This window comes from Mangifera indica, chromosome 12, assembly GCF_011075055.1.
Source record: "Mangifera indica cultivar Alphonso chromosome 12, CATAS_Mindica_2.1, whole genome shotgun sequence".
Taxonomy (NCBI): Eukaryota; Viridiplantae; Streptophyta; class Magnoliopsida; order Sapindales; family Anacardiaceae; genus Mangifera; species Mangifera indica.
Window position 1 is genome coordinate 7558474 of NC_058148.1, and position 143331 is coordinate 7701804.

Below are 143331 nucleotides of genomic sequence, written 5' to 3' on the forward strand. Positions count from 1 at the left end.
GAGTATATAAATATATACACATTTATATGTGTTATTACGTGATGAAATGATTTTAAGTTTTAAATGAAGTAACATTCAATCAAATAATGATACACATGAATATGTATACATTTGTTTACTAAAAATAAATACGTATAACATTACTCAAAAAGTTTTGTCTTTCTAGTTTGTATATAGAGTTTGTAAATGTAGTATCACTTCACATCTTAAATATACAAACTATTTTATATAAACTGATGTGTCATAAATCAGTATATATCTATATCAAATCCATAAATTTCGAATAAATATAGATTAAAGTTGACCCAATAAAATAATTATGGTATATCATTTTGTATATAAAAGTTTAGGTATTTTCTTTTAAAGTTCTAACACATTACTAGTTTTATTAACCTGACGATAGTTTGACTTTTCTAAAGTATTGCATCTTAGTTATAAGTTAAATCTTGCATTAGGATCGTTTCAATGTCTCTGTTTAGTTTATGTATAAGATTGAGTTTGTTACCACATTTTTATGTAGGGGTTTGTTCTTTTTTTTTTTTTTAAAGAATTATTTGTTATTATTTTAATTGTATTTAATGTCAAAATGAGATGTTGACTCGTATAATTGATAGAACCCTAACAAAGACATACAAGAAGCAAAAGAGATCTCAATTAACAAGTGCGGAGGAGGAAAATTCTTGTTTTATCAAAGGGACTCATTTCATTGAACAACTTCATTCATTGAATGGTTAAACTAGATTTCCTAGGTATGATATAAAGAATATCTTATTACTTGGATTTGTAAGACTAGGAAGTAATTTTGGTTGCATGAGATTGCAAAATTAAACAAAGTTACCCTTGCTTCTTTCTATTTAGAATGTGATGCTTAACCTTTGTTTCAAGTACTAGAGCAAGAGATTATACATGTTACTTATAGGGTTGGACCAAAACTAAGTTAGTTCGGGCTTGAAAGTCAACTCGGTTTAGTTTAGCTTGATTCAAATTTATTTCGTTCGAATTCGAACTGAGTTTAAATCAGAAAGTTTGGTTTGTTTTAAAATCAAACCAAATTCGAGCTAGAAAGAGTTCGATTCGGTCTAACGCACGAGTTAGGTTGATGGTTTGAACTTAACTCGTGGCTCGATTCAAATTATGTTAAACAATTTTTAAAACAACATCGTTTTGTCAATGATTTTGAATTCAAACCATGAATCCAGACCAAACTTAAACTGAATCATTTTTATTTAAGCCAAACTCGAACCACTCTTCTTTTTGGTTAGTGAACTCAAGTCAAACTTGAACTAAACTATTTTTTATTCAAGTAAACTCGAGTAAAAAAATGTTCGGATTCAACTCAGTTCATGTCCAACCTTACTTGGGATGATTTCAAAAGAATGGCCTTCTCAAGATTTAGACAAAATCACATAGTGATCCTTTTTTTGTTTTTTTGGTTTAAATCAAATCAAATTAGAATAAATATGGATGAAATCCAAATCCAATAAATAATAATATTGACATAACAAAATGATGTTATATCAAAATATAAAGATCAAGATAATGTTATATCAAAAATAAAGACAAAAATAATGTCATATAAAAAGATAAGATCAAAATAACTTATATCAAAATATAAGGATAAAAAAATATCGCATGACCCGTAAGAGGTGACTTAAGTGGTAAAGAAGTGTGACTCCAAGTCTCCAAAGTGGAAAACTTAGGTTTAAGTCTTCTCATAACATACTAAAACTATGCTATTGATTGATTTGATCTAATAGTTATAGAGTTAATTACTAATTTGAAATCTGATTATGATAGATCACTCTTCTTCTCTAAGACCCTTGACTACTTTTCTCCTTCAAAACCTAAAGTGGGTTTTAATTTTCTCATTGAGTTAACCTTCCACCTTAGCTAGATTGGAGATTAGCCAAGTCAACACACCAATGTAAGTGGATCAATCACTGATGACCAATGTTCAACAAATTTTGATACATGTTCTTCAAAATACACATAATTTTTAATCTACAAACTGAATCAAAACAATTCTTGGACTTTGTAGAAAAAAAAAAAGTTTGATCCTCTACCAACTTGAAAAACATTTGGAAGATCAAATGCAATATTTGATAGACCAAGAATTGGCTGCAGTGAAATTGGATAGCCACTAAAGCCCAGTCCAACACACCTTAATTGTTCCACAAATTGGACAACTCAGCAAGTTAATTTCTCCCTTTTTGCTTGCTTTAATTTTCTTTCTTGTAATAATATTTCCATAACTCAAAGTTCTTTCCATTTTATGTTCATATGTTTTCTATATTTTTCTTTCCTATCTGCACTATGCTTAATAGATGTGATTTTGTAAAATAAGATTGTTCTAAAGCTCATAAGGTTACTTTTAATGTTCATATTCTCCATTTGTTTTCACGAAAATATCGTATTTATTTTAATGTTAATGGGTTACTTCACTGATTCATAATTTAATTAATTTAACTGGTGAATTTCAATCTAAGTCATTATAATTGAATAAATAATTATGAAGGGATGAATTAATACTTTATGACATTATACAATTATTCAATTAATTAATATGAATATTATTTATTAAACATTTCTAAATTTACCATCATAAATAAGCGATATGACTTTAAATTTATTTATTTATGCTAATAATATAATGCACAATATTATAATAAAAATAATTCATATAAACTGTATTTGATTCATTATGAATTTTTGACTTTTTAGATGTTTCATATTTGTAGTATACAGTTTCCAATTGAGATCTGACTCTTGAAAGGTTGCAAATTTACCACTACAAATGATTCATATAACTTTGAATTTATTTATTTATACTAATAATATAATACATAATATTAAAAATACAAATAATTCACATAAACTGTATTTAATTCATCATTACCTCTTGAGAGTTTTCAGATTTATAGTGCAGTTTTCGATTGAGATTTGACTCTTGAAAGGGGAAAAACATGTGTTAACTTTTGGAGAGAAATTTGATTCTACTTCTAGGGTTTAAAACTTGTAAGAATTAAGTTATAATTTTACATTTTTAAATTTTATTTCAGGCCAACAATTTCAAATGGGCTCAGGTATTTAAAGTGTCCTTCTCATTCTCTGGTAAAGAAATACTCCCACTTTAGAATAGCTTATTCTTTGAGCAAAAATCTAAACGGGGTCAAGTATGTGTTGTTTCGATGATTGATCAAATGAATCAAGACTCCCACTTCACAAAGGAAGGCTTTCAAATTGATTAAGACATAAATCAGTGTTATCAAAAGGCCAAAGGACTATTTCCCACCCAAGGTATGTTGCATTCCCAAGTTGCCCCTTTTAACTTTAATAATCTCAAATACCCATCTATGAACAGTTAAAATTAACGGAACTCTAACCTTTTAAAATTTTATCTTTTTTTACCTCTCTAAACTTTAAAAACTAAAAGTTTTTCCCAGCCTAAGTTTTAAAAAATGACAATTTCCCTCTCAGGTTTCGTTTCGAGATCTCTGACTCCATTATCAGCAACCTCTTCCTCCCGAAGCTTTCTCTCTTTTCAATGGTCTCTCTCTACCTATTTAGACGCCCGATGAAGCTTTTCGTCTTTCATGAATCCTCCAACGTTTATCAGACATCCAAATGAAAGGAGAGCGACCATTGGAGGGAGAATAAACTTTGGGAGGAAAAGGTCGTCGGCAATGACATCGAAGATCTTGAAACAAAATCCTAAGGGAAACTATCATTTTTTAAAACTTAGACTAGAAGAAACTTTTAATTTTTAAAGTTTATGAGATAAAAAAATATTATATTTTTGTTTATTTTTAATATTATAGATAAAATAACTATTTTACTCTTACTATCATTAATTTTAACTGTTCATAGATGAATATTTAAGATTATCAAAATTAAAAAAAAAAAATTTGAGAATGCAACATACCTTGAAAATAGTCCTGTGGCCTTATCAAAATCAAATTAGACTGATCGGTAATCGGATTCAACAAAAAATCAGTCTTTAATCTAATCTACTTTTTATTTAATTGTTGGCCGACTAAAAGGCCAGTCAAACCCAATGATTTGACTTTAACCATCATTGTAATTTAAAAACTTTTGAAACTCTCAACATTTATTGGTCTTTTTTACTTTGCTTTTATCATTGGGTGTGTGATTTAATTAACTTTCTTGTGGTTCAACGATAGGATCCTAAGATTTTGCAACCAAAATTTTGTAGCATCCATAGAAACAATTATTAACACACAAAATGAAATATAATGTAGTCTTTAAACTAGGGGTGGATATGAACTAAATCGAATTTGAATATCTTTTGTCTCAAATTTAATTCGAATAAAAAATAGTTCAGTTTGAATTCAATTTAAATTCATTAAACCAATATTAATGATAGTTTGAGTTTGACTAAAATTTTTGATTCAAATCTATAACTCAAATATAAAGCTCAGATTCATGGTTTAAATTTGTATCTCATTAATAAAACAAGGTCGTTTAACAATTATTTAACATATTTTGAATTGAGTTACAAGCCAAATTTAAACAAAATTGATTCATCTATCTAGCTTACAAGTCAAACCGAACCAAACTCTCTTTAGCTTGAGTTCGACTCTATTTTAAAATAACTTGAAAACGAATTTGAATTGAGCAGAATTAAGCTAAACAGGCCTTCGAGCCCCAGCCAGCTCGATTCAGGTCCAACACTAGTCAAAACACAAAAACAAACTTCATTTCTTTTTCAATAAAACTATACATACATAATTTTAAATACATAAATAAATACACAGATGATTTATTATCATGTGATTGAATAATTTTGTGCTCTTTGCTAAAATTAAAATTTACTATTACAAGGGTATAAGGGTTATTTTTGGTAATTCATATAAAATCCTGGTATTTTAATTGATTTCTCATAAAATTATTTTAAAGCCAATGGTTTTACATTATTTTTGAAGGTATTTTGGGAAATAACATATATATATGACTACAATAAGATCAAAATTAGCTTTTGCTTTAATTTTTTTAATTTTTATTGTTAAAATATATAAAAACCAATGAAAAGTTTTATTATATTTAAAAAATTCAAGAGAAAATTTCTAGAAGCCTATTTTCACATTTAATTTGTTAAAATATTAATCATCATACGAGTAGACATTAATGATATTAAATAATATTTTTAAAATTAAATTGATCGATTAAATTATGAATAAATTTATAATCTAATTTAGTTTTATAATTTAATTTAGTTTATATATAAATATTTACTTGTTTAAAATTTATTTAAATTCAATAAATCTATTAAATTAAAAAACTATTTAAAACAAACAAAACTAAATTTATATAATATATATTTAAAATTATAATTTATATATTTCTTAAAAATACAACAAATATTTGATTATATTCATAAAATATATTATAATTTGATAATTATATTTGATTATTGAAAGAGGTTTCTTTTTTTTTTTTTGAATATTTGAAACGGTTTTCAATGGTTTGAGAAAAAATTGTAATAAAAATTATATGAATTTAATTATAAAATAAAAATATATAAGTTAAATAAAAAATTTGAATGTAAATTTAAAATATATATTATTACTAAATTTTTAATAATTGAGTATTTAATATTGTAATATAGCTTAATTTAAAATTATTGAAAAGGGTTATTATTTTTTAAAGATATTATTTTTTAATTTAATTTATTATAATTAATAAACATCTTTAAAAAAAAAAAAAGTATACCAAATTTTCAATAATTTAATAATAAGAAAATGTTTTGTTTTGTTTGTGTTAAATGGGTGAAATGTGACACGTGTCTTTTCACAGACCGTCAATGTAAAAATCCAATTTAAAGAAGTAGGTAAACCGCGTCTTTCAAACAAGGCGGTGGACTCCCCCAATCCGCACCACCCACTATCTTTTCTTGACTTTCCCGAATCTTTAATTAATTTTAAACACCCCCAATAATTTACGAATTTGCTAAGTGACCTAAATCCAGCTGACTTGAGTTTAAAATTTAGATTGATTCAAATTCAAATTGGATTTAAGTTAGAAAATTTAATTTGTTTTTAAAATCAAATCGAACTCTAACTAAAAAAACCCAACTTACAAATCAAGTGGATAATTTAATTCAGTTTGAACTTGATATATAATTCAATTCAAATAAACAATAATAAAAATAATATCGTTTTACTTATTATTAGATAAATCTACATTATTTTATCAATGAATTATAAATTTGAATCATGAATCTGAATTATAAATATGAGTTATAGATTTGAATCATAAACTCAAACTGTACTTGAGTCAAATTATTTTTATTCAAATTAAATTTAAAACACTTTTATTTTAGCTTAATAAATTCAAATTGAATTATATTTTATTTAAATTAAACTTCCATTAAGAGATGTTTAGACTTGATTAACCTCCATTAATTAGTAGAAATATTACCAAGATGGAAAAAAATTATGGGACAGTAATTGAAAATAAATAAAACTGTTGAGGCTATTTTAAAAATAGAATAAACCTTGGGGAAGTTTGTAAATAGAAAATAAAAAAGGCAACAAAATTCTAAACTTTGCAACTAAGCATCGCCTTCCAAAGTAGGCCGTCCACATTTATCACCTCTCGCAACAAAAACAGCTTTACTTCCAACAATCCTAATCCCCAAATAAAGCAACCTAAAACAACCAAAACAGACCTTCCAATTCCAAACATTCATTCATTATCACAACCCATTTTCTTCTCCAATCAGTTTTTCTCCTTAAAAAATCTTTATTCTTTGTCCAATTCCATTATTTCTTCATCTGGGTACATGGTGGAATCCGATAACAGGCTCGATATGTCAAGCAAAAGCTTTAATCGATCCGTTACCATGCAACCCACCGCTGATTCTAAACCTAAACTCAATTATGCCTCTCTTAATCGGGCTGTTTCCAGCAACAGGTTTTACAATTCCGTGGGATCAGCTAGCAATTCTTTCAAAGGTAAGGTCAAACAACTCTGCAGTTTATTTGAGACAAAAAAACCCCCAAAAGCTACAAATTTGATCGAAGCTGAGACTCAAAATGTGAAATCTTTAAAACCCATGAAATCTTTATGTTATAATGATGAATCTTCGATTAGATTACCGGGTACCCAGGATCGGATTGTTGTGTATTTGACGAGTTTGAGAGGAATTAGAAGAACTTATGAGGATTGTTATGCGGTTAGGATGATATTTAGAGGGTTTAGAGTTTGGGTGGATGAGAGAGATATTTCGATGGATGCGGCCTATAAGAAGGAGTTGCAGAGCATATTTGGGGGGAGGAAAGTGGATTTGCCACAGGTTTTTATAAGGGGAAAGTATGTTGGTGGAGCTGATGTTTTGAAAAGTATGTTTGAAACTGGTGAATTGGCTAGGGTTCTTGAAGGATTTCCGAGACAACAACTGGGGCAGGTTTGTGGGACTTGTGGAGATGTGCGGTTTGTGCCTTGTGATATTTGTAGTGGGAGTAGAAAGGTGTTTGATGAAGACGAAGACATGCGTAAACGGTGTCTAGAATGTAATGAAAATGGCTTGATCAAGTGCCCTGATTGCTGCTCGTGAGTTTCCCTTTCCATCGACATGGCCATCGTGTTTTTACTGCTTGTGTGCTTGCATTTAGTTCTCTTTTATATAAATATGGATTCAAATGGCCCTTTGGATTCATTGAAGGTGTTTTCTTTTGTGTTCACCGACTTAGTAACATTCAGATATTGTTTGCTGTCACATAGATCAGCGCCATGAAATAATGTTTCTGCTTTCTTCAAATTATTAGGGAGAGTATTTCTCCTGAGTGGGATGTAAATACTTTAGTGTTTTGTTACTGTAATGGGGTTGAAAAATGTTGCTAAAGATGTATTTTAATCAAATGGGTTTGTTTTTGTGCCCAAATTCCTTTCGAAAAGGGTGGTATTTTAATTCATATGTAAAGATTCTGGTTTGTTTATGTCAAATTACTCAACCATATTATGATGTGCATATAACCGTAGGGGTTTTATTTTAAAACTTTCATTTCATTCATTGATTCTCTTTTGTGTATAAAGCCGATTATTGAAACAATATTACTTCATGAACTATGCTTTGTTGTCCTGTAATTTGGTGATTTTGAATTAATGTTTATAATTGTTGTGATTAGTTTATATAACACTGCAAAGAGTGGTACTAAATAATTGATGGGATTGTGGTTTGCACTCATTCTAGTCTTCTTACGAGCATCTGCATGAGGGCCATTGTTTCCTTCTTCCCAAAGATTGTAGGGATGGACAAAAGCTCTAATTTTGGATCAAGAAAAATACACACACACACACACAATACACACTCATTTCAAGGTAAGTGTCATGAGTTTGAGGGACATTTATTGAATTATAATTCATTTTTGTTTAGGTTTGCTTGTCATATTAAGATTTGATTCAGATGATTCTTAGTTCTGAAAGGCTGTCCATGGATCATTTTTTAGGATGACTGAAAATTTTCATGATCATTTAGAATTTCTTTTCCAATTGCTCACAATAGTTTTTGTTGCCCACTATCTTCTTCCTGCTCTCTGCTTTATTTATCTTTGAAAATCAGTTTGTGATTATTATTATTAGAGTAATACTATGTGTACAAGTTATAACATGTCACTATATGATTGATATTGTTCTATCTTTAATTCAAAATCATATAATCATATGAGATATGTTGTTGTTTTTGCATAAGTTTGTTCTCATTATTTGTGTACATAGTTATATTGATCTTATTATTATGCATTATGGATGGAAGATTGGCTTGCCGGAATTTGATAGAAAACAAACTTTTCATCAATCCAACCACCTACTTCACGGAGAAAGATGAAAAGCATAATTGCATTCATATAACTTTTACGCGAATGTATTTAAAGAGTAATATTATATGTATTTATTTTTTTATCAAATTATCTATATAAATTGACTATTGGTTGAAAGTATATAAAAATTATTATGTTAATCTATATTTTATTGTTTAAATGATTTTTTCAATTTATAAATAATTAAAGATTTTGTTAATATTCTATTATCAATGGGGATATGACATGTAATATGGAAGTTGATTATCTCATTAGATATTAAAAAATCATTAAGATAATTTTAATTTTGTTATAATTTAATTTTTACTTATTAATAAAAAAAAATCTAATTTTTAATTAATATAACGAATAATATAAAAATTATTTTAAAATAATTATATGTAAGGTTATTTTTAATAAAATAATATATTAATGTTTTTTGTTATTTTTAATCAAACGTAATAATTATTTATATTTATCAATATTTATTATTTTTTTCTAATATTTAGTATCTATCTTTACAATAAATTTTTATTTTTGATAATAAAATATTATTTAAAAAATAAAATTTTTTTCTTCAATATAATTATTAAATTAATTATAAAAAAATTATAATCGGGTTAGACAAGAGATATGAGTGAGTTATCTGAGAGAATTAGATAATAATATTTATAATATTGAAACCCAATATTTGCACATTCAATAATCAACATAATTAGTAAAAGTATTTCCTAGTAAAAACCCGATAGCCAAAAAAAATTATCCTTAAAATCTTATTATAGAATGGCCAAAGGACTATTTTGCACTCAAAGTATCAATCTTTCTCAAGTTTTTATCTTTAATTTTAAAAATCGTATTTACCCACTCATGGATGGATAAAGTTAACAGAACTTAAACTCCCTTAAAATTTTACTTTTTTTCACTCCTAAATCTTAAAAACTAACTATTTTCCCTATAAATCAAGTTTTAAAAAATAACATTTTTCTCATAGAGTCGGTTTTCAAACTCTGGCTTCCTCTAGCATTATTGTCGTCGATCTCTTCCTTTGACAATCTCTCTCCTTTCATTTGGACACTTGATCAACGTCAACTGAAGTTAGAGAGACGAAGACAAAGATCTTGTCCTCGTTTGGGAAGACAATCGTCTTCCTCATCTTCTTCTAGAAAGATAATTGTATTTCCAGATAAAAACGACATCTTCATCTTTGTTTCCTTGACTTTATTTGATATCAATCAGACATTAAGATGAGAAGAGAGAGATCGTCAAAGAGAGAGACCGCTGACAATGACATTAGAGATGATACTGAAGTTTGAAAATTAAACCCTATGGGAAGATTATCATTTTTAAAACTTGCTCTATAAGATAAATGGTTAGTTTTTAAGGTTTAAGAAAGAAAAGGAAATAAAAGTTAAGTTTATTTTTAATATTATATATGAAATAATGATTTTGCCCTTAAAACTAATAAATTAACTATTCATGGATAGACAAATAAAATTTTCAAAGTTAAAGATTAGAAATTTGCGAAAAAATGATACTTTGGGTGGAAATAAGTCCTTTGACCTTATAGAATACCCTTGTCAATCGAGTCTGTTAAATCGGATATGACTTATTTAAATTTAAGTTAAAACGAATATTCAAGCTAGAGTTTCGAATCTATTCCAAATCCATTCGTATAACTTTAAAAAATCTACAAAAAGACTTATGTAATTATAAAAGCTTGTCATAAACATTTCATTAAATGAAAAATAATAATTAATTCAACTAATCATAAATTATTATTGTAATTTATATCTAATTTTTGTAAGCCCACAATTTTCAAATATCAAATAAATTAATGCATAAAATAATTAAAAATTGGAATTTAAATTATTAGAAAAATATATAATTATAGAAATCTCATAATCTTATCAAATATATGAAAAAAAAGGTGTGAACAACAAAGTTTTACTTACAATTTACACTTACATGCGTAATATTTAAATTTATTTCATTTTAAATGTGAAATAAATGAACTAATACTATCTAAATATGATAATATATATGAATTAACAACACTTTTCGAATACTACTGGGTCTTTGGTTTGAACAATCTTCATTTAAATACAAATCTGATATCTTAATGAATAATTTTTTTGTCCAACCCTATCTGAGACTCGAATTTCATTCGGTTTAATTGATTTTTTTTATATCAAACCATTAAGCCTTGGACTTATTCAACCCATTTGATAAGCCTCCTAAGGAATTTCAATTAAAGTATAACCAAGTCAACGACTCTCCTTAGATAAACACATTGTCACTCATTTTACTTGATATACTTAGAGACTTGAAGTCCAACATAAATTGTCATTCTCGAATGTTGAAGGTAGTAGTGGCATCTTAATAGTCATCTTAATGACTTTAAAATAACATTATTTAATTTAGGCATAAAGACTTATATTGTATTTTATGACCACTTTTGTCAAGGAGAGTATGCAAGACTGATTTTCGAGAAAATAATATCGAGGATATTACACAAATAGGTTGAAAATTTTACTCGTGACACTTATTACCATAAACGCAACCTACGTAGGGTACAAAGCCACAAATCATGCTCAAAGCTTCATGATAAACCCATATGATTGCTTATTGGGACCTCAATAAAGGCAACTCTAATAAAAGACTGTAGACATGTATTTCGGCAAGGGTAAAATGGCCACTTTAAACTCATAAAATAACCGAAGTCTCCACATAACCTCTTAAGACGTGTTAGTTATTAAAATTAGAGTCTAAAACCATATAAATCACACACTAAAAGTCTATACTTTTCAATATATGATATAAGTTTTATATCTTTCATTTGAAATCTTAACATCTTATGAAAGGTCGGTATATTAACTGTCAGTGTTTTTATTTTATCTACCGACCTTATAGAATATCTCTATAGTTCGATTGTTTGCTCATTGGACATCTATTACAATTAAAACACTATTCAATGACCCTTATAAAAAAAGAATAAATGCTTTAAATTGGACGAACATATATAGGTTATGACAATAATAGTCTGAGTAAACTTACACATTTTCTATGAATTACTTGGCTGAAAGCTTTGTGATTTGTTTGCCCTTTTTTATTCAACCATTTCAAGATGTAGGGATTTGTTGTGTCCATAAAATCCTCAACATTTTGTGTAACGGTTGGCAAACACTAGTTCAAATGAAAACAATGTGACCGTTTGAGATCTCCAACGATTGTCTTCGTCTTAGATGAAGATAAAATCATCTTCGTTTTAAATGAAGATACTCTGACAAAGACAATTTCATCTTCATCAGAGAAAATTAATTTTGTCAGTGATTAAGATTTAATTGATAGAGAGAGATACGTTGGAAGAGAGATCCAACGCGGTTGGAAACGATGAATTTTGCCTTCTCCAACGACGATTTGCAAACCTTATGAGGAAAATATTGATTTTTCAAACTTTAAGTAAGAAAAATTGTAAGATTTTCAAACTGAAAGGGACAAACGTAATAAAATTTTAGTTTTTAAAATTTTTTTGTTAAATGATAGTTTTACCTCTAACCCTATCTAAGATTTTAAATGAAAATTAACTCGTGAATGAGATTTTAGGTTTTTAAACCCTACGAATGTGAATTTTAGAACAATTCAAAATTTGCGTGGGAAATAGTCTTTTGGCCTTAAATTTATAACCAAACAGTTGGTGCGTGAGAGATATGTTTATTTGGTAAATAATTGTTTCAAAATACCAAAAATATTTACTTCTAACAAATCACAAAAAAATATTATTATTTATTTTTTAATAAAATTATGTATACAATTTTATGCATAAACAATAACATATCACCAAGTAAATGTTACTTTATCTTTAAATTAAAACTATCCAATCACGTAATGATATATTATTATTTGTACATAAAATTATACATATTATTTATACACATAACACTACTGTTTATTTTTTGTATGTAATATAGAGTAATACTACTCAAAATCAGATATTCAACTGCTTTTTATATTTTAAAGATTTAACAATCTATCAGGGGGGTGAACAGAAGAACTCAGAATTCACACATGAACATATTCATGATTGATCAAGGGAAGCAAACATCTCAAGTTCTTAACAGAGAGGCTATCAAAGTTAAAAAGACCGCTTACTGCAATACAATTTGTGTACGAGTTTAATAATTGCAATAATAAATATAAATAATTAAAAAAAAAAAAGTATCTCAGGCTATATTTCTATGCTATTGAGTAAGAGGAACACACTCAAGCTCAATTTCCAATGTACCTTTCTCAACTTTCTGCAGCTTCAGAACAATATCCTGTTTCAACTTCCCATCTACAACAGTAATGGCACCTTCTTCTACTAAGCTGGTTTCCTTGGTCGATACCCACTTCTTGAAATCTATGGTTTCATCCATTGTCGAATTCTCATACGCTTTTGTAGCAGCCACCAAGGGTTGAATGTCAATCTCGGCTTCCCCCATAAAGTCATCGTATGAAAATTTATCCTTGTCGTAAACATACTGAATTGAACCATAAAAAATTAAGCTTATAAACGTTATTGTTGGGTTAGAAACAAGTTCAGCAGTATCAAATAATTGGATGGATCCAGGTCATCGGGGAAAAGAGAGAGGAAAAAATAAAAAAAGGTGCAGAGACTGGTACTTCTATTTCAATTTTAAGAACATGTAGTCTTGACATGCTCAAACCTGATGTTGATTTCCATTTATTCAACCTAACTGACCAATGAGAGAAATTAAAATAATGAATTTCTATAGATGCATCACTTTCTTAGCTGTTCAAGCAACTCAAAAATTGCAATGTGCGCTACAAGAATTTCACTGCATTAGACAAAGGGAACAGATAGATCTATGAATGTTTCCATTTCTGTTGACTTACCACTTTTAGAGGAGGAACGTCTTCTGGAATCGACAACATTAGACTTTCATTCCAAATAGGATTCAGATTGTTCTTTATAACACGTGTCCTCAACGTCTGCAACAAGAGATAAAGATAAAATGAGTTTACTTGCTTCAGTTGAACATAACAATATCATTAAGGATTTTATAAAGATAAACAAGACTCACTTGGTGACCCAGAACTAGGATGACATACGGGTCACTTGATACGACATCCCGAATAACCAGGTTGATGCCTTTGACCACATTGACCTTTATCAAGCCAACAAACTCGACCATACTTGCCTGTAAACAGCAATTGAAATCACTGTGATTGAAAAGCCAGATAACTGCGGTTAAGAGATCGTGAGTTATTTAAAATGTAGATAAACAGTCATGCCTACCTCACTTGTATGGCACATCCTCTATTCCAACCAAACTGATAACACAGATGGTTAACATATGATGTTAAGATTTTTTTTACAATGTTATACATGGATTGACTGAAAGCAAGACCAAGTTTAAATAATCTAAAATAATATCCTGCTATTTAGTGATAATCTAAAATTCTGTATATGATTCCACTCCTCTTATCTGCTAAAACAATATTTTCCTCCTCCAATTTCATTAAATTTTAGTTATGTAATTTTAACCAAAGCCAACCCACATAAGAATTAGAGACACACTTGTTAGAAGAATTGGTAGTGTATACAACTACTTTTTCATGATAAAAGTTGTCATAAGAAAATTGTTGCAGAATTTTCTTTTGAATAGTTCACTCCTAAGGGAAACTTGAAATCCAAAAATTGAAGACGACTTTATAAACATAGCATTACATGAACAGAAAATTATTACCAATGAGTTGTTCTTCTTTGCTGGCTTACTATCAATCTCTTTTCTTCCCCAGCTATTTCGTAATGCATTGCCAATACGATTTTTTGTTGGCTGTTTTTCATACACTTTCTTGTCATTCGGAGTGAAAAAGGTTGAAGAACTTGCGGAGGGGGAGGATGATGAACGCCGATGAGGAGCTGGTAATAGGCAGAGTAGTTTGTAATCATCAGGATTTGAAAATTGTAGCTTCTCATACTTTCTCCTGAGTGTTCAAGATATACAATAGTGATTTAGAATGGTTTGGTATCTCACACAAAAGGAAAGAAAAAATTTGTTGTTACATACCTGATGAAATCAGACCGGTCTTCTATTGATGAATCTGGCTTTGGTTTACTGATATTATCAGGAATATAAGCCTCATATTTCTTGTTCACTACAGCATTGCCACCTAGTTCTGCCAAAGCGTCAACTTGTTCATCTGTCCATCCATCTAGTTTCACTGATATAACCTGAGATAATCTCAAATCAATTAGATATCTAAGTGCAAAATAACTATGATAGATAGAAAGAGGCAACAACAGCCTTCCGTGATCGATCAGACAAAAGGAAAGAACTTTTAATGAAACCTCAATACAGGATCCTATGAAGTAACAAAATAAACGACTCAAGTGATTTGACATGCACTGTGTCAAGCTTCAATAAAATGGTGTGTATCAAAACTATTTATTCTGCAATATAAAACACAGATAAAACTGTCCAGACTTTTCATGTCTCCACAGACCTTAATGCCCATAAATTAGTTCAAGAATGAGCTACTATATCTGAAGTTCTATATATAATGAGCTCCAGAAACACTAATCCACCTTGGCACACAACTGGTTTGCGGTGGAGATTAGACAGAGTCCTTGTTAGGAAAGAATAAATCAGCTAAGTCAATCTTGGGAAATAAACTGATGGGACAAAAACTACTTTCACAACTACTATTATTGATTAAAGAAATAATTACTTTGACCAGTGAGCTGCTGGCCAAGTTTCGTAAGATTACATGTGCTAGTGTACAATATAATATAATTTTACTTATAAAGAGTTGAGCTTCTCAACCACGTGTCATTTTAAACTTCAGACCACAATGATTTGACCATAATTTGGTAGTTCATATTAGATGGGAGATTCGTGTAATTCTTTGTACATCAGAAGTGTCTTCCTTTCAAGTTCACTCAAAATATTAAGTTGATAACTTATAAGACATACGCAAATACTGGCTAATGAAAAGTCATTCTGACTAGTGGCAACACTATTCTACTAGAACAGATCAGGGGGCCACAAAATTGGAATCCATACCTTTGATATGTGCACTCCAAGGCTTCTATGAATGCCAGAACACTTGATACAAATAAATACACCAAGATTCAAAGATCTGATTTGAATGAAATGATGCGACAGAAGCAAAAGCAACAAAAGAAGTGAGGGACTTTCCAAGGAAAAAAACACAATTATAAGAGATACTGTTATAGAAATAGTGAAAGATATTAAGAGCCAGACACAGGGACAACAAGTGCTGTGAAAGAATAGTACATTATGTTATATGTTAAAAAATGTGTCTAAAACTATTCTCCTTCAATTGAATTTTTTAAAAATATCTAATATACCAGAAGTTATCATTGTTTTTGCTTGTTGTGGTATACCAATATGTAGAATTGATTGGTGATAGTGTAATTTGATTTATTTTACACATTTACTTCCTATAATCTGTGGGAATGCTTCATAGACATCAAATCCAAACACCAACGACCAGCACCACAGGAAAAGTTAAATATAAAAAAAACCTTATGTAAGGATATGGTAACACCTAACTGTACATTCAAACATTAATGAAATACAGAAGATGACGATAAAATATTTTCCTTAATTCTGACATGATACTTACACCCATTTCGGATCTGGAGATCCACAATCTGCACAAACCTTATTACCAGATTGACTTAAAAGAAAGTTCAGCTTTCCCTGTGCACCTGGTTAATAAGAAATAAATATTAATGTAGAACAACATTGTTATTTGAAATTCTACCTAAGGAAAATTTAGTGAAGGGCAAAAGAAGAATGATTTTCTCCGGAGGCACAAAATAAGCACACCTTCGTTCAAGGTGGCATACACTCGATTGTGTATGCCAAGAAATTTCCAGTACCCCAAAAAAGTATGTGAAATAAAGAAAACATTTATGGTTGGTCATGGGAATCCAAAAGCTTATTGAACATGGTCTTGCAGCTATGTTCAATCAAACAGAAAATATAAACAACAATGGCATGCATTATTATGCAAGTTTCTCATAATAAAATCTTACTGCAGGGCCTGCATTATTAATTTTAGAATATTACCTACTTCTGAGCTTCTTTAAAGGTATATTAGTCTGCAAAATAACAGCATTTAGAGTCTTTGGTAAATTATTTGAGTCTACATAATTTAGGCCAAGATCGAGTAAGAATGTTGAATGAAAAGAAAAAATTTCTGGACATCCAGAGGATTAAGCATCTAGACCTCTGATTAGTATATAATTAACAGTATAATTCACCAAGAACTTAAGTGAAGGCAAAAACTACAGTACAATCACATCAACAAGTAGTGGAGAGACCTCAAGAGGAAAGCTCTAATGACAAGAACGACCAACAGCAGAGGCAAGAGCCTTTTAATTAAAATCTCTTGGCTCAACAAGAGACACAAACTAACAAAACATAACTCAATACAATAACAACTAAGTAACAAGCTATCATACTTCCATAGTATCAAAAAGGACCTGCATGTTGGGCTGTTTTTAATCTTGTTCTGTGATTTTGTGTAAGTTATATGATTTCACGCTATAGTTTTGGATGGTAGAACCATCTTCTATCAACACAGTTACAATCTAAGATAGAGAAGCTTCAGTAGAAGGTTAATAGATATATAAATTTACTCCTAGATTTTCTAGAGGAATTATTTGTCATACAACCTTGGTTATCGCACAACTAAGCATATATGTCGTTATGTGTTCCAGAATTTAGGCACCAGATTAAACATAGAGGTGTATAAAAACTGAACTGGCCAAAACACCTCTTTGGTCTAATACTTGGGTCAGTGCATATTGAATGGCCTAAACTAAAGTTCAAGGCAACTCTTTGCCCAAAATTTACTTTGAGCAGATGGCCTGTCCATCCATAGCCTGGCCAAATTCCATAAAGGTATCATGAAGCACATATTTTCATACAGGTTTAACACTTAAAAACTTTAGCTTAGTAGATCCTTCGGTCCTTTATATGTAAACAAGTTCCAGGTTATTGATCATACAGGTTTAAAAAAAAAAAAGAGGATATAAATCCAGTCAATAAATGGATTTATGTTATCATCGTAATGAACTTTCTCTTTAATTGTCTAAGCAATGTTAGCAACATCAATAAAATTATATTCACTATAAATAGATCATAGAGAACATTCATATCTGATTGTATAATGTTTCATGTATATAATTAAACGGTTTGCAATAACTATTTCACTTATTTATGATTTGATGCCAACTACTTACATTTATCCAGACAAGAGAAAAAAAAACCTAAGATTAAAGCTCAAGATACCAGAATCTGTTGGTTGATCGTTTTCCCCACTCCATCTTGGTGATTCTGAATTTAAGAGATCACACAGGCGAGAACCTGGCCATACAAATTCCACATGTGTAATTTATATAATCAAAAAACAGTTATAACTTTTAAGTGCCATAACAAACAGAGTACAATCAAATCATTAAGTACCTACCTGTGACTGACTCTTATTGAACAAAGAAAGGTAACAACTCTTTAAGTGCAGATATTCTGAATCAATTACTGAGATCATAAGATATCTCAATCACTTTCTGAAATTATGCGTCAGATCACTTTTGTATATCAATCACATATTTTCCTTATTTATTCAAATAACAACAATTTTGATTGTCTCAATATTCAAAGACACAAAGAGAGATGGTGAGAGCAACCACAAACAAGGCCAAAAAGGCATTGCATTATCAGTCAAGTAGTTCTGACAGACCTAGAGATTAGTTGGGCACACACATGTTGAAAAAAACAAATTACTCAGCTTGGAAAAGAGTCGTGATTAATGCTTTGATATCAAAGCACAAGACGGTTTTCATTGATGGTAGACTTCCCAAACCTCCTTTAAGTGATCCTAATGAAGAAAATTGGATTACATGCAACTCAATGGTGATGTCTTGGATTTTAAATTCCTTGAGTAAAGAATTGCATGACAATGTGGTGAGTCATAATACCACGCATGCAATGTGGAAACAACTAGAAGTGCGTTTTTCACAAGGGAGCAATCCAAGAAACCAAGAAGTTAAGTGAGAAATAGCCAACACGTGCCAAGGAGATATCAACATCTCGACATATTAAGCTAAAATGAAAGGCTTGTCGGAACAACTCAATGCATTCTCAAAGCCACACAAGGCAAAGTACACTGGATGCACATGTGGCATTGCAACAAAAGAAAAGGAAAAAGAAAGACTCCAAGAATTTGATATGGAACTAAATGATGTCAATGGAGTAGTAAGATCGAATTTGATATGCAAAGATCCATTGGCTAGTCTTCTAAATGCTTATGCATTATTGATTTCAAAAGAAAGTACAATTAGGAGGACTCAATCAATTGAGTCAGTGGCCTTCAAAATCAACACTACTGGGTTTAGAGAAAAGGATCACAACAAGAAGCCAAGATGTGACCTTTGTAAGAAAACTAAGCACACAAAGAACAACTGTTAGCAAATTGGCAAGGTAAGAAGAAAGGAAAGCACACTGCATATGCAACAACTTCTAAGGAAAAAGGAAAGGAAGATGTTCAGGGGCTAACTAATCAACTGATTCTCTCACGAGAACAATTTAATCAACTTGTAGCATTACTTGCAACGGAGAAAGAGACAGCATAAAAAATCAACTTTTTTGGTAATGTGACTAAAACTACAAATAGGATCTTAGACAGTGGAGCTTCTAACCACATTGTGCTAGATAAGGAACAAATAAAAGAGAAAATGAAACCTGGAAGATTAATCAAAGTGTCCTTAACTACCAGAGAAACAACAACAATAAAGTTGATTGGAAATGCTGAAATAAATGAACATATTTCATTGAAAAATGTTTTATGTTTAACTAATTTCAATTGCAATTTAATTTTTGTTAGCAAACTAACTAAAGAACATAATTGTTTTGTTGGATTTTCTCCTGACAAGTGTTTCATATAGGACCTTACCACCAAGAGATTGATCAGAATGGGTAAGCAAAAGGGGGGCTTTAATATTTGGATCAAGACTCACTGGCATGAGCATTTGTTGCAAGTTCAAATGTGAGAGTACAAACATTACACTAAAGATGGGTTAAAAGATGTTTTTGGTGTTTTTGTCTTGAATAAAAGTCTTAGGCGATGTGAATGTCATTGGGTTGAGCAATGTCAAAGTCTTTTTCCTCTCAACATAATAAATCAACAAATGCTTTCGATTTAGTACAACTTAATACTTGGGGACTTATAACATTAAAACACATGTTGGCTATTCATATTTTCTTACTATTATTGATGATTGTTCATGAAATACATGAGTGTATATGATGAAAGACAAAGCAGAAGCACCAAAGTTACTTAAGCATTTCGTGAAAACGATCAAAACACAATTTGGGTTAACTCAAAAGATTACGTCTGAAAATGCATCTGAATATGTGTATGGAAGCCTCAAAAGAATAGTGTTTGAAAAAGGAATGCTTCTTCATACTTCATGCACACATACACCGCAATAAAATGAAGTTGGGGAGAAGAAGCCTAGGCCTTTACTTGAAGTAGCACGAGCATTAGGATTCCATTCAAATTTACAATACAATATTGAGGAGAGTGTGTAATAACAACAAAATGATAAATCTCTTGTCAATCTTAAGACTAGGAGGTAAATTCCCTTATGAGATATTGTTCAAAGAAAAACCATCATAAGTGCATCCTCAGGTTGCCTTTGTTATGTTTAAAACAAACCAAAACCACTTGATAAATTTGAATCAAGATCCATGCGTTGAGTGTTTTTGGGATACACTCAAAGAAAGGCTAAAAGGGTCTTGAGTAAGAGACGAGGAGAATTTTTGAATCAAAGAATGTGATTTTTTATGAAGCTCATTTCCATTTCAAGATAGAATGCATGGTTGAAGGCTTATAAAGGGAGTTCATTTGAAAGTAGTCCTTGAATTGGTGAAGATTCTTCTGACAAAGAAGAGGATCAAAACCAAGAAACAAAATTCCTATCAAACGAACATAATGACATTGAGATGGACCATGCAAATGAAAAAACTGAAGAGCTACAAAAAGCCAGGCAAAATGTGTAGTCTACAAGACCAACAACTCTAGAAAAGAAAATCCCCCTACAACAAGTTGCCTTTCCGATCACTCCTTAAGATACACATGATATAATCATTCTTTTCCGATCCATAAAGAAAATTTTCAACTACAATGGATTGTCTTCTTCAACTTAATATTGTAATTATATGTCAACTAACAAATGTGAACCATAAAAATGTAAGAACATATCCAGTGGCAGCAATCATAAGAATTTGACACTGAAGAGACTGTGAAATCATATGGTGCATGGCTTCAAGAAATATCCAATGCAGCTTTCCATGAACATCCAAAAAGCATATCTAGAAAATGAGAACTGAGAATGGATGCTGATTTTGTGACTCATATCTTAATAATTACAAGCTACAACCATTATGGAATGGACAACACAGGTTTGGTTCTATATAATGACAAAAAGTAAGGAAAGGTAAACAAAGATATAACCCATCGAAAAGTCAAAATCCTGTCAATTGAAACAAGATTACTGCAGAGAACCATGCACTTTTGAACAAATCAAACTCAGAAAGCAGTTTAAGCTCTACCACTTCATTAACTTTTCATCTATATACCATAAGCTGCTACAAAACCTGTATTCATATGGCTTGTCAACTCTGTTTCTCACACCATTCGGATAACTAGTGGCCATATCCGTAACAATGCCACCATTATTCCCAGAACCAAAAATTCACAACAAATTCTTTATCATAAAGCGAGCATATTCCTTATTTTCAGTATAGCAATCATAATTTCATACAGTTAGTTTTCTTCCAATCATCTACAAAAAATTACAGGAACAACCGAACCTTTTGATCATTCCCAGTTGGGCGGGCAACACAAATCATGTTTATAGGGCAGAGAAACAAAGAGTAAATAAACATATATATCCTCACAAGAAACATTGCTCAAAGACAATTTCTTATAACCCAAAATGATATATGTACCTGTAACAATCTCAGCATTAGACTTTTTGTGCTGAATTGACATCTCCGGCCTCCGAATATAAGATCAAAATCATCAATCAATCACTGCTACAATCTCAGAACAGCCATTTTTTTAACCTCCTTTATATCCGCCAATTAAAATATCTAACAAGAGAACAAATGAAACAAAAATTAAATAAATGCAACAAATTAAACAACATCGAATTGAAAGAACATGAAAAGGAAAATACACAGATAACTGCATCAATTAACATACATTACACCAAAAGAAAATCTCAAATCATGGACATTACCCCATAAATTGTTCTAAAAAACAAGATTTCACAAGGGTACTTACATTTACAGGAATCGAAACCACATTTCAATACGTTCCAAGTGGCTGCAATCAATTATTAAAAAATATCAAAGGGATAGATGAGTCAACAAAAGAGAATGTTTCAAATGTTCTGAAAATAATTTTTGAGGAAGGAAACAAAATAGAAATTAAAGGAGTGAAGAAATGTAGATTTAGTTGAATTTTCTTTTTCTGGTTGTTAACAGAATAGAAAAATTATTAATGGCTCCAAGTCAACGTGGGAAAACTCGGATGTTAAGGAGTAATGTTTACCCCTTTCCTTTTCCACGCGCTATCTGGAAACTGTCGGTCACGTACCACTTCTTCATAAAATATGGATTTGATTACCATGGCGTTATTTAATTTGCTACATACCAAGGTTTTCAAAATCGGACTGGGATAAAAACTGTTTTAAATACTGGTTTCAATTAAACCAGTTGAACCGTTTGAACTGATTGGTTGGATCGAAATTATAATTTAGTCATAAAATTTGCATGTGTACGTTGTTTTTACTTACTGCTTCCCATATAAATACTTTTTAATTCTTATACGTTACACTTTAGTCAAAACCGTTTTAAGTACGTTGTTGTTTCAATTCAATTTTTATCACTTTATATTGCTTCAGTTCCCTCACCATACAAACACAAACTCATAACATGTAGTATTATTTAAAACTTTTAATTTGAAACTTTCAAAAGTTTTTACAGCCTTGAGCAATTGATCCACCAAAAGTTTACAAGGCCTTACAAAACACCAGCTTCCCGTAGTTGTCTGAGAAGTCGCCAGTCACAACAGCAACGAAAACTCGCCGTCGTCAGCCACCGTCTGAGCCTAGGAAGTCGTCGTGAAACTTACAAATATAGTCGTGAAACTGTTGCCTTGTGAACCTGCAAACCAACACCCCTCAGTGGCAGCGTCGTCTGCAACCATATTTAAACCGTCGTCGGCAAGGAATAGGAAATTCATCAGAGAAATTCGTCGACTGTAGCAATTGAGGACTACGTCTGCGTGCACTGCAAGGAAGAGGAAAAAAGAAAAACAGTGTTTTATATGTAGCCTTGAATCGGGATCTGTATGGACCGGGTTAGACCGCGGTTCAGGCGAGAACTAGCGGTTTAACCACGGTCCAATCCTATTTCTATTCCAAAACGGTTTTGCCTTCAACAGAAACCAGCTACAGCGTCATTCATGGACCAATCGATTCAATTGGCCGATCTGGTCCTGTCTGGTTTGGTTTTTAAATCCTTGCTACATACAATTTATGAATTAAAATAAATTATAATAAGAAAATAAATAGACTTGCGATTCAATACAAAAAATAAGTGATTAATTTCAAGAGTTGAAAGTGTATTTTAGGTGATCGGGTTAAGTCATCCAAGGTCGAAACCAAAGATATTCCAAATATAATTGAATGGGATCGAAAGTATTTTTAAAATAATTAAGTTAAAACATGAGATTCATGTAATTTAAGTTCGAAGTCTAAAAGTTTACTCTTAATGTCTAAGTTTAGGTGTAATAATACTTTAAGTATTAAAAGAGATTAAATATTAAAATGTGATATTAAGTTCTCCTAATTATTGAATGAATTATCATATACTGTTAGGGTTGACTCAAACCGAGTCCGTTCAAGTTCAAGCTCAGCTCTAACGAGCCCAAAACGAGTCAGCTCTAATCGAGCTTGAGCTTGAGCTCGAGCTACTCACCAAATTTTTTAATTAAAAATTTTGATACAAAACAACGTCGTTTTGACTAATATGTATTAAAATGACGTCGTTTTAATAACGAAAAAGAAGTTAAACTGAATTCAAACTGAGTTTGAACTTAGCTTTCACGAGCTTGAGCTCAGCTATATGTAAATCAAGCCGACATTGAGCTCAAACTCGACTCGACTTCGAATCTGGGCCTATATACTATCCATTTTCTTTGTATTTTGCAAGTAACATGTGAAAATGACAACTATAGTGCAAGGTCAATCAACAATTTGTCAACATAAGATAAAATAGTCATTTAAAGTTATTATTTGTATAAAATGTATTTTCTGACATATTATCTATATTTTATGTTTGAATAATCTACACACTAAATATTTGATTATTTATATTTATGATTTAACATATTTTGTTCGCTTGCGATGAATAAGATGTAAAAGTACTAGTAATTTTTTAATTTGAGTTATAATTTTCGCAAAGTTTGAGTAATATCACGCAAAAAAATGTCAAGTGTAGTGACGCTCCCTTCTTATGGTCAATGCTTATAGAGGGGGTTTTACAAGGTTCAACTCTCGTTTTTATAATAAGATATCTAAATATATTCATTCATATGTAAATATAATAATTTTTCATTAAAGGGGTTCAATAGAACTTTCTATAAGTATTCAGTGGTAAATAAAGGTGTATTTGAATTAAACTGACTCAAACTTGATTGCCATCTCAGTTTGATCAAACTTAAAATGAGCTTGAGCCATGGGTGTAAGGTATTATTAAGCTCAATCTTGAGTCATGCAAGCTGGAGTGTTAATTCAACTTAATGTACTTTCAAATAAACTCAAACTATAGACATAAGATATTATCAAGCTTGAGTTCGAGCCATGGGGGCTCGTCTTGAGCTCGACCCGAACTTAACGAAAATTTATGTTTTTTAGTGAAAGAAAACATTGGAGAGAACTGAAATTAACAAATTATTTTATCTACTATAAATAATAAAATAATATATACGAACAAATCTTATTACAATATTTATACAAAATGAGATGACACATGTGATTGGATGTGTGATTGTTTATTTTTATCTCACTTCAGAATCACCCAATTACATGTTGCTATATTATATTGTATAAATTAGTTAGTAAGATTTGTTTATGTATACAATATTACTCTCATTATAAATATGGTTAACTCAATTCCAAAACAATAAAACTATATGTATTTAAAATACGTAACGAATTGGATATTAATGATAATGTGTCATAATGTGACTGAATGATTTTGAATTAAAGTTAAAATAACATTAAATTATATAATGAGATATCATTATTGATACTCGATTTGACAATCATTTTTTATGCACATAACATTACTCATCTCAAAAATCTAAAGAAACTATAACAACTCATCTCACCCGTTATAAATATTCATTTCTTAATACAATTCAACTTCTTTTTAATGTTGTTTTTTATTAGAGAATATAATTTTTTTTAAATTAATAATTAAATTTAAAAAATATTACAATATCAAATCGGCTTTGAATTTAGCTATTTCAAAATTTATTGAGTTTAAGTTTAAGTTTAAACTTGACTCTCCTAAATCAATCCAAACTCTAATGGTTTAAACTTGAGTTAATTCAGTTTAAAATTATTAGTAAGGGACCAAAGCGTAAATACAAAGTAAAGGAAAGATAAAAGGGCCCTGTGGGCCGGCCCCAGTCTGGGCCCTAAGAGCAACGGGCCGGGGAACCGTTGGTGGCTGCTGTGTCGCGTCGGCTTCGCCTTCATAATGGTTTTAGTTTGTGTTGCTTACCGTCAATCCCACAATACTTAAATAGAACGAAAAAAAATCTAACGAGTAATCAAGTTGTTTTAAGAAATGGAAAATGAAGAGAAAATTTGCAGTAAGAGGCGAAGCTTGACAGGGTGCAACAATAAACTTTGAAGACATCTTGTTTTACCCTAATAAACAACCTTGATGATGGCTGCCTTATGCATATTTTTAGTTTCTTATCGCCTATTCCAGGTGAATTCTCGTGACTTGTTTTAAATTCTAGCTTACTTGTCTTTAATTAAGCTATTTATGCACTGGGAATTTGTAGCTAATTGTTTGTTTTCTAGCATGTGGTAGGGTTTTGTGTTTGGGATGTGATTTCGGCAAATGGGTTTTGAAATTCATCTGAACTTTTGAAGATTTTGTAGTTTAGAATGATATATATAGGATAATTATATATTCCTTCTGCATTTTAAGGGTTGGAAGAGATCCAAATATATATGTTTGAATGGGTCTGTAGTAAAAGTTGTTTGCTCTGGGGCACTTAGTTTTCAGGTGAAAACAAAAAATCAGTCTTCTATACTGCATTTTTGAAGTTCTAGGAGCAGTGAAAGTATTGAGGCTGTTTCGTTGATTAGTTTGTTTTTGTTATTAATTATATTTTTTTCCCCTTGACCTTGAGTATTTTCATGGGTGGTACATGAGTATCAGCTTCTGTCTTGTGCATTTACTGCTATGAAAGATAATTATGTTTTCCACTGCTGGGATGTAAGATCTGTCATTTTAATTGGAGGAATCTAATCCAGAATATAACTTCATACTGTGAAAATCAGTACCTTATATTTATGATTGGTTATGCTTGTGATGATTGTTTGGCATTAAGATGTGTGTTTTGGATGTTAATGTGGTAAAATACCTATCTCATCAAAATGTCTTAATGGACTTCATCACTCTGAAATTATTATGTATAGCATTATTTTGTGCAATTCCTTTCACAAATTGCTATGGAGCGTTGCAGATCGATATAACACCGCCCTCGTTTGCCACAGATGGCGTTACCTGGCGTGTCATCCTCGTATGTGGCTGCGAGTAGATCAGTCTATTAAAGATTTATCAGAACCCGGAGTTTTCCCAGATCTACAAAAAGCTGTTTCTGCAGCAAGGTTTGTAATGTTACAAACTGCCTCCACAGAATTCTTGAGATATAATAGTCTGTAATAACCTAATTATCACATTGTTCCTCTAGACCCGGCGACACCATTTTAATTTCTTCAGGTGGCAGTCATCTTGCCTGTAACATTCAAATAAAAAAACCACTGTGCCTGGTATGTTTCAAGTTTATTTCTTAAAAATAGTTTTATGCATTTTTTTAACCTTTAAATCAAATACAGTGTGCTTATTTTCCTATAAATTTTCAAGAGCAAGTTTAACTACCGGCTATATGCCCTCTTAACAAACAAGTCTATATTACCTTATATTATACACTGAAAAATCAGAGAGGTATCTCAACTGAACTATTGAATGGCATGGAAATTAAGTTTGAGAGGAGAGCATCTTGCTATAATTGTTTCCGTCCAATTGTTATAACTCTTTTCTGCAAAGCTCTAATACATGTTTAAGCATGAAATATAGTTACAAGAAAAATATGAAATTTGAATCTTATATTTGGTCAATCATTGTGCTTTCCATGATTCAAACTTGAATAATTGACTTAATTAGCATTGACATGAGCTAGAACCATCTGATGTTCTAGGTGATTTTTGCTAACATTTAACCCAATCCTATTTGCTGGAATTTGTCCATAGATGTAAGTTGACTATGTCATTTTTGCCCTGAATCTCTTCTTTCCATTGTTGATAGCAGACTTTACTAATTACTTACTTTTCCATGTAGCACTTGAAATTGTAGTTGCATGTCAATTCTGCATCTATGCTGGAACCATTGGGTTTGATTTTCCATAATTTAGTTGACTTAGTTACAGGGAACTGCATAGCATGAATACTCTCATGGTCTATTAACATTTTTATGTGAGCCTTAATTCTGCCTTGGTGATGGAATCAATTCATGCAATCCATAATATTGAAATTGACTAAAATAACATTGTGGAACAACAAATTAGCTTTCAGCTGGAATTGGGCTAATATTACTTCTTTGTTTTATTGCAAGAGAAAGAAAAAGAAAAAGATTTCTATTCTGAAATTTCTTGATTCCTTTTTCACTGTGTCAAATCATCCTTTTTAGATTGGAGGAGGTGAGCTTCCAGATGAAACAACCCTCATATGCTCTCGAGGTTCAGACAGGTTGGTAATTTTTTTTTTTTGGGTAATTTCAGAGTGATTTTCTACTTTTAGGAGTATCTAATATTGAAGGGATACGACTATAATAAAGTTGATGCCTTTTGGCAATAAGACTTTTAGCATGGCTCATAAATAGGCAGATCTAGGGATGTGTCATATTGTAAGACTTGCTTTATGTCCACATGGTATATTTTCATTGATGATATAACAAATCAAGACATATTTTGACATTCACCGCTACTCATTGCATGGCATTCTTGTGTTTTTGAAAGTTAAGTGATCTCATTCCAAACGTTATCTCTAGAATTTAATTCAAAAGGCTTAGAGTGGGATCTGACCAAAAGTTTTCATCATAAGCAATAAATTTTAGTATGCACTACTTGTTTTGTTTGACCAGTGCTTTGGAGCTTCTATCAACCTGCAAGCTAGCAAACCTAACTGTGAAGGCAGAGCTTGGTTGTTGCTTGCTCCATAGGAGTGGAAAGGTTACCATTGAGGGTTGTATACTTCAATGTGAGTCGAACCCTTTGGATTATCTTTCATGCCCGATTGTCAGTACCGCTAGAAGCTTAGTAACACCTTCTCTAATCAAAAGTAAAGGCAATAGTGTTTCTGTTGTGCAAACTCGGATTGAAGGAGGTGCAAAGGCAGTGTTGACAAGCGGGGATCTGGTTCTGCAGCGAGTTCGAGTTATTTATGCCAGAACTTGTCTGTATTTCTGGTTTGATGTTGACCATAAGTGATTGTTGTGTTGTTTTTCCTTGCATTGCGTGTAGATTATCCACTGTTGAGAAGTTACTTTGTATTCTTTATCATACTTCTAGAATTATTTTGTAACTTAATACATTGAAATTGAAGAGATTGGTCTTCCTCACCTACGTATATACTTATTTCATCACTTATAATTTTCAATATCTGCTCATAAACTTAGTAATTGGTTGGGGTGGTGATTTAATGATGTGTTTTAAAGCCCATGTAAATATTTTGTTCTTGTGCATTTACAAAATGACTTGATAACGCATGGAATGAGAATTTAAGGCACTCTTTACATTCACCAAAGTTCTCTTCATCAAACCATTCTACTTACTTGGGTTAATTTCTCTGGGATAAATATATAAAATCAGACTCAAACTTATAATCAAACACCAGAGCATTGATAAAATTAAAATAAATATATCAAAGTCAACCTTCTATCAATCCCAAGAATATCAGCAGAAGATTACCTAAACAATATAGGTTTAAAAAAAAAAAAAAAGGTAATCCAAAGCTCAATTCCCGGTAGCAGGTCTTCGTTGCACAACCAAATCATCAGCTGAATAATAATCAGCGATAAGCCGATACATGTATGAAGGATTATGCCCTCCCCTGATAAGTAGAGACACATTAGAGACAGTTTATTGCAAATTAAGGATAGAAGAAAATATAATTCAAATATATCAATAACTGCAAGTAGATTATAAACATGAAAAATCCACAATAGAAGATGGTATTCTTTCTGAGGAAACAAGTTCACATGAGCTATCAAAATTAGTATTTACATATGGGAGAGTAAATTAAAGATTGCAGATAACATAAACAAACATCATATACACATCATACAGAAAATTCACAAAATATTTTTATTGAATTTCCCAAGTCCCCTGCAGTTATAGAAAACAGTTGGAACTTACGTGTCAGTAATAAAAAGATTAACAAGCTTTGGTGGCACATAATCAAATGTTGGATTGACAACATGAAGAAGAGGGGTCCCCGTGCCACTTCCAAAATCCATGCAATCTGAGAATTCTCCAAAATCCAGCAGTTCAGATGGAGATCTCAACTCATTAAGCAATACTTCAGGGTTGTGAGGATACAGGGGGCACAACTGTCACATTGTCCAAAAAGCATTCATCAAAAGGCCAGAACAGAAAACATTTTAATTTTATAGTACAATGTTTTGAAACTGAGTATCCAAGAAGAGAGTTGTTACATAGTCAAATGAAAATTAAGCAATAAAACATTATCTTCTGTACAAGTATGTTCATATGCTTGTACATTATCCACAGATACATAAAACCCGAAATGCTTGCAAGACAGACCATCGTCTCTAAATATGCGTATGAATCATGAACATATTTGAACACATTCATTCAAAAACAGTGCATTAGATTCATATCAGGGATGATTAATTTCCATTACCTGTAAAACAAACATGCCCTAAATAAAGATAACTACAGTTACCTAATTCTAAGATTAACCTAATCATAAAGAACAAAAATCCGTAGATAAAGTTAGTCAAGATAAACTTTATTCAGAACACATTTTCCAAAACAAGTTTCATTATTTCAAATCAGTCATGTCCAAATACCAATCTCAAAAGCACATGCCCATTACTTGGTACAGATTGCCGACATATGAAGAACTAAGCACTACACAAAAAGCAGGAACTTTCAAAAAATCAAATCTATATGTATATCCATGTTTTTCTTCATGAATTGCACTACATGAACAATTATAGTATCTTTATTACTGTCTAGTACACAAACAAACAAGAATATTCGGCAATGGTAACTAAACAAAATTGCTTTGCATTATTTTACTATATTTTCCAGTGCAATTGTGTTGCCATGTCAAATTACCTTGTGACTGCCAGCAAGTACAACAAAAGGTACAGCATGCTTCTGTGCGGCCAGTGCTACCATATTCACCCCAACAGGTGCTATAACCCCACCATTAGCCATAACAGCATGTGCTCCAACTATAACCTTTACATTGATATTTCAAGATGAAGATGAACATAGACTGACTATTGCCACTATTGCCAAATAAGAAAATAGGTTCAAACATACCATGTTCACTCGAGAAATCATGGCAAAAACTGCAGAATCAGTAATCAGCGTGGTCTGTAAACCTCTTGAAACCAAATCTTTTGCAAGAAGATGCCCTTGATACCTAATTGATCACCAAGCAGTAAAACCCACAAAAAAAAATAAGTCTCGGAAAATAGAGTTTCCTTGCCTTTCAAGACACAGAGCTCTCTACAGACCTTGGAGCACCCTCTGCAACAAATACTCGAAATGATCTTTTCTTCTCCTTTGCAGCACAAAGAAACTCCAGCACTGTCCTTGAACTGCCTAAAGTTAATATCACCTCACTGAAAATACATTTGATAGTAAAAATTAATACAGAAGGTAAATTGTAGGAAGAGGTCTAGATGGAAATAAATAGAAATTAAATTCATATGGGTGAATAAGTGCCTTTTCTGCAAAAGCATAATGAGCATAAATTGGCTGAAACAAGACAAAACATAAACCAGCCCACAAAAAAACATTCATTATAGATATCTGAAAACTTTAGTATGATAGTCATTTATATCCTAACTACAAGCAATTTGACCCAGTATCTGCAGATTATGCAACACTCCCAGTAGTAAAAGTTGGCTGTACAGGTTACTGCCTCTACCCACTTAAGGATAAGCAATATTGTCCTTGTAATGACAAGATTTGAATCTTTACATGTGATAAGATTATCATTTATTAGAAAGAGCCCTGGGTCTGTTGATTAGTAGGAAGCATTTCCTGATTATTTTTATGTGTAGCAAAGCAATTATAACTCCAATTCTGTCAACACATCTTTTCAACAACAGAATTCATCTAAAGAGTTACAAAAAATTAACCCTTAGTACTCCAAGAAGGAAACTTCAAATGAAAAAAGATTGGAGGGTAGGAAGAGTTTGCTCATATAGAGGTGGAAAACTTTGGTGCAATAAGTTTTACCATATTTTCCAATTTACAACTAAGCTCTTTTAAAATTCAGAAGGATTAAGAAATCTCAGGGATTTCTTTTGGGACTTTTAAGATGAAAAAGTTAACATTTTGTGAAGTGGGAAGTTCTAGATCTCGAGGAATGCAGATTAGTAATTTTTGAGAAAAGGAATTCTGCTCTTTTAGGGAAATGGCTTCGGAGTTTTCCTCTGGAAGATGAATTTCTTTGGCCAATTGTTTCTCTCACATCTTTTTTGTGTTATTTGAATGGGGATGAACAAAGGATTTTTAATGAAGCTGATGAGGAAGATGATAATTTGTAATGGACTAAGATACACAAGTGCAAGCAGAAAAAAGTAGGCTTAAACATTAGACATTGTTCTTAGCAGTGGACTTGAAAAATATGTCTTATTAATTCCAAAGCTTCTAAACTTTTGTTTCACAAGATCCTGTAAACATGCCAAAAGAAATATAATTTTTTTTTTTTTTGTTGAATGAGTATTCCAGTATAAATAGTTTTTGGATAAAAGAAACAATACTGGACCATTATCTCAAGCCTAAGTTTTGAAGTCAACTATAAATCATTCAGATAGTGGTGTCTTTCCAGAAAATGATAGAAAGAAGAATAAGAAGTATGATTATTTCTGAGTTTCAAGGAAAATTGATAATGAGATTATGTGTATGTTCCATTGGAATAACACAATGATTTGCTACTAGTTTTACCAATCAAATAGCTCCATCCAAGCATGATATTTTTGGAGGGTAGAGAACAGAAGTAGGACATTTTTTTTTAGAATAAGGTTAATTTCTTGATTAATCTATCTTTCTTCATAAAGATTTAATTAGTTTTCTCACTAGGCTCTTATGTTGGTATGAATATAATTTAAGTAGCCATCATTTTACTATTATATTTTGTTTTCCTTATGTTTTGGACCTTGGAGTTTAATGTAACTAAGGGTCTCTGTTTGTCTTTCTTTTCTATCTTTGTGTTAGTACATCCTCAGTTCTCTTGCAATTCTCATACAGCAGTTGGAAATTATGTCTGAACTACAATCTTTCCTAAGATACAATCCACACAAGGAAAAGAAAAATGTTAAAAAAACAAAAAAAGGACAGAGACAAATCACATTCAATCAATCAAAGTTCGAGGGGAGAAAATTACTTCTGATGGATATGCTCCACTGCCTGTTCAGCAATCAGCTCATGGCAAGTGGAAATATCTTGAATTAGTTCATTAACTGCATCAATAACATCATGCTTCAGCTTCCTAGTTTTTGAGCTTTTATCAGCAGCTGTCAAGGAAAATAAAACCTCAACTATCAACTATCATGAAAATCTTAGATTTAATAAATAAACAATGCCATAACAATCAACAAGCTGCAATGCAAAGGATAGACCATATGTATGAAAACCATTGTCAACCAAATTTATACCTATTAGAGAACATATAATTGAAAGAGTAAAAAGAAAAGAAGCCCTAGTATAAACAAGAATCTACCAGCAATAACTAGAGAATTACTAAAAGATCTACAAAACTATGAGATGCTTACATTTGCTTTTCCCTTCAGAATCACCCCCAGATGAAGAAGTACAAGGAATAGCAGCTGAGTCAGGTGTATCCTCAAGCAGGGACTGCAAGGAAGGTGGACGTAAAGTACTTCTAGCAGCAGCAGCAACAGCAGCAGCAGATAAAACTGTATGATCGTCTCGATTATCATCGGTTTCATCATCACTTATAGCTGATAAATTTAACCCAGCAATAGCAGCTGTAGTCAGAGACAGATCCTCCTCCCTAATAATGTGCAAAACACGTCTCACAATATTACCCACAGCAAGCTCTGCAATATTATTCAAATAATATTGACACAGAAGAAAAGAAAACATAAGGACAATAGAAACGAAGATAAATATCATTTTTATAAAAAGCAAGTGGGCAAAATGCAAGAAGTAACAAACAGATTTAAAATTTGTAACTAGGAAAAAAGGATGAGAAAGAATCCACCATAAATAGTTCACCAAAATAATGCTACCGTAATATGCCCAATTACCTTTTTTCTTTTTCCTCTTGGATTGTAAATATTTTCCTTTTACACAGGTCATGTGGATACACTTCTTAAATTACAGTTTTCATTGTCTACACACACGCTACTGCTTAATTTGCACTTCAATGCCCTATATTTTTAAGGCAATTACATAATAAGTTTCATAATCAAATGCAATTCCAAGCAACTCACACCAATAAAATTACATTGCATTGTATCAAGTATGCATGTTCAAAGGCTAAAGCATTTTGTTTAGACCCAGAAATCCCTCAACCTTTTCCACATGTTCACCAAGATTTGAACCATGGGCTACTTCCACTCTATAACCTTGTTAACAAGGAAACTTGTGATTCCTAAGTAGGTTGTCTGCAGGGAATTTAACCCTTGACATCTTAGTTGAAATCAAGGGCTTTTCACCACTAATCCCATCCCTTTGGCCATGCTGAAGCACATTCACAGCTAGAATAATACATAATGGCAGATGAGCCATATTCCTAAAATTACTAATTTGTGCTTGCATTAAGAACCTCAAAATAGATCACACAAACAGCATAATCTAGATGCTGCACAACTCTCTGTTTCTGGACATAGAATAGTCCTCTGACTCTTTTGAAGAATGGTAACCTAAAGCTTTGACTGAATCTTTCTCAAATCAAAATGATTTTTTTCTATTTTCACAAAAGGATGATTAATCAAACTAATCGCGTAAAGAAATGTCTGAGCAAGTAAATTACCACAAAAGCATAATGACAAACACTTGCTAAAAAGTAAGATCTTAAGCTCTAACACATTTTTTTTGGTTATACTTAATTTTATTTCTCGCCATAAAGACTAGAGATGAGCTTGAGAGGTTTATCAACAATACTAGGCTTTTTAATTCATTCTTAAAATGTTTTTTATTTATAATGTGATGATTTTCAAATACAGAGGACGGCATAAAGGAAATTGTAGACTATTGATTGAGGATATCTTGTTCTTATACAAAAATCCTCTTCCAAATTTTGGCCCTATTTGATGTGTGGGAGATTGGATTATTTTCAGTACTAGTTCAAGTTTGGTTTAATTGGAATCGAATTACAAATAATAATATTAAGAAGTTATGCTTTATTAACAAGAAAAACATAATATATGAACTCTCAACTATCATAGAGAGATTCAAGCTACCATCCAATTTCAAACCATGAGTACTCCGTTTCACTCTCATTCCGCCTTTGACTGAGCTTTCGGGTTCAGGAAGAAAGCTAGGTCCGTAGCTCAAAGAAAGTCTCGGAAGCAATTCCTCTCTCAGAAGAGAAGGGGCTTTTTACGTTACACTTCAATAGAATGAATTCAGTAAGGGTAGAATACGCCCCATGGTTGATCGAAGGTCCTATGCCACTGAAACTCAAATCTGTCTTACCTTCCATTTCAATCCATCTTTGTTTGGGAGAAGAATGGCTGACATGTTGATTGCCTTCGAGACTCTAAAATCTAACCTAAGCAGTCTAACCGCCGAGACGGACCCCAACCGAAAGGTGCCAGACGGACTAACGACAAGCAAGATAAAGAAAGTAGCAAGCCCTATGAGTGAAACCTTGCCGCACAAGAGTCTTTTATATGAAAAATGAAATTGGGTAAGGCGAGAAGAGATACCCAGGAAGGCTATAGTAAAGACTATGCTTTACTCGAATGTTAGGTATGAGTACTATGGATTCAATGTGAGGATGACAGGCTGTAGGGCCTAAAAGCTCTCAGTGGAGACCTCTCTCTAGTATTGAATAGGGTTCCCTCTCATGTCCAGTGAGGAAGTAATTGCGTTTGAGAATGACTTGAGGGAAGTAGAGAAGGAAAGATGAGAGCGAATCAATCAATATCTAGTTTTTGGTAAGGAATGGCTAAGTCAAAAGAAGACTTCAATCCCGACAAAGGAGTCAAAAGTGATAATCCGTCAAGTAACAATCTGACTTTTTCTGGGATGCATCAAAGAAACCCAAAGGAGAAAAGGAAAGTGTTCTTATCAACATTAGCGAAAACAACCTTTCCTTAGATACGGCCTTGTCTGATAGGGGTGGCTCACTCAAGAATGGGATTAATGGGGTAGGGCCGCAAGCTCGGTAGGAAGTGTACCAACGTTCGTACTAGAGTGGATCATTTCTTGAATGCAGCAGGCGCTAGTGCCTTGGCTAAATGCCTACCTTCGGGAGAATTAAGATTCCATCGTAGTGGTTCTCCCTTGTTGACCAAAGGAGTGCTTTAAAAGGTTAGAGTCAGAGAAGGAGTGGTTTACTTGGAAGGTTACACACTTCTAGGAATAGATCTAAACTAAATGCCAAGAATCAGAGGCAGCTTGGATTGAACTTGATCCACAGTTTGACCATACCCTAAGTTAAATGCTGCTGTTTTTGATGTTCGATGTCTTTCTTTGATATCATCAATAACCTACCTCCATAGTAAAGAAAAAAGCCCTTCCAATCCTAATCTTCTTGCCTTTACTCTATTCCGATTTAGGAATTTGAATAGTCCATTCCTTATAATCAGCCTTAATATCCTTACTGTTTACTGTTCTTGGTAAATTATAAGTGCAAGTAAAAGAACCATAACTGATCTCTGAGAAATGATATATTCTATCATTCTTTTCCTTCTCCTCTTCTTTTTCAGAATGGACTCGTAATTGATTATTAACTAATTCACTATCAATATTAGCATTACATTAAAAAAAATGACAGAAAAAAGCTTATTTAAAAAAATTTTCAAAGTCTTCTCAACCAAAAAAAAAGATTGAGAAAATAGCTCAATAAAAATTGATAAAAAAAGTTAGCTTGATTCAGACTTTGGATTAAACAATCCCATGGTTGAACATGGGTATTGTAATACCATCAGGTCTTTGGGGTCTCACAAGTCAAGTGTCGTTATAGTTTAACATCGTCAAACACTTAGATTGGGATACGATACAAGACTATCATCCTACTCTATGGCTTCCCCCGCATGACAAAACAAGCCATAAAAGCCTAAAAGGTCTTAGTATAAGACTAGAGATGGCAACAGACAGGGGCAGGGTCAAATACCTTATTCCTTATCTTTGTCCCCATCTCTATCCCCACAAGGGACTTTAGTTCCCGTCCCTGGCCCGTTCTTGTTATGGGAACAACAACGATTCCCCATCCCCTCTCTATGGGGGAAAATCCTTTTCCGTCCCCGTACTCGTGAGGTAAAATCTTCTTCCATCCTCTTAATCACAAGGTAAAATCTTCTTCCATCCCCGTAATCATAGGGTAAAATCCCCTCTTCATATCCTCTAAACACAACATAAATATATTAAATAACAAAATTAACTAAAATTAAAACCAACTTATTTCAAATATCACAAATAACATACGTTAATCACCTTAATATGCACAACAAAAACATAAATAAATTTGAAAAATATAAATAATCTAAAACTATAAGGATATGTTAGTATTTTAAGTAATAATATTAACATAAAGAGGCGGAGACAAAAATAAGGACGAGAATAGAGGCAGGATGAGGATGGGACAGGGCGAGAAAGAAACGCGTGTATCCTTATCCCCGATTGCGCAAATATTTTTCGTCCTCATCCTCTTCTCTATTTCTATCTAGGAATTTCCTCCCTATTAGGGTCAAAGACCCCAAATTTGGATTGAAATTATCATCTTTATATAAGACCCCTCAAGCCTTTAAGAAGCTTTCGATTTGGTAGGAATTATAGACAATATTCTATGAGGAGCTCTTACACTCTAGTAATTGAAGTAAGAAATACCTGTAGCGGGGTGCAAATCAGTAGCAGTTTACTTAATATAGATTATAGAGCTTAAGACTTTTGGGAGAAATATTAGTTTAACTTTATTTCATTATTAAACCAAAACCTTTTACTGACACTGTCCATCACTCAAGAGACTCTTGTCATCAAAATCAGTTAAACCTTTTTTCAAATTATCCAAACACATAGCACTAGCTGATTACTGTTTGGGATCAAGAACAACAATTTTACAAATCACATGTGGTAACCTAATAATATTACAATTGATATTCATCGACTTTTGTATCCAGACAATTTTTTTAATGCAACAAATTTTCACTAAATCCTCATCACAAAATTTATACCCTTGTAGTCAAATCCTAATCACTACATTTACATGAAAAAAGTTTTAAGGAAGCAACAGAAACAACAGTTATGATATTAAATTACCGGTTAATTAACAATTCAACAAATAAAATATCAAAAAGAATGAAATTACCAATAGTATTAGCAGCAATGAGTTGCTCGCCCACAGCCTTGACGGCATCAATCAACGCACCAGCCTGGTTGGTGTACGGAACGCGCTGCTGCGAAATCACCGACCGAAGTAGTTCCGCCGTCTGCCTTGCAGTCGCCTGCGACCCCTCAATCTTACTGCCACCACCACCACAAACAGAAATAGCTCATAAAACATAATAATACAAACACACAAAAACTGTAAAAAAACAAAAAACCCCACCGTTTCTTAAGCTTGTTAATAAAGTCATTCACGAGGGCCTGCGAGTCTGGCATGATGCTTTATTGTTGTTTATTTTATAACCTAAATCGGTAGCCAAACAGAGAAGGAAGAAAAAACTTTACAACACAACTACAGAGAAAATAAAGATACTAAATTAAAATGGAAAAAGTTGACCTCAACTATAAGCTTGATACAGTTTGAGAGAGACAGACAGCAGAGGAGGGTTTACTCTATGTTCTTCCACCGTTTAGCTTTTGTTACAGAAAATAAGGTTTTTTACCAATATACAGAAGGCAGAGCAATGTTTGCTACCTGGACTTTTCCTTAATGACCTTCCCACCCTCGTATTTTAAAAAAATATTTTTTACCTACTAATTTTTTTAGTTAACTTAATCGGTCAAAGAGCAAGAAAAGTAATTTTAATTATTTTTCTTTTTTTATTTATTGTTTATATTATTTCTCCTTTTTTTTTCACAAAAGTAATTTTAATTATTTGGGTTGAATAATTTTGGGCCAAACGACTATTTCCCACCCAAACTATGCTAAAATCTTAAAGTTCCCCTCATTAATTATGTAAATATTGTTTACCCACCCATAGCTGGTTAAATTTAACGGAACCTTAACCCCTGAAAATTTAATCTCATTTTTTCCCCTAAAAGTTTAAAAACTAACATTTTTTTCCTAAGTTAAGTTTGAAAAGATTGTATTTCCCCCCACCGATGGAATCGGAGAAAGTAAAGGAGTTTCAAAACTAAACCCTAGGGGGGAAATGTGATCTTTTCAAACTTAGCTTAGAAGAGAAAAGTTAGTTTTTTTAAATTTAGGAGGGGAAATAAAATCATATTTAAGTTTATTTTTAATATTAAATATAAAATAATGATTTTACCCTTATTACTGTTAATTTTAACTGTTCATGAGTGGATAAACGGTATTTTCATAGTTAATAGGGGGAACTTTGAGAATTCAGTATAATTTGTATGGGAAATAGTCATTTGGCCATAATTTTGATACGAATATAAGTAGGTAATGTTCGCGTCAACCTCTTTATTATATTATTATATTTACATTAATCCTTCATAACTTAAGCACAACTCATTTATAATATAAAAAAATGATAGGCAAATTCCAATATCACACAACCCTAATTCACACCCTGCCCTAGCTTTAATTCCAAATTCAAAGCAAGAGCATATGGCACTCGCTAGCCCCCAACTAGCCAAAGCAACCCATCTTCAACCAACCACCGAGCGAATCATCCGATGTGAGTAACATCACCTTCTTGGTCGATAGGTATGAACCTACCTCTTCTCTTCTTTTCTTTTCAAGTTAGAATCTTTGTTTCTTCTTTGAATGAATCAAATGACAAATCGGAGAAAATAATTTTCTACTTCAATTCTAAAATTAGAAACATGCCTGTATCTTTAAGATTCGAAAATTATTATTACGAGATATGATTAGATAATAATATTTGAAGCCTTAATGTTATAGTGCAAAATTACGCAAAAAACGAAAAAAATCAAAACTCTCTTCTCTTTTGTCCTTTGTACTTCAATTTTACAAAAGAAAATAAATGCAGAATATTGCAATATATCAAAAAGCAAATTGTGTCATGGAATTCTAATCAAGAGGCATCACATCATCATCAAATCTGCTTAGATCAGATTTCGGGTATACCAATTCGATCATGTTTTAATTTCCATAAGAGTATTAATTTGGCCAAAGGACAAGTTTCTCCCCTTTTAACTTTGATAATCTTAAATATTTACCTATCTATAAATAGTTAAAATTAATGGCATCTCAACTCTTTAAAATTTTATCTCTTTTTGCCCCTTTAAACTTTAAAAATTAAAAGTTTCTCTCAGCCTAAGTTTTAAAAAATGACAGTTTTACTCTAAGGTTTCGTTTTGAAATCTCCGATGTCATTTCCGGCTCCATTGCCGATAACCTCTCTCTCTGAAGATCTCTCTTCTCCCATTTGGATGTCCGATCAGCATCGAAGGAGCAGTGAAAAACAAAGAACTTTGTCGGGAAGACGAAGTTCTTCGCCTCTGTCGTCTTCATCTTCCACGGCTCCTCCAAAGTCAATCGGATGTCCAAATGGGAGGAGAGAAATTGTCGAAGGGAGAGGATGCTTCGGGAGGGAGAGGTTGCTAGCAATGAAGTCGAAGATTTCAAAACAAAACCCTAAGGTAAAACTGTCATTTTTTAAAACTTAAGTTAGAGAAACTTTTAGTTTTTAAAGTTTAGGGGGGTAACAAGAGACTATATTTTAGTTTATTTTTAATATTATAGAAAAAATGATAATTTTACTCTTATTACTGTTAATTTTAACTGTTCATGGGTGGATATTTAAGATTATCAAAGTTAAAAGAGAAAAACTTGAGAATACAACATACCTTGATGGGAAATAGTCCTTTGGCCTATTAATTTTGGCAAACATGGTTATCTTGAGTTGAGTGGAATGACACTAATATAAGAATTTTAATTTTAATGGTTCTTTTTTCCAGTGTACATCTTCATTTTTAACCATTTTCTATATTTGCCGATGCATAAGATAATGACCTAAAGTTGAAATGTTAAAAATATGGATAAAAACAAAAAAATATTCCATCCGCACTATGCTCCAACTCTACTTCCTAGTGAGACTTGTCTAATAAGAATTAGTTTTAGTGATATGTTATTTTAACTGATCATATGAAAAGATGGAATCATTTCTTAGTCCAATATTGTTGCTAATGCGTATCGATAGTCCACTAAGGTACAATTTCGAAGAGATATTATATAATAATAATATTGTTGATAAATTAATAGTCTATCAATAATACTTCGTTAATTAGATAACTATGATCTTTTTGTTAAAGGTCAATTTTAGATTGTGTATAAATGAATGTCAAAATATAGATTCGACATAAATTCAGTCGCTATTAACTTAATAAAAAATATATGAATCATATATAATAAAAGTTGATCAAACTTTTAAGATATTAGATTATTTGAGGTAAATTGAGTCTAATATTTAGAAGTCAATTACGAGTCTCGGAAGATGTTTTGGACTAAAAACATATGTTTATATTTTAAGAACCAAAATGAAATAATTCTAAAGTAAATGGGTGTGGAAAAAATTATGGATAATTGATTTTATGATTTTACCATGGCACATGCATGACTGTGCATGGTCAATGCACGATCGTGCCTTATTTTGGGTTGGGACTTGAGAGTTATCCATAGTTTTTATCTAATTTCAATATTTGGATAATCATATATTTTAGGAAATAGGATATCGTTGTACAGCACGCTTCGTGCATAATCCTATATATAAGTAAATGAGATTTTGCAATTTCGAAACTTTTTGACCTCTTGGGTACAAATATTTTAGTGGGTATAATATTAAAATTAGATTTAAATCGAATTAAATTTTAATTTAACTCAATTAGTAAAATATTGAACTTAAACTTGAGTTTGGGTTTTATGAGCTTGAAAAATGCATGATTGAGTCTGAGTTTAACATTGGGCAAATTGTTCGAGTTCAATTCAGTTGAGCTCACTAACCCAAGTCTAGCTGAATTACTTAAGAAACTCAAACTATTTAACATACGGTAATAAATTAAAAAGGCCAAAAGACTTATTCCCACCCAAGGTATAGTGAAATCCCAAATTTTTACCCTCCAACTTTTAAAAACCTAAACACCCACTCATAATCAAATTTATGTTAAAATTTTCAGTTAGAGTTAGAGATAAAACCTTTATTTATAAAAAAAAAAAATTAAAGTTTTATCATATTTTTTCTTCTTCATATTTAAAAACTTACATTTTTTTAACCCAAAGTTTAAAAAGTGCCAAAAAGCCCCCCAGGGTTTATTCATCTTCCTTCGGTGTCAATTTCTCCTTCTTTGGCCATCAATTGTCCTTCCTCCTCCCTTATCTCTTACTCCAGTCTATCTCCCTTGTCTCTCTGACTACCTTTGATGGGAGATGAAGACGATATATCTTTGTTTGAGACAAAGACTATCTCAGATGAAGACCATTCATCTTTGTCTGAGTGTCATCGTCTCCAATCGAAGACGGTTGAAGAGGTAAGGGAGAGAGCCTAGAGGAGGGATAAGGAAGAGAGAGAATGACAAATGATTGAAGAAGAAGAAATCAATATTGGAGAAAGAGAGACAAACCTTAAGAGGGTTTTTGTCACTTTTTAAATTTTAGATCAAAGAAAAATGTAATCTTTTAAATATAGGAAAAAAATATGGTAAAATTTTAATTTTTTAATAAATAATGATTTTACTTATAACTTTAATTAAAATTTTTAATAAAAATTTAATTATAAATAGGTATTTAAATTTTAAAAAATTGGTAGGTAGAAATTTATGATTAGACTATCCCTTCAGTGGGAAATCGTCCTTTGGCCAATTAAAAATATGTAAATTGTTTCATCAGACATTAATAATCGTGTGATTTACTTGTTGGAACTTGGAGCTATTAAACATAAAACTTTACATTCTTGGAATATTAAACAAGTCTGCTCCGCCATATTGTTTTTTTTCAAATTTTAAGTTATTAATTAAAAAAATACATAGCTAGTATTAGGGTGGCTGAATCCATTTTCTCCTTTCGTCTTGATTGAAACAAAAACGTGGTACAACATTAAAAATGAGCTCCCAAGCCAAGCGAGCCGTTTGACTCTATAGCTCAGGCTCCCACTCTGGCTCAGATTTGTATTTAATGAACCCTTTTCGAGTTTTTTCTATTTGAGTTTATGATTAAATCCAAACAAGTTTAGTTTAAATTTAATTTTATTTATTATATACGTTTAAACCTATAATTGTTTGTGTTTTGTATAGATATCGAGACACAATTTTACAATTAAATTGAGAATAAAGATAGGTGATTTTTAACAAATTTGAAATAATAAAAATTATATATTCCTATTTTGGATATATATTTATTGTGTATTATCATATAATTAAATAATTTTAAATTAAAGATAAAATAACATCTAATTACGTAGATATACACATGAATATATATTGATTTACGTATTCAAAGTGAATACATATAATATTATTTGTATAAAAATTATCATGTTGTATATATATATAACGAATCCCGCTTGGATTTATGGTTTATGTTGCATTGTTTTTGAAAAAATTAAATATCTATTCAATAAGGGCACAAGAGATGGACATATAAGGAAGCAAGAAATGGTGGCTTAATCATAAGAATGAAGTAAAACATTGTACAAGCCATGAGATTAGATTAGTGGTGGCTTGAGTATAGACATGAATTCCATGAAAACATATCCAAAGATTTAGCATGAGATGAGCTAGTTATGTTTGAATGCTTGTTTTCTAATAGAGGGTGAAAGCGTTATGTTACACGAGGGACTAGATCTTGAAGCTGTGCGCATGTGGGACATGATCTCATGAGCTACACATGTTTGGCAACACTCCATTGAAAACATGTTTATCTGATCTCATGAGTTGGGGTTTTTTTTATTTTGTTTTAGGTTAAAGGACTTATTCCCACCTAAGATTTAGTGTATTTTAAATTAAAATTTTTTATTAGTTATAAGGGTAACAAGGTTATTTAACTAATAATATTTAAAAATAAATAAATTTTTATACTCTTTTTTAATTTTAATTTTGAAAATTAATAATTTTTATTATTTTCTATCTCAAACCATCATGTTTCATCATTACAGACATCAGTCCTACTTTCTATTCGACGATTGGGCTCAACCTTTAGTGCAAATCACAATGTAATAGATCTGTTTTGTCATCATTGGGCCTCTCTTCCTCGTCTGTTTTGCATTGCGACAAAGACATTGTCTTCACCAAGAATCACATTTCTCTCTATTTTTAGTGTTTTTAACCTCTCTTTTGCCTACACCAACCCTATAAAATAGCATATTGAAAAGTTGCAATAAAACAACAAGTATGTTGCATCGTGATTTGCACCAAAGACTGAGCCCAATCACTGAAGAGAAAGTGGGAATGATGTCTACGATAGTCTCAGATAGAGAAAGTGGCTAAAGAGAGAAGAAGATGTGCTAACATTGGGGGTGAAACAAAATTTTCAATAAATTTGAAGGGACAGTTGTAAAAACATAAAACTTAAACAGATGAAACCCTAGATTTTGAAGGGAAAAAATCACATTTCAAAATTAGAAAATATGAAGTTAAAATGAAATTGTTAGATTTTAAAACTAAAATAAGAAGAAAGAATAAAATTTTATTTTTTTAAATATAATTAGTTAAATTTAGTTTTTACCTTTATAACTAATAAAAGATTTTAATAGAAATTAGGTAATTGATAGATATTCGAGTTTTTTAAAATTAATAAATATCATTTTAAAAATACACTAAACTTTCCCAAGGACCAAACCCTATATCATTGGTCTTAAGGCTCAACCCTATGGTCCATTTTCCTAGAGCTTGAGTCTAATCCCGGCTCCCACCTACTTGGACTCTTGTGTGCTTTTTGCCCAATTCTACATCTTTACAAACATGTCAAAATGAGTCGAAGTTCATGTTATATAAAAGTAATTTGGTCAAACTTTAATACATGGGCCAAAGGTTATAATCTTAGTAGTTGGCTATTTTGTTTTTAAAAAAAATTTATGTATAATTTTATACATAAATAATGATATATAATTATATAATTAAATATTATTTTATTTTTAATTATCTAATTATATAATAACATATCGTTATTTATATATAAAATTATACTTATAATATTATTTATTTTGTTTTCACCTTTTACAAATATTTATTTTATTAATTATCCTAATTTTGTATACAAATAAATATCATGAAATTTAAAACGACAGTTAAAGCTACGTTTCAAAAATGACATTCAAAATTCAAAATTCCAACAACTTGGACAATTTCCCCATTTAAAAAAAAAAAAAAGGGAAAACAGAGCAGAGGGTCCGCGTATTTACTTGAAATGAACTCTTTCCTTTTGTATTTTCTCGAGGAAATTTGTCTCTCAACGGCTTTAATTTGAAATTCTTCCGTCGTTGTCCTTTTACGCGGACTTGGTATTAATAGTTGTCGCCCACTCACCAAACCCAATCTCTCCGAGTTAGGGTTCTCCAACAATGCTGTTTTGATTCAAAATCATTTCTTTTTCAGAAGGTAAATCTCTCATTTCTCATCGTTTTCTATATGGCTTTCTTTTCATTGTTCCTGGATGATGTAATGGGAAAATTCCCTTTCGATTTCAAGTTTGTTTTCAGAATGTTCCAGATCTGCTTCAGATTTTTAGGTTTTTTGAATATGAATTCTTAAATGTCCTTTCTAGTACCATTTATTGTACGCTTTCTGTAATATTTATGTTGTACTTTGGTGAATTATCAACAATCTTAAGTGAATGGACTGGTTTTTGGATGATCCGGTTAAGTTTGTCGAAAAGTTATCATACTCATATGCTGAAGTTTGATGTCCAATTAGAAATTGTAAAAAAAAAAAAAAGAGAAGAAAACGAAACGAGTTTTTTGCAGTGTGGAAAAACTAAGCAGTATTTTAGTTTCTTGAGTGATAAAAATATGTGAAATGGGTAATTTTTTCATTTGGACGATACTGAAGTTTTTCTTTAATATTTATTATCTGAAACAAAAGATTTTGTCTCAGACAGAAATGTGTGATTCTACCTATAGGTCTTTTGTTCATTACAGCCATATTGATGTTAAAGATTAAGAGATGTGGTAACTTAAATTTTCCACAATAGAGTACATTGGCTGCTGTTACTTTTCCCTTAATTGATTTCTTCAATTTGGTTCTCTTGTTGAGAATTTTGCTAATATGAAAGAACTTATGTTTATGCCTTTGGTGCATTTAACTTGTCATGAAGTTTGTGGTTTCTAACATGCCTATTGAATTTGTATTTTTTGTTTTTCTCTTCTATATTGTTTATGAGAAAGAAAGATAATAATTTTTTTTTTTTTTTAAATAAGATGTCTGTGGAGGTTTTAAGTTCTCTTTGTTCTATTTATATTTAATGATGTGGGTCAAGGAGTTGATCCACCTGTTCACATTGAGAAATGCCTGATTGCGTTTGAATTTCTTTTTAGGCTGGGGAGTCCAAACTTGACCTTTGTACATACAAAGAAAACGACTAGAAGAGCTGCTGGAAAAAGAAATTTTTAGGTGAGAATTCCCTGCAGATAAAAATAAGTGGATTATCAGTGTGAGCTAGTTGGTTTCTCTGATTCAAAAATTACTTAGTAGGGCTTGTCTGGTATATATTGTTCAAATAGAAAAAAAGTTAAGAATCCAGATGAGCAAATTTAAGTTTGAGAAATAGTTTTTGTAAGTGGTACTAGATTTTTTGTACCAGTTTAAGGAAAGAAATAGACCAAGCTAACAAATGCTGAAGGATATTGTTTAAGTACTTTTCTTTGTTTCATCTGTCACTGGTCAAATATATATTTATTACATTTAAACTGAACTATACATTTTTTGCGGAAAAATATATGTGGTCCTTCAATTCCAAAGTTAGTTGAGAAACACTGCATACATATTTTCTTTCAATTTGCTTTAGTTCATTCAAATTAACTAGTTAGAAAGAAAAATGTTTTCTCATCCATATATTTGAGTATTTAAAATTAAAACTTATACGATTTCAGATTCTAGTTAATATTGCAACAATTTTTGAATATATTGTCAGAAGAAAAAGAAACTTTTATATTTGTTATTGATACAAGTAGATGGTTGGGTTTTGCTTATGTAAATTAATAGCATCAAAGGGTTGGGAGATTAGCATTCATTATGTTTTGGAACTTTGAAAACTAATTCTCCAAAACTATTGATATGTCATACAAGGCTGAAGAAATTAAAAAAAAAAAAGAGTTATATTTAGCTGATGGAGATTTTCAATAGTTAGTTTGGCTATGGGTTGATTTGACTTGCTGATGTAATTGGAGTTTTTATATCATAGGATTATTTATTTATTTTTGAGTTTTCTGAAAGGGATAAATACTTTCATAATTTGATTATATCATCTCTCTAGTAGTTTAATTTTATACAACTGGAAATTGCAATTTTCACAGACTGGCTGTACAAGCATGGCATCTGGGAATCCGTTTTATGATGATCTACGTAACAAACCTGAGGTTATTGATCCTCCTCAAAGTGAGGATATGATGGATATCAGTGAGCCTTCTGTGAATGATCCAACTCAAACTGCTCTTAAACCTAATTTGACCGTGTCTAGTAGTGTTCGTGAACTCTTAGAATGTCCTGTATGCTTAAATGCCATGTACCCACCAATTCATCAGGTTTGTTAATTTCAAATTTTATTTTTGATGATTAATTTCTTATATATTGTGAATACTATACTTAACTTTTGGTGCTAGAGCAAGTTTATGCAGATCCCATCACAATATTTTATTATATTGGTGGATCAATCTAAATGAACTTTTATTGAATTACTTAACATCACTCGTATTCAGCAATCTAATAACACAAGCTTGGTGTTTGATAAATGCTAACATTGGTTTGAGTGAATATGTTTTTTATGTAGTTCTCCTCGTCATCACATCACTTTTTTCCATGTGATCTTTCTTTTGATAAGATTCTAGTACTTACCTTGTTAAGATTATCCCATCAAAATATTTATCAAGTTGGTGCATCAATCTAGATGAATCAAACTCTCTAACACTTCTTTCTTATTTTTGAAGTACTTTATGAATTTCATTTGATTGAAAGCCATCCTATTTTATGAAGCTCCTAAACATGGTTGGTGTTTGGTAAATGGTAATGTTGGTTTGGGTCAACATTGTTTCAAGTAAAACATTTTCATCATATTTTGTAGGCAGTATTGCATTATTACTACTTACAGTACGTTTCTTTTGATGCGACACTTACTTCCCTTTTTCATCATTTTATATTCTCCTGTTTTGTTTGATGTGTCTTTGTAATTTACCTATTGTAGCTTAGCAGTCTGTCAAGCATGCCATTTTTGCATTTGGTTGCCATGACAATGATGACTACAACTGACGCATCCTGTGAATAGTACTTTCAGTTTCTATGACTTCAAGAATGAATACTTACCCTAGAAGTCCCTTAAAGGTTTTTTGTTTTTAATTAATTTTGTCTGGGCAAATATAAGAAGTTATATTACAAGTCGAGCATCATGGTAAAATAGAGATATGAACTGGAAGGAAATGGATATAGTATGAAGTTGGATGATTTCAAGTAAACTTGAATGTAAGAAATACATTAGTTTGCTGAGTGAAGCTTTATTTTCGGTAATTTTGATCATTTTACTTGTGTTAAGATATTGATTTCAGGTGAAAGTTTAGTTACAACTAAATGTTTGTTTTCTCTGTGTTTGTGTTACTTTTATTTGCAGTGTTCAAATGGGCACACCTTGTGTTCTGGTTGTAAGCCCAGGGTGCACAATCGATGCCCCACTTGCAGGCATGAACTTGGCAACATTAGATGTCTTGCACTAGAGAAGGTGGCTGCATCTCTTGAGCTTCCATGTAAATATCAGAGCTATGGGTGCATAGGCATATATCCATATTACAGCAAGCTGAAACATGAATCCCAGTGTGTCTTTAGGCCATATAACTGTCCTTATGCGGGATCAGAATGTACAGTCGTGGGTGATATTCCTTATTTGGTTGCCCATTTGAAAGATGATCACAAAGTTGACATGCACAGTGGCAGTACTTTTAACCATCGTTATGTCAAAGCAAATCCTCATGAGGTTGAGAATGCCACATGGATGCTAACGGTATGTTGCACTTTTTGCCGTATGTAAATCCAACTGTTATTAATACTGGCTATGACAGGTACTTAGTTTGATGTATGTAAATCCAATCTGTGTTAATACTGGCTCCTGTTAAGAACGGAGTTGTTATGTTGATTATCAGCAAAAATATGACACTTCTGTTTGCTATTCTAACCTCCTGTACCTTTCACCAATGAGCTTGATGAGTTGAAATAGCTATAAATGAAAGAGGTATCTAAGGGGCAATGTTGGCTTTGCACTAGATTCTTACTAGCTTTTATCCTCTGTTATGGAGTGGCAATTGTACTCCTTGCATGATTAAATGACAGCTAATTTCTAGGATTGAGTTTCACAGATTAAATTTCTCTCAAAATTTTCAAGTATGTGACTGAACTTGTTATCTTTTCTTCTTTCTCTTTTAAGGTTTTCAGTTGCTTTGGTCAGTACTTCTGTCTGCATTTTGAAGCCTTCCAGCTTGGTGTGGCTCCTGTTTACATAGCATTCCTGCGGTTTATGGGTGATGATAATGAGGCCAAAAACTACAGCTACAGTCTTGAAGTTGGTGGTAATGGGAGGAAGATGATATGGCAAGGAGTGCCTAGAAGCATAAGGGACAGCCACAAAAAGGTGCGTGACAGTTTCGATGGTCTCATTATCCAAAGAAACATGGCTCTATTCTTCTCAGGTGGTGACCGAAAAGAATTGAAACTTAGAGTGACTGGAAGAATTTGGAAAGAGCAGTGAGCAATGAAAATTGCTCCTCGCAGCTTCTAATCACATTATATGCCTATCGTAGATGGTAGATTTTGTCATTTGTCTGAAGAGTAGGTGAGTCTTGTGGTCATGTATATTTTGAATTGTAAAAAGCAAACTCTCTTTGCTTGTCACTTCGCTGAATACATGACTTCTATGACTGCAATTGTATTATTTATACACAATTGAGGCCCTTTTAAGACCACTGAGATCAATCAGTCTATTGGTTTCAAATCCAATAATGAGATGTATATATACAATACATCTATTTAGCATATATAATTACACCAAAGAGACGTTTGCCCCTTAAGCAAAAGCAGGCAGAAATGGGAATCTGAGAGATTTGTCTTTCTTTCAATTTCCAACTTTGTTCTCATTCAGGATCTTGGTGTTCCAAATTTTCTTAACATAAAAATGAAATATGCTTTCTTAGCATCTCTGGTCAGGGAAAGAAGCAGCATTATTTCTTTTATATGTTATTTGCCATGCAATGGTGATTGCCCACAAGTTCATTGAAAATTTTGTCTGATTGGCTCTTGATCATAAGGAAAAACTTTTGAGCATTTTAATTTAAAAGCATTTCCTTGTATTTAAATATCTATCTTGGGCTACTTCAAATTACCATATTCTATTTTGTTTTCATTATTCTTTCTATTCCCGTTCCACATAATTAGAACCCATTTTTTTGTTTTTATAGGAAGTTCAAACCCTAATTCAAACTAGATTAAATCATCATTTTTAGATCTATTTGATTCGGATTAGATTATAAAATGGTTGTTTTTTAATTTTAGATTTTATCAAATTAAAATTTTCCATTTAGTTTGAAAATTTTAACCAAACTTGGCTTAGTATTAGATCCGAACCGAGCTAGTTCAAATTCAAAAGCTTGCTCGGTTAGATTTGATTTGATTTAATTGGAATTCGATTATTTCAAATATGAATCAAGTTTGAGTTAAAATATTTGACTTGTTTTAAAATTGAGTTAAGAGGTTTGACTTGTTAGTTAAAAAAAGTTCAAATTAGTTTGACTCGTGAGATAAATGGATGGTTTGATTTGATTTAAATTTGACTCGTGGTTTAATTTAAATTATGTTAAATAATTATTAAATGATATTATTTTGTCAATAAATCACAAATTTAAATCACGAACTGAGCCATAAATTTAAACAATAAATTTGAGTCAAATTCAAATCGAATTTGAGCTATCTTTAATATTAGATCGACGAATTCAAATCAAACTATTTTTTATTAAAACTAAAATCAAACAAAAAATTATTTAAACCCGATCCGATTTATATATATCTCGGTATGTACCCTTTGCTGCCAGATCTTCACTCGTCATAAATCAATATGTAAAATTTAAGATCAATTGGCTCATGAATCAATCTCGATGGACGTAACTCGTCCAGCCTCGTTGAGTCATAGAACCCAGAAAATTTCTATCATCTTTCTGTTTGTTTTTTAAACTCTTCACCTCATCTCAAAACCTTCGAATGGAAGCAAAGAGATAAATCCAAGCGCTATTTTTTCTCACCTCTCACACTCACACAATGTTATAAAGAGGAGCAAACCAGTGACAATAATTTAAGTTTGTTTGATTGTTCCTCGGTTATCACATCCACCACCAAAATGAAAAACCTTCCGGAAGAAGTTTTTTAGTAAGGATTTTTATGTGCAAATAGTTTGATTGTTCAGGGAAAGTGTCCTTGGAAAACAACAATAGGACGATGGTGGAGAGGTTCTTCTTGCGTAGGAGTAGCGCAACCATGTCTGAGTCTGACCCAATCATGCTTCTCTCAGGCCCCCATTCTTGGTAAATCAAATTCAAATTGTTTCTTTAATACCCAATTTTCGCTTATTAATTCAATGCATTTTATGCCTGTTCTTATAGTGGGAAGACGTCGCTGCTGTTCCAGTTTGCATTCAACTGCGCATCGGAGAGCACTGGGAATGGCAAAGTCATGTTTTTATGTAACCGCCGCAGGCTTGAAACTAAACCCCCCTTTCTCTCTCAAGGCATTGATCCATCTTCCCATGTCTTTAAGCGTATCCATATGAAGTAAGCATCACCTTTCTCTAAATATTGTTACTTTTGTTTATTTATTGAGAATCCAGAAATCCCTACAATCTTTAAAAAGCAGGAAATAATGGCCTTTGGCCATGCGAGCCACCTCTCGGGGGCTGAGAGCAACCACAAGCTTGACCATCCGTCTAAGCTCTCATGGGCTTGTAGCATTTGTTATTGTGTTGAAAATTTTGATTGTTTTATAACATTTTGATTTTCTTGAAGATATTTGGATGATGACGAAGGTATTAAGAAGTACTTTGCCGCATTTCACCTGCATGAAATATTTCCTGCTGCGGTGATTGTTGATGATTTTGGGGATTTCTTTCACGAAAGGTTTCTCTTTTTAAGTTATCTCAGTGTGAATCGAGCTCAACTAATGGCAACTTCACATTACATTTTACTGTTTCGTTAAACTAATAGGACTTGCCAAGAAAGATATGCTAATCCTCGGGGTAGAGACTTGGCTATGGTGAGGACGCTAGCTTTGTGCCACAATGCCATAACAAAGGCAAAGTAAGTAATCTTTCTCTGGGTAATTGATATAACCCCGTAAATTTTCTTCAATTATTAGTACTTCATGTGTTTTAGAATTCAATTTGTAGTGAAAAAGGACCTTGTAAGCTTCTGTTGTCTGATGCCCACCATGGGAACACTCCAAGATTACTATTTATTTATAAGAGATGGATCTCAAGCATCTTTACAATCAAAGGTCAGTTATAGAATAAATGGATATTATGTCTAAGTTAGATTCTATCTTGATGGTTTATTGTGTTTGTGAAAGATAGTTCATAGTTATTATTGATTCCCTCTGCATTTGTGTTTTCCTATGTATCAATCGTCTTTGATTGTTACAATGTGATTAATTGGGTGTTTGTGATTAAGGTGATGGCTTTGGATCATTTCTTTTGAAAAATATTGACCATTCAGGGAGCGGTAGTGTGGGGTGGATGAGAACTGCAAAGCACTCTATAGCTCTTCAGTATCTGATGTTGGAAGAGGTGACAGAGGATGGTGAATAGTGATGTTGCTAAGCCAGTTTTGAGCTTTAGTTTATTTGATTGAAATCCAAAATAGTAAATAGCACATTATTCAGTATCTAGCTTTGAAGGAATGACTGAGAAGTGGATCGTGATAGCAAGATTGTTGTTTGATTCAGTTGTGCACTTAATTCTGGTTTATCATGGAATATTATCCTCTTAATTCAGTTGTGCAAAAACTTGTTGCATCGCTTATTTGATCTTAAATTTCTCTACTGGATCCATTTCCTTTGAGGTATGTGCTTTTTCAATTTGATCGAGAAGCTATTTTGCAAATACTTCATAGTTGAATTTAAAGCTTAGTTCATCATATAAGCACACATTACCAATCCATGGCTATTTACATAAGAAACAGAAGAAATTATTAAGTCATCCATAAGTTGTTCTAGTAAACTCCTTCCTGATACTTGGGTTCGCAGAATTCTCCACCAAGGTCATCACAAGCCTCTCCTGGAAACACACTGTAACCATTTTCAAACAAAAGATACTTGTTCAAATTGTTTAGTTGCAGACTAAAGATGTTAACTCATTTAGGGGATCAAGGCATCTTACGTCTTTGGACTGCTGTAGTCTAGATAGTCTCTGTCTATCGACTCTGAACTAGTCTCCGCCTTGCTGCTCGGGATCTCAGGTTTGAGCTTGACCTCAGGATACATTTCAGCATCACATGCATCCCCTCCAATTGTCTCGCAAGCCTCAGCGGGAAATACACTAAAATATATAAACTTGATCTTAGCTTTAAGTAGTACTCACCTTTTAAGCTATCTACATAAGTTTAAGGCCAAGTTACCAAGCATCGGGAGGTCAAAACCATGCCACCCCTGGTAGTTGGGGATTCCTCGGCCCAAACAAGGGCCAAGGCTGGGGCCAGAGCCAGTCCCCAAGAATCGCTCGACCAGATTTTGCCATCCCTAACTATGCTAATGATAATTATGTTTACTTACGAGGTCATGGAACTATAGTCAACTGTTGAAGAATCGGACACAGGAGTTGCTTTGATGGAGGGACACAGGGAAGTCTGCTGTCTTGGCATGACTCTGCCTGGCAAAGCCAAGGTTTTGGACGGTGTAACAATGGAGAGAAATGATGGGGAAAAGCTCAAAGATGCCTGCATGTTGATGCCTTGAGTTCTATGAAGATTTTTTGTTGAGATTTTTGAGAGATGTAATCCTATAGCATTAATATCTCAAACTTGATTCATGTGTTGAATAGATAAGGTAGCAAAGATTTTTTGGTGAATGGATAAGAAATGCGTATCCCTTAATAGAGACCCATGGGGTTGGACTTACAAAAAATCATTGAAAACTTCCAAATTTGATTTTATGTAAGCAAAAAGTATGTTATCTACATAGAGAGTAGGATTATGTGCATAAATAATAAGTATAAATTTATATAAAAATAATAATATGTTATTATATAATTAGATATTATTTTATCTGTAATTCAAAATCATTCAATCACATAATGACATGTCATTATTTGTGTATATAGTTTTATTGTTATATAAAATACATAAAATTTGTATTTATGATTTGAAATAAGTTTTAATATAATCTAACAATAGTCATTGCAATTTCAGTATGACTAGTTTATAAAAACATTTTTGACTATTTTATATTTAAGGGTTTGGATTATGTTTGAGGCTTAATCTGAAATTTTATTTGTGTAGATGCCCCATTTCAATCCACATTCAATAACTGTTATTACTGTAGGAGCTGGAATGTCGGTAAGACTGAGCCTGTACTAGCTAAATTTTCTAACAATTTTGGTTTGAGTAATGTTATATGTATAATTTTATGTGTAAATAATAATGTATTATCATATGATTAAATAGTTAAAAATTAAAGATAAAAATAATATTTATTCACATGATAACACATCATTGTTCGTGTATAAAAGTTATATACAAATTTTATTGTTTCTGTTTTTATAATTCAAGCCCAATTTATAAAGTCTGTTATTGTAGAGAGAAAACAGTTCCATTTTTGTGGGTGGAATGACTAAATGTATCAAAGTTAATGCCTTATGGGAATATTTATGTATAACAATACTAGGGCTGGATTCGAACGAGTTAGCTCGAGCTCGGCTCGGTCAAGCCCGAAATGAGCCGGCGTTAGCCGAGCTTGAACTCGAGCTCGAGCTACTCGTTAGATTTTTTAATAAAATTTTTTGATACAAAACGATATCGTTTTGATCAATATGTATTAAAACGACGTGGTTTTGATAACGAAAAACGAGCTAAACCAAATTCAAGCTGACCTTAGTTGAGCTCAGTCGAACTCGAGCCAACTATATATAAACCGAACCGAGCTCGAGCTTGGCTTGACTCGAATTCAATCTTAAACAATATAATTAAAATAATTCAATCGAATAGCAACATATCATCATTGTTATCTAATTTGATATTCATTTTAATTGTTTGATAGTTCTATTGTTATATTAAATAACACTATTTGAAGACAAAAATCGAGAACTATATATTCAACTTGTTTTCTCACCAAATGACACTTCTCCATTGTTAATTGTTCTTACTATTAGAGATGCTCTTGAATCTTTATTCATCTCCATATTCTCTTCAATTTCATGTCTCTCTAGCTTCAATTCTCTTTATCTTCATCGAGTCGTAAGTTATCGAATCCATACTTATTGTGTTATTCAATTGAAGATAACATTTTTCAACTCTTAATTTGAAAATGGAATGTTGTTGTAGTGTTTATTGTTTGGGTAGGTCATGTAAGTTTGCCAAAACCCTTGGTTTGATAGTGTTTAGGGTTCATTTGTTGTGTAATCTAATCAAATCCATGGTTTCAATAAGGCAAAAAGGTTTATATGCCTGCTTTTTTTTTTTCTTTAAATTTTTTATTTGCAAAACTTATGGTTTCAATTAGAAAAATAAAGCTAATATATAAAGAAAAAAGTTGTCTGTTAAAACTGGTAAAATATTAAAATTTTCAAAGAAAATTTCTAAGTTTAATTCTCTATCATACTTATAAAATCTTGTTTTGAATTATTTACCGAACAAAAAAGGCTGACAAAAAATAGACATATCACCTAGATTCGATCAGTAAAAATTTGTCAATTTAGTTTAATGGAAGTCTTAGGATAAATTAGTCGAAATTCAATAAACTTTTATTTAATACATGTGCATGCGTTTTGATGAAAAAGGGTGTTTCATCCAAATTCAACCAAATTTTAAAACTCATTATTTAAGTTTAAGGGTTTTTTCCCCTCAATTTATTTCTCTTTTTATGTTACGTAAGAATGTTTAAAATGAACTTTAAAATCTCAAAAACAAAAAAGTATGAAATTAAAATAAAATGTCGTAAATGAACTTCAAAATCCCAAAACAAAGTTAAACCAATGTTGAAATGATGTTCATTTGATTACAAAGGAACCATTACAATCCACCCACTTAATTTAGCGTTATCTAGATGAATCATTATAACTCAACTTTAACATTAACAATTAGTTTTAATCGACAATGTTAATGTCAAATGAATCGTTACAATTCAATTAACAAATTCTAAATGTATCATTACAATTCATCCATTCAATTTTAGAGGAATTATTACAACCTAATCACCCAATTTGACTTTATTGAGATGAATCATTAGAACATTTTTCTTTTTTGTAATTAAATATACATGTAAACACAAAAGAAGCACATGAGCCCTCTCACGAAAGGTCTGAAAACAACCTACGCTCTTCCGTCCAATGGAAAAGATAACACAAAAAACTAACATCTATCTAGACCTACTTAGCCAATACAAAAGAACCTAACATCCTCTACTCTTAAAGGTTTGTCAAAGTTCTTACCATGATAAAGTTCAAAAATTCAAAAGTGAAGATAAACACAGCCAAAATATTGCCCACCTTTACAAATAAATGTGAAGGCCTAGACATGAAGATTATACAATAAGGGTGCGTTTGGTTGGGGGATTTTATGATTACCTTGATAATCTATCTTTTATTCCTTTGTTTGGTTTATCAATAATAAAAGATTACAGTAATTTTTTATTACCATTGCTGACGTGACAGGTAATATAGGTGATAATCTGATTACCACTTTCACCTTAGGTATTTAAAAATTACTGAGGTAATCTTGAGTTTATTATAATTATATTATTATTTATTATTTTTTTGAGATAAAAATAAATTTATTTTTAATTAATATGACAAATAATATAAAAAAATATTTAAAAATAATTATATTCAAAGACATTTAAATAAAATAATTTACTAGTAATCTTTTATTACTTTTAACCAAACACAATAATTATTTATACCTATCAAATTTTATCAAACATAGTAATCATTTATACCCAGTAATCTTTTAAGTAATCTATCTTCAAGGTAATCTTTCTATTTTAGTAATCAAATATTATCCAAACTAAACGCCCCCTAAAAGAAACCAATAATCCAGTCAATATACACCTTGGAAATTTTATCCCTAGTACTGTTGCTTATCAACAACTTAGCTTCAATACTAACGGTTGATCTCGAGAAAAAATGCCTCAAAATTAGTCTTTTGAAGATTCTTTGCGAGAGGGTTATACTATTCGTAAACACTTTTATATATATAAATAAGTAGGTCAAAAAATTTATTCTCATTCAAAGTTTATTATTTTTTTAAATTCTTATTTATTAATTTTAAGAATTTTAAACCTTCATTTATTTATTAATTTTTACTGTTGTTATTTTAAAATTTTTATTTAAAAAAGAATAATTTATCTCTATTTCTCATCTTAATTTTAAAAATTCAAAATTTTCTACTAGTTTAATTTTAAACCATTATTTTTCACCCCTACTATTTACGGTTCTTAAGGTTTTTATATTTTAGAGATAATAATTTCCTCCTTCAAAATTTAAAATATTACACTTATACTCTCAAAATTTTATTTTATTTTATTTATAACCGTTCTTTATGGTGATTTTTTTTAGTGCGTCGTTAACTCTAACATTAGTAAACCCTCTCCTTCTTCTGTGGTTTTTTAATGTGAAAACGATCGAAATCCAATAAAAATCATTGGATATCACACAAATCTATGTAAATCATACAAATCCATGAGATAAATTTATGCATCAACCAATATTGTATGAATCTAGTTCACACAATACACAAATATCATACATAAATCTATTTTTATATATACAAATAAATATACAATAATAGATTATTATATAATAAAATATTATTTTATTATAGATTTAAATTTATTTAATTATATAAAAATATATAAATATATATGCTAAATAATGTAATTTTATTATTATTTGTTCCATGTATCGATTCACTGTCAAATAAGTCAGTCAAAAGTATAAAGACTAATCCCACTCCCGTGTGCTGTCATCGGCAATTTAAAAAATAAAAGAGAGAATGCTGTGTTTTTTTAATACCAAGTGAGAAGAAATGACAGCTGTGAGAAGTGACAGCAGTAGTACTTTTGAAGCATGCATGGATTAGTTTTTGTCTGTTCGGTCCCAGAGGCATTGGCTGGGGCAGAGGGGCACGACTTCTCAGTCACTGTGTCAGTCACATGCTTTTACCACGGACTAACCATTTTAATGCCCTACTACTTTTCAACTTTCTTTCTCCCTCGCTATTTCTTTCGCCACAAAGACTTATTCCCACACAAGGTTGTGGTTGACGGAATCTTAAATTCTCGCACACTAATTTTTAAAAATTTAATATTTTATTTAAAAATATATATAATTAAAAATAAAAATATTATTTAATTATAAAATACTAGAAAAAGAAAAAATAAAAACTAGAAATGATGAAATTTGTTATCTCTAATGGCAAAAAAAAAAAAATCTTAAGAAAAAATTATTATTTTTTAAACTTTAAATTAAAAAAATTAAAATTTTAAACTAAAACAAAAAAATATAATAAATTTTTAATTTTTTAATATTTTTAATTAAATAACATTTTTATTCTTTTAAAAATTAATAGATGTAAGTTTGAAATTTCTTGGTTTTTTTTTTTCAATTTATAACCATTTTGTATTTTAATTACATGAATCAAATATTCAGTAATATTTGAGATATTAAAATTGTTTCCCTTGATAAAACAAATAAATTTAAGTATTTCATATAAGACAATTTTAAAATACAAAGGTAACTCTAACCAAATTTCACTACTCTTTTAACTGCAATGACAAGTACTTGATTAATCAAAGATACAGCAAAAGATGACATGAAAGGTGATGCACTCAAGTAAGATGACATGGGTTTGAAACTCGTTAGAAACATACCGACATTAAATTTTTAATTTACTTAACACAATTATCCTCCCTACTTGATATGATCGGTTCAATATCAAATGGGTCGAAAATAATAGGCAAATATTCAATATTACCTTGAAAGTGAGCCCAATTGTTACATACAATCCTTAAAGAGTACCAAAAAGATAAAAGAAACAGATTCATATAACACTCATGCATTTTTTTTTTCAAAATAACAAAAAGTTGTCACATGAATGCTATGTTATAGTAATATATAATTCAAGCAACTTCCTTAAGTGTTATACCATCCAAGCAAAAGGATGTCCAAATACAATAATATCATGCACAAGGGCTGTCTATAACAGATTTGTATGCAAATAAAAGATGGCCAGATTGTAAGAAGAAGCAATCCTGATTTCAATAAAGTTTTGTCTACATAAAGATAGCCAACAAAACCCCACCACTATTAGATGTTTGAGAAAACACAATAATGTGGCTCACCCACAATCACATTTATATGACCAAAATGATCAAGTTCATCCTGTTAGAACTCTACATTACATTAGTCGTGTACAGAAATCGAACATGAAATCTTTAAAATATAATCTAAACTAAACTTGACAGGGATTGCAGACCAGAATACCCGATTTCGAAAATCTGAGGACTTGGTTTTGAATGAATTACTTACATATTGATCAAAAACTATGCAGTTGAGTCAGCATTGGGACGAGCTCATCGCTGGAAGGCCTATCTGCAGGTGAATCTGATAGGCAGACAACAGAGATTCTCACTGCCATCAACATCTCATCTTCCTCAACTTCCTCTCCAAGAATACTTTTATCGAGTGCCTCTCGTGGCTCCCCTGCTTGCTGCAAATGCCGAAGCCACCGCCCTAAACTTCCCCCACTGGCTGCTTCGCCAAAGAATGGATCAGTGGGGTCTCTACCAGTTAATAGAACAGCCAATATCATCCCAAAGCTGAAGACATCACTCTTGTCCGTGTAACTGCCAAAATACATCATACTTCACACTTCACATGGTTACAAAGTGCTTTGCTTATATAAGTGTTTTGAAGAAAATATGGCATTCATGAAAATTTCAGTTGAAGCTCACTGACTAGCACATATGAATTACTTGGACCAGCAAATGACAAGAAAACCAAATCAACACGAATCCAGTGGAAAGTACTAGAGCTCTATAACACTCTTCAGTTTGCTAAATTTGAAATTTCTTTCACTGTCGAATGCAGTGACGAAACAGGAAAGAACAAAACTAAAATGATGTTCTAGATCAGTCCTAAGTGCTAAATATGTATGTAAGCATACACATTTCCTTCCATTTTTAGGCAACTAGAAATAATAGAAACAGAACTTCATAGCATCAAATTGAACATGCAAGTCAATAATGTTGTTTCCATCAACCACCACGTACTTTAAAGTTCTAGTTAATAGCAGAAACACCAAGAGAATGAAAATAATTTACAAGTTCAGAAATCTAAATTGCTCATTTAGACGGCGATTAACCCTGAGGCAAACTTCAATTTCTATCACGACCTTGGATGCAAAATATTACTGAGTTCATATCAGTTGCAATTATCATAAGCAGTACTGAATTTAATACAATACAAATTTTGAAAGAAGCATATTTTATACCTGTGATTTTGGAAACATTCTGGAGCACTATAAGCAGAAGTTGCTCCATCAAAATCTGGCATTAAATTCAACAACCCGCAATCTGCCAGCCGAGGCTCAAATTCAGCGTCCAACACCACATTTTCAGGCTTCAAATTATAATGCAAAACCTGAGGATTGCAAGTAAAATGAAGATACTGTAAACCCTTAATAACTCCAACCGCAATTCTAAGCCTAACTTCCCATCCAAGCTGCAACTGATTCTCTCTAACTCTATTCACAACGTCCTCAAGACTCCCAGTTGGCACATAATCATAAACTAAATAAAACCTATTAGATTCGCGAACATAAGCTCGTAAACTCATCAGATTTCTATGTCTCAAGCTAGCAAGAACTTCCAGCTGTTGTTGAATCCGTCTCTTTGCCGCCTTGTTCGGTTTCTCAGGTGAACCACCACTCTCAAAGGGTTCCAGCCTTCTCACAGCAATTGTGAGCCCATTATCAAGAACAGTTCTGTAGTACTTTCCATTAGGACTTGAGCCTAGCAATTGGTTCTCATTTGCTAGAGCTGCTTGGAGTGTCTTGGGAGCAATTTTTGGTGAAAATAAAACAGGCCCCTTGAGAATTGGTGTCTGGTTCATGTAACCATAAAAGCATCTAACTATATAAGCAAAAAGAATGGATGCAATCAAACCAGTCAATATTCCTAAAACAATGCTAAGGATGATTCTTTTAATCCCATTATCACCTTCTTCTGATTTAGAAGGAGATGGAGCTTCACCACTTTTTTCTTGGCATTGCACACTTGTGTAGTGAAACCAAAGAATCATAAACAGCAAAAACACAGCTGGGGTTTTCTCCATGAGACTAAAAAGAAACTAAGAGAAACACAAAAGTTCTTAATAACACCAAACCCACATAAAAAAACTTCATCTTGTGCTTGACTTACTTGGAGACAAAGATGTCGTTTTTAGAGCTCAAACCTGGAAGAAAAACAAAGAAAGCTCCCAACTTTTTCCACTTTCAACTCGAAAAGAAGAACACCAGATGAAAGAACCTTTTAGTTGCTTCATAGACTCTCAAATGACAAGTGTTTACAAGATAAGAAAACAAAAAAGGAATTTCTGCTCAAAATCTTCAAAAGAAAGACACAAAGAATCATTTACCACTAGCTCCTATTATCTACTTCTCAAAGGAATCTGACTCTGTAGCTGATTCTACAAAGTTTTCTAGCTTTTAACACTAGTTTAAAACCAAAATACCACATTTTCTTTCAGCAATTGCTATACTTCAAAACCTGCTGCAGATTCAAAGTCAGAGACTGAAAGATATCCAATACAAGACCAAAGTCCTTTTTCTTGACCAATAATTACTGTGGTTTCTGAGCTATTATTGTTAGAGTGGAAACAGAAATACTCTAGTCCCTACAAGAACAAAATTAGTATACAAATATGAGTGTGGCCAAACGACTATTTCCCACCCAAGGTATGCTGTAATGACAAGTTTCCCCCCTTTAACTATGGAAATACCAAACACCCACCCATGGCCAGTTAAATTTAACAGAACCCTAACGCCTGAAAATTTTATCTCCTTTTGCCCCCCTAAAGTTTGAAAAAAAAAATTTCCCCCCAGCCTAAGTTTAAGAAAATGGCAGTTTCACCCTAGGGTTTGGTTTTGAAATCTCCGGCGACCTCTCCGGCTCCGTTGCCGACGGTTTCTCCCTCCCGAAGAATCCTCTCCTTCCGGTGATCGGTTTCCTCCCATTTGGAGGTCCGATCGTCGCCGGAAAAGCGGTGGGAGACGAAGAACTTCGTCGGGGAAGACGAAGTTCTTCGTCTTCCCAGACGAAGACGAAGTCGTCGTCTTCGTCTGGGAAGACGATCGTCTTCCCAGAAGAAGACGGTTGTCTTCCCTGGGAAGCCGATCGTCTTCCCAGACGAAGACGACGACTTCGTCTTCGTCTGGGAAGACGAAGAACTTCGTCTTCCCCGACGAAGTTCTTCGTCTCCCACCGCTTTTCCGGCGACGATCGGACCTCCAAATGGGAGGAAACCGATCACCGGAAGGAGAGGATTCTTCGGGAGGGAGAAGCCGTCGGCAACGGAGCCGGAGAGGTCGCCGGAGATTTCAAAACCAAACCCTAGGGTGAAACTGCCATTTTCTTAAACTTAGGCTGGGGGAAAATTTTTGTTTTCAAACTTTAGGGGGGCAAAAGGAAATTATATTTTAGTTTATTTTTTAATATTATAGAGAAAATGACAATTTTACCCTTAACCCCGTTAAATTTAACTGGCCATGGGTGGGTGTTTGGTATTTCCATAGTTAAAGGGGGGAAACTTGTCATTACAGCATACCTTGGGTGGGAAATAGTCGTTTGGCCATATGAAGTGTTGTGAATTGGGTTGTGTGAACTGTGATGTGAATGTTTCACCATGTGTTTCTGTACCCTTTCTTTTGTTTTTTTTTCCTTTAAATTGGTGTTTGCTCAACCACTTCTATTTTCAATAAAATTATTTGTGTGAGTTTTTTATATAAATAATAATATATTATAATATAATTAAATATTATTTTATTTTTAATTATATATCATTATTTAGGCCAAATATCTATTTTTCAATCAAATTATGTTGATTTCTCAAAGTTTCTCCATTAATTATAGAAATACCATTTACCTACCCATGAACAGTTAAAATTAACGGTAATAAAAGTAAAATCATCATTTTATATTTAATATTAAAAATAAATTTAAATATGATTTTATTTTCCCCCCTAAATTTAAAAAACTAATTTTTCTCCTCTAAGTTAAGTTTAAAAAGATCACATTTTTCCCCCTAGGGTTTAGTTTCGAAACTCCTTCATTTTCTCTGATGTTATCGCCAGCCGTCTCTTCCTCCCGACGGTTTCTCTTCCACCGTCGACCCCCCTCAACTTCATCCTAACCCATCCGACGTCAAGAGACGATGTCTGAGAAGAGAAATTATCTTTTCAGATGAAGACAAGATAACTCATCGTTCTCTGGGAAGACGATCGCAGAGTGAAAACAAATGTTATGTTCAAATAGTGTCAAAATATAATAAATCGTTTGGGATAAAATTGTAATTACACGAAAAATAAAAATGAAATAAAAAAGAGTGAAAACAAGTGTCCCGCCCTTTGGAAACAGGATAGGGCCCACTGCCACGTAGGCAATAAGGATTTGTTTGTTGCGCTTGCGTCGCTATCGCGAGGCCGAAAGGCAGAACATCGTTGTGTGTGAGAGAGCGAAGAGGCAGAAGAACTTTACCGTTGCTACGATTAGAGATGAAATCTGGAGCGTTGATAGGGAAGCACGGGAATTTGTGCTAAGTGGGTATTTGGAGAGTGATTAAAGTTGTTTTTTACTTTTTTGATTTGATTTGAAGAAGAATCATTTGCTTTAACATCTTAATTAATTTTTTTTTCTAAATTAAAATAATTACCCTTTTAACCTGGAAATTTTGAGATACACTTAATATTATATAAAATCAGATAAATTAAAGATTTACAACAAATATAATTCAACACAATGGTATAAAATTAAAATTATCTTTTAGGGTTTTTTAATACAAAATATAATTTTTTTTTTATTTTTGAAAATTACAAAAAAATAGAACTAATAAAAGGCCACTCGATTGTAACAAATTTGTTTAAACCAAACATGGATGGTTAGCTTATTAGGTTCAAGTATTATTGTGATAGATGTGACTTACTAGATAATAAGTATAGGAACCTCGGAAAAAGAAAAAGATATAGAAATTATTTGAGTATAATACGATAAATGATAAAAAATATATTTATAAAAAAATAATTATAAAATTCAGATTTGGAAAAGATACGGAACGTGTATATACAAATTTAATACGACACTTCGTCAATAATATATTTATAAAAATATGATAATATCAATAATAATTTTAACATTTTTTAAAGATCTTTTTATTAACAATTTAAATACAAAGTATTTAATTGACTATTAAATATAATATAACATAATATATAATCAAAATTTAATTATCAGAAAAAATTATAGAGAGGTTAGAGATTTAAATGACAAAAATTGGGTTTTTTTTAATTAAACATGTAAATGACATTTTCGTATTTTAAAAATTTCATAACAAAAAACATAAAAAATTATAAAAATATATGTTTAATACGAGAAACATATAAAATACGCATATAATATGGTTTGGTTCAAAAATTTGGAACGATCTATTTAAAATACAAATTAAATATGAATAATTCACGTTTTTACTAAGTAAGAACATGTGATAAACATATAAGTAAGATTTTCCTTTCTAAGAGTTTTCTCCAACTGGATAATTTTTCCTCAACCATGCTTCAAATAAACCATGGCTTCACATCAGTATGTTTTGACCTTTCATGAAATGCTTGATTTTTACACACATAAAAAAAAACTTTTGACTGTCATTCTTCAACATAGTCTACTTCTGTTGATAACCAAAGTCTACAAAGCAACCCTTTCAATCAAGTTGCTTCATTAGTATCATCTTGTATAATGGCTACATTTTCAACATATGCTATTGATAGAGTTACCATTGCTTGCAGATTGGCTTTCCAGCAAACTAGATTTTCTCACACAATAACCACAAAGCCAATCATGGATTTTCTAGTGTTTAAATTACCAACATAATCAACATCAACACAACCCAATATGCATATTTTGGGACTTAGCATTCTGATATAAACAACACTAATTAGAACTTAATTTCAGGGATTGGCTTAAGTAGTGAAGAGAAATACGTTTTTTTGTGAAAGGTCTGAGAAATACTATTGCCTTGGTGACTACCTTAAGACTATATAAAGACTTTTCAAGTAAGCACACTTTATTCTCAATAGAGTTATCTTCAAACAATTATGGTTGCTCCATCAGAAATCTTCCTTTCTACTCTTTGAACCTATGTGAACCCTTAACTATCAATTTAGCTTCGTAATTAGATGGTTAACTCTCGGAATTCCTTCTTTCTTCTTAAACATGCATTTGCACTTGGCTTTACTACCTTCAAGTTGATCACTATTTTTTAGGTTTTATTCTTGATTAAATAATCAAACTCCTCTTGTGTTACTTTCTTTCATTGTAAAGAATTCTTGATCTTCACACCTTCTTTGAACTATTTTAGGTTATTCTTCAATTGAGTGCATATTAGGAAGATGAGATTGGATAATCACACTCACACTACTCAAATTTCACGACTAGAGCCCAATTAACGTTGATGTTACGAAATTTTTTGGTTGCATTCTTGTTATATTCTTTGATTAAAATTGTGAGCTATCTTTGAGGCATAGTGCGAAATCAAGTTGAGATTGGACGATCATAAATTTGAGTTTATGCATATTTATAACTTTTTTGTTTTTTTTTTTGCCTAATGATGATCAAAACTTAGTTTGAGGGTAGTTGATAAGCTTATATTTCTATTATATTTTATATTCTTAATTATTTAGTTTTGATTGAATTTTGGTCCGTTTCTACCTCAATATTACTATAATTTCATTACATGCACTTTTGTTGGAGAACGTGTAAGAATGAGACAAAATTTGTGACAAGTTGCGTTTATTTTCTTTTCAAATTGAAAGACTCTAACAATAAAATATTTATTTTTTCAACTACTAATTTTTGTCATCAACTCATTATTTTATCGTTTAATTTGATGACGTCAAAGAAACGACAATTCATATTAGTGGCTCGTTCATGGTAAAAAAATTATTACTTTATCAATATTATACTAGAATACTCTTGTCATAATAGATTTTGATCTTAATTGTTTCAATTGGTAAGATAACTTTCTTTTTTCTTCTTCTTTTGACATTAAAGCCAAATCTTGGTCTATTTTTTGAAAAAAATACAAATCTGATGAATCATGTTCTATAGGACAAATGACATGAGACAAAATAAAGATTTTAGGGATATGAAATAAATGTAAGGATAATTTTTATTTATGGTTTAGGGTTTTTCTTTTGTAATTACACACTTTTGAAGTTTTTTTTTTATGTCTAATAATGATGTCTACATGACTTGAATTTCACTCTGTTATAGAAATAAAGGTGAGACAAATATAAATATAATTTATTTATTATTATTAAATCTTTTTATTAATTTGTTCTTTCAAAATTCATTGTTATGAATTCCAAAGAAATCTGTGTTAGTGTTGATTTATTAATTTAATCATGGTTAAGTATTTTGTTTTAAAGTCTTGTGACCATAATTTGAATCTAGATTATGTGTTGTACTATATTATGTCAAATGATCAATTTAATATTTTGTATTTAAAATTTTTATTTGATTTTAATCGGATCGACCATGAAAATTGTAAAATCAGAGTTAATATTATCGTATTTTTTAAAAATATTATTGATAATATATCGTATTAAACTTATATATAATTTTTATAATTTTTAATCTAAATTTATAATTGCATTTTGCAAACACATTTTATATTGTTGACCACATTATACCCATACTTTCCATACTTTTCTTTTCTTATTTACCAAGTCAGAGGACAAGATGTAGGTCAAAGTGGGATCTCGATGCCAGTGGCTATGCAGACTGCAGTTGTTGACAAATATATCTTAATTTTCATGGGTCGTGGGCCATTTCAATGAACACATTAATAAAAATTTTATTAAAAAACTCGATTACTCTCATTTTTATTAAAATATTTTATTAAGGTTAAAAATAAAATTATTATTCAATAAAAAATATTAAAAAATAAAAAATTTATCTTATTTTTCCTTCCTTAATTTAGAAAATTAACAATTTTTCTCATCTTAAGTTTGAAAAGTTATATTTTGTCTCTAAAGTTTTATTTCTTTTTCTTTGGTGACTATCTCCATTTTGGTCGATAGTCAGCCTTCTCATCAACTTCTTCTTTCGTTAGACGTCGACGTTCAATGACCATTTCATCAAACAAAAATGATTTATTGTCTTTATCTCTTTAAAACGAACAAAGATGAATCGACTTTGTCTAGCCAAAGATTAGCGTAAAAAAGAGACAACTGAACAATGGTGACATCAATCTTTGGTTAGAAAAAAATGAATCGTATTCGTCCTGCCTGAAGAGATGAAGACAACAAATCATCTTCATCTTTTCATTGGACGAACACGATTTGTCTTTGTCCAACGAAAATGATAGTCAGGCGTTGACGTCAACATTTGACAAGAGAAGAAGTTGGTGAGAAGACCGACTATTAGCCGGAATATAGATGGTCACCAAAAAAAAAGAAAAAAAATTGTAAGGTGGAAAGACAACTTTTCAAACTTTGAGTAGAGAGAAATCATTATTTTTTTAAACTAAGAAGAGAAATGAGATAAAATTTTTGTCTTTTAAATATTTTTTATTAAAAGAAGGTTTTACTTTTAACCTTAACAGAGAATTTTAATAGAATAATAAGTGTTTAAGTTTTTGAAACTTTACATATATGAGTTTGAAAATAGAGCAAACCTTGGGTTGGAATAAGTCTTTTGGCTTAATAAAAATATAGCAATATTATGTATACATAATTTTAAGTACATAATTCAATATACAAATGATGTATCATTATGTGATTAGACATTATTTTATCTTTAATTCAAAATTACTTAATAATATAATAACACATCATTTGTAACTTTAGATTATTATCGTATAAGTGATTTACATTTTCCCACTGATGATTTTGTTTTAAAACACTTTTTCAATCAAAGAATGGATATGTATATTTTTTTCACTTAAAACCTAATATCGTAAAAAAGTAATTTTAAAAGTGTAAAATAGTAATTTAATCATTTATTAATTTGAAAAATTAAAAAAAAAACCTTTTTTAAATCTCATGTTAACATTTTAAATATATCCTTTTATCTTTTTACAAATTTAAAAATATATAATTTAATTACTATAATTTAAATATGAAAACTCTAATTGTCACAACGGTCACCTGTTTAAACCCAAATCCACTATCGCCCACCAGAGACAAACATACTAGAGCTGCCAAATATATTCCTAGTCACCAGAACTATTACCTTTTCCAAACCCAAAGCCGTTAGAAGCGTCGTCCACCTGAGGCCATAAAAATCATCTGTAAAGAAGAAGAGTTCGAAAGTCAAAAGGGGAAGAAGAGTCTGTTCATAACAAATTTGCTCATGGAACAAACTATTTTAATTTTTTGTTAACTTTTAGTGATATAATAATTCTAAGAAGTAATATAATTAGTGGTAATAATTTAACTTTTTACCAGTGTCAGGATTTTTTTATTAACAAAATTAGGTTTAAAAAAAAAAAAAAGATTTATGCATTGAATGAGTGGAATGGGCGTTTTAAAACAGTACCTCATGTGGGAAAATAATAAATCAACCTTATCAGAAATAAATAGGTTCAATCTTGCAAGACCTTTCAATGAAATCTTTGATACTTCTAAATATTTTATTTTCATATTAGAAAAATTATATAAAATTCAAATAATAAAATGTATCCTATACGCCTCTAAAAAAAAAAAAAAAATTAATATTTCATAAGAATAATGGTTAATATATAAATATAACATGATGAATCATTAAACCTAAGTTCACAATGATGAAACGGCTAAAAATCATGATATTGTTACACTGAACCTAAGTCCAACAGGCCATGGAGGTGCTTACACACAAAGAATACATCATAGTAAATATATTATACCTGCTGAATTCGCATCCCCGCTGGGCGTTAACCAAAATTCAATGTTGCAAAACTATTTATATAAAATTACAGTCTCAACTTTAAATTTCTACTAACATTATAGATGATATATTATAACATTTTAAAGAGTACAATGTGGTGCTGACCATCAACAGCTACATCAAAAAGAAGTTTACAGGCACAAATTCAATTTACTAAAATAGCCAATGTACTTACAATACACAATGCCCTAAACCACACCCTCGCATCTCCACCAACCAAAAAGAAATCGAACTGATTAAATAAAATCATATCACAGCCAATACAGCCACTCTCAACTCATCAATGAGGTCAATTTTTAAATTATAACATTCTGAGTGATTAACTTTGCACTTATGCCCATGGCGGGTAGGGGGGTGTTTAGGGGTCTTGAGCAAGCATGCCAACCTAACACTCACATTTTTCACTTCATTTGTCTCTTATAACAACCTTCCACACATCTCCTGTAACCCAAAACTAAAGATCTCGAATTCTTCCAGTAAATATAAACTATACAAAAACCAACTTCTTTGATTTTTTTTTCTTGGAGATTTTACCCATTCCAATCAGATAATATTGCAAGCACATCGGCATCACTGAAGTTTGACTCAACGGCCAATTCAAGTGGATTTTTACCTTCCCCATTTACAGCCCGCGGATCAGCTCCTCTGCAAAGTACAATTTTTTTAACATGCCTTTTAGAGGATTATGTATCACGATGACAAAATAATGAGCTTAAATTTATGGGTAAATATCACCCAGACACCCTTGCATAAATGATTTTCATAGGGTATATTTAATATTGAGATGATAAAAGATTGAGATTACAAAGTTTACCTCATAAGAAGCAGCCTCACGATTTGGGGCCTGCCTCGGAGAATACTGCGGTGCAGTGGCATTTGACCTCTTGAATCAGTTGCATTAACATTTGCACCATACTGTAGCAGGAGTTCTAGCATGCCAATGTCTGCAGTTTCACAAGCAAGATGGAGCAGGGTGCAACCATCTACATCATCTATGGTTTGGCCTTCACTTGCACTGGCCAAGTTCAATGAGCCAGAGGAAGACCTGTCAGATGAATTCCCTGTTAAGCACCTGGAGCTGTGCTCAAGGCTTGTCTGCTCATTCAGTAGCATTGCTTTGGCAAGCGTTAAGGAAGGGTTGCTCGATGCTTGCTCATACACAGCATTCACATCTGCTTCACTACTAACTATGTGACGGTATACAGCTTTCTTATCATTAGTACGAACACCCTCCCAGATCTGTTGTGCCACAGTATGGGAATTGCGGTTGTCTTTTGGTCTGCGTATGAAAAGCTTTTCTGCATACTGCATAGAAAAGAAGAAATAAAAACTCCAATAATTAATACAAATTAGGATGCCAACTATACATAAGCTCTTCTCTCAATATAATTTTCCTATAATGCAAAGTATTTAGTATAATTTCATCTGCCAAAAATCGCATGTTTTTGTACATAGATATTTTACGCTTCAATAATCAAATAAAATCCACTGAACCATCACATGACCAGTATGACCAAACAATTATTTCTCAGAAGCAACAAAACAGGCATCAATGATTACTTCCCAAAAGAAGAAAATGGAGTTTCAGTATAACACTATTCTTTAATTTCTAAAGAGGTAATTAAAACATATTATGACAAAAAGTTTGCTTGTATTACATAGAAACACTATTAAGCGAAAATCAAACAAGTAATTATATTCTTAATTGAGAAGTGACACCAAAGAGAAACTCAAAATGGAAAACCACAGACATTACATGTCAACCATAAAGTTAAAAGGTTGTGTTAGACAACAATAATGGAAAAATGTGAGTAAAATGAAAAAAACAACAGATGATGCATATTTTTCAGGTTATCTATAAAAAAATATGCATGGAAACAATTCACTATAAAGACCAAAGTAGATGTAAGTCTGTTACCCATTTAGTCTATAACAATATAAAAATGTAAATGCAAATAGTGCATGGAAACAATTTATTTACAAAGACCAAGTAGATGTTAATCTGTAACACCTTTGCATGAATGAACTTTTCCTTGACTGATATAGAATCAGAGGGGCTAGGTTTTCCCGAAAGAAGTAATTGTGGTCTATCAGACTTGCATGAACTTCAGCCACAAGAAGGTAAATGTTAGTGACCAAAAGCAAAAATACCAACTTTAGACTGCTGTTAATGAAAAGAATCTAAGTTCAAGTATCAAGAGGATTCTTTACCTTGCAGGGTTAAGATCAATATGGAATGTATTTCGTGATTGCAATAATTCCTCCCAGACTGAGTTTGCAAAGGCATTGCCCAGAGACTGAAATAAACTTATAACTGATGGCTCCCACACTTTCACATCAAGGGTAAGTGATCTGACCTGCAACATAGGTCAAATGCAAAGGCAACAGCTTCAAGGATGAGGAAGCAACATTGATATCTGCATTTAGCCTTTTCAAGCACATTTAAGTATGGCCAATCAAAAGAATTAATAACTCACTTCCTCAAAACAATGGCACACTCTATTTATTATTGAATTTACTTATATCAAAATTAAAATTGATCAGAACCTTCAAATATTTACACAATTTTATGGGTATTTAAAACATTGAACATTTATATTTACATATTCTTCAACAGAAAAAACAATAATGATTAATACAACAGGCTGTGTTTGAAAAGAAAACACAAGTATTATCTCATTGGAAACATTTAAAAAGGTCAGGCAATAGAACAAATTTTACCTTTGATATGTGTACACCAAGATTTCGGTGAACACCGGAGCATTCAATACAAACAAGAACACCAAGATTCAAAGATGCCCAATCAGGTTCAGAGGCACCACAATCAGCACATTTATCGTTTCCACACACTCTTCGCAACACATCAATCGGCTTCTCACTCTTTACACAAGCTCGCTGATGTAGTGAACCCCTTAAATGTCGTTCATGATGCAAAGTTGCAAGATTTCTCTCTGATGTATATTCTTCATTAGCAGCATGATCAAAGTCAGAACTTTCAAATGAACTACTCTCACTGCCAGACCGGTGATGGCCACTTCCCATGGGACTAGTAGGCAGACACTGAAATATTAAATGACAATCATCAAATTGATTTTGAAAAGCAATGGCCACCAATCAAGCTATATATCTAAATAATTACCCTCTCAGGAGTCTGAGAACTAAGTAATGAAGCAATAACCCCAGTAATCTTTTCAATCCAGTCCATCTGATCCATTGCACTCTCTGCCTGCACTGACAGGCACAAATTAACATTATTGAGGACCTATTTTCAACCAATTACTCAGTCCTACACCATCCTACCACTTTTGGCAGAATTATGTAGGAACTCAAACTCACAAAAGCAAGCTGCATCTGAAGTTATACCTGCAAAGTGTAGTTCTTGGTGGGTGAGATGATCCTGAAACAGAACCTAAGATCTGATTGATCAGCATCAACTTTGATTGTCGAGGTAAGAAGGTTCACTGTGTGATGAGCAACAGATTTTTCATCATGTACTCCACCATGATGATGAGAAGAAAGCCACCGACTCAGCAAACCAGATCCGAGCTCAGAACTATTCCTCTGAACAGAAAGTTGACTGCCAGAACCCTAGAAAGGCAGAAGACAGAAAAAATCACATGGTGAACTTCATAACATCTAAGTTAACTACTTTTACAAATATTATTTACAGATGATTTGGTGCACTGCTTGCGATAGTAATACAGCATTCCTCGGCTATCAAGAACAAAAAATCTTCTTTTCCAGTCTCCCCTCAAGTTTGAAGATCGCTTTGAGAGATAACCTTGTCGGATAGTTTGAACCTGAAAGATTAGGTACATTTTGAAAAGCAGATGATTAGGAAGACAAAGAAACATCGCAATGATGAAATAGAGAATTATAAAAGCATTTTCAAAACCTTTCCCTTTGCAGCAGATTGCATAACTGCCTCTATCATTTTATGTGAACTTCTACCAATGGCTTGTATACCATCTCCATTAGGAGATCCATTAGAACCATTGGAAGAACACCTACTCTCTCGGTCAATCTGCCTTTTGAACTCTTGCATCCTTTCACTAAGAGCCGCCTGCTCATAATTGGACCTTTCTCTTGACTGCTGGGCATAAGTCAACACCTGCAAATCAATGATAGGCCTGTTATTTCAAGATTTTCCATGACAAGCAGATAATAGTACTATCAGAAAAGTACAGATCTCCAACTCTCAGCTCGCTAAGCCCTATCCCCACCATATGGAGAGTTATTCCACTTGTAAGGATATGATATTCAAGTAAACTCAATCATCCCTTTCACCCTTTCCTCAGCAAATAAACTCACAAATTCAAGCAAGACCCAATTTGTGACCACATCCCCTAACCAATTTTACAAGAGGTAAAGCCAATTTAGTAAAATGGATAATCCGTGGTCAGGAAATATTTCTCTTCCTTGATCTTCCTTTTTGGAAAACAACCTGGATAATATAAAAAAGAAATAAACTCCCACTACATGTAGTCATCTAGGGAAGACAAACCTGATTTATATATGGCTCCATCTGATGCAATAACTCATAACCCTACATGAAATTTAAAAAAAAAAAAAAAATCAGAAAAGCCATCTTAAGAAAAAGTATTCAAAGAATAGATACTTCACATGACATGCCTGTTTGAAGTAACGAAGATGTGCATCCATTGTTCCACTGACTGCTTCCAGAAATTCAAACCTCTTCTTTGCTTCAACATTAGAAAGAGCAGTTACCTGGGTAAGGCATTGACTGATTATTAAAACCTGAAAGTAATAATTACAATAATAACAACAAAATCCGAAATTTCAAGTTAATTATATTAACAGCAAAAGTTTACTTACTAAACTAAATCGAGCTTGCTCAAATGTAGACCTTGCATGATGAAGCTCCTAAAAAATTCCAAAGGATATTAGAACTATAAAGAAGGTGGTACCAATACTATGACAAGAATATAACAAGAATGACCAAAAACTTGTGTCTTAACATTCATATCACATAATACCTCCTCTAAAACAGTGGCTACATCAGATTTTGTTCCTTTTCTTAGTGACAAAAACTTCTCACGAGCCTGCAACATGAATAAAAATAAAGTAAATATAGTGAACACAACTCCAAAACTAAGTTCACATTATTTAAAACAGTAACAAAGTTAACTTAAGCAACATTTATCCTCAAAACAATATTAACTGTCAAGGTTCATGCAAACATAAGTGTAAGACATCCAGCACCCTGTCAAATCATCAACAAAATGTACAATTTATTGCTACATCAATATCACATACAATTATTAATTTATTCATCAAGGCTTAAATTATAAGGAAAACTGCAGAGAATTTAAAAATCAATAAATAGAAAGGAAAAACAACATTCAGGTTTCTCATAGTTGTCACTAGATTTTTAGAGTATGACTTGGCTTAGTTTCTCACCAAGCATGAAATCAACCTCCCAAACAAGCAATACAACAACCAAACAGTCTATTTAGATTCTGATACATTACTTCAAATTCCAATTATAATGGAAAGATTATATTAAGTTAATAATGTTCTAAAATCAATGAATAAAATGTCACTCAAACTCATACTTAAACTTCAGCAAGTACAAAACAGTAAAAGAAAAATACCAAGCAGAAACATGTTCAAGTATATTTATAAATAATATTTAAAAAACGAGAATTTCATTTTTAAATGCATCCATATGAGAAGAACATAAGTAAGAAGAATAATTAAGAAGTCATGAAGAATTCACCTGGTCATACAGAAGGCTAGCCTTGTCAAAACGCTTCCTTGCTTCCTGTATTGAGTTGAGATCTCTTGGATTCACAAATCGAAGAACAGAAATGAAGAAAATTGAAAACAGACACACATGAACCAGCAAAAGAAAGCCAAACCCGCAGCAATAAATATAAGGCCATCCAAGCATGAATTCAACAATATCTCACACTGAACAAAACAAATTGAAGTAGTTGAACAATAAATGCCCTATGATAGAAGGTAAAAATAGCAAACCTTCACTAAGTTATCAAAATGCATTTACAAGCACCTCGCGTTTGAAATTATTAATATAAGAGTTGAAAAAAGTTAATAAGATTCTAGTTGGCTTTCATATCAAACAATGTTCACCGAGGAAAAGAAAATCTATTCATCACTGGTGGAGGGAGACCAAAACACACTATTCACATTTGCACACACTCGCACATACAACAAGACCATTTAACTCTAAAAGTTGTAGGAACTGAAACTGCTTGTGCCCTTGTTCCTACATCATTAATACCCTATTAAACATGCAGGATTTTACAACATTTATTAAAATTTCTCATGCAGTAAAATCAGCAATCAACATTACCTTGACCTCATGTAAATCAATATTGACATATTGTAATAATCGATCATTCAGCATGTGCTCAACCTGAAAAAAATAACACATGTAGGTCAAACAAGAAAACCATTTAACTTGATTGAAGAAAGACCCAATTAAAATATAAAAGAGAATGGAAACACGCTAAAAGAATGCTTAAACCTGGGATCGAAGAACTTCCTTGTATGTCCCAATTTCCCTCAGAGCAATGGTAAATTTGGTCATAACAGGACCTATATAACAAAACAGAAGTTCATCATCACCACTAAACATCCTACTCTTCAAGGTTATGAACGGTATGAAAATTTCAATCAGACAGTACATTTATATAATTGAAGCAACCAAAAAGGGAAGCATTAATGGCAATCCAATATCCACAAGGAAAATATATTTCAAGTCATAACCAATAAAAAACTTGTTAATAGAACTTGGAGAAGCAAACCTCCAAAAGCAACACTAATAGGATCATTATGCCCTCCACCAAAAGTTTCTAGGGCACTAGCAAAAGCAATATCCCCATCATATCCTTCCCCAAGTCCTTCTCTGCACATAAAGAAAAATGCAAATGAATTTTATCGCAAACTCAAGGATCATAAAATAGCAAAGATTGACAACAATACTGAGACAGAGCAATAAAACCATACAGAAGAAAAGTGCAAAAAGAATAATAATAATAATAATTACAAAATAAAGAAAGCACAACAAATAACAAAAAGAAGAGACGACAAGCAATTACAGTAAGAAGCATGAAAAGTTTCTAAAATCTGTTAGATCTCAGTGTATGTCTCTCGCAAAATGAAGAAGAAGCTAAGAAGAATGGAGCACAGCAGCAGTAAGTCGCATAGCAGCAAGGGAGAGGAGAATATTCCAGCTAGCAGCAAAGGATTGGAGCAATTGGCAAACCAAAATGTGCAGAGGTATTTTGAGGCAATAAGGACACGTGGCACTATGAAGAGAGAGGAGGAATTGATGAGAAACAAAAAGGGTGGAAATCAGTTAGAGAGGGGTAAGCAGAAAATTAATTAAGTCGGATAAGCAGTGGGAGAGCACAGGCATCTCAAAATGCCTGGGGACCTCGTATTGTCAACTTCCATTTTGGTTGTTATATTTATTTTATTAATCAAGTTGTAATGACCTATTCAACTTATTATGAAATTTCAGTAATGCAGAAATGAGATGTTTGTTTCATTGAGATTAAGTATTAGCTTTGTGTTTGTTGCTGAGAAATTTATTTGTATGTTAATGCTGATTGCTGGAAATAAGAATAGGGGTGTATAGATTGCATTGGCTGAGTTGAAATATTAGTATTACATTGCTATTGTTGAAGAATTGGTGAATACAAAGAAAACAGGGGAAGTGCTGTCTGTTCATTCCAGGTCCCTAACAAAATCAAATAAGGTGTAGCAGGCAGGGGGAAACATTAGGTTCCAAGCAATTAGATCATGTACGCTAACCGTGAAAATTCACTTGCTAAATACACCCTAACCATGTTTTCCATATGGTCAACAATTCTCTTCAATGGAATAAATTAATGTAGCTATTGATAATTCATGTTGTATTACAGAAACGTAATCCATAATGAACACCTGGATAATGCAATTTTGTATGACCTTTTTTCTTATGAAGAAATAAGAGATGCATTCAAGAAGGTAAACATACGTGTATTTTCGACATCCTTTGTAAAATCTTAAACTTCTCTCCCTTAATAATTCAGCACATTCCTCCAGGCCTTGTATCTGTTTCAGCGAAGAACTAGTTAATAACCCATATTACTTCAGTACACATTTGGAATAAAAACAAATCAACATTCTTATTTGTGTTAAGGATGGAATACTAGTTCAAACTTTATAATTTCCTCAATATCAAAATTAAAACAAACATCAGTAGCATCCAAAGCAAAAGAGATACTTCATTCCAGCATAAACAACTCTCACCTATGGAAATGCATAGTAATCAAAAGATGGAAGGAAACAATTGAAAACAATAACTAGCACAGAAAATTAATCCCATAAGACCCATGTATTTAACGATCCATATAGTAGAATCTGCAAAAACCAGTTTGTTCAGTGCTTCTAAAGGCTATTCAGTCACAAAGACAAGATGGCACAAATGCCTGACGTTCTCATCCCATAAATGTGACACGATAATAATTTATCTAAGATAATCTTTATTCTTCCATGTTACAAAGAAAGCAAAATTCTTCAAGATAACATATTTTATGAAAATTGAAGCTCATGAGTCGAGTAATACATTCATTATCAGATCTTTATAGGAAAAGTACATTGTAATTTAACACTACTAAATTAAACATGAAAAAACATAAAAATCTTTTACTTATGAATAATAAATGCTTGATATTAAATTAGTCGAAAAGTTATTACAGGCCAGTTTGCGGTTATGAACCCTAAATTCTCTCAAATTTAACCAACTATAGATACAATGATACTGAAGTCTGATGTCAGTAAAACCCGCAGATTCTCAAATCTATGAGAAAAAGGCAACTAAAAATTTTCCAAATTAACTGCTTAAGCTCCATAACTGAAGTACATTCAGACTAACCTGCGTGCGAAACATAGGAGAATCATCGAGCTTTGTGAAATGCATTTTCGAAACGACGTCGATTTCAGCCCTTAGAAACCTCAACGAACATTACAGGAAAACCTCGATCAACTCAAACAAAAGGCAAGCATATGGATAGCAAAGATCTCGCTCCGATTTCGAAGTTGAAACTGAAGAATAGACAGTTAAGTGAGGTACAGATTCGAATTTTTTTTATTCTTTTATTATTTAACTTTTGTTATAATTTATTTTTAAAGCTGTTGCTTGGTTTGAGAGAAATCAAGGGAAAATAATAAACCCTAGAAGAGGCAAGAAAACATGAGAATTGATTCGTCTCGGAAATTGAGAGATTAATGTGAAAATGTCTAAAGAACATACACACTCTTAGAAAAACGCGAAAAAGGAGAGCACGAAGTCTAGCTTTTTCTGTGCAGAGAAGAAGGCGGTATTAGTGTTAACAGTAGAAAGAATAGACGGTGTCGTACTGGGAGTTTGAGTGGGGTTAAAACTTAAAACGTTGCAGTATAGGCTGTTCTTCAATTGACAACGGAGATAACCACTCTGAGCTGACTAGAGCCTGACTGTGGCCACATTTACACCATGATGACAAACCTGGAAGAGATGTTGGGTCGACGCGCTTCTTGACACGTGAAGCCACGGGCAGTAAGGTGGTGGCCGATTTAGAGGGGAAGTCTGGAAGAGATTGGAGGGTGTGCGCGTGCGAGGGAGTTGGTGCCTTTACTTCTGCAAAAACGTCGCCGTTCCAGTTTCAAAATCTTCTGAGAATGATAGTGTGAGCTGCCCTCGGAGGAGAGAAAATTACAGATAAAATAAATAAACCAATTCTTTTAATCAAAATATCAATATGAATGACACCCACCATTTCCTCAAAATAATTTTCTTTTTTTAGGAAATTATATGAATCTAAGTATCTTAGTAAATTATTATAGATTGTATTGCAATGGGAAACAGCTGACAGTGAAATATTATTTTTTGGAAACTTCAAAAGAATATTATTATTATTATTATATAGATGAATTTTTATTTTTATTTTAATTTGTCCAATCAAAAGATGACATAATTAGATGTAAATATCCTTAAAATATTGTTTGATTTTATCATATCTAAATATTTGCATAAAGTAATTATAAAAAACAAAAGACTATGTCCCACCCAAGGTTTAGTGAAATAACATTTTCTGCCCATAAGTTTTTAAAAACCTAAACACCCACTCATATATTAAAATTCACTATCTAGATTAAGGATAAAAATGTTATTTAACTAAAAATATTTGAAAACTATAAATTTATCACATTTTTCTCTTAGGTTTAAAAACTAACAATCTTCTCTCTATCCCAAGTTTGAAAAATACTCGTTTTCCCCTAGGGTTTGAGATTTTTCTTTTTTAGTGGCCAAAGCTGGCCAACTTTCAAATCAGCACTCCACCCATCTCCCGAAGAAGGATGAATCGTCAACCAACTAGATGTTGACCGACGATTTATCGATGAGAATCTGTGTGACACATAAATTTGTGTTTTACATAGATTGGTCAAACGAAGAAATAAAATCATAGTTCAATTGATCAAATATGTGCATTGCACATATTCACTTCGATGGATCATCGGTCGACCTCTAATTGACCGACGATTTGTCCTCCTCTGGGAGATGGATAGAGCACCAGTTTGGAGGTTGGTTGGCTCGAATTACCAAAAAAGCAACAAGAGAAATATCTCAAACCTTAGGGGAAAATGATCATTTTTAAAACTTGGGGTGGAGGGAAAATATGATAAACTTGGGGTGAAGTAAGAGAAAAAACAAAAAATTATATCACTCAATAGCAAGCTCTTACCTTAGTTTATACATAATTGTTTATACAATTTGTTTGCTTGTTTTGAACATTATTATGTGTACATACTTTTGTGTATATAATTTAATTAAGTACACAGATTATATATCATCATATAATTGACGTTACTTTATCATTAATTTAAAATCACTCAATTATATAATAACATATTATTTATATATATATTCAAAAATATTTACATATAATTTTATTATTTTTTAAATATAATGTTAAAGGATTAAATCCAATTGTTTTTTTATTTAATTTCCGAGATTATAAAAAAATCTATTTAGAAATGTCAATGCATGAAGCTATCTGTAAATTTTTTAGAATTGCAAAAGGCAAAAAAAGTAGGAATAATAATAACAAAACAATATTTAATTGCAAAGCATACATTCTATTTCTATAGTAGTTCTATGATCTTAATCAAACTTTTGAATACATATTAATATTTTTAAAATCAGATCAAATATTAATTTGATAGAAGAGATGATTTGATTTAATCAGTGATCAAATTAATTGATCGATAATCAAACTAGTTAATTGATTAAAACTAATATTAAAAATAAATTTGTATAATTTATAATTAAATATATAATTTGACTTATTTTATATTAAAATAAATTTAATTTAACAGTATATATATTCAACTATGATAAAAAAGGTGTTGATTTAAATTTTTATAATGAATTTTTTTAAAAAATAAATTTTTATATTAATCAAATCAAATCAAATTTTTACGTAATTCAATTAATTTAATTTATGATTGAGATTCATCCAACTGGATCCATTGCTCCTGTCCAATTTTTTTAAACCATGATACGTATGACCCATTTGTGTCCCAATTAGTAATTTTAACCAGGGGTGAAATTGAAACAAAAAATTAAAAATTAATTGGAATCGAAAAAGACGAAATGAGGCAAGTTGAATCGGGGAGTGAGAGAAAGGAGCGCGTGGGCGTAAAGAGATTCTTCTGTCTGTCAGCCCTCGAAGCAGCGAAACGAAAAACTTCGGGCTTTGCTTTCTTTTGTGTTTCTTAGATCAAAGAATCAATTCACTTTATACCACCGCCAGCGACTTAAAACAACAAAATCATTATTATTTTCACTTGAATTTTAAAATTTTTTATATCCCTTGCCTTCAATGAGCAAAGTTCTCTTCTATTGGGTACCTACCCTACAACTCATTTGGAGGCATGTCATTCGAGCTAATTATATCAGGTTTGATTTGTTCATGTTTGAGCTTGTAAAAAAAAAATTGGGTCCAGATTTTGGGTTTTAAATTTTTCATTGAAGCTCAATTCATTAGAATGTTTCAAACATTGAATCTGTGTCGAGTCTTTCTTATAACTATAAAATACTACAAATACACCTTTATAATTTCTTATAAATTTGAAAATTAGGCAAGTCTTTAGCAGTTCATAATGAATTTTTAGACCTTATTAGGTCTCGGATTTGAACGATTTTCGTTTAAGTTTAAATTCGATAATTTAATAGGTAACTTTTCTTATTGGGTCCGTCGGAGGCCTGAATTTGCCTAACCCAATTGATAATTTATTCAAGTAAAAAATATATAAGAGTTTATTCAAAAATAGAATATAAAAATATAAATTTTTTTGAAAAATTTGTTAGTTGTTTGTAGAAAAATATAAAAGAGTTCTTTTTTTAAATAAAATGCATATGAATAAATCAAATCAAATTTATAAAATACAAATACAAATATATATTTTTTTAATTTCTAACACTTTAAATAAGCTCAAACATTTTTATAAACATTTTTTTTAATGCAGCCACAACTTCATTAATTTCTCATGAACGAGTAAAATTATCATATCTTAATTGAATTATTCAATTTTTTTGAGTAACGAGAAATTTTATCTGAATCGGATTATCATATTTAGAATCAAACCAACTATATCTAGTAAAATAAATATTGGGTTTAATAATCGACCCTATAATCACTAAACTCAGATCTAGTTACCAACTCTATAATTACTAAATCAGATAAATTAAAAGTTTGATCTTGATATATCATTAAAAGATATTTGAATTTATACTTTTTTGTATATGAAGTTTTATTTTTTATTGCTTAAACTACCTCTCGTGGGTGAATTATTCAAATTTGATCCTAAAATGTGATCAGTTTAATTATAATTGTTCATATGGTAAAATACAATTTAATCCTATTTATTTAGCTTTATTGTTGACATCACACAGTGTTTATATGTTTATTAAGAATAATGTTATGTGTATTTAGTTTTAAATTTTTTAATTAGGTATTAAAATGGTATATTATTATATAATTGAATAATTTTAAATTAAGAATAAAGTATTATCTGATTATATAATAATATATTATTTGAGTATTTAATTAAATATTAAAAAATAAATGTATATAGTTTTATTGGTTGATTAAACATGTTTTGCACAGAATTAAAAATATAGTCGGCTGAGGTATGATACTATAACAAATTCTCTTTATATTTTCTAAAATTATAAAAGTTCTCTTATCAAAATTTATAATACAAATTTATGATGTTAAAAAGGTTGTCCTTGTCTGTCATTGTGTGGAGGAATGGAGAATGACACATCTTACATGCCTGAGACTACACACAAAATAATTTTAAAGTTGATACTAATGCCATTAATGAATAGGTCAAAAGAGTGGTAGTTTCTAGGTGGCTCCTAAGTTTGGGTTATGTTTCCTTGGTTAAGGTTTAAATTTTGTCACAAAATATATAAATGTCAAATTTTTTATTTATTTGATTTAGTAATTATAAGATTGATTATTAAATTCAGAATTTATTATATTTAGTATAATTAATTTTAACCTAAAATGATGTTCTAACTAAGATAGAATTCCTCTTAGGCTAAAGGACTATTTCTCACCCAAGGTAAATTGCATTTTCAAGTTTCTCCTCTTTAATTTTAATAATCTCAAATATCAATCTATAAGCAGTTAAAATTAACGGAATTCTAACCCTTTAAAGTTTTATCTTTTTTTACCTCCCTAAACTTTAAAAACTAAAAGTTTTTCACAGTCTAAATTTTAAAAAATGACAGTTTCCTACTAGGGTTTTATTTCGAGATCTCCGGTGCCATTGTTGATGACCTCTCCCTCCGACGGTCTCTCTTCTCCCATTTGATAGATGATAGTGCTTGTATCTAAGACATAACTTAATCTTGTGGTTAGCATTAAATAACAATGCTCAAACCAAGAGTAGATTACTGAAATGGAAGTATCTGGATGATGATAAATGCAGCTGCTGAAAATATTCCTCATCTATTATTTGAATGTTGTTTCTCTGGGACTATATAGGATAACATTTTGACAATTTACTCTATTAATAGGAAAAGAATGGCATGGCAAGACAGGTTGGGTTAATTGGTAACAATAAAACAATATACATACTTTTAAGTACACAGATCATCAAATGATTTAATAATTTTAAATATATCAATTATATACTTAATTATGTGTTAAAAAAAATTGTTCAGTTGATAATTACTTATGGTAAAAAAATAATAATTAATTTTCTAAATTGGCAAAATTAAAAATGAATACAATTAAAAGAATAACTAGCAACGAATATCACTTAATTGAACAACTAATCCATTGTTATTAACTCAATCAAACCTTACGGTTTAACAAAAAAATTATACGTATAAATTTTTAATATACAATTTGAATATATAAATTATATGTTATTATATAATTGAATGATTTTGAATAAAAAATAATATAATATCAAATTATATAATAATATATTATTTATATATTTAAATTACATAAAAAATATGTATGTATATAATATTATTTGTAATTTAATTTAAAATTAATTAATTTAACTTATGTTGCCCCAGACCCAGAGTAAGTTACGGAATTCGTCATGCTAAAGACAATAGGATGGGAGATTAAAGTTAAAGATGGGTTGAAAAGCAAGTTCTCAATTACGAGAAAAAAAAAAAAAAAAGGGAAAGACAAAGGGGCCCATCACTTTAGCTTTCTTCATATGAGGTGTCCTTTTCTGTCGGTTCATTCCCTTCTTTTCTTAACTTAAACAAATATTATACAATTTCTGCTTCATTTGGCTTTTGAGTTTGAATCTTCAAGTCTTGGCTGTCACTTTGTACAATCCATGTGTTTTTCTTCACTTATTTGCGTTATAATTTGCCCATGTAGAAGATTTTATAAGTCCTATTATATCCCTAATGTCGTGATTAGTGGTACACCTTGGATTCTACCTTTTTTTTTTTGTCAATCAGGTGGTAAAAATTTTTTAAAGGCTAAAGATTTCTCATTTTCAAATTCTTACATTTTAATTTTCGAAAACCCTTTCATCCACTCATTGTTGTTAAAGTTAATCAAATCTGTTAATTTTAAATTTTCTATCTTCTTTTTCTCGTAAATCTTAAAAACTAATAATTTCTCTCATAGGGTATATTTTTTAATCTCCAGTGGCCTCCCCTTCTAGCAGTTTCCTCTCTCCTCATCTCTCCCTTAGACTAGCCATCCAAGCCAAAAAGACAAGGTCCCATATTCTGAGAGTGTGCATTGGAGTTAAGGATCAAGTGTATGAGAGACATTCTATTTAACTGAATGATTCAGAGATAAAAGCCCATTATTAGTAAATTCTATAGAGGGCAGCATATTCCCAAGTACTTGTCACAAATTGAATGCTTACAGTTCCAACAACAGGAAATATATTTGTTCATTTACTATTTTATAAATGTACTGCATTTTTTGATTTGAAAAAAAAGTGAGTGTGAACCAAAATAATAAAATGACAAGAATGTCACACTTTCAACTTTAAAAATTAACATAAAGAAACAAGATTGGAAATCTGAAGATGATGAGCAGAGGATATAGAAAAATTAGCCTGCATCCATTTGATTTGCATTATATATTATATTATATTAAAAAATAAAAATAATTATTTTTTAAAATTATAAAGGGTCTTATTTGCCCATTTTCAAATTTCTTTAATTTTAAGGTTAATTTGGGTCTATCCTCCTCCTAATATGACAAATCCACCCAAATATATTTACTACAAATATTAATTTAGATACTAATGATATATATTATGTTATAATTGATTTATTTTATTAAAAAAAATTTGATAAATCTTTGTTTTTATATTAAATATAAAAAGTTCAAATTCAATTATTATTGTCCTTACACTAGCACTGTGTATGATTCTTTAATGAGGATGTAATATTCGTAAGGCGTGGAAACTGTCAGATTGTAGATGGCTAATGGAATGGGCTTGAGATTCTGTCATAAGGGTTTGAGTTCTCATGCATATATATATATGATAGCAATTGTTCTGAATCTATTAATTCTTTTATTTTATAACCTACATGTTGATGTTCAATTGACCGTCCATACGAATAGAGTAATATTATATATATTTATTTTAGATACATAAATATATACATATTTATATATATATATTATTATGTGATTAAACGTTATTTTATTTTTAATTTAAATTTATTTAATTGTATGATGATGCATATAAGTATGTACTTAAAGTAAGTACACATAGATTTATTAGTATGAATATAGTGTTGAATTTGTGTAGTCATTTCTACAAAAATATCTTATTTGAGTACTATATCATGTGTTGATGATCATGGTAAGAAGGGTCTTCCTCCAATGTCTTTTTCTCCTGGATTTGCCATCATCTTTCCTCCAAGCTGACTGTCAGCAACAAAGAAAATGAGGTCACCATCGGATTTTGATTGCCAAATAAGGATGGACTGAAAATGAAACCCTACCGGGAAATATGAATTTTCAAAAATTAATTCTGAAAAAATTATTGGTTTTTTAAATTAATAAGGAAAATGATATAAAGTTTTATTATTTTTAATATATTTCTAATTAAATAATAATTTTATTTTTAAAATTAATCAATTTTATTAATTTTAACAATTTTGGAGTGAAAGTTTGGATTTTTTTTTTTTTAACTTAACAAATGCTGGTTTGGGGTTTTAACAAACCTTGAGTAAGAATAGTTATTTTGGCGTAAAAAATATTTAGTAAATAAAATTTAACATAACAACATAGAGAAAAAGTGGGCGATAATGGTATCATTCTATATGGCTTTAATCTATAGCCATATGGTTAAAGTTATAAAAACGTAGAAGATTTTTTTTTTTTTAGCCAAAAGACTTATTCCCACTCAAGATACACTTTCAAACATAGAAGATCTTAAATTCATATTTTTCAGTTTTAAAAAACTCAAATACTTATTTATCATCAAAAATTTGTTAAAATTTAATGTTAAAGTTAAAGATAAAATCGTTATTTTATCAATAATATTAAAAAAATTATTATTTTATCTCATTTTCATCTATAGATTTTGAAAACTAACAATTTCACCTCTACGTAAATATTTTCAGTTTTGAAAAGTAATTATTTTTCCCCCACACCTAGGTTTTTCTTTCCCCCCTCTCGGGCCATCATTTCGTCACCAACACTTCCTCTTCCTACTCTCATTGTTAGAATCGTTTGGATGGCCATCATAGGAGGTCGTCTACAAAGAGACATTATCTCTTTCAAGATGAAGAGATTGATGAAAAGACTTTGTCTCTTCATCGCATAGGCTTCCAAGACTGAATGTATTCTTTGGCCATTTAAATATGAAAATAGCCGTCTCACCAAACATTGGGTGGACAATAGTCATTTGGTCTTTTCTTTACCATAAAGTTCAAGCGATATCATCTAAAGGTATGCAAATTGTCAAAAAGCTCATCTCTTTATTTTTTACTTTTCATTGAATCCCGATGTTTCTCTCCTTCTGTTTCGTTATTTTTAAATATTTAATTCTTTTACCAAATTGCCCTATACAAAAAGCATTGGTTGCCCTATCATCAATAGCAATTGGCTTTCCTATTCTCACTTATTTTAATAATTTGGTTTTTTTCCTTTTTAATATATAAATATTAATTATTTATTAAATTTATCGTTTCATTATAGTATTTTCACTCTCTTTTTCGAAACAATAAAATTATATATATTTATTTTAAATAATAAATAAATATACATTTATATATATTATTATACGATTGAATATTATTTTATCTTTAATTTAAAATTATCTAATTATATGATGACACATATAAATGTGTATCTATTTATGTATTCAAAGTACATATACATAGTTTAATTGTTTTTTAAATATATTTATAGCTAAAATTTAAATTTTAAGGTTTTTTTTTTAACTTTATAATTCTAGTTATTTAGGGAAAATGATTGATTATATGTAATAAAAACCCGACTTGAGTTTGCATCTAGATTAACTTGGTATCTTATATGAGATGATGTTATATATACTTATAACGAGTATAAATAATAATGTATTAACATATAATTAGATGTTTTTTATTTTAAATTCAAAATTATATAATCACATAATAACATATCATCATCGATACCAAAATGGGTACTCATTATAAGTTTATATAGTTTTATAAATAAAACTATAAACACAAATAAATTTAAGTAACTTATAATTGACATGATAATATATAATTGAGTGATATGATTATTTATTTATTTTTATTTCACTTTAAAATTACTCAATCATATATTATTATATCAGTTCACTTAGGGTTGGATTCAAACTGAATCAAGCTCGAGTTCAGCTCAGTTTGTATATAACAAAGCTCGTCGAAGTCCAGTTTGAACTCGATTTGGCTCATTTTGAGTTCGAATTTTTAACTATTTCGTTATCTAAACGATGTCGTTTTAATATATATTGATCAAAACAATGTCATTTTGTATCAAAAATTTTAATTATAAAATTTAATGAGTAGCTCGAGCTTGGCTGAGCCTATATAGGGCTAATTCGTTTTGGGCTTGTTCGAGTCAAGCTCAAGTTCGAATGGGTTCGACTCAAATCTAACCCTAAGTTCACTATTATATAATAAAATTTATAACCACTAAAGCAATCTAAACCCTTTCATAAAGCACAGATTTGTTAGCCCTTAGAAAATTTAACAATGAATATTACTTCTTGTACTAAAAGTGAGGTACTAATTGATAGTAATTAATTAACGTAAATATAATAAATAAATAAATTATTTAATTATATAATAATATATCAAATATTAATACTTTTTAATATGTGTCCGTGAGTACAAATAGTATTTTCATTCAATAAAACCTTAATATTTACTCTATTTTAGTGCATACAAATTGATGAGATATTAAAATAACCAAAAAGTAAAATAAAATGTTAAAGAGATAGAGAGAAAAGGATCTAATGTAAGTTATCAGTTTGCATATAAAAACAAACTTAAAAGTGGAACATAATCTGTATTAGCATCTTCTTATAATAGAAATTGAAAATTAGAAAGGCCAAAAGATTTATTCACACCCAAGTATGGTGAAATTTTAAAGTTTTATTTTCTAATTTCTTAAAATTTAAATACTTATTTATAGATTAAAATTTGTTAAAATTTTCAATTAGGATTAAGGATAAAATTATTATTTAATAATAATATTTAAAAAATAAAAGTTTATATTATTTTATCTCTTTAATTTATAAAAATAACAATTTCCTTCTAAAATTAAGTTTTGAAAAGTAATATTTTTCTCATATATAGGGTTTCAAATTTCACCAGTAAATTTTGACGAACAACGGTCGATCTCTCTCGCTCTCGGTGATGTCTCTCCTTCCAGCACTTTCCCTTTGACCGATAAAGTCTAGATTTCATTAAATCCAAATATTGTTGATCACAAGGAAAGCGTCAGAGAGAGAGACATCACCAGGAGGAAGAGATGTTAACCATCGTTTGCTGGCAAAATTTGAAACCCTAGATAGAGGAGAAATATCACTTTTCAAAACTTAATTTTAAGAAAAAAATTTTAGTTTTTCAAATCAAGGGGGCAAAATGATATATTTTTATTTTAAAAATATTATTGTTAAATGATGATTTTACTTTTAATTATAACTGAAAATTTTAATAAATTTTAACTCATGGGTGAGTGTTTGGGTTTTTGAAAGTTGAAAGATGAAACTTTGGAATTTCATTATATCTTGGGTGGGAAGAAGTCTTTTGGTGAATTAGAAAACTCTTATAATACAAAGATGTAACTTTAAATATATAATCAAGTATAAAAATAATATATCATCATATAATTAAATATTACTTTATTTTTAGTTTAGAATCATTCAATTACATAATAACATATAAACTATATATTCAATTCCACTATGTTTTTTATATCTTTTTAAGGACAAAGGGTTTAAAGACTTACTTTTTCACCCCAAAAAAAGAGTTATACCAAATTCTCTTAACAGAATATACACCGTTCCAATACAATTTTATCAAACATGAAAAATGTTACTTCAGTCCTAGAACTTTAGGAAATTACATTTGCACCCATCCACCACATATCACTCTCCTAGGCAAAGTTGAATAAAAACAAAATAAACAGTACCCACTATGTGTCACAACCCTAAACATAATCTATACATCGAATTGTTCATTTAAAACTTTATTCACATAGTTTTATTAGTTTAATAAATGAGTATCCTTCCTAATACTGTCAAAGCCCTTTTTTGTTGTCAAACATTGATTTGTCTTATTCAAATGGAGTTTACAAGTCACTTCAACTCCTCGTTTACACATCAAAATAACATAAAAGAGTATAATTTGGGATGAGAATTTTGAAATATCATTTGGGAATATTGATGTTTTCTTATTACCAAATCCCTAATAAAATGTTTTTATTTTTATATATTGTATATATGTTTAAGAAAGTGATTATAAATTAACCAAAGTTTAATATGAGATTTCTAATTAAGAATGGATGAGACTCAATTACTGTTAGATTAAAAGTATTTTTTAAAATAAAATTATACATATATATATATTTAGATAATGTATTATTATATGATTAAAAAATTTTAAATTAAATATAAAATAATATTTAATTACCTAATTATATATTATGCATTCAAAATATGTAAATATAATATTTTGTTTATCACTTATTGGAGCAACACTAGTCCTAATTTATTTTTCAGGATTCGTGAATTTTCACCCGTTAAAAGTGACAAAGCTTGTTTTGACCCGAAAAAGTCTAGGAACTACCAAACACACCCTTAACGTTAACAGTAGCCGTTAGGTTGGATGTTGATTGGAATTGACCTATGAAATCTCTGTTGTGGCCTTAATTATCATAGTACAATTATCTTGATCTGACATGCTCTGACATGGAGAGAGAGAAATCAAATTATTAAAAGAATATAATGATGACAACAATTTCAGCAAGTTTATTAACGAAAATGCCCTTGAAATGAGAACCAAATGCCCATAATATCCTTCAATGGATTAGTCACCTTACCAAGATGCTCCTCAAACCAGAAGAAAATTACTGTCCTATACTCCTATTTATTATACTTGGATCCTATGTACAATCCAACGGTGGCAAGTCCCTTTACAAGGACTATGCACAACTTTCTTTTTTCTTTTTTTAACATAATTTTATACATAAATAATATATTATTATAATTTTTAATTATTTAATTATATAATTTTTTTTATGCACATCAAAATATTTTTAAAAAACTCTATAAAATATTTAAATAATAAAATCATGCATACTTATTTTAAATATGTGAATAAATATATATTTAAATATATTATTATATAATTAAATAATTTTAAATTAAAAATAAAATGATATTTAACTATTCAAAGTAAAGACACACACATAATATTATTCATATTTAAAAGTAGAGCTACTGATATATTTGATGGGCTTCAAAATCACTTCTCTGGTGTGGAGCCCAACCATACCGGCCCAAAATGTCATATACTTTGCTGAAGCAACCTCACAATAAGTTTGTGGTTTAAATAAAGCAACAAAATCATAGAGAGTAAGTTTCCTTTTCCACTTCAATTTTGAATCAATCAAATTTAGTCGTTAATGGAGGAGAGTTTCAGAGTTCGAGTAAAAAAGATCTTCGGTTCACTGGCGCCTTCTGCCTCCGCTCCTTGGTCTCTCACCGACGACGAGGTGGAGAGGAGGCGGTGGAAACTCCAAGACAAAGATACCTCAGCCAGAGACGAAACGCCTTGTTCCTCGTCGTTTTATGATTTCTCCAACAAAGATGGAAATGAATGGGAAATTAGATCTTCCATTGGCTTGGACAACACTCTTGATCATGAGGTATTTTTGTAGATATGTGTGATTCTAGGGATAAACTGATAAATATATTTAATTTTTAATTTCTTTTATTCTCTTTTAGGTACTATAGACTCATTTTAGGATTTCAAACTAAACCTATCGATTTAAAGAGTTAATTTCTGTAAGAAAATAGGAAGTAGGATACAAGTCAGAATGGGCACTTGACATTGTTAAGAACATTTTGATATGTAGTGGTGACAATTTCAGGGGGAAAATCTGAGAATTTATTGATAATTTTCTCGGAACTTGTTTGTGATTCCTTTCGTGTTGAGTTTTAATTTATGGTATGATGCAGCGCAAAACTAGAAATTCTGTTCGGGAGGGCTGAAAATTATTTTTTAGGTATTTATAAGAAAAAGTTATCAATCTTGATGATAATAAAATCATCAAAATTGTGATAAGAAAACATATATTATGTAATGTAATGAATGTTATCATTCAAAATATAAATTCATTTTGAAAATGAAGAGAATAGAAAGCAAAAGAAGTTAATTGTAAATTGAACTATTTAAAATCTTGTTAAAGAGAGAAATAATTTTTTTAAAATTTTAGAGAAATAAAACAAGAACTATGTGAATATAAGAAAGGATGATGATGTATAGTGGTTTCAGCCCTGGTATAATGGCTTGCATATGTTTGTTTGAAAATATTTTTAGTTGTTAAAATTGAATGTGGGGTTGGCGGTTTGTTAGGGAAATTTTATGAATGATTGAGTAAATATGTGTTGCTGTTCTTTCTTTCTTCTTTCTTCCTCTAGTTTCTTATGATTTGTACCATAGAGCTAATATGTTTTATGGATTAATGCAGGAAGAGGAAGATGAATTTGACAAAGTAGCTTTGGGCAGAGAAAATTCTGGTGAGCGCTTATATATGAATGAAGTAACGAATCGAGGCTCTTATTTGAACATGCACAATGTGCTTCCCAACTCATTAAATGGGACCAAGGACCCACGTGCCAATCATCACTCAGCAAGAATTAGGCTGAAAGAAGATGAGGACGAAGCTCAAAAAATGAATTTTCCTAGTACGGATTCTGGTACCGCCATTAAGGATTCACATGCTCGAATATCTGAAGATAGTGTTCAAAGGAGGTCTATTTTGAAAAGGACAAATAATGTTGCAGATTCTAAGCCGCAAAAGCGTGTCAGGTTTGACCCTGGTTGTAAAATTGATGGTGAAAAAACATCAGAAGAATTTGAATATTCTTCTTTCAGCACCTCATCAATGAAGACTGCTGATTCAGATGGTGGATTTCAGCTGGCTCAAAATGGTTCTACGATTCCGGATTACTTATTGAATCCTTCCAAGTATAAATGCTACAGTTTTGATTCAACAAGTGAATTTGATGAGGAATCAAACAAGAAGACTTGTATGGATTTGCTGAAAAGCTCAAAAGCTAAAGAGCTGGGGCCAGAGTTGGAGATTGCTTCTGGTCATCTTCCAATGTCAGTGACTTTTATCCCAAAGAAGAGGGCTGCTGATGCTAAAGCCGCAGACATTAGTAATGAGATAAAAGGAATCAAGGAAGATTATGCTGAGCAGTCCCTGCCTCGAGCGGGCTTTCCTGTTGGTATTGCTGCTGGAGAATCCCACCACTGTGAAGCTATTGCATCAGATAGGACTGAGCCAGAAACAGGTGCAGCAGCAGAGGACACTGCTTGTTTGAAAAAACACAGTCGCAATTATCGGGTGCATTCCATATCATATGATTCTGACTCTTAATGCTCTGCGAATCGTCTGAAAGACTGCAGTATGAGAATTTTGAAATTGAAACATTTTCTCTTTCAATATGTTTTGTATGTATAACTTCCAAATTTTGTTCAATCGTGTTCCAGCACAGGAATTTATTACTTTATATTTCGAAGTTGTGGGTTTATTGGATGAATATTGTAGCTGTGCTAAAGGATGCCATACTTGAAATTTCTCTTTTGTAGGTAATTGAGTTGCTGTACCTGTACATGCATTCCTTCAGTTATAATTTAGTCTTTTCGATATTAAGTAAACACAGAAAAATGGTTTGAGCCAATAAAAATAGCTGAGGGAAATGATAACATATTTTGCTGAAGACATAAGTTTTGCGAAGTTGAGAAAAAATTGAAGCAGAGCTGAGAAAGGATTATAAAAAAGATAGTTTTTCTCATCTGTTTCTCTGCAAAATTTGAATTTGGATTTTTTTTATTCTTATGTAATAAGATGTTAGAAGACAAAATTTTGTTAAACTGTTTTAAGTATGTTCATTGAGAAGAAGGAAAGGTTTCTGGCTGAAAGAGTGGTAGGGTTTTGAATCCTCAAGTGAGGTGGTTTGGCCACTTGGGTTCGATACTATCGACACTAGTTCAAGATCAAATTTGTTAATCTCTGGACTTGAGATAAGTTTCATTTGCTTGATGTGATCTAGTTGATAAAAAAAAAGCGGCCAAATTACTATTTCTCGCCCAAGGTTTGATGTAAACCCAATTTTTCATTTACTAACTATCGAAAATCTAAATATCCACTTATCTATTAAATTTCATTGTTACTATTAAGAATAAAATTGTCATTTAACAAAAATATTTAGAAAAATTAAAATATCATCATATTTCCACCCGTTAGGCTTAAAAACTAATAATTTCTCCACTTAAAGTTTGGAAAACTTACATTTTTCCTAGGGTTTTTCCAACATGTCGTCGACGGTCATAGACGATGATGTTCTTTCTCCCTTTTAGTTTTTTTTTTTCAATCCTACTCAATTTTTGCTCATCACCAACCAAGGAAACCGACTGGTGAAAAACTTTTTTTGTTTAAAAACAAACGATTTATCTTCATCGGCTAGTTTCTTCGACAGATGATGACTGAAAATAGAGTGTGACTGAGAGAGAAACTAAGAGGTAGGGATGGAGAACGTTGTCTTTGCCATCTCTGACAGCTAGCAGTGGTGGCTAAAAAAACCTTAAGGGGAAATATTGATTTTTTAAACCTTAGGTGGGAGAAAATTTGTTAAATTTTTAAACTTAGGGAATAAAAATATAATAAATTTTTAGGTTTTTTAAATATTTTAAGAAATAACAATTTTACCCCTAATAATAACAGTGAAATTTAATATATAAGCAGGTATTTGAGTTTTTGATAGTTAACAAGTGAGAAGTTGAGTTTACATCAAACCTTGGATGGGAAATAATCATATAACAGATTAAAAAAATAAAAAGAAACTATAGTTATCCGGATACCGGAGAGTCACCGTAGGTACTAAATCAGTTCCAAGGAAATCACCAGGATCAAGCCATCTGCAAGTGAATTTTAAATGCTCAGTTTGCCTCATTTGTCATTCCCTGTAAACACCTTGTAGGCCTAAGCATGTAATCAAACTTTACACATTTCTTTGGTATTATTTCAATCAGAGCTTTGTTTAGGCATTTTAGTTTCTTTGTGCTTCTTCAACCCTTTTCTGCAACTTGCAATATTATTTTAAGAACTTATCAAAATAAAGAATGCTTGTTCATAGTTTTAAGGGCTAGATTTGAATTGAGTTTTAAACGAGCTTTATTTGAATGAGTCCGAATTTGAGATAGGGAGTAGCAGAAAATGAACTCGAGTCTGAACCCAAACAGAAGTTGTTCTCGAGTCGATTGGCTCGTGAGCCAAGCACAACTCGCATCATTTAAGAAAATTAAAAAGAATGAAGTCATTTATGGGAGTTGAATAGAACATCTTGTGTGAACTTGAGCCAAGTCCGACCCGTCCACACGAACCCAAGTCAGATGCAAGCTAATCACAAACTCTTAAATTATGAAATGAGTTGAACACGAACTGATATTTTTCCATGCTTGGTGAGCTCAAGTCGAAAGTGAGTCAAATCGAACTGAAAACGAGCCGAAAATAAACTTCACCTTATTCGGGCTTGGTTCGACTGGAATTCAGCCTTAGTTAATGGTGAGAGGTGCCAAATTAGCTGCCAAAATCAGATGAGGTTGTACGCATTTTCTATTTTAATTTTTTGAATTAGTCATTTTTATCGGATTTTTTGAAGTTAGGAGTCATACTTGAGATTGGGGGAGAAAAGAAGAAATAGTAATAATAAATTAACCAAATTTTAGGTGTTAAAGAAATTAAAACACAGTTTTTTTTTTTTCAATTTTATATTAATCGCTATATGTAATTATATTTTTCATTATATATATATATATGAAATGTATATTACGCTGAAGGTCTTTTATGAGGTTTGTAATAGTTTGTTTTCATCTTGTAAATGCCATTGTGAATATTTTTGAAATTGATTTAGAAACTATAATATGCATGATTGTGAGAATATTATTACCAATTTTATAATTATAATTCGAAGATAGTTTGTTTTTTATAATTAGAGGTAGGGTTGGATTCGAGCCGAATTGTAATATCCCTCCTCAGAAGTACTATCCACCGAAGGAAAAATATTATGAATTAATATCCGGAATGTTTATTTTTTATTTTTTATTTTTTTAAAAACTACTTTAAACTCAACTCATTTTTGAAAGTATTTAGAAATTATTCTAAGAAAACTGAAAATCTGAAAGTGAACAAAAGATGTATATATCTTATATGAAAGTATTTGAAAACATGGAGTAATCATATACAACTGTTTTTAACTATCTTAAAAAGGTCAAAAGTCAACAAGAACATGCGACTGTATGCATATAATATAAACCAGAGATAACCTGCTCTAATCGGATCTATCTTCGCTGACCTGATCCTACCTCACAACTACCTCGATCACTTATACTTGCAATCATGAAAGAAAATGAAGTGAGAGATAAGAATACTTAGTAAAGAGAAAGAATTAAGTAAACTATCTCTTTTCCTGTTCTAACTCACTCTTGGAACTCAATCTCACATCATAACCTCCATAAGAAATCGAAGGGATAATTTAGTCTATTTTTTGCTATTTGAGTTATACTTTGTCCCATCTGGTGTCTATTTGATACTTTCTGAAAGTTGTCTATAGTGATTTGACACTTTTCTAAGCTCGAGCTCTCTTTCTTTCTCTCACTACATCATTTTTGAATCTGAATTGAGTTCTATTACGAGCATACTCTATTGCAAGTGGACCCCACTGGGGGTCTATGTCCCACTACGGACGTGTCTTACTACAAACGTGCCCTACTATAGGCGGTATAGTGTATAGTGCCCCCTTATAGTTCATAACATGCATGCATGTATTATATCTTACTAATCTTGCTTCCATATAAAACTATTCATAACTCACTAGACCATACTCTTGGGACGACCTTTGAATGTTAAACCCCAAATTCCTTTTCTTGTTTTTCTTTCTTTTTACTTCTTTTTTTTTTCTCTCATTTCTTTCCTTTCCTTCTTTCCAAAAATAGTGAAATACTGTTCACAGGACTATTCATTTGGTAGGGCATCATTCTTTTTCATATAATTTAACAGTCCAAACGGTTTCTAATTCATACAAGCTATATATCATTGAAAAGAAGATTCAAAGAGTTTTCCAAAAAGCTATAATAGCACTCATGATTCATTAGATAAGACAGTCACAACATGAGATGAAATCAGTGGCAAAAACTTGTATTTCTTGTTCATTTGGGTAAAACAATCTTTTTGGTTTATACAATATTTAACAGTCCAAACGATCTCTAATTTATATAAGCTATATATCATTGGGAAAATGATTCAAATAGATTTCTAACAAGCTATAATTGTACTCATGATTTATTAGATAAAACAGCCGAAACGTGGGATGAAGTCAGTGGCAAAAAATTGTCTTCACTGTTTATTTGACAAGATAGTTTTTTGTTCATACAGTTTAACAGTCCAAACGGTCTCTAATTCATACAAGTTATATATCATTGAAAAGAGTATTCAAAGAGCTTTCTAACAAGCTATATTAGCACTCATGATTCATTAGGTAAGACAGTCAAAACGTGTGACGAAATCAGTGGTAAAACTGTAAATATTATTCAACTCTCTGTCATGAACAAAATCACACACATAGATATCCCAAATGACAAAAAAATATTTCTCAACTCCAAAATTATCATTTATAACATAGAACCAAGAAACCAAAAGTCTAAAACATGCAACATATCAAGGATAATATCCTTTATTTTGTTTCAAGCCAATCTTTGCAAGTTGACTCCCTCCTCCTTGTCTTGTTTCCTTTATCACTAAAACTATCTTAAATCAACACCAAAACACACTAACATATTCATTTAACATGCATCAAATATATATAGACATAGGTAAAGGGGAAGGAGATTTTTTGGTTACTAAGGCTTCTAAAGTGCTTCCTTTTTTTTTTTTTCTTATTTTATCTTCCAAAACCCTTTTAATTCCTTCATTTTTCTTCACAAAACAAAAAAAAAAAAACAACATGAAGAAGGCTGACTGTTGGAATGGATGGGAGAAGATGATGGAAAAGACTTGAAGTTTCCTTTTTCTGTCTTTTCTTTCTTTATAAGCATATTTATCTCTTTATCTTTATTTTTTTTGCAATTCTTTTTACATATATATATATATATATATATATATATATATATATATATAAAATTAGAAATATCACAAAACAGGATCAAAAGACATAAATACTCTTACAACATACCGATGGTATTACATGAATCGAGCTCGAGCTTGAGCTCGAACTCTATTTTTATTAAGTTGAGCTCGACTTAATAAAAATAGAGTTCGAGCTCGTTATGTTTAAGCTCGAACTCTGCTCATTTAGAATTTGAGTATTCGTTATTAAAATGACATCGTTTTAATACATATTAATCAAAACGACGTCGTTTTATATCAAAAATTTTAATTTAAAAACTTTGACAAGCAAGCTCAAGCTCAAAAATATTGGCTTGAGTTGGCTCGTTTCGAGCTTATTCAAGCCGAGCTTAAACTCGAATGGATTCGGTTTGAATCCAATCCTAATTAGAGGCAAGATCTAAATGGGTTTCAAACCCATAATAGGTTAAGATGAGAATTTTAATATATAAATATATTATTCATATGTCTTATTGGTATTCATTTTTAAAGAAATGTTTTACTTATAGGTTTGTGTTTATTATCTCGTTGACATGAAGAATAAGTTATAACGTCTTCTTTAATGAATATGTGTAGTTTAGTTTTATTTATGGGTTTCTAATTATTATCTCATAGATTGAGTGTTATTTTTTTATTCGAAAAACTTAATCACATTATAACATATTGTTTATATATTCAATTAAGTCTAAAAAATATATACATATAGTTTTATATTATATATATAATTGTGAAAGCAATTTGAATTAATGAATGTGTGAGGTATAACAACCCTAATTAGACTACGTCTCATTAAAAAAGAGACATGTTAAAGAGTAATAATTATAAAGCATAAAAAATGGATAAATCATTTATATAATGGCCAAAAAGACTTATTCCCACCCAAAGTTTATTGAAACTCCAAGCTCATACTAATCAATTTTGAAAAACTTAAACTCTAGAGTAAAATCCTCATTTAACAAATAATATATTAAAAATTATAAAACTTTATCTTATTTCTTTCATTGATTTAAAAAACTAATAATTTCTAATTAAGATTAAATTTTGAAAAGTTTTATTTTCCCCTATTACGTTTCAATATTTCTGACAAAATTCCTCCATGTTTTCTCCATCCAACGACTAGACTCCCTCTTCTCCATATCTCCCCTTCTCAAGTGGTATTTATGGTGTTTCAATTATGATTTACCAATGGAAAAAGGAGTGAGAGATCTAGGTAAAACACTCATTATAGCACTTGAAGCTCGTTTTTTGTCAACAACCCTTGTTTTTGCATGGAGGATCATCACGATTTTTGGGATTTTTTTGGTCGATCCAATTTGCTCATAGTGTTGACAATTAAAGCTTCTTCATTGGCCTTAGATGAATGGAGTAATCATTAGAGTTTCTTGAATTTTTTCATCAGCTAAAAAGGAGGGGAGAAGTCACCAACATTGTTTGTGAAAATGTTGGAAATAAGGGTGCAAGTGTAATGTTTCTAAACTTTAGCGGCTGCTAAAGATAAAATTTTGAATAATTTAAAACCCTAGAACAAGGGTAAAATAATAATTTCTAATTAAATTAATATATTTGAATAATAAGTGAATATTTGAGTTTTTAAAAGTTAATAGGATATGTTTGGGTTTTCAATAAGGCGTTGGTAGGAAGAAGTCTTTGGGTCTTATATAATATATAGACACCAAATATATATAGATATATAAAAAATCATTAATTTATTATCCATTCAAATATGTCAATCTCATTCGGATGTTTAAAAATATTTGGTACTCAGTGAATTCCATAAATTCAAAATTCAGATAAAATATTATTTTATCTTTAATTTAAAATTATTCAATTATACGATAAGATATTTAAAAAGAACTTCGGAACCTTTTCTTTCAAACTAAAATTCCTTTTACCTCAAATTCCATGTATACTAAATAACATAAAAAAACAAAAAAAACCAATCCCACAAAGAAAACTATATAAAATTAAGATATAACTAAACCGTCAAGCCTAAAATTTAGAACTTTATTCGCTACGTATGATTCTAAATTTTGATCAAGTGTAAAAAAACTAAATTAAAATATAATAATAAAACTAAAAACAAACCCAGATCCTTTTTATGTACAGTATTTTTAATTAATTAATTAATCGACTCATCTCATCTCATCTCTTCTCCTACAATTTATCAGCAATTCTTCCCAAAGCATCTGCAAGTTTATTCAGTACTCCAACTAAGTTATCTGCATTTTCTTTTCTCTGCTCCCTCTCCAGCTCAAAATTATTGTTCTGGGCTTCCAGTTGTGCCGTCAGCATTTTACAGTTCTTTTCCAGTACATCGATCAACTGGCATTGCAGATTGCTCATTTCCTCGTCCCCGTCCACCGAAAATCGCTTCCTCTTTCGCCCTTCTTGAGAAGTTGAACCTATCTCAGGATTTCCAGATGCCGGTTGTTTCTCATTTGTAGCACCTGTAGATTGTTGAATAACTGATGTAGGATGTGATTTTTAAGGAATTTCTAGATTCTTTATGTCAAGATAAAGAAATTGTATATTTATACAGTTTATAGTCGAGTTCAGTGAACAACCCTAAAAACTAAGGATGGTGAAGGGATAATCGACATAAATAAAATAAAAACTTATCATTACTAAGCAAAAAATGCTAATCATACGTAACAATGAAATCGTTATTTAAATTCTCATATGAGATTCACATATATTCATCGGTTTAACAAAAACATCAAACAACTAGAGATTCTTTTATTTCGAATCTCAACCTAAATTAAATTCAAAATCATATTATTGTGACACTCATAAAATGATTCTAATTGATTATGATCACTCATACTATATCAAGATCAGAACAAAGTCTTGAAATCAAACTACAAATCATGCTGTCTCGTTAGAAAATCCGAAACCACTTCACAAGATTTTTTGTATCTCTTGATATTAGTTACAAATCAAACCAACCCATTTCAACTTTGCAAATAATACATGCATGCTTACAATTTATTCATGAACACTCTTGGAAGGAAAAAAAAAAATTACCTTGACCTTGAGAGCCTTGCAAAATATTAGGATGGTAATGTTTATCTGCAAATCACAAGGGTGGACAAAGAGAAAAAAAACACATAATTTATATTGTTATTTACTTCCTTAAAACAAATTATTTATTTTTAAACATGAAAAGGACAGAATTAGTCATCCTATATAGGGGATAACTCTAATTTTCGCAAAAATAATAATTATTTTTAAATTAAGTATAAAATAATATATAATTATATAATAATATATTATTTATATATTTAATTTTGTATTAAAAAATATATATAATATTATTTTTTGTATAAAACCCTTGGATCAAATTTTTTTTACCAATTAAACGAAATAATTAATATCGATAACAGAATGATTTTCTCTTGTTTTTTGGTTGAAAAATATATAAAAGGGTGTATAAAGGGTATTTACAAATTTTAGGAATTAAAAAAATTATTTTTTTATTAATTCCAAAATAAAAAATACCATATTCATAAAAATTCCCACAACAAAAAAACAATTGATAATTTTCTTAAAACAAAAGCCAAAAGCGCCAAAAACTATTATAATTTATTTATTTTTTTGCCATATCTTATTAAAAAATCCTACAATAACTCTAGAATGCATGACGTCATCTTTGAAAAGCATACCAACCATATAAGTTCCTATTATTAAAAAAAATAATTATTTTCAGAATATAAAAAACAATTCGAAAACTCAAAGTCCACTTGTCCAATCCCGAACAATCCAATCCAATTACCTGAAATTGGCATCGTCGCCGATATGGGTTTCACCTCCTTTGCCGTTGTCTCCGTCCCTGTCGCTGCCACCTTCACAGGACTAGCTCCGATTTCCTCTTGCTCAAAATCCGAAAAAATTCCATCCTCTGGCGCCGCGGTCCTCCCGCTATCGAAAACTGCTTCGGTATCCTCCGCTGACTCCTCTGTCGGAGCCAGAGCCAAGGCTAATCTCCCACCCACTGCCGCCGTCGGAGACGCCGTTTCCTCCGCCGTGGCAGCCGAAGGATTAGTGGTCACACCGTCGAGGATATCGTAAACCTCTCTATCGAAAAACCCCGGCAACTTCCTCTCTCTTCTCAAGTCGTTTCTCATGATCCAAAACGACTCCGTTCCATCCTTCGCTTGTTGTGTCTCCCACTCCTTGATCTTCTTAAAATCGCCGGCCAAATTGCTCCACCGCTTACGGCACTGAACCGGCCCCCGGTTCACCCCGTGCCGCTTACAATAAGACGAAACCGAAGCCCACTTTGGCTCAACTTGGCCCGAACCGAACGCCACACCCGCCGCCCGGCCTCGTCGAACCCTATTCTCGGCAACCCTTTTTCCCTGTATAAGAACTAGAATTTCCTGGCGCGTCCATCGCGGGAGTCTAGGCGCTTTTAAGCCGTCCTCTCCGCCGTCGTTGGAGGGCGGCCGATGTGCAACGCCGTTATTGACGCCATCAGTTTCGCCGTTAACGGAGGTCGGTGCTAGGCTGAGTTGTTCCAAAGCCATTCAAAGAAACAAAACGCAGTAAGGAGTGATGCGGTTTACGAATGACACGTGTCTTTAAAACGTGAATTGAAGTAACGGCGTTTTTAAGGATAAGCCGTTACGCCGTTTAAAGAAGAGAGTCATCTCATGGTTTCTCCGTCCGTAATAGAGATAAGAAAGAGAGAGATAAAGAAAGAGAAAGATAGAATTTGAGAGAAAAAAATAAAAGGGGAGAAGTTTTGAGGGTAGACTATTAGGCTATTGACCTTAATACCTAATTAAGTTCTTAATTAAGCATTTGTTTAATTATAAACAAATCCAAGGGGCAAATTTGGAATCCAAAGAATTTAATGAAAAAAATATATAATATTTAATATGACATTAATGGAAATTTCGATATGGGTGTGATTTAGGGTGAGCATAAAAGGAAGTTGAATTGATGGGAAATTTTGCTATAATGCAATACAAGTCAAAATCAAGAAATTGCTCTTGAAATGGGATTTGTTTGTATCCTATAAGCTAAGGTTGCTTTATGAAATTGGGATAATCTTAAAAGGGCACCCCTCTTCATCTCTCACAAAGTAAAATAATAAAGTTGGTATTTTTCCTCCATGTCTCTTCAAAGAGTCGTTTTCTTTGGTGTAGAATATGGCACCAGACGCGGTTTTTGGGCCACCATTTTACTTGCCCACTATCCTTTTCATTTTTTCTAGTGTTACTTGGTTTTCTTTCTTCTTCAATATGCTTTCTCTTTTCTGTTCTTTTAAACATACCCAATCACAGAGTTATCACCCATGTATAACTATCGTTCATAATACATATTAGTCTTAGAGAACAAGGTTTTAAGAACCGGACTTCACTATGAATCATTTTGAGGTTTCATTCTGATTAAACTAATCAAATCGTTTTGATTGTCAGTTTAATGATATTTTTAATTTTGTGTAAGAATTTGAAAAAATTTAATGTGACTATATGTTAAAATACTGTTACAAATTATTACATCAATTTTTATATAAATAATTTTATTAATGTACTTAACCATGCAAGATAAATAACAAATATTATTAATATAGATTCGATATAAAAAATTAGTGTTTTTTTTTTTCAATAGTTTATATTGACATGATATGATGTTTTATTGAATTTTACGATGTATTTATTCTGTTGAAAACTTTTTATGAATGAAATTTATAAAATGGTCCATAAAAAAACACCTTTGATAAGGGTATTCTATCTTACCCTACCACTTAGGAAAAATTCTCTTGTTAATCACTCTTTCTCAAATGAATCATTAATCCTAATCCTCACTTAATGACTAATGTTAATGGATGGCCCCCTCCATTAAAGTCACTTTTTTGTTTTTTTTGAATTTGGACAAATATTGAAAGAGGGTGCCACTACCCAATCCTTTTTCTTTGTAAGTAATATATCACCATCCCTAAATCAATTGCCCTTATTATTGTTATTATTATTTGGTTTAAATAGTGTAATAAAATTTAAATTAGTTGAATAAAAAAGATAAACTATTTTATATTTTAATCATAAATAGAAGCTTACAATGATGGATTTGGAAGCACATGTCTCGCAAGGGCTTTTGATTTAGGGGTTAGTGTGGTGTCATAATCTCTGCTGAAATCTAGTGGGTCCTCCTCCTTGCCATTGAGGCCCTATTTCCTCGACCAAATTTTTTAAATCTCGGGCAGTTGTTAGAGATAAGAAATATTTTATTATTAAAATGAAAAAATTATTTTAATGATTATTAGATATAAATTATTATTAATTTAATAAAATTTAAAAAAAAATTATAAATATAAATAATTATTGTGTTTGGTTATTAATAATAAAAGAATATAGTATATTATTTTATTTAAATATTTATAGGTTTAATTAATTTAAAATATTTTTATGTTATTTATTATATTAATTAAAAATGAGATTATTTTTATTTTAAAAAATTAATAAATAAATGTACAATTATAATAAAATCAATATTATTTTGATAATCTTTTAATACCTAAAGTGAAAATAATAATTAGATTATCTCTTATATTATAATAAAATCAATTTTCCCTTTTGACTATAGATAAATATATGAACTAAATTGAACTTTAAGTATCTATTGATTTGAATTTAATTTAAATAGAAAATAGTTTGATTCGAGTTTATTGACTTTAAATTAAAAATGATTCAAGTTTGACTCAAAATAAAAAATAATTTAACTCAATTTAATTCGAGTTTAGCTTAAATTCATAACTTATATCAATAATTCAAATTTATGTCTCAATTTACCTCAAATTTATGGTTTAATTTGATGGTCAAAACAACGTTATTTTATTCAAGTAATAGACAAACCTATGCTTGCATGACATGTTTGATGCAATCAAAAATTCTAGAGGCATGTTCGGGGACATACACGAGCTCGTCCATTTGTGTGTATAGTTTCCATATCAATAATGTATGGTTGTGCATGGTCTATAAATATGTATTTTTTATTTTTTGTCAAATTAATAAACTAAGTCATATATTAGATAAGTTAATAATTTTTTCTTTAGTTTTTGTTACTATCAAAATTTCTAAGGGTTCAACACAATGTAATAAAAATAGAAGTTATTTACCATTTCAACTTTAAGCACAAAATGATATGAAAATAAAAAATTAGATTTTAGTCGAATATTTTTTACATGAATTTTAATTTGTCAACCTTTTTATAACACGGGCATGATGTATTATCATAAAGTTAAAACTCTATATATAGCTGAAATTGAGGAAATCAAAGAAAGTCACTTTACAAAATTATTTTATATATATAACAATTATTATAAATTATTGCCTTGTGTCTTACAAGCTTTTCTGATTTGTTATAAAAAAAAATGAATAATACTATTTATATGTATTTTTAAGTATATAATTATATGTATAAATGATATATTATTATATAATTAAGTATTATTTTATTTTTAATATAAAATTATTTAATTATATGATAATATTTTATTTATATATTTAATTATGTAATTAAAAAATATATAATTTTATTATAAAAAAATGTTTGCAATGCAGCGTCAACGTTGGTCTTATATTTCATATTCGGGGCATGGGCTGCTTGTAAATTGAAAACTAAGTTGTTTGACAATTTCAATAAAGGTGGAAATGGAACATTTAAAACAAAATTACAAAAAAGAAGAAAAAAATTCTTTTTAGACCTGGTAAAATGCGCAGCCGTAAGGGTAACCCATTTAAAAACAAGAATAAGTTTTAAATTTTTAGACGGTCAAAGGACTATTTTCCACCCAAAATAGGGGATTTTTTAAATTTTTTTTCTGTTAATTTTAAAAATCTTATTTATTAACTCATACTTTATTAAAATTAACTGCGTTTTTTAATTATATTATTTTTCCCCCTAAACCCTAAAAACTAACAATTTTTTCTAACCTAAGTTTACAAAAATAATATTTTCTCTTGTAGAGTTTCCAATTTTTAGATTCAAATTTTCGGTGTCATTTCTTCTTCCCTGACGACCTCCAAGTAATGTCTCTTCCTCTTCAACATAGTCTCCTTCCGACAGTTCTTTTGGGAATCTTTGTTGACGAAGATGAGGTCTTTGTGGATGATGAAAACTCTTCTTCGATAAAGAGTTTTCGTCGACGATGATTCCCAAAAAAACTGTCGAAAGAAGGTCATATCAGAGAGAAAGAGACATTGTCTGAAGGTCGTCAGAGAGAAAGAAATGATGCCAAAAATTTGAATCTGAAAAATTGAAAACCCTAAGGGGGAAATGTTGTTTTTGAAAACTTAGATTGAGAAAAATTGTTAGTTTTTAACTTTCAGGAGAAAAAAATAAAATCAAAATTAGGTTTATTTTTAATAATACAGATAAAATAACGATTCTACCTTTAAAATCGTTAATTTTAACCGTTCACAGATGAGTAAATAAAATTTTTAAAGTTAACAAAGAGAAACTTGGGAAAACAACATACTTTGAGTGGAAAATAGTCCTTTTGGCTTTTTTAAACACATATTTATTTTATATCTGTACACATTGATAATGAATATTTATAAGTGGGTTAGATATATTTGCGGATATTTGTGGGTTACTTATTATTTTTTTCTTATTCATCTTTTTCCTCTTTAACATCAAACTCACAATATACTCAACATAAATTTTACATATTTTTCTTTCTTTTGATATGAAATAAACTTAAATTTACCATAAAATTAAAGAATTTATTGTATCAAAAACAAATTTAAGGAATATGAATACTAAACACTTCGTCATAAATATTCATTTAGTGTTCAATGATACAAATTTTCAAATCTATAAAAAATATTTTTATGATTTGAGATAAATTTTCGTTCATTCATAAAATACTTATGTGTTTGAAGCGAAAAATATTAAAAATTATAAAATAAATATATTAAAATAATAAAAATAAAAAAGAAATATTAAAAACTTATATTAACAGATAACTCGTAGGTTAACCTATATCTATAAAATGGATATAAGTTTTAAAAATCATTGTCCGTATAAATCAGTTTACTTTTGATCCACATTCGTATTGCTCCAACTTGTACTCGGCATGACCTGCCCATTTATCAGGTGTATTTCTATCTTTTTTTCTCTTTTTATTTACAGTTGAAATAGTTAAACAATTTCATCCTAATTTAATTAAAAAATACAGACTATTAAACCTACTTTAAAACAAGGCAATTTACTGTCATCTTCTTAGAATTGACCTTCCCTGTAAATTCCATCTTGTTTGATGGGCCAGACTCATGAGCCCATTTGATCATATTCTTAACTTCTGGGCAGAACCCATGGCCGACTCCTATGGGTTTGAGTCAGGTTGGGTCGGGTTACAGTTTTCTTTCTCATTTTCACATCTCTTGGACCACCTTTGTGACAACATTACAAATATACCCCTGATGGCGTCTCATTAAAGTAATATTTGAAGGCTATAGCCTATAAATCAACCTGATAAGAATATTGTAAAGGCTAGGGACCATCAAACCATTATTTTTCTTTATTTTCAATTAAAATTTGTTTTATTCTCGTTTTCTCCATGCTAGTTTGTCAAAAAGAATCAAGGTATTGAAAGTGAGAGTTTAACATTCTTGGTCCAATATGTCATTCTATCGTAATTTTACTTCTGAATTTTATAATTCAAAATATATTTTAATAATTTAGAGAGTTTACATATTATTTAATTAGTTTTATCTTCTCATATAAAATATATATACAAATTCAATATCTTTTTTATATTTTGTCGATTACATATGCGTGTCATGGAAAGAGAACACATTCAATGTTGTAATTCATTATGCCATTAAAATAAAAGATGAAAGCAAGAGAATACCCACTACAAATAGGCAAAAAGCCATTCAAGCTTTCTTATATATATTTCCAATGTTTGCTCCAAATAGCCAACAACCAAATTTAACATAAAAAGAGTTTTAGAATTGTTAAATTGTCATCATACCGCTATAGTCAATTAGCATTTCGATTATTGAATAAGCGTTGATAGATCAAATTAGGATAAGATTCTAATCGAGTCAAGTTTATTGATACTAAAAAACGAATATAAACTCAATCCTAAAAGTTAAATATTTATAAGTTTGAGTTTGAGTTTTAGAGGTGTTTAGTTTACCAAACTCATGAACTTGATAAATTTTTATACGACATTATTTTGACTTAAACACATTAAAGCAACTTTATTTTAGTTTTTTTTTTTTTTGCTACAATATTGAGTCAAACTCAAAATTCAACTTAATACTTAAACTAAATTTGAGCTTGACTCTTATCAAGTGAGTTGAGTTCAAATAATTTTTAAACTAGTTTGAACTTAATTCGACTCAAATCAAAATATTTTTGAATTTAGATAAATTTGAATTTGATTTGATTCGAATATAACTTTAAATTAAATAACATAAGAAATTTATTTAGGACTTCTTGTTAATTGTAACTTGTACAAGGATAATGAAGATGAAGTTTACAAGGGCTTCAACATGTAAGTATATCTCATCCTAAAACTATTAAATTATTGAGAATCAATGTCTCTTTAGATTATTGATTTTTGTTTAATGTTTATGGAATTGAGTAAAGTTTAAGTCTCTTTTCCAAGAAGTATTGCTTTTTGCAAAGGTTTATGGAAGTGATAGTTTGTGATTGGGTGATATGATTGTTTATGTTTTCTTTTACTTCAAAATCATCCAATCAGATGTAATCATCTCTATTTGTACATATACATTTGTATAATTTATTTATTTTTATGTAGTATTACACAATTACAATAATTTTTGTATGAAAAAATTGGTATTAATTTCATTTTTTCAAAATGTTCATTCTCTAAAAGATCTTTAAAATTGTCAAAGACTTTTCACAAAAGTTTTTACATTTGAATTGTTTGTTTTTTCCGTTTATAGAAGAGATCTTAGAGACTATCTTTTGTTTTTTCAATTATTATTAGGGAATTTATGTTTCAAATTAAAGGGGGAATTTATGTTTAATTAGATTAAACCTGATAAGATTATTCTTTATCAAAAGCTAGTGGGAAACATGTGCAAAAAGATTAAGAGTATACTCAATTTGAGTATACAGATGAATCACAGTAATTTATGTCATCATATAATTGAATAATTTTGAATTAAAGATAAAGTAATATTTAATTATATGATAATATATATAAATATAAATATATTTATGTATTTAAAATGAATACATATAATATTACTCTTATTATTTTGATTAAAAAAATTAAATATAATTTCTCGATGAGGTATATTTTTCCGTCTATTTTGTTTGAAATAATAAATTTTAAATAAAATCTTCATATTTGTTATTTTAATTGTTTACAATTATATTATCAACATTACCAAAAGTAGATAAGAGTACTTCAATAATGTTGTGGGCCTCGAAGTTGACGGCCCAGTAAAATTTCGACACGTCAAATAGCAACCTTGATAGGATGCGAATCATGTCCGTACTCTTTTCTTTCTTTTCCCGGAATCCATCAAACAAGAATAAGGATACGTGTAATTCAGGGAAGGGAGTTTACGCTTTTATTCAGAGTTTGAAGAGTGACTTTATCAACCAATTCGCCACGTAACATCCAAAATGACTGATTGCATAGAAAGTAATCAGGTAAGGCAACTTCTTATCTGTTTCCCGTACGAATAATGTGCCCAACCACTCCACGCTTCCCTCGAGGCAAATTTTAAAAATGAAAAATAGTTGTCCTTCCCTGATAGTTGGGATAACTTAAACACCATTTAGTTGGAAATTCTCATCTGCTAACCCCCCCATATTTAATTTGTAAGGCAAAATTATGAGCAATATAAAAATATATATTTTAAATATATAAATTAATATATAAATAATATATTATTATATAATTATATATTATTTTATTTTAAAATTAAAATAACTTAATTATATTACTGTGCATCAAAAGGCTCTACAGTAAAACTTGATATAAATCAGAACTTTCATATCATTGTGCCAAATATGTCAGCAACACTATTATTAGCTGTGATTTTTTTTTCTGACAGGGTTGCCCTTTTAATTGTTCTTATTTTTAATGAGATTACTGTGGACATTGCCTACTTCCTTTTTTTTTTTAAGGGGTTTAAGAATTTTTTTTATTGGCCAAATAATAATTTCACACCTAAAATTTGGTGTAAAACCAATTTTTCACCATAATTATTAAAAATTTAAATATTTATCTATCAATTAAATATTATTATTATTATTAGAGATAAAATTATTATTTAATAAAAATATTTTAAAAAATATAAATTTATTACATCCTCTCCATAGATTTTGAAAACTAATAATTTATCTCACACAAAGTTTAAAAAACTTAGATCCTCCTTTTAGGTTTTTACAACAACTGTCAACAATTGGAGACGATGACACTCTTCCTCTTGACTTCTCTCTCAATAACAGTCTATTTTTGACCATTATCAGTCATCCTCTCCTTTCACCGACCAATGTATAATGAGACCCAGATTTTAGTCTTGACATATGCTGGTTGATGAAGAGAGAAGACGACCAATGATAGTCGAAAATAGATTGTGGTTGAGATAAAAGTCGAGAGGGAGGAAGAATGTCGTTGTCGCCATTGTCTCTGGGTGTTGACAACAACTATAAAAACTCTGAAGGGGAATATAAATTTTTCAAATTTTGGGTGAGAGGGGGCTTTATTAGTTTTTACACCTGAGGGTTTAAAATGTGCTAAATTTTCAGTTTTTAAAATATTTTTATTAAATAATAATTTTATCTCTAATAATAATAATATAATTTAATAAAATAATATATATCTAGATTTTTGATTATTAACAATTGAAAAATTAAATTTGTGCTAAACCTTAATGGAAAATAGTTATTCGGCCTTTTTATTTATTAAACTATATTAGCGGGTCTTTTAGAATTTTCATCATATTTTAAAACAATATTAAAAATGAAATTATACTCTAATCCATGTTAAACAAGCTTTCTTATAATATCCTTTATTTTTGTCATACTAGATTATCAAAATTACAAAAATAGACATTATTTTCGCCATACTACAGTATCAAAATTACAAAAATAGACATGAAGTGCGACATCGAGCTACAGGTGATAATTTCTCAATACTTCCAACATGGAAGCAATCAAGCAGCGCACGTACACCGAGACTCCACAAAATTAAGACACATCCAAATTTTGTGACCAAACTACCCCTCACTTCTCTTGTCCCTATTTCTTAACCACCTTCACTATTTTCTTCTTACCTAAAATTAATTCCCTTTCTTTGTCTATTATTATCCAACTCTATTTTTAAAATATTAAAGTCAAACAATACAAATTTGTTTCATTTCAATATATTAATTAAATTATGTTTGAAAATTTTATTTAATAATTTTTACAAAAATAATTGATCTTTTAAAAATAATTTAATCTATATTATTGGATTATTGAATTAAATAATTAATTATGAAATATTTAAGGTCTAACCCAAAAGTTAATAGGACGATATTTCTTTTTTGAATGATTAAATTATTATATTTAATGAATTTTTTTATCTTTCTAATTCAAAGTCAATTTTGAATTAAAATTATTCATAATTTAATATTCACAAGTTATGCTAATCAAGGCATTTTTTAGGAGTAGTTGACCAAATTATATCATAATCCTAATCTACAAGTTATCACATAATTTAAAATTATATTAAAAAAATGATAAAGACATCTTTATTATTCAAATATATTTTTCATAAAAATATTTGAATTAATAAAGAAATATCAATTAAATGATAAAAAGTTTAAAAAAATATATTAGAATGATAATTCTCCAAAATTTATTATACCATCAGTAGTTATATGGTCTAGAGTGTAAAAATTATAAATTAGACTTAAAAAAAAAAAAAGAAGACTTAAATTACTAAAGAGATTATAATTAGGGTTAGATTTGAGCTCGAATTCAAATATGAAAGTTTAATATTTTCGAGTTCAAATTTTAAGGATATTAAAGCTTACGAGCTTGAAAAATTTAATACGAATAAAATAAAACGATATCATTTTGACAATATATGTTAAAACGATATTGTTTTAGTATCGAACTGAGTTTAAAATTTGATTTGAGCTAAACTCTTCTCAAACGAATTAAACTTAAACATATTTGAAGTGGGTTTGATGAGCTTAGTTCAGTTTGAATTTAACCCTAATAGTAATAATTAAGCAAATAATAAATGAATTGGCTAAAAATATTTAACCTCTAAGTTTGTACTAGCAGCATTCTATTTATCATATTTTCTCGCTGTAATTTTTACTTGTAAATTACTTTCAGCCACAAATATTATAAAGGTAATCAAAATAATTGATTTTTACATTAATGCAAAATTAAGAGTGTAATCTCTCTTAGAAATAGAAATTAATTTATTGTAAAAGTTGAGAATTACCAGATCAAATTTCGTCTTGACAAAATTAGCAAAAGCATAGTTTCCCTTTAAGGGCAATCTCGACATTTTGAAAATAAACATGCCAGCGTGGCTTTTGAAGACAAACAGAGGCATCACCGCTACAAAGAAAGCGAAATCAAATAAAATAAACAAGAGAAAACACGAATACTTTCCTGAGACCACAGATCAATCGATAATCAATCAGCACCACCACCTCACGCCGTTAAAAGCCCGTCATCCTCCACCTCGTCTTCTGTACAGTTGCCTTCATTTCTCTCCTCCGGCGGGAACTGAAACTCTCGCCGGAGAATGTTTGCTTTGTTTTGGTTTTGTTGACGTGAAATGTAGGAAAGAATCTAATCAAATTCAAAACGGTGCGTACAAGGCACAGACAGACAGATGATGCCTTGTTTCTTCAATTAGATTTCCTTGCCTTAAGCCGTAATTTATTCCATTTTAAAAAATTTAATTTCTAATTTTTAAATATCTCCCTCCCTCCGCCTTCAAGTTTGAATTCCGCATCGTGTCATTTCTCTCCTCCTTCTCTCTTGATTCAAAGTTCTGCCTCTAAATTCTTATTTTTTGATTTGTTAATATTAAATGCGAGATTTTATATTAATTCAACCAACGCAGACATATTTGTAATAATAATCAATCAACTTATCTCAATACGGCACACTTTTGTGTCGTTTTGCAATTTGATCATGCCTTCTGAAGAGCTGCAGGGTTTAGCTGAAGATGTGAGTTGTTATTTTTTATTTAATTTTTATCAATTTATTTGTAATTTTAGTTGTGTTTACAATATCTGATTGTTTTGTTTTGTTCAAGAGGCAGGTCGGTTTTTGCAAGTCAAACACGTTGCCTGGCTATTATGGTTAGTAATTCTTATTTATTTTTCTTTGTTTTTTTGTTTTAAATTTAAAATTATGGAAATTCCGGTACCATTGCAGGGACCTGGATTTAAAATGGTCCTCTTAGTTACAACATACATTTGTCATGCGCGTAGAATTTGATTAAGTTTTGGATTTTACATTATTAGAAGAAGTGACGGTGAGTTTTCCATTTGGAATTTCTTGTCTACGGTTTGTATGGGATTTGTGGTATTGCTAATATTTTAAGTTGCGGGGTCAAAGAGGTCAGAGGTCCTATTTTCAGGTTATGCTAAAATTTTGGTTAAAGATTTGGAAGCCAAGTAAGATTAAATGGAGTCGAAAATTATTTGTAACACATAATTTATGTGAAATTTATGTGCCTGGTGTTATGTTTGTGTTGGTTTTGGACTGGTAATTGCACATTCAATTTTGTGAGTGTACTTTGATTTTTGATGTTTGGAGTTAGAGATAGTAGTGTTTGGTGTATGATTGTATTTCTATGTCATTTCTAAAAAAGAAGAATGATTGAACATCTCTTTGACAATGCTTCAAATTCTAAGTAATAGTTAAAATTTTCCATCTCAAATGATGTATTATCATATGTATTAATCTATATCATTTATCATATTAGCTCATAATTTACACATAATTGTCATATTTGAAGAAATATCACTTGGGTTATTATTTGGATTTGTAGAATTAATGTTTTTCTCTTTTCTCTGAGGTTTTTTTAAAGTTAATGAGTCAGTTGTTTGGAAGAAAAGATGTAGAGTGCTGTGTGTATGAATGTATTAAGATCTTTATCTTTTCCAAAAGTACTAGTTAAGAATTAAATTTCTTTTATAATTGCATTTGGCTAGAATAAATTTTAGGTTTTGCTTGTTGACTTTTTTTTGTTTATTTATTTTTGTTTCTATTTTGGGAAGATCTGTATTCTGTAGTTCATGCACTAAAATTGCTTCAATCTTGAATTTAGATATTCGAAAAATAGATTACTACAACTGATTCTTTAATTGATATCATAATTATGGAAATATAGCCCTTTCATTATACTGAGTTGTGCTTCTATTGAGGAGTGAAATCTGATATAATGTGACCAACAGCCAGCAGGAAATCAGTTGCTTCATCTCCTCTAGACAAACATATTACTGTGGAATTTCAGACTGTGCAATCTCTGGAACATCCCGAGTCTTTCCTAATGCGAGACCGGGAAGTGAATCTTTGTTTAGACCGGTTTGCAGTGGGAGCAGAGAGAGCTGTTAAGCAGTGCATGACGTTATTGAGACCTGTAGACAGTGAGTCAGTGACCAGATCCAGTTTGTTTGTACAGAATGCATCTTCTTTTGTAGAAGGTGACAAAGTTAATAAAATGGTTGTGCAACATGAGAGCAGTCTCTTCTCAAGCCCATTGTCAGAGTTATTTAGTGGGAATAGTTAGTCTTCTTCCCCTTTTAATGCTTCTTGATATTTGATTTTACTAACTGCTGCTATATTATGTGTTTAGTTATTGCTCTTATCGTCTAGATGCAGTTTATCGGTAATTTTTTTCAGGAACGTGCATGCTGTGCTTGTATAGATCACCCTATTTCATGTGAATTTTCTTGTTGCAGTGAGATTGTCTTCAAATATTGCACCACATGGTTATTCAGTTGATACTGTAGCCTCGCATTATGAGGAAGAGGGACCTTTTGAATCTCTTGAAGAAGTTGAGGCCCAGACCATTGGAAATCTTCTTCCCAATGATGATGACTTATTTTCTGGAGTGACTAGTGGGCTTGACTACATCATCCAGCCCAGTAGTGGAGACGATATGGATGAGATGGACATTTTTAACAGTGTTGGGGGGATGGATTTAGGGGATGATGGTTCTTCTGCGGTAGAAGAAAATTCTAAAATTTCTGCTAGTAAGCTTGGGGTTTGTAATGGTGCAATAACCGGGGATCACCCTTATGGGGAACAGCCTTCTAGAACACTGTTTGTAAGAAACATTAATAGTGATGTTGAAGATTCTGAGTTAAAGATCCTTTTTGAGGTTTGTGCTTCTTTGTCTTGTTGGGGTTTCCCATCTGTGCTTACTGCTCATTTTCTATAGTGAAAGATGATGTATTTATTATTCATTTGAATGTGCAGCAATATGGAGATATCAGCACCTTTGATACGGCCTGCAAGCATCAAGGTTTTGTTATAATTTCCTATCATGATATTAGAGCTGCTCGAAATGCAATGAAAGCTCTGCAGAATAAACTGATGAGGCATAGGAAACTCAACATTCATTTTTCAATTCCAAAGGTAAGCTTTATGTATAATTGTACCTATCTTGGTAGTTTTTATGAGAATTTTTGTCATATTGTTTGGATTGTCATCTATATGTGTGCATTGTATCCTAAAAATTTGACTATTAATCCATGTTTCTATCTCACACGTATAAATATTGACATTATGACACCATGAATTGTTGGTTTATTTATCAGGAAAACCCTTTGGAAAAAGATATAAACCCCGGCACTCTTGTGGTATTTAACCTTGATGCTTCTGTTTCAAATGAAGAACTTCATCAGATTTTTGGTGTATATGGAGAAATCAAGGAGGTTAGCTTATGTTTCAGTTTTTTGGTCTTCTGATTAAACAAGAATGAAGCACTAATTCTTGCTCACTCCTGTGCTACAGATCCACGAAACCACTGAACAGGGTCATCATAAATTTATTGAATTTTATGATATTAGAGCTGCAGAGGCTGCTCTTCAAGCATTGAACAGGATTAATATTGCAGGGAAGCAAATTAAGGTTGAGCCAAGTCATCATAGAGGTTCAAAACAGTGGTATTACCTAAGCTTATTTACTAGTCCTTATATTCATTTTCACATAGACCCAGTTTGATAGTAGAAATGGCTGTCAAACTGAGGTGGTTAAGGGAAAAATGTTAATTCTTTTAACTTAAGAAAGTTTGGAGAATCAATTTGAAGCAGAATATCTGCAATATAAATTCATACATTACATTAATTTTTTAATAAATGCTTTATAATTTGTTAACTGTTTCTTTAATCTGTCAAATATTTTCCTTCTTCTTTTGATAAAGGTCAGTACAGCAGTGTTCTTTAAAGCTGGAGAAAGATGAGTTTGACCATTTTCTGTGGAGTAGCCCTCCAAAAAATTTAACCAAGTTTTCTGGTATGATCATTGCCAACAAAAAGACATTCCTTTTAAATTTCAAATAAGAAGCAATCATGTAATCATGTTTCCTCACAAGCTTTTTTAACAGGCGCAATTTTGCATGGCTCAGTGTCATCTAGAAGCACAGATAATGGAATTAGTTCAGGTTTACACTCTGCTAGAGAAGTCCCGTTTCTTGAACCTGTTCATCCAGGGATCCCTTCAAGTTTTCCAAACACCTTGCCCTCTTTGGTGAGAGTGGAACCAGTTGGGCCTCAATCTGGCCTTGCTGAGTCTGGTAACTTACAGAATCCTTTAAAATTTGGTGTCCAAACCACATTAAATTTTCATCCTCAGTCACTTCCGGAGTATCATGATGTTTTAGCAAATGGTGTCCTGTGCAATTCTCCAAGTCCCGTTTCTGCAACTGTCAATATTAAACCAACAGAAATGATTGACAACCAACTGTTCAGCAGAGTTGGCTCAACTGGACACTCCATTGGGTTTCGTGAAAAAGGTATGTGTCATGGGATCACTTGGCACTATTTTTTTATATACGCTTTTGTTTCTTGGTTTGGTTTGTGAATCCATGAAGTACAGCTATTGGTATGCACAAAGTTCTGTTAAGATCCAAAATCATGTAAAAGCAATCAACAATAGTTGTTAACCTCTGAATTGTGACAGCTAAAATTCCATAGCATTATTGATTTGATTGTGGAAAGATATCTGAATGGTTGATAGTTGCTATAGATGTGACATCATAATTCTTTTTATTCGAAACTCGTTTGGCCTAAATGTCTCACCTGTGGATCAAATGGTATGTCTGATTAGCTGCTGCATATGATAACCTATTTAGTTGCTGGACGCATCTTAAGTGGTCCTCTAATGTTCTGTTGTCTTTACTGGCTTTATGGAATTGAACCGTTGTCATCTTTGTCATTTTGGAACTGTATATATCAAATAATTGTTTGTTGTATTGATATTTTTTGTTTTTACTTGTTCACTCAGTTTTTGGGTCTGCTGGTGGTGGGAGTGGTTCTTTTCGTGCACACAATTATACTTGGAGCAACTCCTGTCATCCCCAGCTTCCGGGCATGAAGTGGCCAAATTCACCATCAATGGTCAATGGAATTTGTAATGCTTATTCGCCAGGACGACTGCCTGGACTTCTAAGATCACCATCATTTATGGTGAACACAGTCTTACCGATTGGTAACCACCATGTGGGTTCAGCACCAGCTGTTGATCCTTCTCTATGGGACAGGCAACATGCCTATGTGGCAAAATCTCCTGAGGTTTCTGGTTTCCATCCAGGTTCCCTTGGGAGTATGAGAATTTCTAATAATTCATTGCACCCTATGGAATATGCCTCTCATAACATTTGTTCTCCTGTTGGTGGAAATATCATGGATATGCCAATTCCCTCAAAAAATTTAGGGTTCCAATCCCATCAACAGAGGTCCATGATGTTCACTGGTGGAGGACAAATGGTTCCCATCATGCATTCATTTGATCTTCCTAATGAACGTGCTAGAAGCCGTAGAAATGAGGGCAGTGTGAATCAGGCTAACAAGAAGCAATACGAACTGGATATAGACCGCATATTGCAAGGGGAAGACACCCGAACAACACTCATGATAAAGAACATTCCTAACAAGTATGTGGCATCTCTTTTCATTTCTGTAACAGCAATTCATTTAGGATTAGTAACAATATTTTTGTGTAAAATTTAATGGTTTAAATGAGCCGGTAGAAAATTTATGGAACCTCCAAGTCCAGTAAACATTTTAGTTTCTAAAAAATGATATTGGATAGGCTGGAAGTCCATATCCATACCTAAGAGTTGCCCTTTCTCCTGTTGTTGAAGACAACAAGGTGATAGATTATTCAGTACTTGCAATATAAAGAGGAAAAGGAGCATAAGATTTTGCACACTAAGCTTTGTTTATTGCTCAGTTTGTTGAATTTGCTTACTCGTAGTACTAGCAACAGGGATGCAAAAATCAGCTTGGGGTTAACTTCCATAAGCGCAAGAATGTGCACAGATCTATCTTTTCACATGAGCTTGTACATGTTATAGTGTTAGCAACTGCACTAGACTTTGTTGTTTTGGATCTGTGGCGTAAATGTTTATATATTATATCATTGCAATTACATCAATCTGTTTATTTATTGGGCTTATTTGTAGGGTTAGTGCACTAATTTCCTTGTTGCGAATTTGTGTAACTCTAGAGGTACTTCTGTTTTGAGGAACATGATGCTTATCTTCTAGTTGTGGTGACATTGATTGATTGGTTGTTAATTTTGGCAGGTCTGAAGCCCAATAAAAGGGTTCATGTGATGTGGTCAAGTTTTAGCTAATCTTAGGAACTTTTTACTCTTGATTTAAGCCCTTTTCTTCTATTCTAGACTGTAGCAACTCTTGGGAATGCCTAAATTTAATCTCTTTGCTCTGTTAATGCCAATGAAAGATATCACCACATGCATATATGGTCTTCTCTTTTCTGACGGATTGATTCTCACATTATGATGTTGGCAAATGCAGGTATACTTCGAAGATGCTATTGACTGCAATTGATGAACGCCATAAAGGAACATATGATTTTATATATCTACCAATTGATTTTAAGGCAAGCAAATTTTCTGTTTTGAAAATGCGGTTTTATTTTTGGGTGATTGTGGTACAGGAACAAGTGAAACTACCATATTTAAAAGCCAGTATTATTCATCTTGTTTTCATATTTGTTTGTAGAACAAATGCAATGTTGGTTATGCATTCATCAACATGACAGATCAAAGCCAAATCATTCCGTTCTATCAGGTTTGTTTTGTAAAAGCTCACGGAGGAATAAAAACAATCTTTCGAGAATAATGCTAACAGACAGAACTAAATTCTTGTAGTCATTCAATGGAAAGAAGTGGGAGAAGTTCAACAGCGAAAAGGTGGCATCACTTGCATATGCTCGCATACAAGGAAAAGCTGCTCTCATTGCACATTTTCAGAATTCCAGCTTGATGAACGAGGACAAAAAATGCCGACCTATACTCTTCAACACAGATGGCCCAAACGCAGGAGATCAGGTATAGAATGACTAGAATACAATCTATTTTAAAATGAAATAACATTGTAAAGCAGTTAGCAAAACCTCGAAAAGCAGTTTAAACAATAGAACACTACTTTTAGGTACTCAGTTATAAGCTGATAATAACAAAGAATAACGTGAACATTTTTATCTGTAGGTGCCATTCCCAACAGGGGTTAATGTTCGAACTAGACCAGGAAAGGTGTGGAATGCCACCCCTGATGAGAACTCTCAAGGAAACCACCTGAATTGCGTGAATGGGGAGGGTTCTTCCAATGGAGACAGCTCTTTAGGTTCTGTAAAGGAGTCGGACTAAACTTTTTGTTGGCACTAATCTTACATAACTGAACTATCAAGATTACATAACCCTAAATCTGGGTGACACTACATGGTTTGAGTTGTGACTGTACAGAAAAAAAAAATTCTTCATTTTAGAAGCATCTGAAAGTTCTGGAGAAAAATCGTTGAGCCGATGCCGATCAATTTCCACATTAAGGAGCATCAAGTGGAGCTTGAAATTTTGGACATTAAAGAGTTTGTTGTAAACATATGCATGTACAGGATTGGGTTGGGTGCTTCGTCACTGCTTGAAAGAGGCGTCTCTGCTAATTGGTTTCCGGCAATTTCATTTGTTAATTTTGTCTATTCTAATTTTCTCTATATGTAAGTGTTTAAAGAAATGTGAATAGTGATTGTGGAAAATTTTGAAATGAAGATGCCAGTTCCAGTCATTTTTTTGGAACTGCTGGCTCTCGTCCCAGCATGACTGTATTCCACCAAGCTTTTAAGTGATCAGTAAATATAACAATTAATAAATGTCCCATAGCTTAATCAGATGAATTAAATTTTGTATGGTAAGTATTACTTATCATTGTTATTTACTGTATTTTTTAAGAGTAATATTATATATGCGTATTTTAAATACATAAAAATGTACTTATTTATATATATCATTACATAATTAAGTGTTATTTAATCTTTAATTCAAAATTATCTAATCATGTGATGAGATATATAAGTGTATATATATTTGTATATCTAAAATAGATAAACATAATTTTATTAATTTTCTAATACTAAATCTAGTATTGAAGCTCTTGGATATATTAATTTTTTTTAAGTTTATTCTAGTTCATATTTTAACCTAGGGTATAGTATTATCAAAGGATGTTGCTTGATCTTGTGATTCATCATTTTCTGGCTTTCTTTGAGACGGTGATGTGGTGTACAATCTTAGAGGATGTTTGATTTGGGTAATATTTTATTATCAAAATAGAGAAATTACTTTAAAAATAGATTATTTATAAGATTACTGGATATAAATAATTATTATATTTGATAAAATTTGATAGGTATAAATAATTATTGTGTTTGGTTAAATATAATAAAAAAATACTAATAAATTATTTTACTTAAATGTCCTTGAATATAATTATTTTTAATATTTTTTATATTATTTATCGTATTAATTAAAAATAAATTTATTTTTATCTTAAAAAATTAATAAATAATAATATAATTATAATAAAATCAAGATTATCTTGGTAGTTTTTTAATAACGAAGGTGAATGTGATAATAAAATTATCACCTATATTACATGTCACATCAACATTGGTAATAGAAAATTACTGTAATTTTTTATAATTGATAAACTAAACAAGATAATAAAAGATTGATTACCAAAGTAATCTTTAAATTCTAGACCTAAACGGCTCTAATGAAAATAGAATGACCACTGTCATATATATTGCTTGTGGATTTGGAAGCATTACCTATTGGGGTCCAATTTAATAGTGTTTATTGATGAACAATATGGCAACAAGCTGCTTTCAAAGTCTGAAGAAGTTGAATACGAAGAAAGCAAGATAATAAGGTTTCTTAGTTAACCAAAAAATAAAAAAAGGATAATAAGGTTTCTTGGTAGACTTTGACTATATCCTACAAGACGAGTGGAAAACACTCTAAGATGCATAATTATCAATATTGTATTATATATAATATGTATCTTATGATATGATATGATACAGATGAAAAATAATACAAATCATGAGATGTATTAAATTAATATAACATAATAGATGTATAATATGATATAATATAATATATATTATTAATATGAATTAATATATTTTTCAAAAAAAAATGATGATATAATAGAGATGTATATGAAAAATCTTAAATTTTTAAAAGTGTTTGTAATGTTTTCTAAAATGAAGATGTGTCAATTAGATTTTTTTTATTATTTTAAGTTATATCATATAATACAATAAGAAATGATATGATATGATATTAACTATACGATACAAAAAATTAGATTTTTGATATATAAAATGATACACGATTCGACTATCATACTAGAAAGATAATCTAAGTTAATATCTATAAACAAGTTGGACAAAGGGATTATTGAAGCCATTGAAGATAGGATGTAATATAGCCCCTTTGTCAAACAAATTGTAGAATGAGCGAATGATGACAAAACTAAGTAGTTTTAGATTGACAACGGTATTCTCTATACTAAGGTAAGTGAGTTCATGTTCGTAGATATGATGATCTATTAATAACTTATTTTGAAAGTGCTAGAACATAGAGTAGGCAAGCCATCCAAGGTAGAAATGCATAATAACTTTGCTATTGTTAGCCTACTATTGGCCATAAATGTGAGTTTAGATAAAACAATTCATCGGGATTTATCTAGGATGTCATCAAGATAAGATAGAAAATAAAAACCCAAGAGGATTGCTAGAGGCATTGCCAATTTTTAAGAGACCTTGCATGAGTATCAGCGTGCGCTTCATTACTATTTTACAAATTTTTTAGGGTTGTGGTTCAATCATGTGGTAGTTGACCCATACTCCAAGTATGAAACCCTAATGGTGGCTCCAAAGCTATGCATAGTCGAAGGCATAAGTCAATTGTCTTTTATGCATGTAGAAAGTATTAGGGATTACTACAGTTCATTGTTAATGATCGAGACTCATAGTTTATCAGAGAGTTTTGAATCGAGTTGTTCAAGCTTATGGGATCCACATTATATTTCTCCACCATGAGCAAACCAGGAGGGTGAATACACTTCTAAAGTTATACTAAAGACATTTTGTGAGTGTCAAACTATTAGGTTGGATGAAGTTGTTATATATTGCATAATTTTTGTACATCTTACAAGGAAGTGAAACTACTAATCAAAGTCTACTTGAAATGATTATAGAGCAACAACCTTTTATGCCTAACATCACTGGAAAGACATATAGTAATAATAGTCATCTGATATTTAAAGTTGCTACACTTGGCAGGAGTAAGTTATATTGTGAGTTTATGTTTAAGTAAGACAACCAAAATTGATGAAGTATTATAACTTAAAAAAAAAAAAATCCTAGATTCGAGACTTTATCACGCTTGTTAAACCTGCTAATTAATTACTTATAAAAAAAAGGCAACCAAAAAGTTGAAGAAATGAGTGGAGAATAAATAAAGGCACGTGGAGTTGTTCACAAAAGACATGATATTTGTAAAGATTCTAACTTAACAACACAAATCCAAACACTCACTTCTGAAGGGATTGATGTGAAAGTATGAAGATTCATTTCTCATTATTAAGAGTATTAGAAACATTTTTTATCAATTAAAACTATCTCAAAACTTAACTTTCACTCAATCTTTCATGTGAGTTATCGAAAGCCTTTATCATACAAATATAAAAGATTTAAAATGGTATGAGCCAAAACAATTACCATTTAATGTCACTTCTACGTGTGATAAGAACATAAAGGCCATCATAGACACTAAGGTGGTCACAAGTAGAATTACAATCCAAGTCTAGAGTATCTTGTTAAATGGAAAGGCTTAATGAATTGTGAAATAAGTTAGGAACCTAAGCATACATTGTGGCAATTTGAAAACAAGATTTATGAGTTTTACAACATAACTTTGTAATAAGAGCATCATGGAATTAGGTGGGGGAGAATGTCATGATTGACCCAAGCCTAAGTCTCTATGAGACTCAATATCGATTGACGAGGCTTGAGTTAAACTTTAACTAGGAGCATCAATATGTTAGAGATCTTTTTCAAAGTTTCTAATTTATTCCTTCACCTAAAAAGACAACAAAATAGTACTGGAATTCATACTTTCGTTTAATTGATCCCAACCATCCATCTTAATGGATATGTAAGAGCTTGAATACAAAAAAAGAAAAAGGCCAAAAGACTTATTCTCACCAAAAGTTTGGTCTGTTCTCAAACTTCTATTTGTAAGATTTCAAAAACCTGAACACCAAATCTTATATTAAAATTATCTATTATAGTTAGGGATAAAATCATTATTTAATAAAAATTAACAAACAATTAAAATTTTATTTCATCTCCCTTTATTTTAAAAACTAATAATTTCCTCTCCACCCAAAGTTTAAAAAATAATCATTTCATCCTAGGGTTTTTTTATCATCTCTAGTCACTTCTTTTATTCTGGCCAACAATAGGCGTTTCACACCTGTCTTCTCATTTTGACTATTTGGGAGACATCATTGACCAAAGAAATGGACGAAGACGAATGGTCCAAGCATCGTCAAAGAAACAAAGACATGAAACCCATTGTCTTCATTAACTTCTCCAAATTTGTTGTCCCTCGAATGGGCTCCAGATAAAGCTTATGTCATGTAGTTTGTCTTCTTCCAAAATCAAATCAACAAAAAATGAAGTCAATTCTCGTCATCCAAAGCCAATTCGACAAAGATGAATCTCTTCATCTTTGATTCATCACCTTTGTTCTTTGTCATCGTTTGTCAGTCTTTAACCTTCATCATTTTCATTCGTCAGTAGCAAAGAAAGAAGAGGAAGTTGTCGTTGTTGAAGACAGTGGCCAGAAAGGGAAGAGGAAAAAACCCTAGTAATGGGGGAAAAAGTCACTTTTTAAACCTATACAAGTTGAGGTTGAATGGAATTATTAATTTTTAAAACATGAAGAGAAAATAAAATAAAATATTATTTATTTAATATTATTGATAAAATAACAATCGTACTCTTATTATTAATAGAGAATTTTAACAAATGTTGAATAACAGTTAAGTATTTAGATTTTTAAAATTTTACGAGTAAAAAATTTAGAAGTATACCTTGGTGGGAGTATGTTGGCTAAAATAAAATTCTTTTATGGTCATGGCACAAGGATACCATGATTTATTTCTATTATTACAATTTTATTATCAAAGTTACCTTTTGAATGGGAATTTGTAATTTCTGTATTCAAAAGGTAGCAACTTGTTTTTTCAACAAAACAAAGGAGGGAACATATCTGTCTTTCAATAAATAATAACATAACAACAAAAATAATAAAGTGCATTTAAGGGCAAAACATTTATTCAAAATCCCCTTCCATATGTCCATAATATCACTAGGCATCTTGACCTGAATTACATACCAATACAAACAATGTTAGGTATGAAAACACACAATTTTATCGCATGTTCCCCTCCCGCAAGACATCTATCATACTGTAGATCCGCTTGTCGGCCTGTAATTGAACCTGTTCATACACGTCTATTAAAAATCAAAATAGTATCCTCAAAACCTCAAGATCATTACCACGAGGGATTCCGATCTTTATAACAAATTTGGATTCATATTTTATCATACAATAATTATGTAATAATTTGTTATCATAAGAAGTAAAATCTAGTTAAATATAGGCAATGAATGAAAGTATTAGCACCTTTTTAGATAGGAAAATCACAGCATCAACAGTACCCTCGGCATATGTTGATCTCCCACAAACATTATGCTGAAACTCAAAAGAAACTCTGCAAAAAGAGAGGAATAGTCAGTTGATGCTCAGATAAGATCGGAATGTTGAATTACATACTTGGCCAAGAAGATACAAGAGAAGCATGCTTGTTAGTACGTTTGGTCAGGTGAGATGAGGTGATACATATGGAAAGCATGGGCATCCAAATGCTCCTCAGGAACTCCCACCACCACAATTTGTTGACTGGGATTCCGGATCTTTTGTATCTGATGAAAGCTCAAGAAGATGACAGATTGAACCCACAATAGTAAAATTCATGATCAATAAAAAAAACATTCAGACTAGTAAATGGAAGTAATTCTGATTAGTATATGACCAGATAGATCTAGCAATCAACAATGTTGATAAGGAAAACATTATTATCAACAGAATATGAACGTAAATTATCTTCCTTTTAGCTCAGGTAGACACACATCCACATGCATATACATCAGATAGATATTGCAAAAAAGACATGGCTACTGACATAGAGAGCTTACAAATCCTTGTTAGATATGAACATCCGTGCCAGCAACTCTAAGACAAAGATCTATTCAAAGAGCTCTAGTTTTGCTTCATTGTATTCTTATGATGAAGTAGCCAAGCCATACACATAATGACTAAAATATGTAACTCCTAAATAGTAAAACCGAGAGACTACAAAATATTGAGTCACAATAATACCTCAAATGTCATTCAACACACCTTTTTTATATCAAAAGAGACCCCCAATTTCTGAAAGCATGAAATAACGGCTTTGGCAGTTCCAGATGTGTCGACTTTGCTTGATTGATGGGACTCCAACACCTTAACACAAATATGCACCAGGTAAGAACATTATTACATCGAGATATCAACTTAATGAAATGTAAGCATCCATCAATTTGTTTCGCTCATTTGGTTTAAATAACAAAATATAATAAAAAAGATTTATGTTTAGAATTCTTAGTTTGAAAATCAATGCAAATTGTGTAGGGGTATGTGGCTAAGGGGCAGATGTTTGCTAAGAGAATATGCAATCACAATGAAGACCGAAAAAGATAGTAAAACTGTTTAATGCTAAAATAATGCAAATACAAAGTACCTGAAGTGAATACCCAGTAAAGGCTCCAGGAAATTGCTTGGCCATTATTTCCATAGCTGCAAGGAATGCGACAACCTACCAAAGTGAAGTATGTTAAGAAATTGAACACAATAGCCACAGAGCGTCCGAGCATTTAATTTTATTAAAAGGTGTAGGATCCACAACACCTGCTTTCCCATTTGTGGGGAAATCACAGCATAGACCTTTGAGTTTTCTACAGTCTTATACAATTTATCTCTATCTCCTCCTGTGGTTCCCATAACAAAGGGCACACCAACTTTGCAGTAAAGCTCTGCATTATCTACATTTTTCCAAAAGAAGCACAAGAAATCAATCTAAATACAGAGAACCTTCTATGCAACAAAATGTTATATGTAAACAATTAAATGAAGGCTGAATTAAACAAAATATATTGAATTAAGCTGGTCTAATGAATAATAAAAAATTAGATGAATGGACCTTAGATTACTGACAGAGTAATCAAGTCAAAACTGTAAAGAACATTTATAACTGAGTAATAACGCGAGCCCTGAACATAGTTAAGAGGAGATAAAAGAAAAACTGAATTGACCACAAATATAAGAAAAAAAATCATACTCCTTTCCCCTTTCAATCATTTTCAAATGGTTTCTGTGAACACTTGTGATTTACAGCTTAATCATCTTAAATTGAACTCAAAACGTAGCCCATTTTAAGGAAATGAACTACCAAATCTAGCATTTCTTCTACACCTCCAAGTTCCAACATTCAGATTACTCTCTTTTCAAAGAACGAAAATCATAATTGCTTACCATTCACTGCACTCGGCACAGTGTAGTCCACCACTATCATGTTTGGATATTTATCAAAGATTGATGCAAGGACTCTTTCCCTGTCAAAAGGACCATGCAACAGAATCTCTTTTCCACATACTTCTATTACTAGCCCGGATTCCTCTTGTGAGCCAAATGATTCAGGAAGCACCTGAAGTCCTATAGAATCCGCTGCCTGTATAACAGCCTTACCCATTTGTCCACTACAGCCATTTACCTGTACACATAGCAGTTCCACGGCAAGAGACGAGTCACTAAATTCATTTAATAAAAGCACAACTATTATGCTCAAATAAAAAGTCTCAACATATGCAACATCGCTCATCATAGCAAGTTTTTAGAAAAAGAACAAGAAACTATTCACGATTTGCTTCCAGCATGTTTATAAAATGAGTGAGCAAAGGAACTAAAACTGAGATATCACTTGAACATGTGGAAGAACGAAATTTAGTAGTAAAACGATAAAGGAATAAACAGGAAAACAGAAATCTCCTAACCTACTATTGTTCTTTTTTTTTGGCATTGTTATCTGAGGGCTGTTTTTACAATTAGTTTTCAAGCCAATAGTTAGGCCTTTTGCACCCAGATTCTTCGGTATGTTAAGAGTTTCCTCTTTTATCAATTTGTAGACAACTAGTTTACTTACATATATTGTTTACAATCTATAGGTTAATAACACACTTTGTTTCCTATAATAATTTGAAAAGGAATAACATCAAAACTATGCAATCACAAAATAACAATTCTTTTTTAAAAAGCTAGTTACAATCGTTTGACATTCATTTCACAAATGAGCTTCACTAATCACTATAAAAATTCCTAAAAGGAAAAAGAAACTATAAGAAATTAGCCAAGGTGTTGACCTGCATCAAGATGATATATATCATTTATTTAGTGTACACTATCCTTAAACATCCCCACAATATTAATGAATACACACAAATCAGTATAATATCAATGACTTCTTAAAACACGCTCTAGTTTCATTTGGTTCTACATTCATATACAAAAATAATGAATTGATTTATTATAAGCCATTTTAGAATTACTATTGAAATAGCCTTTCAAGCTAATTTTTTTTCCATCCCACACATTTCATAAATATCCTACAATATTTAACAACAGCTACAAATCCTTCTGTAACTGATACCGGTTTACAAGGTACAAATCCAAAGCAGGAAATTAATGACGTTACAAATTCAAACAGACGAATAGCCCACAAATCCAGTAAAATAATCCAAAACATAATTAAAAACGAAAACCTAACTTTTTGAAAGAATATTACTAGAGAACTAACATACCATGATGGGAATATTGAAGTTTTTAGAACTCTGTGTTTCCAACTCTCGAATTGGCTCAGTCGTTGAAGACATTGACAAAGCTACAGGAACTAAACATGTCGGTTTTGAGAATACAACATTATTATTAACATTAACAAAACTAAAACACTGTTTTTTGAAAATCCGCGTCTTCTCCAGCTGAGATATGGTGCTGCAAGGAGCTCTAGACAACAATGCCATCACCGCTGTTACACATAAACGAACAAGAAAATATGTCAGTTCAGTAGTTTATCAAGAAAACTAAGTGGGATTTTATCAGAAAGCACAATAATTATGGATATCACCTGGTTTAGAGGAATGAACTTGGGGTTCTGATGTCTCTTTGAAGCGTTTCGAAAAGAAAGAAGGAAAATATAAACCTCTATCTGCAGGGTTTCTCTAAAGACAATAATTTTGGGTTTAGGGATTTTTTTTAATTCTCTTTTTTATATTACAAGTAACATACATGTTTTTATGAAACGCACAAATAAATTTAAACAAATACTTCTTTATTTATTTGTTAATTTTGGGTTTCTGGAATTTTTTTTGTTTTCTTTTCTTACCCAAGTCTCAGTCATCTCAAGAGCACCTTCATTCTCGTAACTTCGATGACATTCACTCAATCCTCCAATATGCACTTATCTAATAACCTTTACGAAAACATATATAAAAACTGTTATGAGAAATCATGTTTTCATAGATATTATGAAAACTAAACTACAAAATTTGTCTCACACATATTTGCATATATCTTAAACCATTATGTGTCATGTGAAATCGAGTCTTATATATATACTACAAATCACTAGTTATTTATATATCTTACAAGATCGATTTCAAAATATATCAATATCCTAAATTGAGAAAACGTGAATAAAAAAACAATATTACGTATTTATAGTTTTTTATATATATTTCTTTTGTATATATGTGTATACATATATCTGCACTCGCGTTAGGCTGATCAAATATGAAAGACTTGGTACAAGAGGCCGCTAGTCCATGAAAGTTATTGATAGAAAATTCATTGTCGAATATTTCTCGGCCAGGCCTACTTAGGGCCTGCAAGCCAGTCCTTCTTTGGGCCCTAAGACCAACCGGTCGGTCTCGATCAAATCTTAAGGATGGAAAACGGTCTAGGTTTGGGCCAGGGGCTGGGGCCCAGCTTTAAATCCATGCACCAACCTGATTTTCTCTCTCACGCCATGCCTAGCCTATATCTTCATTTTCAAAACAGTCATAATTAGCATGAACAGAGCAATTGCAAGAGAGTACATAGGCTAGGTAGGGACTCTAGCATGTGCTAGCATGATTCATGAACGCAAATCCTTGTCTCTCTAGGCAAAACTCAATAAAGCCACATGAAAAGGGCACATCAATGCATGCCAACATGCACCCACTGTCTCTTTCATGTAAACGACAAATATGCATGTGTCACCATACAATACATACATACATACATACATACATACATATATATATATATATATATATATATATATATATATATATATATATATATATATATATATATATATATATATATATATATATATATATATAAAACAAATTATGTCTATGAAATTTTTAGTTTTTTACTTTTATTGTTCTTTTCCGTATAATGTTGTCCGATTTTAATGAAATATGAAATGTGAATATATTTGCATAGGATGAGAGCGTCAATAATATTTTATCGGCCAAAGGGTTATTTTTCACCAGGTTTGATGGAAAGATAAAAATATACTTAAATTTAAAAAGTTAAAATATTCATTCATATCTAAATTTTTATAAAAATTATTATTAAATATAAAATAAAATCACTATTTTAATAATATTATAAAATATATATAATTTTACCTTATTTTCTCTACAAATTTTAAAAATTGATATTTCACCTCAAATTTCAACTTTGAAAGTGACTCTCTCCCAAAATCTCTAGCATCTTTGTCCTCCTTTCTCCTTTTGCCACTGCTGATGACTTTGATGACACTCTAAAAAGCTTCGACTAACGATGAATTGAAGGCTATTGAATTGTCGAATCAAAGAAACTCCAAATCCGTCAAGTTTCTATCAAATTAGTTGTACTTTGTCGTGTTTCCAAAGCCTTCCGTTGTCAGTTGTCTATGGTTTCAGAAGTGGCCATCGATTTTAGTTGACAAAGTCGAATTGATTGTCTCATATATTTGTTTGAACAAAGAAAATTCATTTTTATCTAGACAAAAACCCATCTTCGTTAATGAAAATGAGACTAGAAGAAAGGAGAGAGATGACTAAACAATATCAGTTGCTGAAGAGGGAAAAGTTTAATTGGAAAATTGAAACTTTAAGAAAAAAATAAATTTTTTAAAACTTAATTATGAAAGAATTATTTTTTTTATAAATTAAAAGAGAAAAATAGGATATGATTTTATTTATTTTAATATTATTAATAAAATATTAATTTTATTTCTTAACTATGATGAAAACTTTTAAATATATGATAATAAACTAAATCTTAAGTATATATTTAAGTTTTTAATCTTTCCTAAATGTTGGGAAATAGTCCTTCGGCCAATTCGGCCAGAAAACGGTCTTCAAAGAGTAGTGACTCTATGACTTTTCAGCAACATCACAGCCCAAGTTACAAAATTTTTAATAAATAAATTTACTGGTCTTGGATTGAGACAGATAAATTGTTAGTGGGTGGCACAGCATGTGCATGGAATCTCGCTATGGTGGATAGGAAATCCACATTATAATTTGGACCTGTTTGTCTTCATACGATCTCATCAATAGACACAGATTTCTACTTCTACCAAAAGATAAAATCTTCCCAGTTGGCTAAATTTACGAGTAAAGAGATTGGATCGTGTGAATTCTTGTCGTATATTTCACTGTGCTGAGATTGCCTATGACTTTTCTACTCATTGAGCCATTGGTTATTGTCGAAAGTTAGACCAGAAGAAAATCATGATAAAACAAGTCTAGTCATGAGCTCAACCATAAGGACTATACATCACCTTTGCCACCAACCCAATAGACCCAACTCACGTAGACTACCTTTACAGTCCTCCTCAAGGTGCCGTTTCAACTGTTTTGTTTTGACCATATCCCTCTCTATGCATTTCCACCACAATATGTGCCTAAGTGTGTCTATAGTCATTGTCATCACGGCCAACATAGCTAAACATATCAGTAACAACTATGACTTGAGAAGAACTTGAAGCTTCAACTTGAAGAGACATGTTCAAAGAAACTAAACATGCGCTTTGACATATTTTCAAGTTCTCATAGGTAACGTCTTAACTTTTTGAAAGTCATTGTTATAGACTTTATCTTACATATTTCAACTTATATTGAGGATCTAACACCAGTACAATCAACATTCTTACGTTTTTTTCTTAGCTATATTATGTATAAAAGATAAATGTTATGTTCCGAAACATACAAGAATTTAAGAATACCAACTATCTCATTGAAATAAACATTAGATGCCAGACATCCTTTTGGTGACCTCATAAATTTGTTAAGAATTTTGTAAGCACAATTGTATTTTCCCCATCCTTAATCAAAGGAGTGTCATTTGATAATTTAATACTATAATATGTTTCCTAATCTTCCAACCTTTGAAAAACTTTTTAAATTTTCCAGGAACATCCAATCTGAGATATGTAAACTCTAATCTAGTTGAAACATCTGGACATGCAACATCTTTATAGGAAATTCTCTCTTCTTTATTCATCGTCACTGTTGACAAAAGATTTTCAATACCCCGTTCAAAAATGAGTTTCTCTACCAATGTTCCAATATCTTTAAGCTTGCAACTTTTAATGTCATAAAATGTAGGATTTTTGGTGTAAAACTCAATTGTCCTCCCAAAAATGAATAATATGAGACTTAAATAACTTAGATTTGAATAGAAGTTCAAATATTACTTGTAAAAGAAATCCTAGACTTCAAAAATCTAAATTTATGATTTCAATAAGAAAAAAATAGTTGTTAAAAATCAATTTCTCATCGTTAAAAAATTTTAACGAAAAAAATATTATCGTTACTTCTTGTTATAACTTTTTTCCTTAAAAGTATTCTTGTTATTATTACTTTTAATAAAGAAAATTATAATGACAGATGATAACAAAATTTTGCTCGTCATAAAAACTTTTTAACTATGAAAAATAGATTTTTAATAATAATGTTTTCTCTATTAAAAGCATAAATAATTATTTTTAACTAAAGTATAAATAATTAATCGTTAAAATTATGAAAATAATATTTACAATGACTAAATATTTATCCACTTGTTATTTTTCTTTCACTAATATTGGTTTTTTTTCTTTTTTGTAGTGAGAAGAATATAAGATGCTTCCAAAAAACTAAATGAAGAAGTTAACACCTAAAAAAGTAATAATATCAAGTTCACAACATTAGTCTAGATCCAAATTTGATGCCTCTCAAGACAACTTATCTGTTGAAATTATATGTTTAGGTATTGAACATACCATGAGAAATGAAGCAGTCCAACCTCAAATTTTAAGCTAAAATTATAAAAAAAAAAAAAAGATGACAACATTCAACATTCAGATTAGGCTAAATTTGGGTATACTTGTAATGCCCGCAAATTACATAAAATGGCCTCGTGAGATTTGGTCAGACAGTAAATGCGTATGTATGTTAAAATAGGATCTTCATCTCTAAATTCATCCAAATTTCAAGTGAATTGACAAGTTTATGAAGCCACGTTACATCTGTCTGATTCCTTGACTTATCGGTGTTTACCTAACGATTAAACCATGACGTAATTGCCTAATTAATGTTGTTATCGAGAATTCGATAAAGAGTAATATTACATAAATCTATTTTAAGTATACAAATAAATATATATTTATATGTGTTATCTATGGTTGAGTATGATTTTATCCTTAATTTAAAATTATTTAATCACATGATAATACATATAAATGTATACCTATTTATCTATTCAAAATAAGTACATATTGTTTTATTGATTTATAAAATAAACAGAAGAAACAAATCATTTTCAAAAATCTTTTAGGTGTGTGTGTAATATTATATATATCTATTTCGAGTATATAAATGAATATATACTTATATATATCATAATGTGATCATATATTATTTTACTTTTAATTAAAGATCATTCAATCATATAATAATATATATAAATATATATATATTTATATATTTAAAACGGGTATACATAATTTTATATATATATATATATATAAAGTTTAGTCAAAGAGGATATATTATTAAACGTTAGTTTTACCTAAAGGTCAGGGTAACACCTAACAAGTAGTCAGCTGAGTGTTGAATTGATCTAACTTAAATAATTTACTTTACGCTATAACATAAATTTCAATTGAGTCTATGGTTATTCTTAGTGAATCACACCTTAATTTCCTAGTTAGCTTGCAATTTATATTTTAGTTATGATATTTGCACACTATAACAAGCATATTTAGCTTGCAATTTTTAATTAACAAATAACCAATTGACATTAATATGATAATAGCCCTTAATCAGTACCCTTAATAGAACTAGATTAGATGTAATTCTTCTTTAAGCAGCACCGACCAAACCCTATGAGAAAGAGATAATTGTTGTAAATGTAATGTCATATATATCTATTTTGAGAACATAAATATATATTTTTTTTAAGATTCTGTCACGTATGTATAAATGTATAAAAATCAGTACGTAAAAATTTAGAATACTGTAGAAGCACCACATTGGTGATATCATAAATTAATAAATATATTATCCCATCTCTGAATTTTCTCTCTCTTATTTACTTTTATTTATTATTTGCATGAATGGTAGCTGTTGAATTAAATTTTTATGGCCACTGTTATGCATACTTTGGTTTATTAATCCGACTAATATGATATTATATAAGGGTGAATTCAAATTGAATCAAGTTTAATTTAATTTGAATAGAGTTAAGTTTAAACTCAAGTTTATCGAGTTTACTTTAAAGGTATTCGAGCTTAGCTTATTTATAAGGAGCTGAATTTGAGTTCAGTTTGAGTTTGAACTCTAACTAAGCTTTAAGGTTTATTTGATACTAAAATGATATCGTTTTAATACGTATTGGTTAAAACAACATTGTTTTACTTTATTTATATTAAATTTTTTAAATTCACGAACTTGACGAGTCAAACATTCATAAAATTTAAGTTCGAACTCGAGTTTAAAAATATTTAACTTTTAAGTGCGAACTTGAGCTCAAGTTGGCTTGAGTTGACCTTGTTTCATATTCGTTTGAATCGTGCTAAAACTTGAGATTGAATAAGATTGACTTAAATTTAGTTCTAATAATGACACCTTAAATACAAAAACTTACAAGTTGTAGTGATATTGATGATAAATCAATATAATATAAAAAAACAATAAAAACTATATGTGTATATTTTTAATATACTAATTATATACACAAATGATGTATCATCATATGATTGAATGATTTTAAATTAAAGATAAAATAACACTCAATCATATGATGACACATTATTTGTGTATCTAAATTATGCAATATATATATATATATATATATATATATATATATATATATACACACACACACACACAACTAGCACTACTCTATAAAAAAATATATTTTAACTAAATATAAACAAAAATAGATCTACTTTGGATAGAAAAAGTTAAGATAATAGCAAATGGAGAATTATCATAATAATAAAAAGAAAGATCTTAAGATATATAAAAATATATATTTTAACTAAATATAAACAAAAATAGATCTACTTTGGATAGAAAAAGTTAAGATAATAGCAAATGGGGAATTATCATAATGATAAAAATAAAGATCTTAAGATAAAAATATAAGTAAATAATTATATAAATGAATAAATAAATAAATAAATAAATAAATAAATATATATATATATATATATATATATATATATATATATATATATATATATATATATATATATATATAAACAAACACAGACCTTGAAAAAAATTCAAATGGAAAAGGACCCAAATTCTCATTTTTAAAAAGAATCAGAGTGCTTGTTATTTTACACTTAGTGCCAAGCTATCTAACAATTCATTCTTCCCACTCTTGTGCCAAAAAAGTTTGAGAGAGGATAAGCCAAATAGTTATACTAGATGCTCTTCTTCTTCTTTCTTTCTTTATTTTTAATTAATTTAATTTTTTTCAGTTTTAAATTCTCCTTCACACATGTCCAAAGCAAGAATCGGATGCATCTGATCCTCATCCACTAGTCTGTAATCTGAGAATTTCGCTTCAAAATTTCATCACATGCGACCAAAAACAGGAGATAAACAGATCCATCCATAAAACCCTTATAAACCAAACCCTATTTTTCTTCTTCTAGGCCTTCTCTTATTCAGCTTATTTTCCTATAAATTCAACATTTCTTCTTCGATCCCACACCTGATTGAGATATCTTATTCTCAAATCTCCCAACCCTTTTGACAAACCCCTCTTCCAACAATTCCTCCATCTTCAACTTCCTGTGTATCCTCTCCTCGCCATATATTTTATTCGATTATTGTATTTTTTACAAGCATAAAACGGTGGATCGAAGGCATGGAAAGCGCCCACTTCCATCGGAAGCATCAGAGGATAAAGAGAAGCAACAGCTCCAGGAACATCATCGCTTTCCTTCTAATGAATCTTCTTGGTCAGAAACTGATATGTCAGCCATGGCTTCTGCTGTAACTCAAGTGACTAGCACCGCCGAAGACCAGTCAAACATGGTGCAGCCAAACACTTCAAATGCTTGCTCAGAATTGCCTCCTCAACCAGCTCAAGATCAAGGTAATTTATACAACTCTCTCTCTTTCCATACATTTATACTCTTATCTTCATTAGCATTGACAAATGTACGCACGTGCTAACATGTTAGTAATATCGGATTCAGTATATTATTCTGAGACGATACATAGACCTAAAATGTCAAAGTTTTTAACTATGGTTATGGGATGAATTGTATAGTCAGACTTGGCTCAGGATCAATCTCCATCAAAGGGTTTTTTTTTTTTTTTTAAATTTTTGTTTTGATTAAAAGAATTATGAGATGCCACAGTAGACAAGAGAGTCAAATGTCAAGGCAATAGCCAAGTTCAATGTATTCTATTAAGTTTGCGTAAAGAACCATCTCTCCCTAAAGTGTAATGTTCATCCATGTAATTTTGTCCATTTTGTGGCAAAAGAACACGCGTGTGTGTGTATATATGGTTTGTCTACATTGTAATCGTTTTTCATGTTTTTCATTTGTTGGGTGTCAAATTATCAATCTTTTGTGGAACATTTCCTCAGCTATACTTTTATTTAATTATAAAATTTCGATCATTCCATTTGTTTCCGTTTTCGGCTTTGAAACGTTATCTTCTTATTTCCGGTCCAATCAAATTTTCTAGCTTTAAAAAAGATGATGACCAAGAACTTGGCCACAAGTTTCTTAGAGGACTTGACCTTCATCTTACGTTTGCCTTCTGGAACTCTTGAACATCAACCAATATCATTCATTTAGCTTAACATCCCTTAAGATTGATGGATCACATTATCTTCCAAGTTAAATTCATTATAGGAATGTTATGTGTAAACACTTTAAAGTATACAAATAGGTACATATATAATGTGTACTTAAAAGCATATACTTATAGTTAATTTTATTGTATATAATATGTTATATACTTAAGAGCAATACTATGTGTATCTATTTTGGATATACAAATATATACACATTTATATGTATCATCACATAATTTGATGTTATTTTATTCTTAATTAAAAATCATTCAATCACATAATAATATGTATAAGTATGTATATATGTAAGTATCCAAAATAAGTATATATAGTTTTATTGTATACTTAATTTATTTTTAGTAATTGATAAGTTGATAAAATGGGAATTAAATATACATATGACTAGATTTTTTTGGATGAATAAGCCCTTTCTTGCTTAGATTTTTTTTTTGAAAGCTTTTAAAATAATAATGAGTTTATATATGATTTAGTTTTATGAGAGCTATATATAAACGTAGTGATATTGTTGTGGGGTATATTACATGGTTGTCTCATTTGAAAATCTCTATTATTTTTGCTTGCATGCTGAAAAAGAAGAATGAAAAATAGAATGTACCTCCAAAATTCTTTAATACTTGGCACAGTGACCAAAAGCATAGTTTTAAATTTTAAAACATTAAACTTCTTATAAAATAACCTGCTTTGTGTTGTCAATTGCTTTTAGTGTAATATTTTGCAAATGGCCCCAGAAATGAAGGACAGAGTTGCCGAAAGTTGTTCTCTTGAACTTAAAATTAATTACTTCTGAAAGCATGTCATTTCGTACCAGTAAGAATAGGGCCACTGATGTCCCACTTGCTCGTGCATGGCAAACAATTAAGAGTCTTATCTTTTGCATGATATTTCCTACTCGCACATAGACCCTTTTTTTTTTAATTTATTATTATTCTAATAATATTAAACATATTTATTTAAAATATATAAATAGATAAAAATTTATATATATTATTATATAATTAAATATTATATAATTTTTAAATTAAAATTATTTGATCACATGATAATATATATCTAATATATATTTATTTATATACTTAAAATAAATATGTATAATTTTATTGTTATGGTATTATTCATTACATCTTTGATATTGAATTATGTATGTGCTATTATCTTTCCTTTTGTTGTTATTATTATTTCATCTTCTATATGTGTACTGATTTTGTGAAGGAACTACAAGGAAGAGACATTACAGAGGGGTAAGACAAAGACCTTGGGGCAAATGGGCAGCTGAAATTCGAGATCCTAAAAAGGCAGCTCGAGTGTGGCTTGGCACATTCGAGACTGCTGAGGAGGCAGCCATGGCATATGATAAAGCTGCCCTAAAATTTAAAGGAACCAAGGCTAAACTTAATTTCCCTGAAAGAGTTCATGGAATGCCTGAGTTTTTCCACTTATTAACAACTGGAGATTCTACTTCTTCAAACTCTACGCCCATTAATGATCAAAATGTAAGGCCACGGCCACCATTGGTTAATAACCCTCCTCCTCCTCCTCCGATTCAGCATGAAACTTATCCTCACTTGCTTCAATATGCTCAAATTCTTTCAAGTGATGACGCTGGTTTTAATTATTACACTTCAAGTCTCTTTAGTCAAGAAGCTTTTTTTTCCCATTCTTCTTCAGTCTCATCTTCATCCACCAGCTTATCACACCAGCAGCAGCAAAACCAACAGGAGCTTATGAGATTTTCGTCAAACTTAAAAGATTATCATGATCATGGGAAGGATTTTGATGACTCAAATGGGTAGTACTTATCTATACGTCTATTTAATAAAATCATCTTCATATATACATTTATTTTTTCCATTTTTCTCTACCTGACTATTACCGTCATAGGTAGTTATTAAAATGAATGTATATATGATAAGATCTTATTAAAAGACATATACATATATATTAAGCAATTTTGGAAGCTTTTTTAGCTACTTCTGCCTTTTTGGTGCATGCCTCGGTGAAATATATTTGTAGTAATTGGCCTAAGGAGTATCTTCTAGTTTGTTTAACGGCAGGAGTAAACTCTAAATGAGCAAGAGATTTGAAGTGTCTTCTATGTATTTTCTTTTGCAAAATTTATTTTGCTTGTTATCGTACGAACTAGTTATGTGATATACATGTGTGGTCTTATCAGAAGTGGTCCTAGTCAATTATATAGACTTTTGAACAAGACTATTTTGTCTATATGCAATATCTTTGTGCATCTATTCAGTGTTATGCATGGTTACTTGGTAACCTTGAGTTTGATTATGTCAACAAAGAGAAGGTAAAGGTGACACACAATTTTGGCACGGTTCAGTCCAATGGTCAAAAAACCTATGCTCACGTTCTAACTATTGGGTTTTGATTTCAAGATTTATCATGAAGAGGATGTCTATAGTAGGGACTAGGGAGTGTATAAAAATAGCCTTCTCCCCCTCTCTTTGGGTCTTTTATTTCTTGGGAATTTAAAAGGAGAAGTTATATTCAAATAAGAATATCATAAGGTTGCTAATTTAAAAAAAAAAATTACAATAATAGAATTATTCCATTTAGGAATATCATAGAGGGGAATAGTAATATTTTTTTGGAACATTTTGAATTAAACAAAAATTTTCTTGTTGTTGCGAGATGGAAGATTTATCCATGTCTTTATAGACATCTAACGGGTATGACATATTCTTTTATCCCTAGTCCAATCGCTAGTTATTGGTCACAGTTGCTCGAACAAATTCCATCAAAGAGATGTTTCTTCGAGAGACATCCTACTCATAAGAGAATATCACATAACAATTGGAATGATTGTGAGACAAATGACTATTAAGTTGTTTAGAATGAACGTCAAAATATAATAATCTAATGGGATGAAAGAAATCCACCGAAATTTCAACCTAATTAATTGTTATAAAGTAGTAAGTGGAGACAGGCATGCAAAACGATATGCTTTAATTGGATTGATGCAAAGTTAGAGACCAACTTTATTTTTATCCTTTAATTCCAAATTAATCTCAAGTGCACTCAAGGGAAATAAAATTAATAAAATATTAGAATTTTCAGAAAGAATGTTTGAGTTCGAGTCTCTGTTATATTTATGAAATCTTAATTTATCAAATGATTGTAGATTCAATCATTGTATTCCAAATTTACCGGCCATGACATGTTTTGCATAATTTATTAATTTTATTAGATAGTTAATAATTGAAATTAACTTTCTTTAGGTTTACTACTCTATGCTTACTTTCCTTAGAAGATACATCTACATAGACTTTTTAATTAATTGGGAATCTGCCACATTCATTGTAACTTGAACTTTTTCTATGAACTTCCATGTACTAAACCCAAATATTATAAGCCTTATAAGTCGTAAATCTATATCTATATTAATCATATAGCAACTCTTTGATTAGACAATTACTGGCTTTTTGAGATTCTTTCTTTTATTCTTTATATATTTAATTAATTTTAAAAGGCAGCAACCTAACTTAGATTGGAAGCATTAGGAAAATGGCACAAAGTGATCCTTTCAACTTAAACTTTAAAATCAGGTCTTCTCAACCAATCTTCTCTCTTAGCTCACATTGAAAGCACACTAGGATTCCACTTTAAGTGTTTAAATTATCAAATTGTGAGTTCTATAGATCATCATGGGTGCACATGCACACTTACATTTGATTTTATATTTTATTGTAAGATCTATTTCAGTCTCTTCAAATTTGTCAATTTTTTTATTTTTCTTTTTTGTTCACTTGAGAAGGTGATATCATAGAAAAACTATATCTCACATATATATATATATATATATATATATATAATATATATATATATATATATATATATAGTATATATATATATATATATATATATATATATATTATATATATATATATTATAATATAATATATATATATATATATATAAAAATATATATATAATGAGAGTAAAAAATTATGAGCGAAATAATATTAATGATTATTATAAGTATTTTTTGAGGAAATAATTTGAGTATTAATTTTATTTATATTCTCGTTAAAATTAAATAAATTTATAATTTTAATTACAAAATGTTCATTAAAAGTCTATTTCTCTTCGTTAAAAAATTTTAATGATAGAAAAAATTTCATCATCGACTATTATTATAACTTTTTCATTAAAAATATTAACAATAAGAATAGAAAAAAATTTCCCTTGTTAAAACTTTTTTTTATAGTAAAAGTAATATCTAATCACATGATTTCACATACACACATATACATACATATATATGTATGTATGTATGTATAAATTTAAAAGTGTGTATTATAGACATTGTGCATTTATATATTAAAAAATGCACTTATATATTACAACTATGAACCCTTGATGAGAGGTTAAGAGTTTGCCATTACAAAGTTGATGAACCCCCTTTTATATTTTTTGAATACTACTATTATTAAATAGTTATAAAACCCCTTATTGTTATTTTTGGCCAATTAACACTTTTATTATCATGTTTAGATCATGGCATATTATACATATAATGATGCATAGAGATGATCATATTAGGAGCCACTTGGCTAAGGTTCAAGCATGCATTATCATATTAGACAGTGAGACAATAAGCTAGTTATAGAATATTGTAATCTAAGTTTTAGAGATTTAAACAAACCCGAACAAGACATAATTGATATAAAATTACCTTTAAAGGTGATGGATGGTAGATTTGGAGAACAAGTTTTCCATTCCAGTATCACTCAATAAACTTGATATAACTTTTTTGAATGAAATTTTTGTCACATATATGTTACCAAAAGGAGATCTAACCCTTAATTTATAATAAATTTAATGGGTATTTCATTATATGTTGAATAAACTTTAATAACCCACTCTTATAATCTAGATTAATTAACTATATATGAATTGTGTTGTCAGCTTACAACATGATAACGGTATGCTGGACTATACATTTAGTATATTTCTATGAAATCACATCGTAGTTAATGTAATACCACATGAAAACCTAGGTCTCATAAATGGTCAATTCACTTGTTAAATCAAACTTTGTCTCACCTCAAAGAAGTTATAAAACGAATATTTGATTTGCCCTAAGTAGACCCTTTTCAATCAAATCTATCTCTATGGATAGACTACACTGTTCCAATTGAGAAAAATCTCTGATGCCATTACTGTATATTCTATATAGTATCATCACATTTTGATCAGCTTCCCACTAAAAAGTCAAGAATAAAAAGACGCGTAAAATAAAATAATTAAATTATATGTACTCAGTTTTTATGAGTAATAATTTTTAATCAAATATAAAATAATATTCAACCACATGATAATATATTATTTGGGTATTTAAATATGTACTCAAAACTAAGTGCGCTTAGCATTATTTAGAATAAAAGGATTGTTTTTAAAATCTATTCATCTAGTCCATAATATGACTTTTTCTTAATATTCTCTGAAAACAAATCATGGGTTCTCATAATTTCAAAGATTTTTGGAACAACTTGGACGCATTAGGTTTTGATACCATACAACTTACCAAATGAAGAATCCTAAGAACACTTTTTGAGCCAAAAATCTTAGTGTACAGGAACCCTTCGGTTTATTATTTTAAAAAAATATATGCTTCGAATTCACGTTTTAAGATTTTTTCTCAAAATCTTGTTATAAATGAAATAATAATATTTGGCAAATGAAATGTAAATACTAAACAAGATAACATATCAAATATAAATTTTGATTTTGTTTGGATAAGTAAGATATATATATAGATAAAAACAACATACATATAAAAAAGAATTCGAGAATAAACTAAGTTTACCTTATCTAATGATCGAATAACAGTAACAAACTAGTATTAACACCGCTATCCAAGAAAGACAATATATTTCATAAGTTGTAAACTAGTAATTAGACTGTAAAAGTCTCATGAAAACAATAAATCAATATAAGTTCGATTGAGTTCTGGAAAACTTTAGTTTTTGGTGGGTCTTATTTATTTTGTGGGATCAAGATAACCTTTTTAAGTAGTACGCATGCATAAGCTACAGAAACCCTTTTTCCCACTTGCTTACAAAATAACTCAAAAAACTAAGAAGAAATCTTCAGAAATCTTTAGCAGAAAAGAAAGTTCAAAAAAATAAGCAAAAAGCTGAGTAAAAGAACTCAAGATTTGTCTATAGCAAGTGTTTTAGATTATTTATATATTTTGAGAAATCACACAATACATATTTTGATATAGTGTTTAGCTTTTCTGTAAAATTAAAAATTACAGAGAATCTTATGAACATATGTTGTTCAAATAGAGTCAATCTTCTTCATTAAAAACAGTAAATGATGGCTTTTTAAGTTCACCATCAAATCTTAGA

The 143331-nt window shown here is 30.7% G+C and overlaps 14 protein-coding genes across 27 annotated transcripts; 7 read left to right on the forward strand and 7 right to left on the reverse strand.

Moving 5' to 3' along the window:
* Window positions 1-6578: 6578 nt before the first annotated feature.
* LOC123192851 (uncharacterized protein At5g39865-like) lies at window positions 6579-7978 on the forward strand. Its single transcript, XM_044605519.1, has one exon. The coding sequence runs from the start codon at window positions 6803-6805 to the stop codon at window positions 7574-7576; it is 774 nt and encodes a 257-aa protein (XP_044461454.1). The 5' UTR covers window positions 6579-6802; the 3' UTR covers window positions 7577-7978.
* A 4896-nt stretch (window positions 7979-12874) lies between these two features.
* On the reverse strand, window positions 12875-22413 carry LOC123192852 (probable ADP-ribosylation factor GTPase-activating protein AGD11). The gene is made up of 10 exons (XM_044605520.1): window positions 22206-22413; window positions 21869-22012; window positions 18149-18223; window positions 16473-16557; window positions 15887-15962; window positions 14891-15054; window positions 14567-14807; window positions 13901-14017; window positions 13713-13808; window positions 12875-13336 (listed from the first exon to the last, which is right to left on the reverse strand). The coding sequence occupies exons 2-10, from the start codon at window positions 21909-21911 to the stop codon at window positions 13055-13057; spliced, it is 1179 nt and encodes a 392-aa protein (XP_044461455.1). The 5' UTR covers window positions 21912-22012; window positions 22206-22413; the 3' UTR covers window positions 12875-13054.
* Window positions 22414-25715: 3302 nt separating this feature from the next.
* On the forward strand, window positions 25716-28849 carry LOC123192953 (F-box protein SKIP5). Of its 2 annotated transcripts, none has more exons than XM_044605679.1 (5): window positions 25716-25930; window positions 26728-26841; window positions 26925-27003; window positions 27920-27978; window positions 28373-28849. In XM_044605679.1, exons 2-5 carry the CDS (start codon window positions 26756-26758, stop codon window positions 28716-28718), a joined length of 570 nt encoding a protein of 189 aa, XP_044461614.1. In that variant the 5' UTR covers window positions 25716-25930; window positions 26728-26755; the 3' UTR covers window positions 28719-28849. The 2 variants fall into 2 exon arrangements, with proteins under 2 accessions (XP_044461614.1, XP_044461613.1); XM_044605678.1 differs by having other exon boundaries at window positions 25717-25930; window positions 26697-26841.
* Window positions 28850-29107: 258 nt separating this feature from the next.
* On the reverse strand, window positions 29108-38543 carry LOC123192952 (translation initiation factor eIF-2B subunit beta). 3 transcript variants are annotated; one of them, XM_044605675.1, is made up of 10 exons: window positions 38410-38543; window positions 38236-38316; window positions 37996-38150; window positions 33269-33556; window positions 32881-33010; window positions 31001-31108; window positions 30804-30906; window positions 30594-30719; window positions 29646-29839; window positions 29108-29340 (listed from the first exon to the last, which is right to left on the reverse strand). In XM_044605675.1, exons 2-10 carry the CDS (start codon window positions 38286-38288, stop codon window positions 29244-29246), a joined length of 1254 nt encoding a protein of 417 aa, XP_044461610.1. In that variant the 5' UTR covers window positions 38289-38316; window positions 38410-38543; the 3' UTR covers window positions 29108-29243. The 3 variants fall into 3 exon arrangements, with proteins under 3 accessions (XP_044461610.1, XP_044461612.1, XP_044461611.1); XM_044605677.1 differs by having other exon boundaries at window positions 38236-38321; window positions 38407-38457; XM_044605676.1 differs by lacking the exon at window positions 38410-38543 and having other exon boundaries at window positions 38236-38392.
* Window positions 38544-39500: 957 nt separating this feature from the next.
* LOC123193411 (E3 ubiquitin-protein ligase DIS1-like) lies at window positions 39501-49930 on the forward strand. 2 transcript variants are annotated; one of them, XM_044606394.1, is made up of 5 exons: window positions 39501-39525; window positions 46307-46382; window positions 47285-47512; window positions 48589-48975; window positions 49396-49930. In XM_044606394.1, the coding sequence occupies exons 3-5, from the start codon at window positions 47300-47302 to the stop codon at window positions 49714-49716; spliced, it is 921 nt and encodes a 306-aa protein (XP_044462329.1). In that variant the 5' UTR covers window positions 39501-39525; window positions 46307-46382; window positions 47285-47299; the 3' UTR covers window positions 49717-49930. The 2 variants fall into 2 exon arrangements, with proteins under 2 accessions (XP_044462329.1, XP_044462328.1); XM_044606393.1 differs by lacking the exon at window positions 39501-39525 and adding an exon at window positions 45145-45371.
* Window positions 49931-51050: 1120 nt separating this feature from the next.
* LOC123230373 lies at window positions 51051-53045 on the forward strand. Of its 2 annotated transcripts, XM_044656562.1 has the most exons (6): window positions 51052-51538; window positions 51617-51784; window positions 52016-52126; window positions 52214-52306; window positions 52396-52502; window positions 52676-53045. In XM_044656562.1, exons 1-6 carry the CDS (start codon window positions 51453-51455, stop codon window positions 52810-52812), a joined length of 702 nt encoding a protein of 233 aa, XP_044512497.1. In that variant the 5' UTR covers window positions 51052-51452; the 3' UTR covers window positions 52813-53045. The 2 variants fall into 2 exon arrangements, with proteins under 2 accessions (XP_044512498.1, XP_044512497.1); XM_044656563.1 differs by lacking the exon at window positions 52016-52126 and having other exon boundaries at window positions 51051-51538.
* A 52-nt stretch (window positions 53046-53097) lies between these two features.
* On the reverse strand, window positions 53098-54056 carry LOC123230374 (light-regulated protein, chloroplastic-like). The gene is made up of 3 exons (XM_044656564.1): window positions 53775-54056; window positions 53383-53541; window positions 53098-53291 (listed from the first exon to the last, which is right to left on the reverse strand). Exons 1-3 carry the CDS (start codon window positions 53942-53944, stop codon window positions 53216-53218), a joined length of 405 nt encoding a protein of 134 aa, XP_044512499.1. The 5' UTR covers window positions 53945-54056; the 3' UTR covers window positions 53098-53215.
* A 5391-nt stretch (window positions 54057-59447) lies between these two features.
* LOC123192906 (inactive leucine-rich repeat receptor-like protein kinase CORYNE) lies at window positions 59448-62116 on the reverse strand. The gene is made up of 2 exons (XM_044605609.1): window positions 60707-62116; window positions 59448-60059 (listed from the first exon to the last, which is right to left on the reverse strand). The coding sequence occupies exons 1-2, from the start codon at window positions 61546-61548 to the stop codon at window positions 59750-59752; spliced, it is 1152 nt and encodes a 383-aa protein (XP_044461544.1). The 5' UTR covers window positions 61549-62116; the 3' UTR covers window positions 59448-59749.
* Window positions 62117-69454: 7338 nt separating this feature from the next.
* Window positions 69455-78890, reverse strand: LOC123192905 (ADP-ribosylation factor GTPase-activating protein AGD3-like). 2 transcript variants are annotated; one of them, XM_044605608.1, is made up of 20 exons: window positions 78697-78890; window positions 78319-78488; window positions 77419-77495; window positions 76202-76302; window positions 75922-75992; window positions 75748-75810; window positions 75151-75195; window positions 74408-74473; window positions 74247-74294; window positions 74043-74138; window positions 73915-73956; window positions 73306-73521; window positions 73079-73210; window positions 72774-72998; window positions 72550-72636; window positions 72132-72470; window positions 71622-71767; window positions 71422-71515; window positions 70225-70715; window positions 69455-70055 (listed from the first exon to the last, which is right to left on the reverse strand). In XM_044605608.1, the coding sequence occupies exons 2-20, from the start codon at window positions 78361-78363 to the stop codon at window positions 69941-69943; spliced, it is 2499 nt and encodes an 832-aa protein (XP_044461543.1). In that variant the 5' UTR covers window positions 78364-78488; window positions 78697-78890; the 3' UTR covers window positions 69455-69940. The 2 variants fall into 2 exon arrangements, with proteins under 2 accessions (XP_044461543.1, XP_044461542.1); XM_044605607.1 differs by having other exon boundaries at window positions 78319-78890.
* A 12144-nt stretch (window positions 78891-91034) lies between these two features.
* On the forward strand, window positions 91035-93307 carry LOC123192244. The gene is made up of 2 exons (XM_044604726.1): window positions 91035-91351; window positions 92177-93307. The coding sequence occupies exons 1-2, from the start codon at window positions 91109-91111 to the stop codon at window positions 93089-93091; spliced, it is 1158 nt and encodes a 385-aa protein (XP_044460661.1). The 5' UTR covers window positions 91035-91108; the 3' UTR covers window positions 93092-93307.
* A 6545-nt stretch (window positions 93308-99852) lies between these two features.
* On the reverse strand, window positions 99853-102661 carry LOC123193500 (trihelix transcription factor ASR3-like). Of its 3 annotated transcripts, none has more exons than XM_044606521.1 (3): window positions 101649-102661; window positions 100901-100945; window positions 99853-100341 (listed from the first exon to the last, which is right to left on the reverse strand). In XM_044606521.1, the coding sequence occupies exons 1-3, from the start codon at window positions 102400-102402 to the stop codon at window positions 100031-100033; spliced, it is 1110 nt and encodes a 369-aa protein (XP_044462456.1). In that variant the 5' UTR covers window positions 102403-102661; the 3' UTR covers window positions 99853-100030. The 3 variants fall into 3 exon arrangements, with proteins under 3 accessions (XP_044462456.1, XP_044462457.1, XP_044462458.1); XM_044606522.1 differs by having other exon boundaries at window positions 99853-100323; window positions 101649-102658; XM_044606523.1 differs by lacking the exon at window positions 100901-100945 and having other exon boundaries at window positions 99853-100323; window positions 101649-102660.
* Window positions 102662-112451: 9790 nt separating this feature from the next.
* On the forward strand, window positions 112452-120152 carry LOC123193198 (protein MEI2-like 4). Of its 4 annotated transcripts, XM_044606016.1 has the most exons (15): window positions 112452-113056; window positions 113145-113190; window positions 114292-114621; window positions 114799-115220; window positions 115319-115477; window positions 115660-115776; window positions 115856-116007; window positions 116265-116356; window positions 116448-116636; window positions 116724-116855; window positions 117347-117995; window positions 118884-118968; window positions 119091-119159; window positions 119240-119419; window positions 119579-120152. In XM_044606016.1, exons 1-15 carry the CDS (start codon window positions 113021-113023, stop codon window positions 119735-119737), a joined length of 2817 nt encoding a protein of 938 aa, XP_044461951.1. In that variant the 5' UTR covers window positions 112452-113020; the 3' UTR covers window positions 119738-120152. The 4 variants fall into 4 exon arrangements, with proteins under 4 accessions (XP_044461951.1, XP_044461948.1, XP_044461949.1 ...); XM_044606013.1 differs by having other exon boundaries at window positions 116448-116855; XM_044606014.1 differs by having other exon boundaries at window positions 115856-116004; window positions 116448-116855.
* Window positions 120153-124734: 4582 nt separating this feature from the next.
* Window positions 124735-129021, reverse strand: LOC123193596 (4-hydroxy-tetrahydrodipicolinate reductase 2, chloroplastic-like). 3 transcript variants are annotated; one of them, XM_044606646.1, is made up of 9 exons: window positions 128721-129017; window positions 128398-128621; window positions 127076-127313; window positions 126452-126585; window positions 126285-126359; window positions 125906-126007; window positions 125318-125427; window positions 125129-125216; window positions 124735-124942 (listed from the first exon to the last, which is right to left on the reverse strand). In XM_044606646.1, exons 2-9 carry the CDS (start codon window positions 128614-128616, stop codon window positions 124874-124876), a joined length of 1035 nt encoding a protein of 344 aa, XP_044462581.1. In that variant the 5' UTR covers window positions 128617-128621; window positions 128721-129017; the 3' UTR covers window positions 124735-124873. The 3 variants fall into 3 exon arrangements, 2 of the variants coding, with proteins under 2 accessions (XP_044462581.1, XP_044462582.1); XR_006497110.1 differs by having other exon boundaries at window positions 125279-125427; window positions 128721-129021; XM_044606647.1 differs by having other exon boundaries at window positions 128398-129018.
* A 6382-nt stretch (window positions 129022-135403) lies between these two features.
* LOC123193598 (ethylene-responsive transcription factor ERF113-like) lies at window positions 135404-139182 on the forward strand. Its single transcript, XM_044606648.1, has 2 exons — window positions 135404-136225; window positions 138170-139182. Exons 1-2 carry the CDS (start codon window positions 136102-136104, stop codon window positions 138748-138750), a joined length of 705 nt encoding a protein of 234 aa, XP_044462583.1. The 5' UTR covers window positions 135404-136101; the 3' UTR covers window positions 138751-139182.
* The last annotated feature ends 4149 nt before the right edge of the window (window positions 139183-143331 follow it).

Excerpts from the sequence above, each read along its gene's own strand:
- LOC123192851 (XM_044605519.1), top strand. The coding sequence starts at position 6,803 with ATGGTGGAATCCGATAACAGGCTCGATATGTCAAGCAAAAGCTTTAAT.
- LOC123192852 (XM_044605520.1), bottom strand. The coding sequence starts at position 21,911 with ATGTCAATTCAGCACAAAAAGTCTAATGCTGAGATTGTTACAG. Across the intron at positions 16,558-18,148 it reads CGATCAACCAACAGATTCTG|GTGCACAGGGAAAGCTGAAC; the intron begins GTATCTTGAGCT and ends CTTATTAACCAG. Across the intron at positions 14,018-14,566 it reads CAAAGAAGAACAACTCATTG|GCAAGTATGGTCGAGTTTGT; the intron begins GTAATAATTTTC and ends TGCTGTTTACAG.
- LOC123192953 (XM_044605678.1), top strand. The coding sequence starts at position 25,897 with ATGCATATTTTTAGTTTCTTATCGCCTATTCCAG. Across the intron at positions 26,842-26,924 it reads AAAGCTGTTTCTGCAGCAAG|ACCCGGCGACACCATTTTAA; the intron begins GTTTGTAATGTT and ends TTGTTCCTCTAG. Across the intron at positions 27,979-28,372 it reads TGCTCTCGAGGTTCAGACAG|TGCTTTGGAGCTTCTATCAA; the intron begins GTTGGTAATTTT and ends TTGTTTGACCAG.
- LOC123192952 (XM_044605675.1), bottom strand. The coding sequence starts at position 38,288 with ATGCCAGACTCGCAGGCCCTCGTGAATGACTTTATTAACAAGCTTAAG. Across the intron at positions 33,011-33,268 it reads TTCTGAAGGGAAAAGCAAAT|CTGCTGATAAAAGCTCAAAA; the intron begins GTAAGCATCTCA and ends TTTCCTTGACAG. Across the intron at positions 29,840-30,593 it reads TACTTGCTGGCAGTCACAAG|TTGTGCCCCCTGTATCCTCA; the intron begins GTAATTTGACAT and ends ACAATGTGACAG.
- LOC123193411 (XM_044606394.1), top strand. The coding sequence starts at position 47,300 with ATGGCATCTGGGAATCCGTTTTATGATGATCTACGTAACAAACCTGAG. Across the intron at positions 47,513-48,588 it reads TGTACCCACCAATTCATCAG|TGTTCAAATGGGCACACCTT; the intron begins GTTTGTTAATTT and ends TTTTATTTGCAG. Across the intron at positions 48,976-49,395 it reads ATGCCACATGGATGCTAACG|GTTTTCAGTTGCTTTGGTCA; the intron begins GTATGTTGCACT and ends TTCTCTTTTAAG.
- LOC123230373 (XM_044656562.1), top strand. The coding sequence starts at position 51,453 with ATGGTGGAGAGGTTCTTCTTGCGTAGGAGTAGCGCAACCATGTCTGAG. Across the intron at positions 51,785-52,015 it reads TTTAAGCGTATCCATATGAA|ATATTTGGATGATGACGAAG; the intron begins GTAAGCATCACC and ends ATTTTCTTGAAG. Across the intron at positions 52,127-52,213 it reads GGGGATTTCTTTCACGAAAG|GACTTGCCAAGAAAGATATG; the intron begins GTTTCTCTTTTT and ends TTAAACTAATAG.
- LOC123230374 (XM_044656564.1), bottom strand. The coding sequence starts at position 53,944 with ATGCAGGCATCTTTGAGCTTTTCCCCATCATTTCTCTCCATTGTTACA. Across the intron at positions 53,542-53,774 it reads GACTATAGTTCCATGACCTC|TGTATTTCCCGCTGAGGCTT; the intron begins GTAAGTAAACAT and ends TATATATTTTAG. Across the intron at positions 53,292-53,382 it reads GACTACAGCAGTCCAAAGAC|TGTGTTTCCAGGAGAGGCTT; the intron begins GTAAGATGCCTT and ends AAATGGTTACAG.
- LOC123192906 (XM_044605609.1), bottom strand. The coding sequence starts at position 61,548 with ATGGAGAAAACCCCAGCTGTGTTTTTGCTGTTTATGATTCTTTGGTTT. Across the intron at positions 60,060-60,706 it reads GAATGTTTCCAAAATCACAG|TTACACGGACAAGAGTGATG; the intron begins GTATAAAATATG and ends GTATTTTGGCAG.
- LOC123192905 (XM_044605608.1), bottom strand. The coding sequence starts at position 78,363 with ATGCATTTCACAAAGCTCGATGATTCTCCTATGTTTCGCACGCAG. Across the intron at positions 77,496-78,318 it reads CTCCTATGTTTCGCACGCAG|ATACAAGGCCTGGAGGAATG; the intron begins GTTAGTCTGAAT and ends TCGCTGAAACAG. Across the intron at positions 71,516-71,621 it reads ATTGATCTTAACCCTGCAAG|TTCATGCAAGTCTGATAGAC; the intron begins GTAAAGAATCCT and ends TTGTGGCTGAAG.
- LOC123192244 (XM_044604726.1), top strand. The coding sequence starts at position 91,109 with ATGGAGGAGAGTTTCAGAGTTCGAGTAAAAAAGATCTTCGGTTCACTG. Across the intron at positions 91,352-92,176 it reads ACAACACTCTTGATCATGAG|GAAGAGGAAGATGAATTTGA; the intron begins GTATTTTTGTAG and ends GGATTAATGCAG.
- LOC123193500 (XM_044606521.1), bottom strand. The coding sequence starts at position 102,402 with ATGGCTTTGGAACAACTCAGCCTAGCACCGACCTCCGTTAACGGCGAA. Across the intron at positions 100,946-101,648 it reads GGCGACGATGCCAATTTCAG|ATAAACATTACCATCCTAAT; the intron begins GTAATTGGATTG and ends TGTGATTTGCAG. Across the intron at positions 100,342-100,900 it reads GCAAGGCTCTCAAGGTCAAG|TTATTCAACAATCTACAGGT; the intron begins GTAATTTTTTTT and ends ATCCTACATCAG.
- LOC123193198 (XM_044606013.1), top strand. The coding sequence starts at position 113,021 with ATGCCTTCTGAAGAGCTGCAGGGTTTAGCTGAAGAT. Across the intron at positions 114,622-114,798 it reads AGAGTTATTTAGTGGGAATA|TGAGATTGTCTTCAAATATT; the intron begins GTTAGTCTTCTT and ends TTCTTGTTGCAG. Across the intron at positions 119,160-119,239 it reads AAATCATTCCGTTCTATCAG|TCATTCAATGGAAAGAAGTG; the intron begins GTTTGTTTTGTA and ends AAATTCTTGTAG.
- LOC123193596 (XM_044606647.1), bottom strand. The coding sequence starts at position 128,616 with ATGGCATTGTTGTCTAGAGCTCCTTGCAGCACCATATCTCAGCTGGAG. Across the intron at positions 126,586-127,075 it reads TGTGCCGAGTGCAGTGAATG|ATAATGCAGAGCTTTACTGC; the intron begins GTAAGCAATTAT and ends GGAAAAATGTAG. Across the intron at positions 125,217-125,317 it reads CTCATCTCACCTGACCAAAC|AGTTTCTTTTGAGTTTCAGC; the intron begins GTACTAACAAGC and ends CTCTTTTTGCAG.
- LOC123193598 (XM_044606648.1), top strand. The coding sequence starts at position 136,102 with ATGTCAGCCATGGCTTCTGCTGTAACTCAAGTGACTAGCACCGCCGAA. Across the intron at positions 136,226-138,169 it reads TCAACCAGCTCAAGATCAAG|GAACTACAAGGAAGAGACAT; the intron begins GTAATTTATACA and ends GATTTTGTGAAG.